At 42.0% G+C, this 144,179-nt stretch overlaps 2 protein-coding genes across 4 annotated transcripts; one reads left to right on the top strand and one right to left on the bottom strand.

The window, feature by feature from the left end:
- Positions 1-37,494: 37,494 nt before the first annotated feature.
- prdx6 (peroxiredoxin 6) lies at positions 37,495-48,312 on the bottom strand. The gene is made up of 5 exons (XM_043699911.2): positions 48,120-48,312; positions 45,025-45,181; positions 39,663-39,809; positions 38,584-38,730; positions 37,495-37,792 (listed from the first exon to the last, which is right to left on the bottom strand). Exons 1-5 carry the CDS (start codon positions 48,206-48,208, stop codon positions 37,664-37,666), a joined length of 669 nt encoding a protein of 222 aa, XP_043555846.1. The 5' UTR covers positions 48,209-48,312; the 3' UTR covers positions 37,495-37,663.
- A 17,696-nt stretch (positions 48,313-66,008) lies between these two features.
- On the top strand, positions 66,009-141,320 carry tada1 (transcriptional adaptor 1). 3 transcript variants are annotated; one of them, XM_043699908.2, is made up of 9 exons: positions 66,053-66,198; positions 70,561-70,675; positions 78,408-78,499; positions 90,440-90,505; positions 95,463-95,560; positions 96,336-96,545; positions 99,121-99,272; positions 102,421-102,583; positions 137,734-141,320. In XM_043699908.2, exons 2-9 carry the CDS (start codon positions 70,659-70,661, stop codon positions 137,881-137,883), a joined length of 948 nt encoding a protein of 315 aa, XP_043555843.1. In that variant the 5' UTR covers positions 66,053-66,198; positions 70,561-70,658; the 3' UTR covers positions 137,884-141,320. The 3 variants fall into 3 exon arrangements, with proteins under 3 accessions (XP_043555844.1, XP_043555842.1, XP_043555843.1); XM_043699907.2 differs by lacking the exon at positions 70,561-70,675 and having other exon boundaries at positions 66,012-66,198; XM_043699909.2 differs by lacking the exons at positions 70,561-70,675; positions 90,440-90,505 and having other exon boundaries at positions 66,009-66,198.
- Positions 141,321-144,179: the final 2,859 nt, after the last annotated feature.

Genomic DNA, 144,179 nt, shown 5'->3' with positions numbered 1-144,179 from the left:
TGCCCTCCTGATTTCCCTCTTAAGTATACTCCTACTTTCTTTATACTCTTCTAAGGATTCACTCGATCTATCCTGCCTATACCTTCCATATGCTTCCTTCTTTTTCTTAACCAAACCCTCAATTTCTTTAGTGATCCAGCATTCCCTATACCTACCAGCCTTCCCTTTCACCCTAACAGGAATATACTTTCTCTGGAATCTCATTATCTCATTTCTGAAGGCTTCCCATTTTCCAGCCGTCCTTTTACCTGCGAACATCTGCCTCCAATCAGCTTTCGAAGGTTCTTGTCTAATACTGTCAAAATTGTCCTTTCTCTAATTTAGAACTTCAACTTTTAGATCTGGTCTATCCTTTTCCATCATTATTTAAAATCTAATAGAATTATGGTCACTGGCCCCAAAGTGCTCCCCCACTGACACCTCAGTCACCTGCCCTGCCTTATTTCCCAGGAGTAGGTCAAGTTTTGCACCTTCTGTAGTAGGTACATCCACATACTGAATCAGAAAATTGTCTTGTACACACTTAAGTGATTCCTCTCCATCTAAACTCTTAACACTATGGCAGTCTCAGTCTATGTTTGGAAAGTTAAAATCCCCTATCATAACCACCCTATTATTCTTACAGATAGCTGAGATCTCCTTACAAGTTTGTTTCTCAATTTCCCTCTGACTATTTGGGGGTCTATAATACAATGCCAATAAGGTGATCATGCCTTTCTTATTTCTCAGTTCCACCCAAATAACTTCCCTGGATGTATTTCCAGGAATAGCTGTAATGCTATCCCTTATCAAAAACGCTACTCCCCCACCCCCCTCTCTTGCCTCCTTTTCTATCCTTCCTGTAGCATCTGTATCCTAGAAAATTAAGCTGCCGGTCCTGTCTATCCCTGAGCCATGTTTCTGTAATTGCTATGATATCCCAGTCCCATGTTCCTAACCATGCCCTGAGTTCATCTGTCTTCCCTGTTAGGCCCTTGCATTGAAATAAATGCAGTTTAATTTATTAGTCCTAGCTTGTCCCTGCTTGCCCTGACTGTTTGACTCGCTTCTGTTCTCTGCTGTACCCATCTCAGATTGATCTCTTTCTTCACTATCACCCAGGGTCCCAACCCCCACCTTACTAGTTTAAATCCTCCCGAGCAGCTCTAGCAAATTTCCCTGCCAGTATATTAGTCCCTTTCCAATTTAGGTGCAATCTGACCTTCTTGTACAAGTCACTTCTGCCCCAAAAGAGATTCCAATGATCCAAAAATGTGAATCCTTCTCCCATACACCAGCTCCTCAGCCATGCATTCATCTGCTCTATCCTCCTATTCCTGCCCTCACCAGCTCATAGCACCGGGAGTAATCCAGAAATTACTACTCTCAAGGACCTCCTTTTTAAATTTCTGCCTAACTCCCTGTAATCTCCCTTCAGAACCTTTTCCCTTCCTATGTCATTGGTTCCGATGTGGACAATGACCTCTTGATGTGCATCCTCTCTGAGACATCTTTGATCCTGGCACCAGGGAAGCAACACACCATTCTGCTTTTTTGCTGCTGGCCACAGAAACGTCTGTCTGTAACTCGGACTAGAGAGTCCCCTAACACAATTGATCTCTTTGAACCCGATGTACCCCTCGTTGCATTAGAGCCAGTCTCAATACCAGAAACTTGGCTGTTTGTGCTACGTTCCCCTGAGAATCCATCACTCCCTACATTTTCCAAAAGAGCATTCCTGTTTGAAAAGAGTATATCCACAAAAGACTCCTGCACTAGGTGCCTACCTCTCTTACCTTTCCTGGAGTTAACCCATCTATGTGACTCTATCTGAGACTTTCCCCCCTTCCTATAACTGCTATCCATCCCATACTGTTGTTGTTGCAAATTCTTCATTTCTTCTAACTGTCTCTCCAACCGATCCATTCAATCTGATAAGATTCGCAGCCAACAGCATTTATGGCAGATATAATCCGCAGTAACCCTTAAACTCTGTTTAAACTCTTACATCTGTCAAGAAGTACATATCACTCTATTAAAGGCCATTTTTGTTCCATCACAATCGACAGACCCAGAAAATAACACCGTCTTATTCCTGTATAAACACTGCCCAGGTTAAATTAATAGTTATGGTTTATATTTTAAGTTTAATCAAGAGACATATCTCAAAAAACATATAATCAAGAAAGAACCCACTCTACTCACTACTGCAGATTCTCTGTAGGCCACACTCAAAACAACAATTAACTTATCTGATTCTGTGTTGTGAACTTCGCCGAACTGTTCATCCAAGATCAGTTGTGAATTTCACTGTTTGTTAATTTTCCCCGATGCACTCTGATGTCCAATGATACATGAATTGAAACAGCAAAGGCAGTAACTGTGCAGGTTCTCTCTCTCTTTCTCCTGCAATGACCTCACCATGTGCTTCCTTTGTCTGCTCTTCTCCCTTTTAAAATTGCTGTTGTTCTGACTTTTTTTTCCCAAAGTTCCAAAGCAATGCAACAGCATATGAAACAGTAATTGCTGCTCCTGGAATTCAAGGAAATCACCTCCAGCACCTAAAATACCTCAATAAACGAGCAGCTGTTACAGCCAGAAATTTTTCCCGTCCTCCATCTTGGATTTCCCAGAATTCTCTGATTTCTCACGATTTTCCCAAAGCCATGTTGACTATCTGTATTCAGTCTGTTCCTTTCCAGTAAATCCTGTCCCTCGGAATCCCCTCCAACAAATTACCCAACAATAAGGTCAGGTTCACTGGTGTATAGTTCACTGGCTTTTCCTTACCATTGTTCTTAAATAGTGGCACCACATTAGCCAATTCCCAGGTCCAAGGGATTTATCCAACCTGATACATTTTAAGATCTCCAACAACTTCTCTGTAATATGAACTATTTTCAAGACATCACTATTTATTTCCCTAAGTTCCCTAGTGTCCATGTCTTTCGCTATGGTGAATACTTATGTGAAATATTTGAATAGTATGTCACTCACCTCCTATGGTTCCACACACAGATAGCCTTGTTGATCTTTAAAGGGTCCTATTGTCTCCCTCATTACTATTTTGCCCTTAAAGTACTTACAGAATCTCTTTGGATTCTCCATAACTATATTTGCTAAAGCTATCTCCTGTGTCCCTTTTGCCCTCCTGATTTCCCCCTTAAGTATACACCCATTGTCCTTATACTCATCCAGGGATTTGTTTGATCCCAGCTATCTAAACCTGATAGCAGTAACAGGATAAGTCAGATTCAGCATGGATTTATGAAGGGGAAATCATGCTTGACTAATCTTCTGGAATTTTTTGAGGATGTAACTCTGAAGATGGACAAGGGAGATCCAGTGGATGTAGTGTACCTGGACTTTCAGCAAGCTTTTGATAAAGTCCCACATAGGAGGTTAGTGAGCAAAATTAGGGTGCATGGTATTGGGGGCAAAGTACTGACTTGGATTGAAAATTGGTTGGCTGACAGGAAACAAAGAGTAGTGATAAACGGCTCCCTTTCGGAATGGCAGGCGGTGACTAGTGGGGTACTGCAGGGAGCTGGGACCGCAGCTTTTTACAAAATATATTAACGTTATAGAAGATGGTATTAATGGTAACATAAGCAAATTTGCTGATGATACAAAGCTGGGTGGCAGGGTGAAATGTGAGGAGGATGTTAGGAGATTACAGGGTGACCTGGACAGGTTAGGTGAGTGGACAGACGCATGGCAGATGCAGTTTAATGTAGATAAATGTATGGTTATCCATTTTGGTGGCAAGAACAGGAAGGTAGATTACTACCTAAATGGAGTCAAGTTAGATAAAGGGGCAGTACAAAGAGATCTGGGTGTTCTTGTACACCAGTCAATGAAGGTAAGCATGCAGGTACAGCAGGTAGTGAAGAAACCTAATAGCATGCTGGCCTTCATAACAAGAGGGATTGAGTATAGAAGCAAAGAGGTTCTTCTGCAGCTGTACAGGGTTCTTATGAGACCACACCTGGAATATTGTGTGCAATTCTAGTCTCCAAATTTGAGGAAGGACATTCTGGCTATTGAGGGAGCGCAGTGTAGGTTCACGAGGTCAATTCCTGGAATGGCGGGACTATCTTATGTTGAAGGATTGGTGCGACTGGGCTTGTATGCCCTTGAGTTTAGAAGACTGAGAGGGGATCTGATTGAGACGTATAAGTTTATTAAAGGATTGGACACTCTGGAGGCAGGAAACATGTTTCTGCTGATGGGTGAGTGCCGAACCAGAGGACACAGCTTAAAAATAAGGGTTAGGCCATTTAGGACAGAAATGAGGAGAAACTTCTTCACCCAGAGAGTGGTGGCTGTGTGGAATGCTCTGCCCCAGAAGGCAGTGGAGGCCCAGTCTCTGGATTCATTTAAGAAAGAGTCAGATAGAGCTCTCAAGGATAGTGGAATCAAGGGTTATGGAGATAAGGCAGGAACAGGATACTGATTGAGGATGACCAGCCATGATCATAATGAATGGTGGTGCAGGCTCGAAGGGCAGAATGGCTTACTCCTGCACCTATTGTCTACTGTCTATTGATATATGTCCTCTTTTTCTTATCCAGAGCCTCAATTTCTCTAGTCATCTAGCGTTCCTAGCACCCATCAGACTTACCCTTTACAGTAACAGGAACATGCTGCCTCAGAACTCAGGAAGGTCACTCGATCTGATTTCTCTTCACAGATGCTGCTAGACCTGCTGAGCTTTTCCAGCAATTTCTGTTCTGGCAACTTCCTGCCTAATCCCATCAAAATTGGCCTTATTCCAATTTAACTTTTTGATCAGTTCTATCCTTTTCCATAATTATTTTAAAACTAATAGAATTAAGATCACTTGCTCAAAGTACTCTCCCAATGACACCTTAGTCATTTCCCCTGCTTTATTCCCAACAGGTCAAGTTTTGCTCCTTCTCTAGTAGGTGCATCAACATACTGAATAAGAAAGTTTTCTTTTACACAATTAACAAATTCCTCCCCAGCCCAGCCCTTAACACTATGCCAGGCCCAGTATGCTTGGAAAGTTAAAATCCCCTACCATTACAACCCTAATGTTCTTACAGATATCTGAGATCTCCTTACATATGCACTTCTCAATTTCTTGTTGACTACTTGGGGGCTAATTCCAACAAGATGGTTATCCCTTTCTTATTTCTCAGTTCTACCCAAATAATTTCTCTTGACAAACTCCCAGGAATATCCTCCCTAAGTATAGCCGGAATGTTAGCCCTAACCAAAAACGTCACCCCTCCCCCTCATTTCTTTCTTCCCTGCTGTATTTCCATGCTGTACGATTCTATGATTATAATAAATACAATGAGTTGAATGCTTATATTACTACTCTTCAGTGTTAGAACTAGCAGACATTCCTGTAATCCTCATGTGGAAATATTAAATGCAAACTTGTTTTTAGTAACATATATTTCCCACTGCATAATATAAATGTTTGCAGAAATCTGAGCTCAAGACATCCTCATCAAACGATTTAACTTGGCTACAGTGGCAAATATATTCTGCAGGGAAATCAGGTCATTGCTTAAGTTGTAAAGATGACCCATGGCAGCTGATTTGGGGGATTTTCTCAATAATTCCAACATGGGTGCATTTGTATAACCTCTGCTGTATCATATGTGGCAGTCATCAGTATAGTTTCAGAACACAAGTGGCAGGCACATGATGGTAAGTTATGGTACTTAGCAAGTCAATTTATCATAATACATTTGCTAATGCTATCCTTTCTGCTGCCCAACTAGTTCTCCTGCTCATTATTGAATTTTCAGTGTGGTTCCCTGTCCATACAAACTTAATATTTTATACAAAGTAGAAATCATTCTTCAAGGTTAGCAGTTGAATTCTTTTTGTTACAACTTCTGCATACTGAGCTTTGTCTCAGGGCATTTGTCAAACATGATTTCTTTTTCTTAAATTTGTTGACTAACCATCATATTATTTTGTTAGTGTTGAGTCATCACATTTTTTGAATAGACTCTGACATGCTCCATATTATTAACATCAAACTAACAGATCTGTAGTTTTCTGTTTTCTCTCTCTACCCCCCCCCTTAAGTATTTACATTTGCTGTTGTTCAGTCTGCAGGAACCTTTTCAGAATCTTTAGAATACCCACCAATGCATCCACCATCTCTATAGTTCCTTCCTCTTTTAACAGTCTTTAATTTAATTCCTTTGATTCAATGGATTTATCAACCTTCAATGCAGTTTATTTTAATATTCCTTTTTTATTAATGCTAATTTCTTTCCGTTCCCCCTTATTTTTGCATGTTCCTTAGTTCCCTAGTCTGTCTGCAAGATTTTCTTCGCTTCTGTGAAAAGCAATGCAATGTAACTTTTCGTTTCTCAGCCATTTCCTCATTATTCACGATATGTACTTAGAACTTCATCTGTGGTAAACCCATGTTTGTTCCCGCCAATCTTCTGCTTTTCACATACTGAAAGGTGCTTTTCCAGTCTGCCGTTAAGGTCTTGTTCACTTGCATATATATTATTTTTTTTCCCAATTGTATTAGTTTCTTGGTCACACTTTGCTGGATTCTAAGTAGCTTCCATACCTAAGCCTTACCATTTTTTCTGGAAATGTGAAAAGCCACTTCCTTTGATTTAACGCATACTTTAAATTCAGCAGTGTTTTGACTAGTCTGCAGTAATCTGCAAATCATGCATCATAAGACCCCAATACCGGACAAAATGAAATTGAAAAGTAAATGCAGTCTCCTTAGGCTTTAGCTCACATTGACATATTTGGAAGTATAATGTATGCCTTGTGCTTATCATATTTGTGGTGAACAATGAAATATTCTCCATTTCAGTAATTGCCATTGTAACTAACAAATGGATCTGGTATGGATTGAATGTGGAGTTTATTCCACAATGTTTTAGTCATGTGACTTAATCCCCAAACTCCAACATTAATTCATGTGACATTGCAACTTTGCACATTAGCCATCCTATGCAGCCCCTAACCAAGAAATTGGCTCCTTATGTTTTGTTCCACAGGGCTATATCAATGGAAGCAAGGTCAGTTTAAGTAGGCGCCTACTGACAAACAGAAGTACCATACACTACCTTTGCATTACAGTCACTCACAGAAATAATGGTGCCTGCTGGTGCATTGAGAGAGAGAGAGAGAAGAACACAGTTACATTATCTGACTCTTCTTCAGATTGGAAATGAAGTGGAAAGGTAATGGGTTCTTGGGCTTTTGGAAAAGCATAAAGTGTCTGCTAGGAAAAGGAAAGAAGGTTTGAGACAGATGAGGGGGTTGTGCAACTTTGGAGCACTCTGCTTCAGAGGGTAGTAGTGGTGGGATCATTAAATACTCTTAAAGCAGACATAGACGGAATCAAAGGTTATTGGTGATAGATGGGAATGTATAATTCAAAACATAAACAAATCAGCCATGACCTTATTGATTGGTGGACAGGCTCAAAGAGCTGTATGGTCTCCTTTGCCTCTTTTCTCATTTGATCACATGTTGTTAGAGGGTGCAAGGGATTAAAGGAAAGAAATGATGTGGAACAAAAGGCAAAGGGACATAACATAAAGAACATAAGAGCTCGGTGCAGGAATAGGCAATTCAGCCCCTTAAGGCTCCTCCACCATTTAATATGATCAAGACTGTTCTCATCTCAACCTCAACTCCACTTTCCTGCCCACTGTCTCTTGCCACCTTATATTTATTTAATGTCCGGCATACACCGTACTGAGTGGTAGTGAATTCTACAGATTGAGACAAATAATTTCTCATCTGCCCACACAGTTCTCTGTGGCAAAGAATTCCAAAGACTCACAGCAATGCTGTCTGGTCCTAGAGTCTCCCATGAGGAGAAACATCCTCAGTATTGACCTTGTCAAGACCCTTATGAATCCTGTTTGTATCAAAGAGATCACCTCTCAATCTTCTAAACTCCAGAGAGTAGAGTCCCAACCTGTTTAGCCTTTGCTCATTAAACAATTTCTCCAAACCAGGGATCATCCCTGTGAACCTTCTTTGAATAATCTCCTATGAAATTATATCTTTCTTTAAATAAGGAGAACAACATTGCTTACATACTCCAGATATGGCCTCACCAGCACCTTGTGCAGTTGCAGTAAGACTTCCCTACTCCAATGCTCCAAACCCCTTGAAATAAGCCCTTTGGGCGGCATGGGTGGTTCAGTGGTTAGCACTGCTGCCTCACAGCGCCAGGGACCTGGGTTCAATTCCAGCCTCAGGCAACTGTCTGTGTGGAGTTTGTACATTCTTCCTGTGTCTGCGTGGGTTTCCTATGGGTGCTCCAGTTTCCTCCCACATCCTAAAGATGTGCAGTTAGGTGGATTGGCTATGCTAAATTGCCCATAGTGTTCAAGAATGTGTAGGTTAGATGCATTAGTCAGGGGTAAATATATGGGAATGGTTCAGGGTGGGTTACTCTTTGGAGAGTTGGTTTGGACTTGTTGGGCTGAAGGGCCTGTTTCCAAGTGGTAGAGATTCTAAGGTTACATGATAAGGGCCGAAATTCCCTTAGCCTTCCTGACTACCTGCTGTACCTATGTGCTAGCTTTCTGTGTTTTGTGCACAAGAACTCCCAAGTCCCTTTGTATTGCAGCTTTCTGCCATTTTTCTCTATTTCAAACATATTTTGTTCTTTTATTCTCCTTTCCAAAATGAACAGCTTTGCATTTTCCTACATTCTACTTCATTTGCCAACTTTATACCCCCTTACCTTACCTATCAATGTCTTTCTGTAAACTGTTTGTATCTCCCTCACAACCTGCCTTTTCACTTAGTTTTGTGTTACCTACATATTTGGCTACAGTACATTTACTTCCTTCCTCCAAGTCATTAACATGCATTATAACAGTTGTGGTCCCAGCACTGATCCCTGTGGAACCCAACTGTCCACAGGTTGTCATGCTGAAAAAGAGCATCTTGTCCCCACTTGCTGTTTGCCTCCCATTAGTTAGTTCTCTAACCACACCAGTAGAGTACCTCCAACAACGTGAGCTCTTAATACTTAACATTTTGTGAGGTATTTTGTTGAACACCTTCTCGACGTCTAAATACAACACATTTACTGCCTCCCCTTTATTCACTCTGGTTGAGGCTTCATTGAAAAGCTCTAATAAATTAGTTAGACACCGTTTCGCTTTCATGAAGCCGTACTGACTCTGGTTGATTTTCAAAATGTTCAGCTATTACTTCCTTAATAATTTATTCCAATACATTTCCAACCATATACATTAGGCCAATCGGCCTAGAGATACAATTTTTTTGCCTCCCTCCTTTTTTGAATAGGAGTGTTATGTTGTCAGTTTTCAAATCATCCAGTACTTCTCCAGAATTGAACACTTTTGGAAAATTACAACCAATGCAACCGCTATCTCTGTAGTTGTCTCTTTTTTACGATCTTTAGATAGAAGTCATAAAGGCCGGGAGACTTAAATGTCTTTAGCCTTGTTAGTTTGTCTAATAATACATCTCCAGTGATGTTCATGGTATTTAATTCCTACCCCAGTCAGATAGCATCCGAAGAGCAAGAGAGCCGACGTTTCAAGCCTAAGTTCTTCATTCCTGAAGAAGCGCTTATGCTCAAAACATCGACTCTCCTGTTCCTTGGATGCTACCTGACCTGATGTGCTTTTCCAGCACCACACGTTTTGACTCTGATCTCCAGCATCTGCACCCCTCACTTTCTCCTCCTTAATTCCTATCCTGTATTCTATAGTATTAATAAGATGTTCAATGTACCTTCCACTGTAAAGACTGATGCAAAATACCGTTTAGCTCCTTGGCCATTTCCTTTTTGCTCATAATCGTTCCCCGGATTCATTTTCTAAGGGGCCTATTTCACTTTGATCCATTTTCCTTTTTACACATTTAACAAAGTTCTTATTGTCAATTCTTAAGTTCCTCGCTAGTTTACCATTGTAGTTCATATTTGATTTTTATTTTCTTGTTAGCTCTCCTTTGCTGGATTCTGAACTTATCGCAGTCTTTGGGTGATCACTAACTTGGGCCATTCTCTTTGCTTTTTCTTTGAACTTAATATTGTCCTTAACTTCCTTGGTTAGCCATGGTTAGTTTATCCCTTTCTGAGAATATTTCCTCTGTACTGGGATGTAATTTTTCTGAGAGTCATGAATTAAATCCTTAAAAGTCTGCCACTGTCTCCTCACAGTCATTCCTGCCTATCCCGTCACCGAGTTCATTTTAGCTGACTCTATCCTCAATTCACTGCAATCCTCTTTACTGAAGTTAAAAAGAGATGTTTCCAACCAAAGATTTTCATTCTTGAACTGAATATGAAATTCTATCATGTTATGATCACTACTCCCTAGGGGATCTTTTACTCAGATGTTATTTATTCAACCTTCCTCATTACTCGTTACCAGATCCAAGATAGCCTGCTCCCTGATTGGCTGGATGATATATTGCTCTTGGAAACTATCGTTATGAATTTGTAGTCATAGCTACTCTTTCTAATTTGATTAACCCAGTCAACATGAAGATTAAAATCAGCCATAATTATTATTTAATTATTTTTGCTTTAAATTTGTACCTTATGGCTTGATGGCTGTTTTTAAAATTTTACTGGGGGGGTTAGCAAATAATAAACATTCATTCTTTCAAGAAAATCTTGTAACTGAGCTATTACTTCAGATGAACTAGTCAACTTTCTTTTAATTGGTCAGATATATAGCTTTATACTAAAACACATAAATCTTTGTTCTGGAGGTTGAAAGAAGGGAGCCAATTCACCACATCTCACCTGGTCTTAACAGTCTTTGGAGCATCCTTTTAAAATAACCCATTAGCTTCCACTTTCTAGGTATGTAAGTTAATACTTAATGTAAGTTAATACTCATATAATTAGTGAACCAGCCAGGTGACTATTCTCTATGTGAAGTATCATCAGGAACGGAGAAAAGTTATGTTCTGAAGGCTCGGGAGACGAATTGACGAACAGAGGAAGACAAAATTATGCTACCAGATGTTGAAATCGCTGTTCTCCTTACTGTCAATGTAGTTGGTAAACAGTTTAGGATCCAAATGTTGGAGAAACTCAGCAGATCTGACAGCATCTGTGGAGAGAGAGAAAAACAGAGTCAACATTTCTAGTCCGGTATGATTCATCTGCAGATTGAATGGGGCTATAAAGCAAAGGGTGTCTTGCCATTGACAGAGGAAGAGAAGGAACAAGTGGAACAGATGGTGAGAGTGCCTGAACCATTAGACAAAGGGAGTGCTAATGGTGGCAAAGGAAAGATGGAGATGTAAACTAGGCTGTATAGTGAAGTTTATGGTTTTCATTTAAAAATGTGCGTTCTTGGGGCTTTATTCTCTTTCTAAATACCTGATGAAGAGCTTTTGCTCGAAACGCCGATTCTCCTGCTCTTCGGATGCTGCCTGACTTGTTGTGCTTTTCCAGCACCACAATCTTCAACTCTGATCTCCAGCATCTGCAGTCGTCACTTTCTCCATGTATCTTACACTTAGTCTACGTTAAAAAAATAAATTGGCCCTAACCAGAATAGAACAAATTGGCAATCTATTCTGGGATCATAAGCTACAGATAGAGAGAAAAAAAATTGCTATTTTTTTACCCTCTACTAGGGCTCAGTTGGATACATGATGAGAGTGTGGTGCTGAGTAACAGCTGACAGTGATGGGTTCAATTCTGAATGGGGTTGAGGTAAACATTGGGACTTGCTTCTTTTTCATCCTGAGAGTGGAAGATAATGGCAAACATTACTCTGGAAGAGGCCTCAACAATGTCCTCTCCAACCTCGAATCCTCTACTCCAAGGTTGGAGCAATGAAGGCAGTGTGCTAAACACCTTCTTAACCATCTGTCTACCTATGACACAAATTTCAGACAATTAAGTACCTGAAGACCAAAGTCTCTCTGTTCTACAACACTACATGGAGCCCTACCATTACTTGTAGAAATCCTGCACTCATATTGCATTTTGGTAAAACAAACCTCCCATTTATCCAAATTAAGCTCCATCAGCAATTCCTCAGCCCATTGAACCAATTAATCAAGATCTCTTTGTAATCTTAGATAACCTTCTTCACTGTCCACTACACTACCAATGTTGGCGTCATCTGCAAACTTACTAACTATTGCCTCCTATGTTATCATCCAAGTCATTTATAGAACTGATAGGCAAAAGGGGTCGGCATGGTGGCTCAGTGGTTAGCACTACTGCCTCACAGTGCCAGGGACCCGGGTTCGATTCTAGCCTCGGGTAACTGTCTGTGTGGAGTTTGCACATTCTCCCCGTGTCTGCGTGGGTTGGGTTTCCTCTGGATGCTCCGGTTTCCTCCCACTGTCCAAAGTATAGGTTAGGTGAGTTGGTTCTGCTAAATTGCCCATTGTTTTCAAGGGTGTGTAGGATAGGTGCATCACTCGGGGGAGCGGGTCTGGGTGGGTTACTGTTCGGAGGGTCGGTGTGGACTTGTTGGGCCGAAGGACCTGTTTCCACACTGTAGGGATTCTAATAAAAAGTGGACCCAGAGCTGATCCCTGTGGAACACTGCTGGTCACAGGCCTCTATTCTGAAAAACAACCCTTCACCACCATTCTGTATCTTCTACCTTCAAGCCAATTTTGTATCCAATTGGCTAGCTCACCCTGAATCCCATGTGATCTAACCTTACTAACCAGTCCACTATGTGGAACCTTGTCAAAAGCTTTATTAAATTTCATGTAAATAACACTCTACCCTCATCAATCTTTTTGGTTACTACCGCAAAAAACTCAAATCAAGTTTGTGAGGCACCATTTCCCGCGCTCAAAACTATGCTGACTATTCTTAATTGTTCCTTCTCCAAGTGCGTGTAAATCCTATATTTCAGAAGCATCTCCAATAATTTACCCACCACTGATGCCAGACTCTCAGGTCTTCAGTTCCCAGGCTTCTCCTTATATCCTTTCTTAAATAAAGGCACATTAACCACTCTCCAGTCCTCTGGCACCTCACCTATACTTATAGATGATACAAATATTTCTGCTAGAGGCCTGCAGTTTCATCCCTAGCTTCCCACAGTGTTCTGGGATACACTTGATCAGGTCCTGAAGATTTATCCAGGTTTATGCTTTCTAAGACTTCCAGCACTTCCTCTTCTGTAATATGAAGTGTTTTCATAACATTAGTATTTACTTCCCTGAGTTCTTTCGCCTCCATTTTTTTTCTCCACAGTAAAAATTGACATGAAGTATTTATTTAGTGAGGTACAACACATAGATGACCTTGTTGATCTTTAATGGTCCCTATTCTCTCTCTCTCTCTCTCTCTCTCACTCTCTCACATTGCTCTTTTGCTTTTACTGTATCTCACTTTTTGGATTGTCCTTAACCTTACCTGTCCAGACTATCTCATATCTCCTCTTTGTCCTCCTGACTTCGGGATATAGGCCAAGTGCAGGCAAATGGGACTAGATTGGGTTAGGATATCCAGTTGACATGAACGGATTGGACCGAAGGGTCTGTTTCTGTGCTGTACATCTCTATGACACTCTTTATACTCTTCAAGAGGTTTATTTGATCCTAATTGTCTATATCTAATACATGATACTTTCTTATTCTTGACTAGAACCTCAATATCTTTGTTCAACCATTGGTCCCTACTCTTACTCTTCAGGAACTAATGCCTCTGAACTCTCAATATCAACCATTTCAAAGCTTCCCAGTTGTCTGCCATTCTTTTGTCTGCAGACTACTCCAATCAACTTTTGAAAGTTCTCACCCATACCATTAAAATTTGCCTTATTCCAGTTAAGAACACTGACTTTTTTGGAAGGCTAACCCTTTTCCATAACTATTTTAAAACTAATAGAATTATGATTGCTAGTCCCAAAGTGTTCCCCTATTAAAACTTAAGTCACTTCCCCTACTTTATTTCCCAAGAAAAAGTGGTATTTTGCTCTGTCACTCATGGGTATATTTACATATAAATAAAGACATTTTCTTGAATGCATTTAACAAATGCCTCACCATCCAAGCCTTTAACACTACAGCAGTCCTAGCCAATATTTGGAAAATTAAAATCACCTATTATGTTGTGAAGTGATAGAACTATCTTAAAGGTTCAGGCCTGTCTAGTCTGTAATTGGTGTCATAACAGAACACCTCCACTCACCCTCTGCTGAGTTTAATAATCCCTCAAAATGTTTGTTCCTATAATGAAAAGCTGTCACTTTAATTCCGCAAGTTTTAGACCACAAAATATTAAAGATTTATGAACAACATTAATTAATGTGATATTTTTGTTCACTTTTGAGATAGCATCCAAGTGGCATGAGGGAAGACACCAAAATACTTTTGGGAATAGAGTGAGACCGGGAGAGACAGTGATGTGGAACTAACCTCAAAATGTCCAACTTTACCAAAGATCTCTTCAGGAGTCAAGGAGAATACACATCTATGATAAGTTAAATGTTGAACATTCCCTTTTTCCTTTCAAGGACTGTTATTTTTTACACTAAAATGTTTAATATTCTCATAATAACAAAAAAATTACTTACCTATTGTTTACAAAATGAAAATTGCTGGAAAAGCTCAGCAGGTCTGACAGCATCTGTGGAGAGAAATCAGTTAAGTCAAACCCCCCAACCCTGGCAACATCTTTGTAAATCTTTTCTGAATCTTTCAAGTTTCACAAAATACTTTCGATAGCAGGGAGGCCAGAAATGGATATAATTTCCTGATGGAAGGCTTTTGCCTGAAAAGTTGATTTTCCTTCTTCTCAGTTGTTGCCTGACCTGCTGTGGTTTTCCGCACCACTCTAATCTCCAGTATCTGCAGTACCCACTTTCGCCGCACAATTTTCTAAAAGTTTAGGGTTGTGTCCTTGCTGGACTTTTGACTCAAATCAAAATGTTAATTCTGATTTCTGTCCACAGCTGCTGCCAGACCTGAGCTGTTCCAACAATTGCTGTTTTTGTTTCTGATTTACACCTTCCACCTTGACCTCAAATTCACCTGGACCATCTCAGACACCTCCTTCCCCTTCCTAGACCTCTCTCCATTTCTATCTCCGATGACCGACTAACCATGGACATCTACTACAAACCCACCAACCCCCACAGCTACCTGGACAACACCTCCTCCCACAGTTAGTATGTCATTATTTATCTGAGCGACATCAAGGTTTGGCATGAAGGTTTAAGTGTCTCAGACTCCATTTTAACTTGGGTCACTTAAAGCATGACATGCTGTACTCATTTTAACTGAATAGCTTAATAACTGTTAGCCCAGATGTTGTTGTGCCTGTGTTTGTATTGTTTGTATATATCAGTGAACTGTAATAAAGGTTTTGTTGGATTTTTCAATACCATGTTACACATGCCTAGTTCTTATGTTCCAAAGGATAAACATAAAAATTGCCCAGATACCATGCTGAAGACAAAACATGCACCGATGTTTATCAGAAAAGGGTTCTTATTATTTAAAGGGAAAATAGGTTGGGGTGTTTTGTTATGGCGTAGTTTCCAGACCAGACAGGCATGTATCCTTTAAGACAGTTACATGACATTATAACATATGACATTCTATTATAAAGGTATCCCCGTCTCCCACTTCCATTAATTTCTCTGTGTGTAATGGAGTCAGTGTAGTGTCATCAGTCAGGTCAGCTATGTGTTTGTAATGTACAGGAAACAAACTATATGTCAATCTAGAGTGTGGTGCTGGAAAAGCACAGCAGGTCAGGCAGCAACCGAGGAGCAGGAAAATTGACGTTTCAGGCAAAAAATGATGAAGGGCTTTTGCCTGAAACGTCAATTTTCCTGCTCCTCGGATGCTGCCTGACCTGCTGTGTTTTTCCAGCACCACACTCTCGACTCTAATCTCCAGCATCTGCAGTCCTCGCTTTCGCCTCTATGTAAATCTATGATATTCTAGTTGTAGAAATAGTTGGTGTTGTCAATAAACTTCAAATATCTCTCTCAACAAGAACCTGATTTGTAGTGCATACATCACGTTGACTGACATCTAGAAAACTTGTTACCTTAATTCCCTGTATCAGAATAAAGGATAATAGCTCGTTTTGTCAAAATTGATGGTGTGGCAATGCATAAATTGCAAGTTGTTATATGAAGACAGGTGAATTAAAATGTACTATGAAATAAATAAAGCCAGGCAATGCTGTGTTGTGCTGAATTAGCTGAGGCAGTCTTACTGATGGTGAAACTAGCCAGTTGAAGCTAGAAAATAAACATGCTACACTTTTAGGTAGCAATTTGTAATACCACAAGTTAGCACCTCCAGCAGTTGAGAGGAAAGTCTGGTGGAACAAAGTGAAAGAAAAAAAATCCCTTTGAGGTTGTGTATCACTAAATTGCCGAATGTAGATATTCAGGTATTACGAGAGCCTGCGTGTGCCATTTAGAGGTTGTTTGTGAATAGGAAGAAATGTGATTTGAGGTCTCGGCAGCTAAATGATTTGTGCTCCAACTGTACAATTGTGCAGAATGTTCTTTCCTGATGTGTGCTCAGATCTGGAGAGTGAGAAGGGGAGAATAAAATAAGTACTTTTCCCTCTCTCTGTGGAGTAGAGCCCTACCAATATTAAATAATGCTCTTTAACTAACTTATTTAGAGCTGAAATGGACAGCATTTCATTATGAAGCGAGATTGGAGTCCGGGACGATAATTAAAGAAGCTAAATTTCTAAGATTGACCAGGAGTCTCTCGGAATAGACAATTTCTGTCTAGTCTGTAAGCCATCCGGGGAGAAAGGTCAGAGGAACATTGAAACAAAGTGTGCATTTGACAATTGGCTTAAACATTTCCATTGGTTAGTTTGCAAAATATTGGTGGTAGAGCAAAATAGGCTGTTTGACTGGGAGAGGGCATCTGGAGGTAAAAAATGTTACCCAGGATTATATCCAGCCAGGATTAGCAACCCTGATATGAAAGTGTATGCAGAATGTATCTGAAGCTTATAGTTCTACATGTATGTTTTCAGATATAGGGAAATTGGTGGCATGATACAGAAGTCAGTCTTTAATGATCAGCCCTTTATACTCCAACCTACCCTGTTGTGCTTTGGAATTGGCAAAAGGCACATTATAGGAAGAGAGTAGTATAAGGAAAATTCTGCAGTCTAACTAGCTGGTCTGCAAACTTCTCAATCATCCATTCTTTCAAATATTCATCCAATTCTTTAAAATTTTCACTTCATTTCCAATTAGCCTAAAAATGTAATCAGATGATTTCACTTCCAAATCCATACATCCACCTACCTTAGACTTTGAAAGGTTAAACTTGTATTCTCCATTCGCCCTCTGTTTGTTTTATTTGCTCAAGCCCATTTATCTTTTTCCTTGAGAATCTTGCACACAGCAATGGGAGATGAGCAGTTTGGCTCTTGAGGCTGTTGTGCCATTCAGTTAATGAACTAGAACTCTCGCCCACTTACCAAGCTTTGATCCAAATCTGCTCAAAAATCAATCAGCCTCAAGTCTTGAAAACCTGTCCCAATCTGTAAACAGAGTGAAATCATGGGTTGAATAACATCTCCCTTGAGATTTGTCTTTCCAGAGTTAACCTTCCAAGGCCTCTCGATCTCTTGTCACAACTCTGCCAACTGAAGCTATCATTGTGATAGTTTCTTCCTGAATTGCTCACAGTGCTTATAGTCATCGCTGCTACAGCTTCCAGACTGGGCACTGGTGTGCTTGTGGTGTGAACAGCTTCAGCAATTCCTTCTGTGATTTGTGGTATGCACTTTGACTATAAATCGAAAGAACAGATTATAATTCCTCACCAATGAGTTTCCCATTAATACCTCCCTCACCAATATATCATACTCTGTAGCCCATGAGCTATGTGACTCTCATCAACTGTGTTAAATCTTCCTTTGTCACGGTAACTTACTTTTGTCAAAACTGACTTTGCTATTCAAATTTTTGCCCGCTCTATTGTATTCAAAAGTTTTTTATATCTTTATGAATGAGGGAAGCATCCCTCCTGGATTTATGATTGGATCTTGCTGACTACATGATCAGGTGTCATTTCTTTAGCACGACCAATCAGATTGCAAACTCTGTGCAATTATTAGAACAACTATCCTCACCATCCATTAAATCAATGGAAGTGACATTTTACAGAGATATTAAACAGGCTGTTATCACCAGTTATATACTATCATACCAAATCACAATTATCCCCAATTCATCCCAGTCAGCAAATGGTTCAATTAAATCACTAGTGTCTGTTAAGCATATTATGAAAGAATACAAAGGAGTACTTTGCAATATTTTAAAGCCTCTATCTAGTATAATATTAACTGACTGCCACAGAAAACTGTAGAGAATCATTATAGCTTTCCAACATACACAGTAACAAAACATTTCCTCCTTCCTTTAGAATTAGCTGCTTGACAGTGAGACTGAACTAGGTTATAGCAAGTTGGGCTCTAATTAATACAACTATGTAGCACACCTTCCTGGATCTCGCCACATTTTGCTAAGAGGAACGGTTTGTGCTCTATGAAGACCAGAATTTCTCTGTGAAACACAAAGTGGATTTGAACAGCCTAACAAAGTCGTGACAACATGAACAAACTCCATTGACATTTAAAACAATGATTAGTTAACATCCAGCCCTCAGAACCCCAAACCAAAGAAACAGTTCGATTTAGGCGTCACTTTCCACATTGTAGCTTACAGCACATTGTAGATCCATGATGCTAATCTCAGTATATCCTCAGGTGGTTACCTTTGGAAATGTCAGGCCACACCTGTACATTATATTATTGATGTGCGAATCACCACGCTGACACTTTACGGGTGAACCCTCTCATTGATATGATTCAGCATTTTAGTTGACATTCTTTCCAAATGTTAGCTCTGTAACTCCCTCTTGTTCTACAGTTCTCTGAGAATGCTGTGTTTCTCCAGTTCTGTCCTGGACATATGACCCCGATTTCATTAGACGCTCTTGGCCTAATCTTGAAAAGGCTCCCAATCCACCTCTTATTCTTTAAAATGCTCTTTAAAGCCAATCTCATCAATTGATTAAGTTTTTGATCACCTGCTCTACTACCTTCTAATTTAGTTTGGGGTCAAATTTTGTTTGATTATGCTCCAGTGAAGCATCTTGGCTCTATAATATTAAGGCTGTGCATTAATGCAAATTGTTTCATGACTTTTCTCACTTACAAATATATGCCTCCTATCAGTTTGCATATGATGAGCAAAAATAAACATTCAGATGTTTGCTACTGGGCCTATAGAAGCCAACAGTATAAATATTATTCCTCTTCAATGTGATACAGAGAAACAACTAAATCCAAGTGACATTCTCTCTACATTCAAGGGCATAGCTTTTTATTGATTTGTCACATGTACCTCGGTACAGTGAGAAGTTTTGTCTGACATGCAGTACAGGCAGATCATACCATACGAAGTGTGTTAGGGTAATAGAACTGAGCGAGGAATACAATATTATGGCTGCAGAGAAGGTGCACAAAGAGTGAGACCAACATTAAATTTAAGATTTGAGGGGTCCATTCAGAAGTCTAATAACAGCAGGGAATACGCTGTTCTTGAATCTGTTGGTATGTGTGTTTAAGTTTTTGTATCTTCTGCCCGATAGAAGAGGTTGGAAGAAATTATAACTGGAGTGGGGGGGGGGGGGGGGAGGGGGAGGTCTTTGATGCTGTTGGCTGTGTGTCTGAGGCCCTGATAAGTATAAATGGGATTAACGGCCAGAAGGATATCTGTGTGATGGACTGGGCTGTGTTCACAACTTTTTGTAGTTTCCTATGGTCCTGAGCAGTTGCCAAACCAAGCCGTGATGCATCCGGATATAATGCTTTCTATGGTGCATCTATAAAAAATTCATAGAAATCTTTATGGACATGCCAAATTTCCTTCATCTCCTGAGGAAGTAGAGGCGTTGTTGTTATGTTATCATTTCAAATCACAATGTAGTACTGTAAACAAAAAGAACTGCGGATGCTGGAAATCTGAACAAAAACTGGAGATTTCTGGAGAAACTGGTCTGGCAACATCTGGACTGAAATGTTAACCCTGCTTTTCTCTCTGCAGTTGCTGCCAGACCTACTGAGTTTCTCCACCATTCTCTGTTTTATTATATGTAATGTTGTGTCCCTTCCACTGAATACTGATGTTGCTCTGTGAGACGCTGCAACAGTAGCACTGCTCTCTTCTACTGCCCACTTGCATTCCATTTGACGTTCTGTGCCTTAAGTTCCAAATTGCACTGATGGCAATCATTAAGGAACAACACTTTAATTAATTTACCTTTCCAGTTGTTAATCTTTTAAAGCAACATGGTCTCAACCTTCTAAGTGTGCTAGACCTCAAGATGCTTCAATAGGATTCATTCTATTATCCATGGTTAAATTTTAATTCCTAAAATGTTACATTTAAATGCTAAAATGCATGAACCATAAGCGAGAAGTTTGTGACACAAATAGTCACCACTTCCAATGCTAATGAGGGCTCTGCTGTATTTTTTAAAGAGAATTGCCCTTTTGTTGTAAAAGGTAACAAGAGGAAAATTCCACTAAGCCCAACATAAAATACAACAACAGTAAAACCACCCACAATTAGATATAGACATTCCTCCCTTCATTAAGATTGGAGTGCCAAAATGAAGCAAAATGAGTCTGACATCCTGAAGTCCGAGTTGCTGTTCACTACATATCAACATCCCTTACAGATAAACAGAACATTAGCAAAGTTACAGGAAAATCGACTGAAGGTAAAGGGTCTGTCAGTGTTGTGGGCTAAGGGTAGCAAACATCCACAAAGCCTTGACACTTAGAGTCATAGAGTCATGGAGATGTACAGCCTGGAAACAGACCCTTTGGTCCAACCCATCCATGCCGACCAGATATCCCAACCAAATCTAGCCCACCTGCCAGCACCCGGCCCATATCCCTCCAAACCCTTCCTATTCATATACCCATCCAAATGCCAAGATTAGTTGTGAATTTCACTGTTTGTTGATTTTAAAGGGACTGCCGCTGAAAAAGCAATTCAATCACATGCAAATGTTGTCAACGCTTCAGAATTCTCCACAGGCAATGAGTTGGCTGCAAGACCTCAGTCGAGTTAGAAGGGGAGTGAGAAAAGGATCATCAGTCATGTGTGGAGAAGGTCTCAATGCAATGACACAGCCACATGAGCATTAAAGATTCGGTCAGTGACATAAGTACCACACATATCAACTCTATGTGACACAAACGTAGAAGAATGAACAAATGGACAGCAGGATGATCTTGATACTTCCAGAGAAAATCCTCAAACCCAGAAACCCAGCCGATGAAGAGAGAGTGCCAACGGCTGACTGAAAAAGCATCCAGGGAGAAGGAAATGTTAAAGTCCAAATTGAATCAAGCCATAATTGAACTCTGCTCTCGGATCGTATCAGCAAGTCATAGAAGTACTCAAGGTTTCTTTTCATGACACACAGCCCAATCTAAAGAGCTCCTAGAACTGAGGGAGATCTTTAAAAAAATTAACACTCTAAGACCATAAAAAGTAACTGCAGAAATAGGCCATTCAGCCCATCAAGTTATTTTTGTTACTTGAGGAGATCATGGCTGATCTGATAATCATCAACTTTCTTTCCTTTTCCCCGTGGTGCTTGATTCCCTTACTGATTAAAAATCTGTCTATCTCAGCCTTGAATATACTTAATGACTCAGCCTCAGCAGCCTTTTGTAGTAAACAATTCCAAAGGACACTGGTCTTGGCACAGTGCAAGTGAGGCCCATCCCAGTGGAACAGCTCCCTTCTATCCCAGTACTGGTGCCAGTGCCCATGCTTTGAAACCCATTCCACCCAAACCAAACTTTGAGGCACGCATTTAACTCCTTGACTTTATTTACCCGATGTCAGTTTGTCTCGTGGCTCAGATGTTCTAGTCCTGAGAATGTCATCAATACCAACATGCACCATGTCATTCCCCTCCTTCTTCAAGTTCTGTTCCAGCCCTGGCATTGGGCAGGCAATGCACTCTTCAGAACTCCTACTCATGGCCACAGTAAGAAGTGAAATGATTAGATTGAATTCCCTGCAGTGTGGAAACAGGCCTTTTGGCCCAACAAGTCCATACCGACCCTCCGAAGAGCAACCCACCCAGACCCATTCCCCTACATTTACCCCTTCACCTAACACCATGGGCAATTTAGCCTGGCCAATTCACCTAACCTACACATCTTTGGACTGTGGGAGGAAACCGGAGCGCCTGGAGGAAACCCACGCAGACGCAGGGAGAATGTGCAAACTCCACACAGACAGTTGCCCGAGGTGGGAATTGAACCCGGGTCTCTGATGCTGTGAGGCAGCAGTGTTAACCACTGTGCCACCATGCCGTCCACAAATCTCAGTTTAAATATGCAGGAGATTATCCTGGAAAAGGAATCCTTCATCAATAAAGATCATTGACAACATAAGAATGAACATAATCTTTTGAAGAAGGAATTTTAAATAAATGTGCAGGAAATTATAGAACCTAAGCCTCCAACACTGAACCAGTCCAAACTCCAGTATAAAATTAAGAATTGCAGGAAAGTGACTGATGTTGAACATTTAGCATTGTCCATCCTTCCATAATGTCTGCAGGTTAGAGGATTGCAATAGAGATTCCTATGGACTGTGCTCCTTTTGAAGGAATCCTGCTAGATCCACATTAATCAGATTCCATTGAAGGACTTAAAGATCCAATGTTTTTTGGATCTTCCACAATCTTCCATTATTTATGATGATGAGACCCTGTGGTGCCCCACGAATCCTGTCCTACATAAAAGAGAAGGGAGGGAGGCAGAAGACAGGAAACTATAGGCTGATTAGCCTGACCTCAGTCATTGGGAAGACTTGTGGTGTTCTTGGAAGCGCATAGTAAAATAGAGCTGAGTCAACACAGTTTTGTCATGGGGAGGTCAAGCCTGGCAAATCTGTCAGCATTCTTTGAGGAGGTAATGAACAAGCCAGACAAAGGAGTGCCAGTGGATGTGATATATTTGGATTTCCAGAAGGTCTTTGCAAGGTGCAGCACAGGAGGCTGCTAAATAAGCTAAGAGCCCATGGTGTTAGGGGCAAGGTACTGGCATGGATAGAGGATTGACTGACTGGCGGATGGCAGAGAGTGGGAATAAATGGGTCTTTTTCAGGATTGCAGCTGGTGACTAGTGGAGTTCTGTGTTGAGAACCATAACTTTTCATGTTATACGTTTCCAATGTGGATGAAGGAACTGAGTTCTAATTGTTGCTAAGTTTGCAGATGACACAAAGACAGGTGGAGGGACAGGTAGTGTTGAGGAAGTGGGGAGGCTGAGGAAGGACTTGGACAGGCTAGGGAGTGGCAGATGGAAGACACTGTGGGAACGTGTGAGATCATGAACTTCGGTAGGAAGAATAGTACTAGTATTTGTTGCCCATCCCTTCATAGGCTAGGGGACAGTTTAAGAGTCAAACACATTGCTATTTTCTAAGTGGGAAAAAACTTTGGAAATCTGACGCACAAAGAGACTTGGGACCCGCAGCTCAGGATTCCCTTAATGTTAACATATATGATCAGTTGGTAGTTAGGGAGGCAAATGCAATGCTAGCATTCATTTCAAGAGGACTAGAATACATGAGCAGAGATGTACTGCTGAGGTGTATGACTCTGGTCACACCTCATTTGGAATACTGTGAGCCATTTTAGACCTCATTTCTGAGGAAGGATGTGCTGGCATTGGAGGTGGTCCAGAGGAGGTTTACATGACGACTGCAAGAGATGAAGTGCATGTCATATGAGGAGCAGTTGAGGACTCTGGGTGTGATACTCGATGGAGTTTAGAAGGATGCGGGGTATCTGATTGAAACTTACAGGATACTGAGGGGTCTCAATACATTGGATATGGAGAAGATGTTCCCATTAGTGGGAGAGAGTAGGATCCGAGGGCATAGCCTCAGAGTGAAGGGAGGACCATTAGTACTGAGATGAGGAGGAATTTCTTTAGCTAGAAGATGGTTAATCTGTTGAACTCATTGCGCAGAGGGCTGTGGATGCCAAGTTGTCTGGGTGTATTTAAGGTAGAGATATATTCTTGATTGGTAAAGTGATCAAGGGAGAAGGCAGGAGAATGTGGTAGAGAAATATGTCAGCCATGATTGAATGATGGAGCAGACTGAATGGGCTGAATGTCCTAATTCTGCTCCTGTGTTTTATTTTCTAAGCCTATGCTTTGCAGTCCCTCTATCTAAGAAATGAACAATTCTTCTCAGGGATCCAGGATGTTGGTCAAGAGTGTGGTGCTGGAAAAGCACAGCATCCAAAGAGCAACAGAATCGACATTTTGGGCATAAGCTCTTCATCAGGAATGTTGTCCATTCCAGACCAAAGCTCATGAGAATGAGGATGTAATCCCACTGTCTTTACGTTTAGATCATTGTCAGAGACTGGAACCCCAAATTACGTAGATTTCTCCCTGCCAAGGACAACCGCCTTGATTACGTCCATGTCAGGAGACCCTGATGGAAGGATAGTGCTGTTGCCTCCAGGATGCCAAAGAAGACCACCCAAACAGATACAGAGATAACAGCCTGAGGTAGCGTAGTGTTCAGGGTTAAAAGGAACACCCAGCAGCCCAAAAGAACATTAAGAACTACCTCTCTCCACAAGTATTTTCAGCTTCTGATTCAGATTTCAAGCATCCACAGTATTATACTTTTAATAATCTTCGGCAATGTGCAAGGGTAAGGACCATCATCGTCTATCTGCCATGTCACATTCACAGGAACCCACCACCACTCCAATTCTACCATTGCACATGCCATTCAGAGAGTGATGAAAATATAAAGCCCATTGGTATATGAGGCAGCTAGATAGAGTAGCATTTAAGGAAAAATTGGATAAGTACATGAGGGAGAGTTTGTGGAAGGAAATGCTGATAGGGTGAGATAAAATACTGGGGTAGGAGGCTCAGATGGAAGCTAAATACTGACATTGACCTGTTTGGTACACTGATCTCTCCTTGAACTGCAAATTCTATGCAGTTGTCATGAGGACTGATCTTTATCTTGAATTACTTATGGAAATGGACGTATTGAACTTTTAATTATTATATGTGTTTTTCAAAAGAACACAGCCCACAATGATAATATGACTGCTATGAAAGATAACTGTGGGTGTAAACTCAGTAGATTCTGGCAAAGACCTGACAAGGCATAGAATGTAACAACTGAAGGTGCCAAAAGAACTTCAGACAGCACCCCTTCAAAGAGGAGACAGCAATTCAAAACAACGTGATCTCCAGTGGATACAAAAGTAAAGAAGGCTGACTATCCCTCTCAGTAGAAAGCCACCTCATGTGGCTTGTGCTCGAGACAGTCAAGTTGCTACCAAAAAGGAGAAAGGACAAAATCTAACTGTACAGCCAAGATTCACATTCACTACCAATGCCAGCTTTACTGCTATCGTTTAAGTTACAACCCACAACATTCCACCACCTTCTCTTCATAAGAGTCAGAGACTGATTTGTATATCAATTTAACTTTTATATTCTTAGTCTGTGGTTGTGTGGCACACTTTAATGTCTTTCTCATGGTTGGTAGCTAATAAACTCACCTTTCCTTTAACTCAAGAAAGCCTGGTTCATTTGGCTCCTTTAAGAGCATATAAACAATGATATGCGGTAAAGGTTTTTTAAAAAATTAACCTCGTTGTGACCAATCAAGGAAGAAGCTTAATCAAGAAGGGGACTAGTTCACCCCTTCTCATCTGGGAATGTTTTGGTGGTAATGGGAAGAGAGGGGCAGATTTCCATTTGGAATTGGAACAAATTTGTGGCCCTTGCCCAGTCACTGATTACAACTTAATACACAGTGGTCCTTTCAATAGAAAAGTTGCCCAAGAACTCTTGTACCTAATGGGATCAACAATCTTTGACAATCTCAGTGCGCTAAAGGGTAGTGCAAAGCAATTCATAGTAACATGCTTTCTCAGTATTGTAATGGGGTGAAAGGTAATTGAATCAGTAGAGAACAGAGGAAAGCATTCATTAGTTTGTCCTTAATTTATTTCATGTTTTAAACTTTTATTCTCATTTCTTTAATGTGAATCTATTTGGTCAATCTGAAGAAATAAGCTAGGATCCAAAGAAACAATACGACAAAATGTAAAGAGCAGAAAGGTGGTCCTGGCTAAAATGAAAAATGACAAATTATTTTGCCGTGAAGTAATTTTAGCGGAATACAGCACAACTTCAGAATTCTGCTGAAGGAGGACAAAGTCTTCACAAAGTTGAAGTTTAAAGGAATCACATCAATCAGTTTGCCACTGAGCAGCCTGAATACCATCCAAATAGTCTGCATATTCTTCAACATGTTTTCAAAATCTCTGAATTAATCACCAGTGATCTAATTACAGAAACTGTGGAGTGAATGTGTGTTTTCCCAGATGTATCCCTCTGACTGTGGCAATATGCCTAACTTATGGGAGTTCGAGTACAGCAAATGCCAATTTTGTTCACAACAGGAAGCTAACACCTACATCTACAGGCCGTCCGAAATAACAGTGCTTGGCAGTGTCATGCCATGCAGTATAATTTCACTCTCTGTTGGGATTACTGGATTTCACCAGTGACATTATTATGTTGTTGCTGGATTTTGAAATGGAAGAAAAGTTTGAGTTTGGAGATTAATTCGCTCAAAGTTATGCAGATTTGATTACAGTTTAAGGAACATTATGTCCAAACAATTTGACAGTCCTACTGAACGTAAGATCAATTGTTTACCATACACTACAATCTTAACTCGATGAGCTATAGTTTTGAAAACAATAGATTTCAATTTGTGTTCAATGAAATTAAAATGAGCTTTTAAATGTTATAGTGGTACAAAATAATTTATGGAAGCATTTTTAAAAATTAAAATGATTATAAATTGGGCAAAGATTAGTTGCGAATGAAAACCTAACTGTCCTAAACAGTGTTTCATGCAACAATGATAAATACTGAAGTCAAGGAACAACAGGGATGCAACGAGAGATGGGGACTCTTCTGTTACTCACTCATATTGTGACAATGCTAGATACTAAATTTTAGAAGAAATAGCTGACATTGTGCCAACCTAATATGCTGGATAACAGGGACATTGTCTGCCAGTGGGCTGGCCCAGAGTTCTGTCAACACTCCCTGACCTGCGGCCTGTACAAGTGCATGTCATAACAATGGAATGAGCATCCGAAAATTACATTACAGACTGATTAATCATTCTGATGTGAAACCGGTCAACAAAATCTCACAACAGTTCTGAATGAGCAAAAAGCACACAAAAAAATCAAGTAGAGGAGGCAAAGTTGATGATATGCTGCATAATTAGCTGGTAGAGGTGAGGACGGAGAGAAGGCTGAAGAGGTTGGTATGACCCACTTGGGAAAATGCACTGACTCTTAACTCCAGTGTGGCTGCAAACCTTAATTATTTAATCAAAGGTGCAAAGTCCCTGAATTATGTCTGTTGAAATCAAGTGAACAGAAAATACTGACCAGGTTTCAAAACGTAGTGTTATGGACTAGGCCAGACCACTCAAAACATTCTTAAGCAGGCAACCCGGAGTAAGTTAGCTAGATTGACTACCATTTTTTAAAAACAGACAAAACTTTATTCACAAAGTTACGCAATGAAACGCAAAGAACACAACAAACAACCCCGATAGAACTCAGTCTATCCAAACTAGACTCAATTCTGGTGTTCCGACTATACACAACAATCCCAATAAGCAAACCTCTTTAAAAACAGTTAAATAAAAGGAACAAATGCTTACAGGTTGAAGTTCGAAGGGCAGAAGGAGAGAGAGAGTCTAGCAGCCTGTTTCCACACAGCTGAACTCCTAATTAGTTCTAGACTGAACAGCTTGGCTAAAGTGCTGACCACTCCCCTTTCATTATACTGGTCACTTCTAAAACATGACCACTTTGGCCTAAAGTCTCATCTGTTTACATATAAACAAAAGGCTTCTCAATACCCTTTAATCTCTGTCTGATTGGAGCCAGGAGAGTTTTATGACTCCTCTGAAAAAAAATCAAGGACACAGTATCCTTGAGAAAAAGAACAACTTTTTGAGAAAAGGGACCAGCTTTGTGACATTAGCAGGAACAACTTTGTTACAAAAACATACATTCTAATCACAACATCAATGAACTATCAACATATGACTCTACCAGTTAAAATTCTGATTCTATATATATATTATATATATATATATATATATATACACACACATAAAGACTGATTAACTATAACATTGGTTTTATGGATGGAGGGGAAGAAAACCTATGAACCACTTCAGTGGCACTGGTCGTCAGGATTTACTGAGTTGATACATATGCTTGCACAGACGTTATGCCCTTCAATTTTCTTTCACCGGCTTCTTTTCACTTCTTGATAGGTGGCCTGGATCAGTTGGGACGCTAAATCCAAAGTCTTTCAGTCACTCGTTAAAGACGACAGCAACTGATGGGACAAAAGAAAGGATTTCTTGAGGCTCTCTGTATTTTGTAATTGCAGAGACAGAGACACAACACCTGTATTTCCAGCAGACTGAAGTCCTTTATGGGTCACACACATAAGCCATTTAACTGAGCAGCAACCAATCAGAACATTGTCACCAGGCAGATGATCTTTAGCATCCATGAGCACTCACAGTTGCACAAACCACCCGTTCTCTGTTGCCGACCAGATCTCACTGTGCACGCACAACCACCATCCCCCACCCCCACCGGTGCCAGTGCTCTCTACACACAGCTTTCCCCACTGCTTCATCAAAGCAGCAAGGTTAACACCACCAACACAGTCAGTTTCATTAACTTGTTTTCAGAAGTACAGCAATACCTTTGGGTTTAAAAGAAGCTTTTTTTCCAATTTTAGTCATAATCAAACCACAAAAAATAAAATGATACAGTCTTTACAAGGTTAATCTGATATTAAAGGGAGGGTGACCCAATACTGGGCCAGAGAGGGTGATCTATCACTGGGTCAGAAAGGGTGATCTGTCACTGGGTCAGAGAGGGTGACCTGATTCAGGGTCAGAGAGTAAGACCCGACACTGATGAGAGAAGGATCTGATAGTGGCAATATCTTTTGATTTTCCATTGTACCCTTGACGAAAGATCCCGAATCTTCACTGTGTAGATCAGCCAGAAGATCAGGATGGAGTTGCCAAAGCATAGGTCTTACAGAGTCATGGAGATGTACAGCACGGAAACAGACCATTTTGTCCAACTCATCCATGCCGACCAGATATCCTAACCTAATCTAGTCCAATTTGCCAGCACTTGGCCCATATTCCTCTAAAGCCTTCCTTTTCATATATGCATCCAGATGCCTTTTAAATGCTGTAATTGTACTAGCCTCCACCACTTCCTCTGGCAGCTCACACACCACTTTCTGCATGAAAATGTTTCCCCTTTGATCCCTTTGAAATTTTCTCTCTCCCATCTTAAACCTGTGCCCTCTAGTTTTGGACCCTTTTAAGTTTCACATCCTTCTGATAGGAGGGAGACTGAAATTGCATGCAATATTCCAAACATGGCCTAACCAATGTCCTGCACAGCGGGAATATGATCTTCCAACTCCTATACTCAATGTTCTGACCAATAAAGGAAAGCATTCCAAACGCCTTCTTCGCTCTATCTACCTACGATTCTACTATCAAGGAGCTATGAACCTGCACTCCAAGGTCTCTTTGTTCAGCAACACTCCCCTAAGTGTATACGTCCTGCGAAGATTTGTTTTTCCAAGATGCCAAGGACTCTCAACATAGAACTCACTGCAAGTACCTGGTGAAGTTAGCTCATCGCTGGATGGGAACATGACCTCCATGTTCATCACCAGATTACAGTATTTCAGAGCAACTAACATTGAAGGCTGCTGTAAGGACACTGTCAGCATGGATGAGTTGGACCGAAGGATCTGTCTTCATGCTGTATGACTGTATGGATGTCCGGTTAGCTCACTCAATGAGTTGGGCCATGGCAAAGTTCTCCAGTGAGTGAGGGAAGAGGAGTTGGGTGAAGGAGGCTGTGCTGGTTGGGAAGGTTGGGGGCATTGTAAACAATGGAGGGGACGTGCTGCTGTGGGAAGGAGACTCACGACCCTGTTTGTGGGAGATTGAGGGCTGTGAGCTGGGAGGAACTGGGGGTGACAATTGCGAAGGGTATTTGCAAGGGAGGAATACATGAAGAATGGGTGGTAACTGGGTAATGAGGGAGGAGGGTTCACCCACACTCAGTAGCATCCTGTCTTCAAAGGGTGAGAGAGTATGACTGCACTTGTCTTGGTCACCTCATGTGCTAGGGGCTGGGAAGATGGGCAGGTACAGGCTAATGTAAACAGGTTGGCTGGGGACCTGGGGAGGTGTAAAAGATGAGGTTCACAGGAAGAGTGACCAGGAATGGACTCTGGATGTTCAGAATTTCACCAACATGTAGAGAAGGAGGCTGGGAGCCACTTAACCCGAAATGCGACCTTCTATCTTTGCTGGAAACTGAAACTGCATACTGGGAAAGAAAATAACTGCTACCCATACACAGAGTGGGTAGGGTAAATGTCTCAACCTGCGAGAGAGGGCCTGGAGTACCTATCGGTGTTTGGTCTTCTAGAGGGTTGCAATCATTACACACAGATGCCTGCACTGCACAGAACATAAGCGCTTTGGAACTGTCCCACCTGCCATCTTGCTTCCCACCGATCTGCTCCACCCTCCTCTCTGACCTATCACTTTCACCCCGTCTTATCTACCTATTGCATTCCCAACTACTTTCCCCCAAGCCCCGCCTTCCTCCTATTTATCTCTCAGCCCCCTTGGACCACCCTCTCATTCCTGATGAAGAGTTTATGCTCGAAAAGTCAACCCTCCTGGTCCTCGGATACTGCCTGACCGGCTGCGCTTTTCCGGCACCACGCTTTTTGACTCTGATCTCCAGTATCTGCAATCCTCACTTTCTCCATAGGACATAGACCCGCAAGCTCCCAAGTCCCTGGCCATGCAAATGCATTGGCTTCTGTGTGCTGCACATCTTCTTGTCCCCACACATTGCTGACCACTCCATCCAGCAGCAAGTGTGCAGGCAGAGGCTATAGAGAAAATAGGGGCTTTTGCCCCATGAACGAGATGGAGCCAGCAGATCCCGTTGCATTCTGTACACCTTGTTTCCTTTTGCTTCCAGATGCTACTATGCCTCTCAACACAGATCCATGCTACATCGTGTGGACATGGAGTTAGGAATCATGCGGACACAATTACAGTCAGGGCTGCACAGAGATTCACACAAACAGTAGTGCAAAACCATTGGCATTGATGCAAAGGTGAGTTATAGAGCCAGAGTCAGAGCTGAAAATGTGTTGCTGGAAAAGCGCAGCAGATCAGGCAGCATCCAAGGAGCAGGAGAATCGATGTTTTGGGCATGACCCCTTCTTCAGGAATGAGGAAAGTGTGTCCAGCAGGCTAAGATAAAAGGTAGGGAGGAGGGACTTGGGGGAGGGGCGTTGGGAATGTGATAGGTGGAAGGAGGTCAAGGTGAGGGTGATAAGTTGAGGGTGATAGGCTGGATTGGGGGTGGGGGCAGAGAGGTTAGGAAGAAGATTGCAGGTTAGGAAGGTGGTGCTGCGTTTGAGGGTTGGGACTGAGACAAGATGGGGGGAGGGGAAATGAGGAAACTGGAGACGTCTGAGTTCATCCCTTGTGGTTGGAGGGTTCCTAGGCGGAAGATGAGGTGCTCTTCCTCCAGCCGTCGTGTTGCTATGGTCTGGCGATGGAGGAGTCCAAGGACCTGCATGTCCTTGGTGGAGTGGGAGGGGGAGTTGAAGTGTTGAGCCATGGGGTGGTTGGGTTGGTTGGTCCGGGTGACCCAGAGGTGTTCTCTGAAACGTTCCGCAAGTAGGCGGCCTGTCTCCCCAATATAGAGGAGGCCACATCGGGTGCAGCGGATGCAGTAAATGATGTGTGTGGAGGTGCAGGTGAATTTGTGGCCGATATGGAAGGATCCCTTGGGGCCTTGGAGGGAAGTAAGGGGGGAGGTGTGGGCGCAAGTTTTGCATTTCTTGCGGTTGCAGGGGAAGGTGACGGGAGTGGAGGTTGTGTTGGTGGGGGGTGTGGACCTGACAAGGGAGTCACGGAGGGAGTGGTCTTTTCGGAATGCTGATAGGGGAGGGGAGGGAAATATATCCCTGATGGTGGGGTCCGTTTGGAGGTGGTGGAAATGACGACGGATGATATGATGTATATGGAGGTTGGTGGGGTGGTAGGTGAGGACCAGTGGGATTCTGTCCTGGTGGTGATTGGAGGGGCGGGGCTCAAGGGTGGAGGAGCGGGAAGTGGAGGAGATGCGGTGGAGAGCATCGTTGATCACGTCTGGGGGGAAATTGCTGTCTTTGAAGAAGGAGGCCATCTGGGTTGTTCGGTATTGGAACTGGTCTTCCTGGCAGCAGATGCGGCGGAGACGAAGGAATTGAGAATATGGGATAGCGTTTTTACAGGGGGCAGGGTGGGAGGAGGTGTAGTCTAGGTAGCTGTGGGAGTCGGTCGGTTTATAGTAAATGTCTGTGTTGATTCGGTCGCCCAAGATAGAAATGGAGAGGTCTAGGAAGGGGTGGGAGGAGTCTGAGATGGTCCAGGTAAATTTGAGGTCGGGGTGGAAGGTGTTGGTAAAGTGGATGAACTGTTCAACCTCTTCGTGGGAGCACGAGGCAGCGCCGATACAGTCATCGATTTAGCGGAGGAAAAGGTGGGGTGTGGTGCCAGTGTAGCTGCGGAAGATGGACAGGACCTGTCCCCCTTACTCCAAGAACTCCCCACCTACGTTTGGGACACCACCCACGCCCTCCACCTCCTCCATGACTTTTGCTTCCCCGGTCCCCAATGCCTTATCTTCACCATGGACGTCCAGTCCCTGTACACCTCCATCCCCCATCATGAAGGACTCAAAACCCTCCACTTCTTACTTTCCTGCCGTACCAACCAGTACCCTTCCACTGATACCCTCCTTCGACTGACTGAACTGGTCCTCACTCTGAACAACTTCTCTTTCCAATCCTCCCACTTCCTCCAAACCAAAGGAGTAGCCATGGGCACCCGCATGGGCCCCAGCTATGCCTGCCTCTTCGTAGGATATGTGGAACAGTCCATCTTCCGCTGGCCTCCTCTATATTGGGGAGACAGGCCGCCTACTTGCGGAACGTTTCAGAGTACACCGCTGGGACACCCAGACCAACCAACCCAACCACCCCATGGCTCAACACTTCAACTCCCCCTCCCACTCCACCAAGGACATGCAGGTCCTTGGACTCCTCCATCATCAGACCATAGCAACACGACGGCTGGAGGAAGAGCACCTCATCTTCCACCTAGGAACCCTCCAACCACAAGGGATGAACTCAGATTTCTCCAGTTTCCTCATTTCCCCTCCCCCCATCTTGTCTCAGTCCCAACCCTCGAACTCAGCACCACCTTCCTAACCTGCAATCTTCTTCCTGACCTCTCCGCCCGCACCCCACTCCGGCCTATCACCCTCACCTTAACCTCCCTCCACCTATCGCATTTTCAACGCCCCTTCCCCAAGTCCCTCCTCCCTACCTTTTATCTTAGCCTGCTTGGCACACTTTCCTCATTCCTGAAGAAGGGGCTCATGCCCGAAACATCGATTCTCCTGCTCCTTGGATGCTGCCTGACCTGCTGCGCTTTTCCAGCAACACATTTTCAGCTCTGATCTCCAGCATCTGCAGTCCTCACTTTTTCATAGAGCCAGAGTCATACAGCATCGAAACAAACCCTTTGGTCCAACTCAGCTGCGCCAACTCAACCAGACATCCCAATCTGACCTAGTCCCATTTGCTAGCACACTAAACCAGGCTAGTGAAGTGTCCACAAAAACTTAACCTGTTTTTTTTTCCCCTCCTGCTATGTTTCAGCATGGTGACAGGTTCCTCAGCTGAGATGGAGCAGGCACCTTTACAATGCCAACACTTGCCCAAGTAGACAGCTGCCTTTTAAAGATGGAACAAACACCAGGGATGTTGGTCTTTCGGCAGACAACGGGTGATTGCCACACTGGTCCGGGAATGGCAATTGGTTAGACTGGGGTATACATCTGACAAGAGGGGCACCATAAGAGTAGGGTAGGCATTTTACTGAGACGTGTCTTGGTAAGATACGATGAGAGATCTCACTAAGCCTGCTCAGAGAAACCCCATCCACCCCATGAAACCAACTAAGCTTAGCCAAAAAAAAATGTAACTTTCAGTCCGTAGAATACAGTCATAGAGTTATTACTGCATGGCCATTCAGCTCTTCATGTCTATGCTGGCTGTCCATGGGAGACACAATCATATTCTGAACACTGAATATCATGCTTTTCTTTAGCTGAGTTTAGTCAGTTTTCCCATGGAGTTGTGAGGTGGGAGTGTGGGGTCACCTCTCTAGTGGTACCCCCTCCACTTACCGTGCAAATATTTCCTCTGTCTGATGATGATTCAAATCTCTTTGAAGGCCACGATTTAATCTGCCTCCACCAGACTCTCAGCGCATGCTCAATCCTGATGACTCGCTGTACAAAGACTTACTGCCTCACGTTGCTGTTTTTTACTTAGCCAACCCTTTAACGGTGTTCTTTGATTCTCACCCCTCATGTCACAATTAGTTTGAGGTTTTTCAATTCATGATCAAATGTTTCTCCTGTTCTTTGTTTGGTTTTGGCGCAAGGTACACTCAGTATTTGTTACTTTTAGAGTCAGGTGTGCTCCTGTGTTAAGAATTTAGTCTTATTTTCTCTTTCATAAGAATGATAGCTGCTTCAATAACCAGACTGTAATACCCAGTCTGCCCCCTTAGTTCATTCTGCCTTGCTGAGCTATATGAGACAAAACAAAACTGCAGATGCTGGAATCCAAAGTAAACAGGCAGGAGGCTGGAAGAACACAGCAAGCCAGGCAGCATCAGGAGGTGTAGCAGTTGAAGGGTTACACCCGAGACATCGATTTCTGCACCTCCTGATGCTGCCTGGCTTGCTACATTCTTCCAGCCTCCTGCCTGTCTACTTGCTAAAGGATGAATGACAATTACTTAGAGATGGTGTTACACTGGTAAACTCAGTCAAAAAAACGTACATCTAGGGCTGCAAGTTCAAACCCTACTCTGGCTAATTTTGCATTTAATAAATTGCAGGCATCCAACCACTGCTGCACTCCTTATTGGTTGAGGAGCTCTCACTGCACAATGTTGGTGTCTCTATCTCTGAGCCAGAAGGCCTCAGTTCACATCTCACCTGCCTCAGATGTGTGTCATGTCTGAACAAATTGATTAAAAATAACTGTACCCATTATTAGTTATTGTTAAAAACCCATCTGGTTCACTAATGCCCTTTAGGGAAGGAAATCTGCCATCGTTATCTGGTCTGTCCTCTATGTGACTCCAGACACTCAGCAATGTGGCTGACTTAACTGCCCTCTGGGTGAATTTGGATATGTAAGAAATGCTAGCCCTGTCAGTGATGCCTCACATCCCATGAAATCAAAAAGAAAACTTTTGAACTTTAATTTCCCAGCTTTCAATGATGTTGCGACATCCTTTGCAGAGCGTTGGGTATCAGAGGTTAAAGACAGACACTTGAAAGTAACTAATGACTTAATATATGAATAATAATAAACAAAACAGCAAAAATGGGATATGACAAAGTCAGCAACTTAAACGCAGGAACATCTTTCTAAGCCCTTGCCCTGAGGAATGCACAATGCCTGGACATAGACAGGATAAAGAGACAAAAAATACAGTTTGGAGATTAGCTTCATTTGTAAGTGAAGCAGATCTGACTAACTATTATTCACGCTGGGTGGGAGAGGACATTATCTGCCTCATTTTGTCACACTGGTTTAATCATCCAAGTGCCAAGGAATCATAGAATCCCTAGTTTCGAAACAAGCCATGCAGCCCAGTGGAGTCCAAACCAACTGTCCAAAGGGCATCCCATCAAGGCCCACACCCTTACCCCATCTCCGTAACCCTGCATTCCCCATGGCTAATCTATCTAGCTTGCACCTAATGGGAAATTCAGCATGGCCAATCCACCTAACCTGCACATCTTTGGGTTGTGGAAAGAAACCAGAGCACCCAGAGGAAACCCATGCAGGCACAGGGAGAACTGCAAATTCCACAGCATAACAGTGGTCCGAAGGTAGGATCGAACGCAGGTCCCTGTCGATGTGAGGTAGCAGCACAAATCATTCAGCCACTGTGCTGCCTGTGCCGATAGTGCTGTCCAGTTGCCTCAAGGATCACTCAGGTTATGATATTCCAGCTGCTTCCCCCTCCCCGATCCAAGCATCCATTCTGGGCTTCTGGTTACCATCCAGAAACCATCTCCCCAACCAGCCTCTCAACTTCAAGTCTGAGGGCCCTGTGGCTGATTCTGGTTCATTGCCCAGCCAAAGGCCACTTGCCCTTGAAAATATTCACAATGTATTATCTCACACAGCCAAATGGCAATCCCTTCCCACCACCAAATCACTCATGGCATTTTTCACCATTGAATCGCTGGCACGAACTAGTGTTTCAAGTGATTAGCCTACATGCAAAGCCCATTAGAAGTAATGCAATGAAACCAAAAGTTGAGGGAAGAGGTAGGAAGATGATTACGTCAAATGTTGTTGAAGAGGGAGATAAAGCACTCCACCCACTGCACTGCTCACCTCTCTCTAAAAGCACTGAAAAGTATCAGTGGATTTTAAGCAATAAACATCCGCAAAAGACGGCCTCTGTTAACCTGTAAGACCCAAGGAGCCTGACGTGATTTGAACATGCAACCTTGTGCTCTGCAGTCCAACATGCTACTATTGTTCCGTGAGCACCGGCTCAAAGTATCAGTGGGTATTGCATCCTCTCTACCCAGTTACACCTGGGCATGAGCATAAAAGAGGGAAGCTTTATTGTTGTCAGGTTCTATCCTAAGCAATTTTCACAACTCCAGAGCTGGATAGGAACAGCACAGCTGGGTGTGGTGTCTCTATTTAACCTTAGGATAGGGAAGACAAAGAAAATTTGAGTAATTACGCTCAATGAGGATTTAGGGCTGCTGAATTAACTCAAAACGGTTTGCCAGCACAAAAACTTCAGCCTCTGCTTCCTTCTCAGCACAACATATATCATAACCTCTGTTCTGAACAAGGGGCACCGCACCTGAAATGTTAACTCTGCTTTCTCTCCACATAGATGCTGCCAGACCTGCTGAGCTTTTCCAGCAATTTGATTAGAAATTCTGAATTGCTGAGGGTTTCCAGTATTTTTGAAACATCTCAAAGTAATCACATTTTGGAATGTGTAGTGACTGCAGCAGGTGAACAGTTGTTCATAAACTGCAATGTTTAGAGCGGTTTTAAGAGTCTAACCAATTTTACTGTGGTCTCCTTCTTGCTGTTTTACAATGCAATCATGTTCACTACAGCTTTTGCTTAACCAGACCAGATATGCAACAGTCTTCACAAATGCCATGTTCCAGAAAACTATTTTTATTATCGAAAGGTTACAGTGAGAAATCCTAACGCAAAGAAAGGCAATCTGACTTCAAACATGATTTCCATTTGTTCACACTTGCAATAAGGACAGGCACAGAACAGAAGTGGAAGTGATTGGTTTCATGGTGAAGTCTCTGCAGAGATGTTTCAGGGTTGAGGTGTGAAGCGCAGATATGCTTTCGTAGACGGGAGATCCATAGTGCGAATTCCCTTTGGGAAGAGCTTGCTTGCCTCATCTTCTGGAATATTGGGAAGCACCATGCACTCCCCACCAGCCTGTGGAGAAATGAAGGGCTCTTTTTTTAAAAAAAGTAAAACTTGCTATCAGTGTAGACATTTTTAAAAAAATTACATGTGCTAAGATTAGACCAAGTCCCACCTGTTTCAATGAATGGTTTGAATAGGTGCCCTAAATTTTATTATTTTCCTGATAATTTTGGGAAGAACGTAACTCCAATTGTAAGGTTTGTCACTGGTCAATAAACAAAGGTGATACAGACCTGGCAGCCAGCTTTGCACCTCTTCCCATTTCCTCTTTAATTTCAATGAAAGTGCAGCAAGGGTATTGATTTACCAATGCTTGTTTTTCTGTCTGGTAACAAAAGATTGAATTCCTCTCCCAACACTTCACAAGTCTCTGGAGCACCTTCTATCTAAATTAATACACAAACTAGTTCTTTCTTAACCAGAAAGACACAAAGTCCCTACAGTGTGGGAGCAGGATGTTCGGCCCATCGAGTCCACATCAGTCCTCTGAAGACCATTCCACCCATTCACACCCTATCCCTGTAATCCTGCATTTCCCATGGCTAACCCTGGACACGATGGGCAATTTAGCATGGCCAATCTACCTAACCTGCACATCTTTGGACTGTGGGAGGAAACCCACGCAAACACAGGGAGAATGCACAAACCCCACATAGACAGACAGTCACCTAAAGGTGGAATCGAACCTGGGTCCCTGGTGCTGTGAGACAGCAGTGCTAACCGCTGAGCTGCCCTATTGGCTAGTCTATTGTTCAGTCACTGAGACTGTGACTACAATAGAGAGTGCGGCAAGCACTCACCTTCCAGTTCACTGGTGTGGCCACCTTCTTGCAAGCTGTTAACTGCAAGGAATCAATAACTCTTAGGATTTCATCGAAGTTCCTCCCCGTGGTGGCTGGGTAAAGGATGGACAGCTTCAGGGTCTTGTCAGGCCCAATAACAAACACCTGAAAATAAGAAGGACAGAAAACATTCAAAAGATGGAGGATGGTGTTGAACAAACTGCTCGGTCACTGCTTTCTTGACAAAGGCGTTTTTAAAATTTTGGTTTAATCTATGATCTCGCCCTAGCAGTTCATATTCTCTGCAAAAGCATTGTGACTAACTATAGTTCACCAAGGACAGATTAAGTATATGCAAGCAGTCATATAAGTGCTCAACACAGTAATTTTTCTCCAAGTAGTAGATAGTGAGGACTGCAGACGCTGGAGAAGTCAGAGTTGATAAAGTATGGTGCTGGAAAAAGCACAAGATGTTAGACAGCATTTAAGGAGCATGCAAGTTGCTGTTTCAGGCATAACCCTGGGGCAGTCCTGATGAAAGGTTATGCCCAAAACATTGACTCTTTTGCTCCTTTGATGCTGACTGACCTGCTTTTTTTTCCAGCGCCACACTTTATCAACTCTAACTTTGACAGGAGAACAGCTCTTGTCTCAAGCTCAATGGTTATCACTGAAACAGGATTAGAGGACAATTCACATGGAAGGCTGGAAGAGCCAACTTCAAGTACCTGAAGAATGACCAACAAGACCAGCCCACACAGCAATATAACAGCATTGTACGCCCACGACCAATGCAGAATAGAGGAGATGAATTCTTGGATCTAATTTTTTCCAAATCTCAAGTTTGGAAGGAGAGACAAACCAGTCATGTTCCTGACACACAGCTCTCAATCACTCGAGTGCGTCTGCTTTAAAAGTGCTCTCCCACTGTCCAACAGAACAGCAAGAATTGCCCCAATTAAATTGCCTAATCAGAAACAAAATGAGCTCACAGCACAACTAACTTGATTAACAGGTAACGCAACTCTGACAGCGGAGTTCCAGCTCAGCAAGTAAGTTGCCTAACATCACGTTAGCCTGTGCAAAGGACAACTTACAGCACGAGCAGTCAGCGGCAGCCCTTGGCTGTTCTTTTCTGCAGGATCCAGCATTCCCAGTTGCACAGCCAGCTCTCTCTTCTCATCAGCGATGATGGGGAACGGTAGATTTTGAACTTGCGGTTCCCCGATGTAGTGATTAATATCCTACAACATGGCAAACAAAGGTCAACATGAACACTAACAAAAATTTCTCTATAATAACTATCATTGCTTGAATTCTGAGGAATTCTGCTGCCAATCTTTACACTGCATTCAATAAAATGACAAAGAGTTGGCTGAGCAATTCATTCGTAGTTTACATCAGAGTCATTGAGATTTAGTGCAAAGAAATAGACCATTCAGTCTAAATTATCCATGCCAGCCAGATATCATTAACAAATCTAGTCTTATTTGCCAGAATTTGGCCCATATCCCTCTAAATCTTTCCAATTCATATACCCATCCAGATGCCTTTTACATGTTGTTGTACCAGCCTCTACCACTTCCCTCAGGCAGGTCATTCCATGTACGCACCACCCACAATTTAAAAACTTTGCCCCTTCGGTCCCTTTTAAATCTCTCCTTTCTCACTGTAAACCTATGCTCTCTAGGTTTGGACTCCTCCACGCCAGTGAAAAGAACTTGTCTATTTACCCTATCCATGCCCCTCATGATTTTATAAGCCTCCGATGCTCCAAGGAGAACAGCCCCAGCCTATTCAGCCTCTGGATGCAAGTTTGCTCGTTGAGCTGGAAGATTCATTTTCAGACATTTCATCACCACACTAGGTAACATCTCACATCAGTGAGCTTCCGGTGAAGTACTGGTAGTATGGCCCGCATTTTATTTGTGTTTAGGTTTCCTTGGGTTGGTGATTTTATTTCCTGTGGTGATGTTATTTCCCATTCTTTTTCTTGGGGGTGGTAAATGGGATCCAAGTCAATGTGTTTGTTGGTAGAGTTCCGGTTGGAGTGCCATGCTTCTAGGAATTCTCTTGCGTGTCTGTTTGGATTGTCCTAGGATGGATGTGTTGTCCCAGTCAAAGTGGTGTCCTTGCTCATCTGTATCTCACTAGTATTTTTACATACCGCTTTGACTGGGACAACACATCCATTCTAGGACAATCCAAACAGAGACACACACGACAATTCCTAGAAGCATGGCATTCCAACCGGAACTCTACCAAACACATTGGCATGGATATGACATCACCACAGGAAATGATGTCACCAACTCAAAGAAACCTAAACACACAAATAAAAAGTGGGCCATACCATCAGTGCTTCACTGGAGGCTCACTGATGATGTTACCTAGTATAGTGACAAAACGTCTGAAAATAAACCTTCTAGTTCAGCATGCAAACCTATATCCAAAACCTCAACCTGAGCTACAAATCTTCTCAAACCTCGCTATTCAGCCTCTCCCAGTAGCTCAGACCCTCCAACCCTGGCTACATCCTTGTAAATCTTTCCTGAACCCTTTCAAGTTTCACAACATCCTTCCTCTAACAGGGAGACCAGAATTGCACACAGTATTCCAATAGTGGCCTAACTCATGTGGTTGTACAGCCATAATAACATGACCTCCCAACTCCTGTACTCAATGCTCTGACCAATAAAGATAAGCTTTGCAAACGCCTTCACTATCCTATCTGCCTGTGACTTCACTTTCAAGGAACCATGAACCTGCACTCCAAGGTCTCTTTGCTTAGCAACACTCCCCAGGACTTTACCATTAAGTGTACAAGTCCTGCTCGGATTTGCCTTTCCAAAATGCATCATCTCACATTTATCTAAATTAAATCCATCTGCCACTCCGCGACCTATTGGATCCCATTGTACTCTGAAGTAACCTTCTTCCCTGTTCACTATGCCTCCGATTTTGGTGTCATCTGCAAACTTTAATGCACCAATTCAGCTCAAGGCTTTGTAACATACGGAAGTTTTATTATCATCCAACAGAGTATTCACTAACAACTTTATTCCATCTATCATTCTCAGAATATTATGAAAAAGGAAGTGTTTGGATTAATTATTTTTAAATATAATAACTCGTATGACCATATGCAGCAGTTATTACAAATATCTATTTAAAAAATATGAGTTTTTAACCTGCATTTTTTTTGGTGAAGGGAGAAATATTGGGAGAAATATGCAGGGCTCCTGATTCTACTTTAGAACCTGTTGTGGGGTCTTTCAGGTGTACAGGCTTCAGCTGTAATAGTCAATCCAAAACATTACACAGTTCTGACTGCGTCCACTTCAACTCTGTCCACAATGCACTGTATCAGGCCAGGATTTGGAGAACCTGAGTACCCAAATGAAAATGTATTTTCCTGCTGTTGTTTTAAAAGCTGTTTTACTCTTGCCTCAAGCACACCCAGCCATTCAATGTGAACTCGAAATTTGAGAATACCTGACCTGGTTATGTCAATTAGATCCTGGTATTCTTGAGTAGCTAAGGAAGTCTTAACGTTCAGCTCATTACCGCCCTGTATTCATTCACATTAGGGACAGAACAGGATTTCCACTCCCAGCCATGACGTATTCATTTAACAAGATATACTTAATTAACATTGCCAGACTTACAACATTAGGAGAGACAGGAAAAATGGAAAGTTCAGCTGACCTAACCAAGGTTGCAAGTGTGGTTGCTAATATAATCCAAAATTATTGATACAAGAGAATTCAGTCAGCCAAATTTAGGCACCATTACCTTTTTGGCGTGAACAAGATGGTGGACCACAGATGCACCCCTGATGAAAATCTAAGGTAAATGGGCATAGGGTTTACATTGGGATCTTGTTAAATTGTGTGAATCTCCCATAGGCCAAAGACGTGCAGGTTAGGTCGACTGACCATGGGGAATGCCTGGGTTAGAGGGATAAGGTAAGAGGGTAGGTCTGCGGGGGCTAAGCTTTGGAGAGTTGGTGTAGACTCCATGGGCCAAATAGCCTGCTTCCACACCGCAGGGATTCAATGATTTATCAGAAATTATACTATAGTTTCTGAAAAGGTTTGTATGACTTCTTCCAAAAACAAAGACAATTGGGGAGACAGAAATGTTGAGTGGGATATTGTATTAAAAGGTCCAACACCACATTCACAAGTGATTCTAATGGAATAGTGGCATATGGATGTGATTTTTTTTTAAAAAAAGGCGTCGTTATAATGACAAAAGAATGCTTTACTGAAAAAAAAACAGGTTCAGGCAGAGAAACCTCAACAACAGTTTTAAGGTGAGGGAAAAGATTTAAAAAAGGGACCTAAGGGGCCACTTTTTCACACAAAGGGTGGTGTGTATATGGAATGAGCTGCTAGAGGAAATGGTGGAGGCTGGTACATTTGCAACATTTAAAAGGCATCTGGATGGGTATATGCATACAAAGGATTTAGAGGGATATGGCCCAAGCTCTGGCAAATGGAAATGGATTAATTTAGGATATCTGGTCAGCAAGGATGAGTTGGACCAAAGGGTCTGCCTCCATGCTGTAAATCTCTATGACTCTATAACAGGTCATTGATAGATATTCTAAAGACAACGGAAGGAATATGAAAGGAATAAATCTTCTGTTTACAACCAGGCACTAATTTTATAGCACTGTTTTACTTCAAGTGTCAATTGTAACACAAATTATTGCTTAAAATATTTATTTAATGCTTCATAATTACTTGAAATAAATACAGGATGATGACACTGAAATGGGTTTGGACAGCAGCATAGGATCAAAAGCCACAACCATTTTTCTGGTTCTATTGCTTTGTGGACAGTTGCAACAAAGAAAGATACTGAGACTTCCATAAAGTTTCAGCCAGACAAGTGTACCTTCTATGTCACAATTAGGCGCGTTTGTCACCTAGTACAACATTTCTGATTTCTGGCCAGTTGATATTGACTGAATGCTAGCATTTTGCAGAGTACAGATATAACAGAGGAACTATTTAATGTGGGAGACTATTTTCCAAATTTAAAAAAAAACTCAACTCCTGCCAGCTCAACGGCACTACAGGTTTTTGACGATTTTATTGATTGCCTTATTCACTCCATGGTACAGTAATGTGGCCAAAAGAGTTTTATTTTCTTAAAGATAGAAAAGCAAACATAAGCACTGACTGTGCTGCCAGCTTTACAGAAAGCCCCATTGTAAAGTGTGTTAGTAATAGGGTATAATGGCTAATTATAATGCCAACAAAGAAATGGTAAGATTTAAATTATTGGGTCAGTGAAAGCACTTTACAATGTTTTTGTTCATTTATTCCTTTAGCAAGTTGTATCCATGCTGGGCACTTCAGATGGAAATAGTAGGGCAGGAATTACCCTGGCAGAACAGGTAGGTGTATGATCTATAATAACTCAGTAGTAATTATATAACTGCCATTGAGTGTGGAAATGTGCTGTTGTTTATGATTAAATATAAATTGCTGCTCATCCCTTGTTGTGAAAACTCCAAGTTTATCTTTCCCCCAAATATCAGTAAGCGGTAAAACAGGACGAAGTTTAATTTAAGATAGTCGTTTCATATCATGAAACATGAGTATTGCTAGAAAACAACGTACTTTCACACATCACTTGCACTCATCAGGGCAATGTGTAACAGACAAGGTGTTAAAAATAATAGGAGACAGTGAGGACTGCACGTGCTGGAGTTCAGAGTCGAGTGTGTACTGCTGGCGAAGCACAGCAGGTCAGGCAGCATCCGAGGAGCAGGAGAATCGATGTTTCGGACGTAAGCACATTAGATTAGATTAGATTCCCTACAGTGTGGAAACAGGCCCTTCGGCCCAATCAGTCCACACCGACTCGCCGAAGAGTAACCCACCCAGACCTGTCTCCCTCTGACTAATGCACCTAACACTAGGGGCAATTTAGCATGGCCAATTCACCTGACCTGCACATCTTTGGACTGTGGGAGGAAACCAGAGCACCCGGAGGAAACCCACACAGACACGGGGAGAATGTGCAAACTCCACACAGACAGTCACCCGAGGCTGGAATCGAACCTGGGACCCTGGTGCTGTGAGGCAGCAGTGCTAACCACTAAGCCACCGGCACTTCATCAGGAACTCCTTGGATGCTGCCTGGCCTGCTGTCTTTTTTCCAAAACCACATTCTTGACTGTCAAAAACAATACCCCAGAATACCCCATAAAAATTGAATAGGCACAACATTACAGCTGTTTCTTTAACTTTGCAAATTATACCTCATAAATGATGTACTTACAAGCCTCTCACTAATTCATGGACAGTGAGCACCTTCTACTACACTGACACCACTCTGCTTTGTTGTTTAAAAGTTGAAAGTACAATTATTCCAATTGCATTATTATTCATTTCAAAGCATCAAGTGCCTAGACGTGATATTCCATACAAAGAACTGTACCTTGCTCCACCCGTGATGGTCCTTAACGCTGTCAACAGAAAGTGCTATCATTTTCACGTTGCGCTTTTCAAATTCTGAAGCCATCTTCGCCATACGGCCCAGCTCTGTGGTGCAAACAGGGGTGTAGTCTGCAGGGTGGGAGCACAGAAGACCCCATCTGTATAACAAACAATAACCATCAGTACACTATTACATTTCTACTAAGTATGAAGCCTTCCATATAAAGTGGAGCATGGGTGTAGAGACAAGCTTCTGTCCAAATATTCCACAAAGAGAAAGACCTGGCTTGGGAGGGGATAGAACAATGGACAGAAAAATCAGTAAAGGAATTTTAACCGCCTTTCAAATTCAAGATTGTGACTCTATCCCCAAATACTTTCTAAACACCGTTTTCCTCCTTTTGCTCTTCTGTATTTGTGCACCTAAACTCCCATCACATAATTAGGTTGAAAACTCTATGGTTCCTGGTATTGTGTAATATGGTGATAATGGAGTTAATGACTAAGCGTTAACTGTCAGTCAGTTGTGCTATAGCAGACCCAGGCCTGAGTTGAGGAAACCTATTCAAGGCAGGAAAAAACCCTTATTAGCCAGAGAACCAAATTCACCTGCACCTCCAATGTCTCCTACATCTACCCAGATATGTCTTGAATTCCTCATACACAACATAACTACTTTTCCCTGAAAGAAACCGACTGAATACATGTTAATGAATAGTAATAACTGCTTCCAATGTATCCTTATGGAGCCTGTTCTGTATACCTACCCGATGAGTGAAATATTATTTCTCCTGATTAGTTTTGAACATTCCCCTTATCCCCCACCAAAACTCAATCCAGGCTGTGACTTCTTGACAAGCTGTTTCATCTTGTCCAGTTGGACACATTTTGCAACCAAGTACTCATAACTGGCACGATGGGAAAAAAAGAGACACTGAAAACTGGGGATACCTGGATGGTTCTCAAGGATTGCAAAATAATGTGCACAAACCAAAATATCACAATTAGAATGACAAAACACTTCCTGATCGTAGTGGAGAGTTGAAGGAACGTCATTTAAGTTATTTAACATGTTTTTATACTCTAATCTTGTTTTAAGTTTGGATTTTTTGAAAGATTCTAAGCCAACTCTCCCCGTTTACACGCTACAGCACAGCTTCCATAAGAAGGTTTTTAGGGGACCTAAACTGTTCCTTGGATAATAAAAGTTAGGGATAATATTTCTCTGGTCAATTGGGATAAGGCCAATATAGAAGATACTGTGACATGTTGTCTCATCAATCTTTAAAACAAATGATTTGTGCTTTCACAAGGTTATGAGGGAAGAGACAACTTGGTTTTCAAAAGGGTCATTGAATTATCTCCAGAAACTATATGAAATTATGAACAGCCGAAACTTTAAAAATAGTCTCTTAAAAAAAGTAAATCAATATGCAGTGGTTCAATGGTTGGTACTGCTGTCTCAGCGCCAGGGGTTTGATTCCAACCTTGGGCAACTATCTGTTTTGAGTTTTCATGTTCTCCCCATGTCTGTGTGGGTTTCCCCGGGATGCTCTGGTTCCCTCCCACAGTCCACAGATGTGCAAGTTAGGTGGATCGGCCACACTAAATCGCCCACAGTGTTCAGGGATGTGTGGGTTAGGTATATTAGCCATGGAACTTACAGGGATGGGGTAGGGGAAATGGGTCTGGGTGGGATGCTCTTCGGAGCATTGGTGTGGACTTGTTAGGCTAAGTGACCTGTTTCCACACAGTTGGGATTCTATGATATGATATAAATTCTCCCTAGGATACAGTCAGTCATTCAGGGACATAAGGACAATTGTCACAAAGCAAAATTCTTCAGACACTAGAAACCTGAAATAAATACAGAAAATGCTAAAATTACTCAGCATACAAAGAGAGAATGTTTCAGGTCGATGGCCTTCCATCCGAGTCAGTCGACAACTCGACCTTTGTTCCCTTAGGGCGCGGAATGAATATACTGAATACTGTCAGACTTTGTACTTGAATTTGTACTTGTAGAATTACATTTTATTTTGCTCAAAAACTGCATGAATCCATGTAAGATTCTGTAAATCTGTTTTTTTTATTAGAATCAGTCCGATTATTGTGGCACAGCCAGGTCTCACACAGGGAAGCTCACACCTTCAATGCGTTATCGGGGCCGACATGACACCAATTGTTAAAGTTCACTTGAGAATATAACTTTTAAAAAAAACTTACACATATGAAAGAACTAAAACCAACATGGTCATTCTAAAAGATGAGAGATTTAACAACAATCCAGTTCTTTTTCAATATATAATTTCAGTTACATCACACTATAAACTTTTGGTATAAGTTCTGTGACCTACGATCTTATACTCCACAAACTACCTGACGAAGGAGCAGCGCTCCGAAAGCTAGTGCTTCCAAATAAACCTGTTGGACTATAACCTGGTGTTGTGTGATTTTTAAACTTTGTCCATCTCAGTCCAACACTGGCATCTCCAAATCATGTCTATCATATTGTGACAGTGTTGAAAGATCTCTGATAATAGATTGCACAACGACTCTCCAGAGCAGGAATCCGCAAGACGCCACTGGGTTCAACCGCATGCATTTGGAAACAGACATTTGAAACCCTGCTTTTTCCTTCTCTAACCCGCATATCTCCAGAACTGCACATTGCCAGGACTCCTGCCAAGGGCAACTCGCCAATTTTCTGACCCGCCACTCTTGCATAGGTACAGCTCAGTACCAGCAACACGACACCACGTTTTTGATCTGACAGTTCAGTCAACACCGTTGCGGGATCAAACTACACAGTCACACAAATCGACATGCATTGGCTTGCACCATCTGGGCAGAGTGTATGCGCTCCCTGATAAGATCTGGCAAGCAAAATGTACACGCTTCCCGAAAGGAGACGGACGCACGAAAAAAAACGTTGGCTTTAAAATGAACAACGGGCTTTATTTTCGTGATTCTGATACTTCGGAATATGCACTTTGCAACAGTGGCAGCTTGTGCGCAGGCGCCGCATGTCGCAACGTTCTACACGCCTGAAACTCACAATTTGCTGCAAGAATTGTGTTTATTTCATTAACTTACGAGTCTCCCAGCCACTCATGGAATCTTATCTTCCCCACTGTTGTGTCAGCTTCGAAATTTGGGAACGTGTCACCGAGATTGATTCCCATTGCTGTTGCTTCAGCTCCCTTCCACAGTACTCCCACTAAACTCTGGACGCTGGAGATTGGGGCGGGGAAACGAGGAAGCGTGTACCAATAGGCTAAGTGAGAACTCGCGAGTTTTACTCAATCGCTGTCTGGCTTTCTTCCCTTCGTTGCAGTTCCTACGTTCCAATGTGCATTCAACCGACCCTCATTCCTTCGTCTTTCCCACGTTAAAAATCACCCTCCCAACTGTGGACTTGTCTTTGACTTTTATTCAGTTTTCTTCCTGAGATATACAACATTTTCTGTTAAAAATTACACCACACCAGGTTATAGTCCAACAGGTTTATTAGCTTTCTGACAGCTGCTCCTTCATCAGGTGACGGGTGGGGCAGGATCATAAGACAGAATTTCTAGCAAACGATCAGTGTCATGCAATTAAAATTGTTCCTTCAATATATATATAGCACTATGAAAGCTAGTACTTCCAAATAGCCCTGTTGGACTTTGGGTAACCTGGTGTTGTGTGATTTTTAACTTGGGGAGACTGGGCGCCTCCTAGCAGAGCGCTTTAGGGAACATCTCCGAGACACCCGCACCAATCAACCAAACCGCCCCGTGGCTCAACATTTCAACTCCCCCTCCCACTCTGCCGAGGATATGGAGGTGCTGGGCCTCCTCTACCGCCGCTCCCTCACCACCAGACGCATGGAAGAAGAACGCCTCATCTTCCGCCTCGGAACACTTCAACCCCAGGGTATCAATGTGGATTTCAACAGCTTCCTCATTTCCCCTTACCCCACCTCATCCTAGTTTCTAAACTCCAGCAACACAATCCCCTTGACTTGTCCGACCTGCCCAGCTCCTTTTCCACCTATCCACTCCACCCTCTCCTCCCTGACCTATCACCTTCATCTCCTCCCCCACTGACCTATTGTACTCTATGCTACTCTATCCCCACCCCCACCCTCCTCTAGCTTATCTCTCCACGCTTCAGGCTCTCTGCCTTTATTCCTGATGAAGGGCTTTTGCCCGAAACGTCGATTTTGCCTGTCCTCGGATGCTGCCTGAATTGCTGTGCTCTTCCAGCACCACTGATCCAGAATCTGGTTTCCAGCATCTGCAGTCATTGTTTTTACCTTTTTAACTTTGTCCACCCCCAGTCCAACACCAGCACCTCTACATCATAATATTTTCTGTGTCATCATACACTATAAAGTGCAAGCTGCAATTTCATTTTTCAATTTCCTTTATGCCACTAGATTCTATTTGGATTCAGATTTGTTGCCTTCTCAGTGACACATTGTATATGACTCTCAGCACTCCAGCAGGTGACAAGTGGTGTTCCGCAAGGCTCAGTGTTGGGACCACAGCTTTCACTTTATACATTAATGACTAGATGAAGGAACTGAGGGTATTCTGCCTAGGTTTGGAGACAACATAAAGATAGGTAGAGGGGCAGATAGAATTGAGGAGGCAGGGAGGCTGCAGAAGGATTTGGACAGGTTAGGAGAGTGGGCAAAGTAGTGGCATATGGAGTATAATATGGAAAAATGTGAGGTCATGCACATTGGTAGAAAGAATAGAGACATGGACTATTTTCTAAATGGGGAGGAAATTCAGAAATCTGAAGTGCAAAGGTTCGTGATGTCTCTGATCGTGTTTTTGGGATACTTAAGGGGGAGGGGGAACAGCCGCAAGTCGTGGTCCACATAGGCACCAAAGACATAGGTAGGAAGAGAGATGGGGATTTAAGGCAGAAATTCAGGGAGCTAGGATGGAAGCTTAGAGCTAGGATGAACAGAGTTGTTGTCTCTGGTTTGTTGCCTGTGCCACGTGCTAGTGAGGCGAGGAATAGGGAGAGAGAGAGAGGAGTTGAACATGTGGCTACAGGGATGGTGCAGGAGGGAGGGTTTTGGATTCTTGGATAATTGGGGCTGTTTCTGGGGTAGGTGGGAACTCTACAAGCAGGATGGTCTTCATCTGAACCAGAGGGGTACTAATATCCTGCGGAGGTGGGGGAGGGGTGGGGGGAATTCGCTAAGGCTACTGGGGTGAGTTCAAACTAATCCAGCAGGGGGATGGGAACCAAAATTGTAGTTTGAGTATAGAAAAGGTTGAGAGTAGGGAGGTCCGAAATCAGGTTTCAGGGATGCAAGATGGCACCAGCAAGAAAGAAGTTGGTTTGAAGTGTGTCTACTTCAATGCCAGGAGCATCCGGAATAAGATGGGTGAACTTGCAGCATGGGTTGGTACCTGGGAGACATGGTTACAGCAGGGTCAGGAATGGTTGTTGCAGGATCCAGGATTTAGATGTTTCAGTAAGAACAGCGAAGATGGTAAAAGAGGGGGAGGTGTGGCATTGTTGGTCAAGGACAGTATTACAGTTACAGAAATGATGTTTGGGTACTCGTCAACTGAGGTAGTATGGGCTGAGGTTAGAAACAGGAAAGGAGAGGTCACCCTGTTGGCAGTTTTCTATAGGCCTCTGAATAGTTCGAGAGATGTAGAGGAAAGGATAGCAAAGATGATTCTCGATAGGAGCGAGAGAGACAGGGTAGTTGTCATGGGGGACTTCAACTTTCCAAATATTGACTGGGAACACTATGAGTGCAATAGATGGGTCAGTTTTTGTCCAGTGTGTACAGGAGGGCTTCCTAACACAGTATGTAGACAGGCCAATAAGGGGTGAAACCACATTAGATTTGGTACTGGGTAATGAGCCCAGCCAGGTGTTAGACTTGGAAGTAGGTGAGCATTTTGGTGATAGTGATCACAATTCTGTTATGTTTACTTTAGTGATAGGAAGGGATAGGTGTATACCACTGGGCAAGAGTTACAGCTGGTGGAAAGGCAATTATGATGCGATTAGGCAAGATTTAGAAAGTATAGGATGGGGAAGGAAACTGCAGGGGGTGGGCACATTGGAAATGTGGAGCTTATTCAAGGAAAAGCTCCTGTGTGTCCTAGATAAGTATGTACCTGTCAGGCAGGGAGGAAGCTGTAGAGCGTGGGAGCCGTGGTTTATGAAGGAAGTGGAATCTCTGGTCAAGAGGAAGAAGAAGGCTTATGTTAGGATGAGATGTGAAGGCTCAGTTAGGGCGCTTGAGGGTTACAAGGTAGCCAGGAAAGACCTGAAGAGAGAGCTCAGAAGAGCCAGGAGGAGACATGAGACGTTGTTGGCGGATAGGATCAGGGTAAACCCTAAGGCTTTCCATAGGTATTTAAGGAATAAAAGAATGACGAGAGTAAGATTAGGGCCAATCAAGGATAGTAGTGGGAAGTTGTGTATGGAGTCAGAGGAGATAGGGAAAGCACTAAATGAATATTTTTCGACAGTATTCACTCTAGAAAATGACAATGGTGTTGAGGAGAATACTGAGACACAGGCTACCAGACTAGGTGGGATTGAGGTTCACAAGGAAGAGGTATTAGAAATCCTGCAGTGTGTGAAAATAGATAAGTCCCCTGGGCCAGATGGGATTTATCCTAGGATCCTCTGAGAAGCTAGGGAGGAGATTGCTGAGCCTTTGGTATTGATCTTTAAATTGTCATTGTCTACAGGAATAGTGCCAGAAGACTGGAGGATAGCAAATGTGGTTCCCTTGTTCAAAAAGGGGAGTAGAGACAACCCTGGTAATTATAGACCAGTGAGCCTTACTTCAGTTGTTGGTAAAGTGTTGGAAAAGGTTATAAGAGATAGGATTTCTTATCATCTAGAAAAGAATAATTTGATTAGGGATAGTCAGCACTGTTTTGTGAAGGGTAGGTCGTGCCTCACAAACCTAATTGAGTTCTTTGAGAAGGTGACCAAACAGGTAGATGAGTGTAAACAGGTTGATGTGGTGTATATAGATTTCAGCAAGGCATTCGATAAGGTTCCCCACAGTAGGCTATCGTACAAAATGCGGAGGAATGGGATAGTGGGAGATATAGCAGTTTGGATCAGTAATTGGCTTGCTGAAAGAAGACAGAGGATGGTGGTTGATGGGAAATGTTCATCCTGGAGTCCAGTTACTAGTGGTGTACCTCAAGGGTCAGTGTTGGGTCCACTGCTGTTTGTCATTTTTATAAATGATCTGGATGAGTGTGTGAGTAAATTTGCAGACGACACTAAGGTCGGTGGAGTTGTGAACAGTGACGAAGGATGTTGTAGGTCACAGAGAGACATAGATAAGCTGCAGAGCTGGGCTGAGAGGTGGCAAATGGAGTTTAATGCGGACAAGTGTGAGGTGATTCACTTCGGTCAGAGTAACCGGAATGCAAAGTACTGGGCTAATGGTAAGATTCTTGATAGTGTAGATGAGCAGAGAGATTAGATTAGATTACTTACAGTGTGGAAACAGGCCCTTCGGCCCAACAAGTCCACACCGACCCGCCAAAGCGTAACCCACCCATACCCCTACATTTACCCCTTCACCTAACACTATTGGCAATTTAGCATGGCCAATTCACCTGACCTGCACATCTTTGGACTGTGGGAGGAAACTGGAGCACCCAGAGGAAACCCACGCAGACACGGGGAGAATGTGCAAGCTCCACACAGTCAGTCGCCTAAGTCGGGAATTGAACCTGGGTCTCTGGTGCTGTGAGGCAGCAGTGCTAACCACTGTGCCACCGTGCCGCCCACTCGGTGTCCAGATACACAGATCCTTGAAAATTGCCAACCAGGTTGACAGGGTTGTTAAGAAGGTATACAGTGTTTTAGCTTTTATTAATAGAGGGATCGAGTTCCGGAACCATGAGGTTATGCTGCAGCTGTACAAAACTCTGGTGCGGCCGCACTTGGAGTATTGTGTACAGTTCTGGTCACCGCATTATAAGAAGGATGTGGAAGCTTTGGAAAGGGTGCAGAGAAGATTTACTAGGATGTTGCCTGGTATGGAGGGAAGGTCTTACGAGGAAAGGCTGAGGGACTTCAGGCTGTTTTCGTTAGAGAGAAGAAGGTTGAGAGGTGACTTAATAGAGACATATAAGATAATTAGAGGGTTAGATAGGGTGGACAGGGAGAGCCTTTTTCCAAGTATGGTGATGGCGAGCACGAGGGGGCATAGCTTTAAATTGGGGGGGGGTGATAGATATAGGACAGATGTCAGAGGTAGTTTCTTTACTCAGAGAGTAGTAAGGGTATGGAATGCTTTGCCTGCAACAGTAGTAGATTCGCTAACTTTAAGTACATTTAAGTCGTCATTGGACAAGCATATAGACGTACATGGAATAGTGTAGGTTAGATGGGCTTCGGATTGGTATGACAGGTCGGCGCAACATCGAGGGCTGGAGGGCCTGTACTGTCCTGTGATGTTCTATGAAATGTTCCATGTTAGCTTGGGAGTTCTAGTCCAGGATTTGCTCAAGGTAAATTTGCAAGTTGAATCAATAGTTGGGAAGGCAAATTCAATGTTAGTATTTATTTTGAGGACTAGAATATAAAAGCAGGGATGAATGTCTGAGGCTCTATAAGGCTCTTGTCAGACTACATTTGGAGTAATGTGTGCAGATTTGGGCCCCATATCTCAGGAAGGATATACTGGCCCTGGAACATGTTCAGAGGAAGTTCACGAGAATGGTCCCATTAATGTGAAGTTTAACATATGTGGAATGTTTGAGGACTGTGGGTCTATACTCGGAGTTTAGAAGGATGAGGGGCAATCCAATTGAAACTTACAGAGTACTGAATGGCCTGGAGAGAGTGAATGTTGGGAAAATGTTTCCATTTGTAGTACAGACAAGGATCTGAGGGCACAGCCTTAGAGTAAAGGGAAGACCTTTTAGAACAAAAATGAGGAGAAACTTCTTCAGCCAGAGAGTGATGAATGTATGGAATTCATTACAACAGAAGGCTGTGGAGGCCATGTCATTGAGTGTATTTAAGATTGAGATCAAGAGGTTCTTGATTGTCAAGGGGATCAAGGGTTATGGGAAGAAAGCAGGAAAAGCAGGTTGAGAAACTTATCAGCTATGATTGAATGACAGAGCAGACTCAATGAGCTCCTATGTCTTATGGTCTTATTATCCCCTTCTCAGAGTCCATTTACTTTTACTTTTCCTTTTACTTATCTGGTCCCTGTTGTTGAAACTCTCAGCCACTTACATAAGACCACACGACTCCAGACTGCACTGTTCTGGTGTTACTCTGGCTAACATCCCAACTTCCACCAACCATAAACTTCAGCTGATGAAGGAGCAGTGCTCTGAAACTTTGTGACTTCAAATAAACCTGCTGGACTTAACCTGGTGTTGTGTGACTTCTGACCATAAACTTGAACTCATCCAAAGATTTTCTCACCAGCACCTTATAGGTCGTTCTGCTATAACACAACAGTTGTGTTCATCTGCAACCTCGCGCGATGGAAAACTGCGAGAGAAAATTGCACAGCGGAAAATCAACAGTAGAAAATCACCATATCTGTTTAGTAGGAAGTTTGCATTACCCAAACAATGTCCACAACTCATCAATCGCTTTATAGTCAATTCGCACGGATGAAACACATGATACAGCAGAACAACCTGTAGCTTAGCAAGCTTTGAGAAGATTTGTAGCTCAGGTTGAGGTTTTGGATGTAGGTTTGCTCGCTGAACTTGAAGGTTCATTTCCAGACGTTTCGTCACCCCACCAGGTAACATCTTCAGTGGGCCTCAGGTGAAGCACTGCTGAAAACTCCTGCTTTCTATGTATATATTTGGGTTTCTTTGGGTTGGTGATGTTATTTCCTGTGGTGATGTTATTTCCTGTGGTGAAGTCACTTCCTGTTCCTTCTCTCAGGGGGTCATAGATGGGGTCTAACTCGATGTGTTTGTCGATAGAGTTCCGGTTGGAATGCCATGCTTCTAGGAATTCTCATGCATGCCTAAGGACACCACTTTGACTGGGACAACACATCCATCCTAGGACAAGCCAAACAAAGACACGTACAAGGATCTGTTTCTAATTTATATTTGGACTCTTCTGTTATTCTGTATTGCCTTACTAATACTTCTCACTTTTTACTAATTAATAAACTTTCTTTTTTTTGTTTTTTCACAAAAGCCTTATTAAATTCTTTCATTTGGATTGTCATAAAGCCCACATTTCAATTTCCCATTCTGCCTTAGAAAACCTACAGTGCGGAAGGAGGCCATTTGGCCCATTGAACCTCCACCGACGCTCCGAAGAGTATCCCATCCAAACCCAGCTCCCTACCCAATCCCCATATTCCTGCATTTCCAAGGTCAATTCACCTAACCTGCATATCTTTGACGGTGGGAGGAAACTGGAGCACCATGGAGACAATGTGTGAACTCCATGCAGTCACCCAATACAGAATCAAACACAGGTCCCTGGGGCTGGAGGGTAGAAGTGCTAACTACTGAGCCATTGTGGTACAATATATTACAGTAACTGAAATCTGTTTATGTTTGGGAGAAAGTTATCCATAACGGAAGGATCACTTTTTAATTTAGCCTTGTTGCAATTAACCGAGGAAGTGCGTGAATAAAAAGAGGGGAGTCAGCACATCCCTTCTCATATAGGAGCTTCAGAGTTTGGGCTATCCAGTCTGAAACTGTAATCAACTGGGCAATGAACTGGGGACGCTTGACCTGATTTGAATCCACAGATGTAACAAAAGAGTTAGAGTGGGGTAAATGATCAGTTTGAAATGAATTTTAAAGAGAAAAAAAAAACTGCAAAAGGCTTCCCTGAGTTTGTATTGCTACAGGATGGAAATGTTTGCATTCAGTCGAGTGTGTTCCAGGCAAAATTAGGAGAAGTTACATTTGAGAATTTAAGAGTTTTGTTCTTCAAATAGTTAATAGATTTTGCAAGGCACTTAGAGTCATGGAGTTATAGAGATGGACAACATGGAAACAGGCCCTTCAGTCCAATTCATCCATGCTGACCAAATATCATAAATAAATCTGGTTCCATCTGCCAGCATTTGGCCCATATCCTTCTAAATCCTTCCTATTCATATACCCATCCAGATCTTTTAAATAGTGTCTGGAAATAAAAGTAAATGATCATCATTCCCCTTTCATTTTACAAGTTTTTTTTAACTTGAAAGCCTCTGCCTGAGGCAATAACTGTTTGCTATAATGAAATTGGCCCTAAAACCCTTCAAACCCCAGATGTTTTGGAGTCTGTGTCATTTACTCTCTGAAAAAAAGGAGCCAAGAACAACATAGCTGAAAATGTGTTGCTGGAAAAGCACAGCAGGTCAGTCAGCATCCAAGAAGCAGTAGAATCGACGTTTCAGGCATGAGCCCTTCTTCAGGAATGAGGAAAGTGTGCCAAGCAGGCTAAGTAACCTTGTTAAAGGAGCAGCTTCGTCACACCTCCCCCCATTAAAAAAATGAACCTTCAACATCCAAAGATGGCTTCATATTAAAACCCCCTAAAAACCATTGTTCGTACTTTAAAACACCATACACATTATATTGTGCAAACATGCACAGCTATATTCCGTTTCAGTCTGTTGTGCTCCGGCCACCTAAAGCTTCCATTTCTCACTCAAGTCTCGACAATGTGTCAACAATCCCATTTTCCCACCCTGCCACATGCGCAATTTTCAAATTGAATGGCTATAACAACAAGCTCCATCTAAACAGTCTGGCATTTTTGTCGTTAAATTTCTGCACAAACTTCAATGGATTACGATCAGTGTGTATGATTGTCTCAAATATGTTACTGGCAACATAAATATTGAAATATTGTGATATTAAAGCTCAAAGTCTACTTCTCAACAGTCAAATATTTCTGCTGCTGAGTGTTCAGCTTCCTGGAGAAATACCCGGTAGGTCTTTCTATCTTCTCGTTGTCTTCTTGCAAGAGCACAGAACTGATACTCAAATCACTTGCATCGATAGCCACCTTGAAAGGCTTGGCGTAATTAGGTTTGGCTAACACTGGGGCAGTGGCTAAAACAGCTTTCAGGCTGTCAAATGCCTTCTGATAGTCCACTGTCCACTGAAACTTCTTGCCTTTCTTTAGCAATTCTGTGAGTGGTGCAGCCACACTGCTAAAATTTGGTACAAATTTTTAATAAAATCCATTCAATCCCAGGAACTATAGTACTGCTCTTTTTGTCGAGGTATGGGAAATTCCCCAATTACCTTTGTTTTTGCATCCCATGGGGCCATTTGTCCATGTCCAATAACATGGTCTAGGAAGATGACATGGGCTTTGGCAAATTCACTTTTTAGCCAGGTTTATCACCAAGCCTGCCTTCCGAAGTCGAACGAACAAATCTGATAAATGTCGTCAATGTTCCTTCCATGTGTGACTAAAAATCACCAGGTATTGAGATATATGACACAGTTGAGGTAGTGTGGCAATGACCTCATTGGTTAGTTTCTGAGGTGTGGCTGACACATTTTTCATACCAAATGGCATGACTCTAAACTGATGCAGTCCATTCGGTGTTACAAAAGCCGAAATTGCCTTCGCTCTTTCTGACAAAGTATCCTCTGAAGAAGTTCAACTTAGAAATATAAGTTGCTTGTCCCACCTTCTCAGTCTTGCAAACACAGGATCGGATATGCATCAGTCTTTGTAACTGCATTGACTTTGCAATAGTCCACACATAACCATTGGGTACCATCTGGTTTTGATACCATGCCTGTGGGTGAGCTCCACTCACTGTAACTCACTTTGATTATGTCTTGGAGCATGTGTTCAATGTCCTTTTGAACCTGTGCCAACTTTAGAGGGTTATGCCTATAAGGATATTGCTTAATTAGAACAGCTTCTCCTATATCTACATTATACATAATTAGGTTAGTACATCCTAGCTTATTTCGACATATCTCTCCATATGAAAGTAATAACTCTTTCAAGCCATTTTGATTTTCCTCTGGAAGGTTACTCAACAATTTATCTCAATTTTTGACAACTTGTGCATTGTCCAATTTAATTTGAGGAACGTCCAACTCAGAATCCTCTGATTTTGGTTCTTCCCTCTGTGTTGTGATCAATAACACATTTTCCTTTTGCTTTCCTTCCCTGTCAAATACTTTTTGAGCATATTCACATGTCACACTCTATGAGACTTATTTTCTGTCTGGAGTCCCTATCAAGTAGTCCACCTCACTCAACTTGATAAGGTCCACTAAACCTTGCTTTTAAAAGTTAATGTATCTCTGGAAGTAACAGTAACACCTCTCTCTAATAGAAAAATTGCAAGTTTTTGATTTCTTGTCTGCTTCCTGTTTCATTGTATGCTGTGATATTTTTGATGCTGTCTAGCCAACTCCCCAGTCCTTTTTAATTGTTCCCTAAATTTGATACACAATCCCAATATGTGGTCTGTGAATTCTGACTTAACAATTTCTCCTGAATCAATTTTAACGGTCCTCTCACTTCGTGCCCCAAAACTAATTCAAATGGACTGAATTTGGTCAATTCATTTGGTCTATGTCTGAATGCAAAAAGTACAAACAGAATTCCCTCATTCCAATCATCTGGATAGTCTTGACTATAAGTCCTCAACATGGTCTTTAATGTCTGATGTCACCTTTATAGCATTCCCCGCAATTCTGGATGGTACGCAGTAGATTTAAATTGTTTGATTCCTAAGCTGTCCATAACTTCCTTGAATAATTTTGATGTGAAGTTTGACCTTTGATCTGATTGTATCTCTGTCGGTAATCCGTATTCAATGAAAAAGTTGAGTAATTCCTCTACAATCCTTTTAGCTGTCATGGAACGGCCTCTGGAAATCTTGTCGACAAATTCATTATTGTGAACAAATACTGATTCCCACTTTTTGTTTGAGGTAGGGGACCTAAGCAATCAATTAAGGCTCTTGTAAAAGGTTCCTCAAATGCAGGAATAGGTATTAAAGGTGCGGGTTTTATTACTGCCTGCGGTTTTCCAATTACCTGATACGTATGATATGTCTGGCAAAATTCAACCGCATCCTTGTGCAGTCCAGGCCAATAAAAATGTATTTGTATTTTAGCTTGTGTTTTCCTCACTCCTAAATGACCAAGTAATAGCTCATGCGTCACTGGCAACACCTCCATTTTCTAACCCACTGACAATATGATTTGATGAACTTTTGCCCATTTCTCATTGGCCTGAATATGTGATGGTCTCTATTTCTTCATTAAGATATACTTTTTAAGATAATAACATTCAGGGATACATTCGGATTTTTTTCTGCGTATGCCTTTTGATACAATTGCTTTAAATTTTCATCTTTCTGCTGTAACTCAGTTAATTTATCTGAGCTAAAGATGTCTGCATTGTCATATATCTGCTCCCAGTTTGTTCCAACCATCTGATCAAACAGGCTTTCTGTTAATTCCACTTCAACTTTCTTATTTGTACTCTTTGATCACTCCTGTTTCAGCTGGTGACTTTGTCACCTCATTACCACACAGTCAGGTAACATCCTGGATGTGTCCTGCAATAGTTCAGTTGCCTGAGTTTCTACTGGCTTTTCAACCACAGTAGGCAACACTCCTACCAGTGAATCAGCTATATTGTTAGCAAGGACAAATTGTGTTCCTGGATCTGAGAGTTTTCCAGCACCCCTACCACGCCTTTTCCACTCTTCACTGGACACTCTAACCTCACTCTCCATAATTGAGCACTTTTTTGTCTCACTGAGAATTCCCTTTACTAGTACCTTTTCTGGCAATAGTCCTTCAGAAGTACATATCTCCTCATCTTTCAGATTCACAGATTAAGAGGATCCTATGTCTCTTAATATTGTAACCTCTTTACCTGCTGCTCCTGGCCTATGCAATAAGTTTTACCTTTGCAGGTATATGGTTAAAACAGATCTGGCACTTCCTCCTTCACCAATCTCCAACCAGGTTGTACATTCTGGTGCAGCTTTCTAGCCTGCACTACGCCACTCCAACTGGCTTATCCTGTTTTTCTACATCTTGCTTCCCAGCGCTTTTCCTAACCCATCAACATTGTGATTTCATGTGGCTTACTTTATTGCAGTGTAAGCTTTTTAACTTCTCTGTCCCCATAAAGGGTTTCTTTTTTACCCTGTGGTAAGTTATCCTTACGATCTTCATTGAGATCAACCCTTCCCTTTCCATGTGAAGATTTCTCTTTTCCCCAATTTCTATCTCTCTCAGGTTGACATTGATTCTGGCAGCCAAACTTTGATTTATAAACCAGCTCATAATCATCAACCATTTCAGCTGCTAACCTTGTTGTTTTAACTCTCTGCTCTTCCACATGAGTTCTCACTACTTCAGAAAGTAAATTTTTGAACTCCTGTCTAAGTGCCAATTTCTAAAGTTCAAATTCTCTCTCTTTCTCCCTTTTTCTCTCTCCTTTTCTCTCTCTTCTTCTCTGCTTTCCATTTCACTCTCTTCTTTTTCTCTCTTTCCTTTTCTCTCTCTTCTGCTTTTAATCGCAATTCCTTGTCTTTTGCCTCTAACTCAAACAGCTTCATTTTCAGTTGAATTTTAGCCATCTCTAAAGATTCTGATGGTGTTTCCAGCAAATTTAAATACTGAGGTATTACTGTAATTATCTCTCCTTTCCTCACTGGAGGAGGCAGCTCCAACTTCAGCTTATCTGCTCATAGCTTGGCCTTAATCACCTTTTGTAAAACCCCCAAGGACACTTCTTCCACCCCCAGAAAACTCTTAGTGAAAGAGCCATTGCTATCCCGAGCACTGTTTAAACCAACCGAATTCAACATCCGGAACAAAAGACACTAACACATACTACTCGCTGCCTTTGAGTCCAACAACTCTAATCCCAGCTTGGAACTACAGAACAAATCCCGGACAAGCCCCCAATCTGTTATGGACCAGGCCAGACCACCTCAAAAAATTTCAGGAATGTAGCCCACACCCTAACTTTGCTAGTTGTTTTAAGCAAGTGTAGAGTGGATATTCCAGAGAGAATCAGCTGGTCAAATAACAAAACAGAATTTACTTACAGGACCACTGAATGCAAGACAAACAACAGAAAACAGAATACCGAATAATCTAACCTCTCTGAAAGCCCAACAGACCATCCCAACTTAATGATGCTGTTCCAAATACTTGCAACAATCCCCATAAACACCCCTTGGCACAAAAGTTAAAATCAAACACAAGTTCTTACAGGATAGAGGCAGAGAGAGTGGGCCAGCCTGGACATGCCTCTGTGTCCAACAGCCTTCCTTTCACACTACTGCTTAAAAAAAAACAAACCAGAGTAAAGCTGAGTAGGAAGAACTGGCCACTACCATTTCCTTGTACAAGTGTTTCTTTTAAAACTTGAAAGCCTCTTCCTGAGGCAGTATCTGTTAGCTATAATCAAATTAGCCCTAAAACCCTTTAACCCCAGACTTTTTGGAGTCTGTGTCATTTACGACCTCTCTGGAAAAAGAAAGACAAGGACTGCAAGACCTTGTTAAAGGAGCGGCTTTGTCACAACAGACTCTTCGGTCCATCTCATCCATGCTGACCAAACATCCCAATCTGACCTCGTCCCACTTGCCAGCACTTGATCCATATCCCTGTAAACTTTTTCGAATTCATATACCGTTCAGATCCTTTATAATTGTTGTAATTGTACCTGCCTCCACCGTTCCTCTGACAGCTCACTCCATGCATGCACCACCCTCCATTTGAAAAAGTTACCTCTCAGGCCCCTTTGTAAAGCCTTCCTCTCTCACCTTACATCTATGATCTCCAGATTTGGACTCCCCAACTCTCAGACAAAGATTTTAAGTTTAGAATTTCCCCTGAAAGCCAGCAAATGCAAAATGTTAAAAGGAGTGGCCAGCGGTTTACAGATAGAAACTGAGGCCAATAGAATGGAAGGACATTGTAAACAGACTATCCTCTGATCAGATTAGCTGAATCTTTTTTGGAAGTCTAGAAGAACCCAAGGAGATAATAAATAGACTTCCATGGTAGCAGCGCAACAAGCTGACCCACTGTTAAAAACATCAGCTCCAACTGCTCACCCTGACAGAAGTGGTCTCTGAATGCTGCTACAAGAAGATGCTGATGCAGAAATGGAGATCCCCTCACTGACCTGGAAGTGAGGAGTGAGCAGTGATTCCCTCAGGTTCACCGTTACTGCTGAGCTATGGTGGGGAAATATTGTGGCCAGCTGAATAGATTCAAAATCCAAGTCTGCATTAGCCAGCATTTGAGAGAACTGACCCAATTCTACAGCCAGTATGTTCTGCCCAGAGATCTAGTCAGGCCAAGGTTCTAAATTCGTGTACAAAATATTCTAGGACGTAATGGATGACCTGGCTGTGACTCTAACTCGCCCACAGACATGTGGCGTGCTGGAATGGCACCACCAGACCCTGACAACAATGATCAGGACATATTGCCATGAATATCCACATGATTGGGATAAAGGACTAGACGGTCTTCTGTTTGCCACATCACACCCAATCAGTGAGTCCACTGGGTTTACGTTTGAATAATTTATGAGCATAAAGCTCTTGAGCATCGAGTTTAAGAGCCCCTGAAACTAATCAAGGAGAGGACTTTGGAATAGAATGAGGGAGCTCTTGTGGTGCAGTGGTAGTGTCCCTACCTCTGGACGAGGTGGCTTAAGTTCAAGTCCCATTCTCTCCAGAGGTGTGACAGATAACTCAGGTTGATTCGAGAATATCCAAAACAGAATGAGCAGGGCTCTTGCAGCATAGAGGTAATGTCCTTATCTCTATGCCAGGAGGCCCGGGTTCAAATCCAGTCTGCTCCAGAGGTGTGCAATGCCGTCTCTGAGTAGGGTTGATTAAAAAAAACCTGGAACAGGAGGAAGTCTCCATGGTGGGCCGCAAAGGAGATTCAGAGACTGACCCCCGCTGGCTTGTGAAGTGGTCGGAAAACATTTGAAAATCTCCCAAACATTCTGAAACAAAAGGATGAAGGGCTCCTGCTACTCGGATGCTGCCTGACCTGCTGTGCTTTTCCTGCACCACATTCTTGATTCTGAAACAAAAGGCAGCCAACATGCCAGGGTGTGAACCTTTCAGCCAAGAGTCTACATGTTCATGCTCTACTAAAGCAAGTGAACCCTTAAAGGCCCAGTTCAGAGGCTGGTACAGAGGAGCCAAAAAACCTGGGGACGTGAATATCTGATTGAGGCATTAGATCAGGGAGAAAAGTTAATGCATAACCAGAGCAGACACATACCTAATAGCCTTGGCTTGCAGACTGCATAGATAGGGTAGATAAAGCAGCCTGTATTACCAAGATACTGTCAGTTCTAATAACGCGATAATTACGTTATAGAAAACTCGCGCTTTAGAAACAGTGCTTGAAGTGTTGGCGCTGTAATCATGTTACAGCCAGCACATGTTTTAAAAGTTTGAGCTGAAGAAACCACGTTCCCAATTTGTCAATCATGTTACAGCAAATTCACGTTTATGAAACCCGTGTTATAACAGAACGACCTGTAGATTTACTCTAGGGGTACTGACAGATTCCATTGTCTCCATTTGCAAAGGAAATCCTCACCTTTGCATCTCTTGATGGTTCATACCAGAGTCAAATCATTCGATTCGGACTCTGAAATACCCCAGGTACCTTTCAAAGGCTGATGAACAAGATAGTGTCAACCTTACCTAACTGTTTGGTGGGCCTGGACAACCTCCTAGTGTACAGCAACACCTGGGAATCAGAATTAAAATCTCTTTTGGAAAATACAGTCAGTTGAGCAAAAGGTCTATCTTCCAAAGACTGAGCCATGAAGGCCAAAGAGGCCTATCCAAGGTGTATAACATATTTAGGACATGCATTGTCTGGGCTGCAAATTCAGGAACAGTAGTACAGTCCCCAAACCTACATCAAAACAGGAAACCACCACGTTCCAGGGAATGTGTGGGTTCTACTGATAGTTCATCTAAAACTTCAGCTGCTGACAGATTTTTCCCTCCTGCTTCCTTTCATCTTTTCCCATCCTCCTCCTCAGCCTGCCACAGTGGAATATTACCAGCCCTTCACTTAACCCTTCTGGCCTGCACTCAAGTGGCATCCAGCCCGCCACCATTCATCCTCAGAAACCAACAGAGCACCCAGCAAACCTGGGAGAAACAGTCCAGCACACACACACCAAACATGGAGCTGAGGTGAATGGTCAGACATTACCTTATTGAATGGCAAATCAGGTTTGAATGAGCCACATGTCTTTCAAAGCAGTGAGTCAACAAAGATCCTATCTGGTCATTCGGATGAACTTTTAAGTGCTGATGCCCTGCCGATATTCAAATAAGGGCAGGACACTCTCCCGAGTGTCCTGGCCAATACTTATCTTACGACTAAAATTAAAAGTCTCGTCATCTAGCTCATTGATGTGCTATGGGATTGACCTGTTCCTCAGCAATGACATGGAGGGATCAAAGCTAATACCTGGAAGGTGGATGGATTCATAAGGCCATAAGACATAGGAAAAATCAGGCCTTTCAGCCCAACCCCATTGTCCTGCTTTCTCCCCATAACCCTAGATCCCCTTGATATATTCTAATTAGGGCAGTAAGTACACTTCAACTAGGACTTTTATGGTTGGGAAGGAGTTCCAAGAGATCTTAATGACAGGGGAGGCATCACATAAATGGACATACTTTCTTTGTAAATGCATACAGATGGCTAGATACTTTCATGTTGGTCAATAATATACTCTAGATCCACTAAGCTGTTGTGGGGTGTACAGAAAGTAAGAAAGGCTTATGCCTGAAACGTCGATTCTCCATTCCTGAAGAAGGGCTTATGCCCGAAACGTCGATTCTCCTGTTCCCTGGATGCTGCCTGACCTGCTGCGCTGTTCCAACAACACGTTTTCAGCTCTGATCTCCAGCATCTGCAGACCTCACTTTCTCCTACAGAAAGTACTACTCCAGTTACTGGTATCCATCCAGTTCCACGAATGTTTGAGGAACGTCTGAGAACTCTGGGACTAGATGGAGTTTAGAAGGATGCACAGGGATCTAATTGAAACTTACAAAATCCTGAATGGCCTGGACAGAGTGACTGTTGGGAAGATGTTCCCACTGGTAGGAGGGACTAGATTAGATTAGATTACATTACAGTGTGGAAACAGGCCCTTCGGCCCAACAAGTCCACACCGACCCGCTGAAGCGCAACCCACCCATACCCCTCACCTAATACTATGGGCAATTTAGCATGGCCAATTCACCTGACCTGCACATCTTTGGACTGTGGGAGGAAACCAGAGCACCCGGAGGAAACCCACACAGACACGGGGAGAACGTGCAAACTCCACACAGTCAGTCGCCTGAGGCGGGAATTGAACCCGGGTGTCCGGCGCTGTGAGGCAACAGTGCTAACCACTGAGCCACCGTGCCGACTAGGAGCTGAGGACACAGCCTGAGAGTAAAGGGAAGACCCTTCAGAATGGAGATAAGGAGAAACTTTTTCAACCCGGAGAGTGGTGAGTCTATGGAATTCATTGCCACTGAAGGATGTGGAGGCCAGGTCACTGTGTATATTTAAGACTGAAATAGGTAGGTTCTTGATTATCAAAGAGATCTAGGGTTACGGGGAGAAAGCAGGACAATGGGGCTGAGCTGAAAGGCTTAATCTTTCCTACGTCTTATGGTCTTATGAATCCTTCCACCTTCCAGGCACCAGGGCTGAGCTAGTCCTCCAGGATGGCAGGGGGCGAGGCTGAGCTGGTCCTCCAGGACGGCAGGGGGCGAGGCTGAGCTGGTCCTCCAGGACGGCAGGGGGCGAGGCTGAGCTGGTCCTCCAGGACGGCAGGGGGCGAGGCTGAGCTGGTCCTCCAGGACGGCAGGGGGCGAGGCTGAGCTGGTCCTCCAGGACGGCAGGGGGCGAGGCTGAGCTGGTCCTCCAGGACGGCGGGGGGGCGAGGCTGAACTGGGTCCTCCAGGCCGGTAGGGGGTGGTGCTGGGACGTCGTCGACGGTGAGGGTCCGCCCGAGCGGAGGGGCCGAGTGATGTTGGGGGTCTGAAGGGGTTGCCGAGGCGGAGGAGCATCCCGGGCCTCTTTGCGGGCATGGCGACTCACGTCAGCGAACTGGAGGCGGCGAAGAAGACGTTGACGGAGGCGTTGGGCGAGAATGTGAAACAGTGAGTGCGGCCTCGGGGGCAGAGTGAGGCGCTTGGGCCTGGGCCTGGGCCTGGGCCTGGGCCTGGGCCATCCGCCCTGCTCCCTGCAGCAGCAGCACAGTGAGGGGCCGGGAGCAGGGGCTGCTTTCCTACATTTACATCCATTCTGTGTACATTAATCTCTTTGGTTGTGAGGGTTGACAGAAGGAGGCGGGGAGTTTTGTTGTAGTCAATACGAATGTGCACAAATAAAGACATTTTCGTCCCTTTTATTGTGGGGGTGGGGATACACTTACCCACGTTACTGGTCGTTTGGCCCTATCCTTAGTTCTGAAATAGTCAAGAGGCGTATTTTATTAACTTCCGTGAATACCGCTTTCAAAAAAGTTTTTATTTTCAATACTCACTAGAGCTCAAGATTTTGTTTCACAGAAAAGTTGCAATCCAGCTCATTGTTTTTTCTGGCATATCTCTCTCTCTCTCACTTAGTCTATTTAAATATAAAGTTGTCAACATTGAGGCTCAAAGCTTTGGTGTGATATCAAAAACATTCGACTTCCATTCTGGGAAAGAGTTGTCACTGCATTTTTTTAAGCCAAATGCCTTGATGTGGGGCTATCTGCAAACAGGATTGTTCTTGCTTCTGATGGCCGAACAGTGTTGAGTTAAAATAGCTGTAGGAACAGTTAAGATTAAATGACTGGAATGTGAGAATGGGCGGCACAGTGGTTAGCACTGCTGCCTCACAGCGCCAGACACCCGGGTTCAATTCCCGCCTCAGTCGACTGTCTGTGTGGAGTTTGCACATTCTCCCCGTGTTTGCGTGTGTCTCCTCCGGGTGCTCCAGTTTCCTCCCACAGTCCAAAAATGTGCAGGTTAGGTGAATTGGCCATGCTAAATTGTCCATAGTTTAGGGTGTAGGTTTGCTCGCTGAGGTTTGATATCCAGACATTTCATTACCTGGCTAGGTAACATAATCAGTGGCGACCTCCAAGTGAAGTGAAGCTGTTGTCTCCTGCTTTCTATTTATATGTTTGTCCTGGATGGGGTTCCTGGGGTTTGTGGTGATGTCATTTCCTGTTCGTTTTCTGAGGGGTTGATAGATGGCGTCTAGATTTGTGTGTTTGTTTATGGCGTTGTGGTTGGAGTGTCATGCCTCTAGGAATTCTCTGGCATGTCTTTGCTTAGCCTGTTCCAGGATAGATATGTTGTCCCAGTCGAAATGGTGGTTTTTTTGCTCCGTGTTTAGGGCTACAAACCAACGGTACACCCATGGGATCTCCGCTATCAGGATTCATAGCAAAAGCGGTAATGCAAAGACTACAACAAACAGCTCTAGCAACCATCAACCCAAAAATATGGGTCCGCTATGTAGATGACACTTTTGTCAGCACAAAACGGAACAAGATAGAAGAGACATTTAACATCATTAACAACACCCTCACAGGCATAAAGTTCACCAAGGAGGAAGAAACCGACAACAAACTCGCATTCCTGGATGTCACAGTCAAAAGAACTACAAACCTGCATATACAGAAAACCAACAAACACTGACCAAATACTTAACTTCACCAGCAACCAACCCAACACACACAAACAAAGCTGCATCAGAACACTAATCCAACGAGCCACCACACACTGCAGCACAGACGAACTTTGGAAAACAGAGGAGAACCACCTATACAACGTATTCAAGAAGAACGGATTCTCAAATAATACAATGCGCAGATTCCTCAAGAACAAACCACGACAAGCAGACCAAACACAGCCAGAAACCCTAACCACCTTACCATACATCAAAGAAGTTTCAGAAATGACAGCCAGACTACTAAGACCCCTCGGAATCCTAGTAGCACACAAACCCACCAACACTCTCAAAACAAAAACTAACAAACTTAAAAGACCCAGTACAACCCATGGACAAAACCAACGTAGTCTACAAAATTCCATGCAAGGACTGCCACAAACACTACGTAGGACAAACAGGAAGAAAGTTAGCCACTAGGATACACGCACACCAGCTAGCCACAAAAAGACATGACCCTCTCTCCCTCGTAGCCCTACATATGGAGGAAAAAAACCACCATTTCAACTGGGACAGCACATCTATCCTGGGACAGGCTAAGCAAAGACATGCCAGAGAATTCCTAGAGGCCTGGCACTCCAACCACAACGCCATAAACAAACACACAGATCTAGATGCCATCTGTCAACTCCTCAGAAAACGAACAGGAAATGACATCACCAGAAACCCCATCCAGGACAAAGATATAAGTAGAAAGCAGGAGACAACAGCTTTGCTTCACTTGGAGGTCGTCACTGATGATGTTACCTAGCCAGGTAATGAAACGTCTGGATATCAAACCTACAGCTCAGCGAGTAAACCTACACCCTAACCTGAGCTACAAACCTTGCAAAAATTGCCCGTAGTGTTAGGTGAAGGGGTAAATATAGGGGAATGGGTCTGGGTGGTTTGCGCTTCGGCAGGACGGTGTGGACGTTTTGGGCCGAAGGGCCTGTTTCCACACTGTAAGTAATCTAATCTAGGAATGGCAGATCTCCTGCAGAATTGAAAGGATAGGAAGTGGGATGGGGGGAAGGGAGACATGAAAACAAGCTGAAAGAAAAGGAAGAAATGTTCACCATTTATAGGTGTTGAACTCTGTATTAAGTCCAGAAGACTGTAAAGTGCCTAGTCTGAAGATGAGATGCTGTTCCTCAAATTTGCAATGTGATTCACTGGGACACTACAGGGTGTTGAGGGCAGACATGTGGCATGCGAGCAGGACACTGTTAAAAGTTGGGGTCCTGCTTACGCACAAACTAGAGGTGTTCTGCAAGGTGGTCATCCAGTCCCCGTTTGGTTTCTCCAATGTAGAATATGCCATATTGGGTGCAACAAATATATTACACAAGATTGAGGGAGGTACAGGTGAAATGTTTCATCTGGAAAGACTGTCTGGGCCCTTGGGTGGTGAGCAGGGAGGAGGTGGTGTGGCAGGTGCTGCACCTTCTGCAGTTACTTGGGAAGGTGCCATGGAGTGGGGGAATGGTGTTGGTGGTTCTGGAATAGACTAGGGTGTCTTGGAATGATCCCAATGAAATGCAGATGGGGGAGTGAGGGGAAGATGTGTTTAGTGGTGGCGTTCTGCTGGAGTTGTCTCAAATGGCAAAGATGATCTTCTGAATACAGAGGCTGTTGGGATGAAAAATGAGGACAAGGGGAGCCTGGTCACGGTGCTGTGAGTGATGGGAAGGGGCAAGGGCAGAAGCATGGCTGACAGGTTGGATGTGGTAGAGGGCCCTGTTTACCACAGCGGGTGTGAAACTGTAGTCGTAGACGAAGCAAGCCATGTCAACAGCACTGTTTTTGAAGGTGGCATCATCTGAACAGATGTGACGTAGGTGAAGGAACTGGGAGAATGGGTTGGAATACTTGCAGGATGTGGGGCGTAATGAGTTGTAGTGAAGGTAGCAATGGGTGTCAGTGGCTTTGTACCGAATGACAGTTTATTTCCAGAAATAGAGACAGAATAATCAAGGAATGGAACAGAAATGTCAGAATTGGATGCTATGGAAGTTATAGAGGAGTGGAAATTGAAGTACAAATGAATGAAGTTTTAAAGGTGGGAGCATGAAGCATCACCGAGCAGTCGTCGATAGACTTGAGAAAAAGAGTTGTAGATGGGGGCCAGAGTAAGACTGGATCAAGGTTTGTTCTACATAGCCCATGTGAGTGCCCATAGTCACTCCTTTGACTTGGCAGAAGTGAGATGAATTTAAGGAGAAATTGTTTAGTAAGAGATCAGGTTCAGCCAGACAGGAGAGTGGTGGGGGATGGGATTGCTCAAGCCTCCGGTTGAGGAAGAAGCCGAGAGCTCCCTCATACCATCCTGGTAGGGAATGGAGGGATAGAGGGATTGGATATCCATCATGACCAGGAAGCAGTTAGTGCTATCCCCTCTACACTTTAATTCTGCTCTGACGAAGAGTCATCTCGAGTTAAAATAGATGTTTTGGTGTAGTTTGCATTACTTATGAATCACCTTCCCCATGTAGATATTTTCTAATCAACCTGTTAAGAGATGTTATTGCATACCCTTGGAGAAGGTGGGATTTAAACTCAGGCTTCCTAGCTCAGAGATAGGGACACTACCAATGCACCACAAGATCTCTCTTGAACTAAAAACAAAAATTGCTAGAGAAACTCGGCAAGTCTGACAGCATCTGTGGAGAGAAAACAGTCAATGTTTCAGTTCCAGGGTCCATTCGTCAACTAACTCTGATAAAGGGTCGTTGAACCTGAAACATTGACTCTGGTTGCTCTCCACAGATGCTGCCAGACTTGCTGAGTTTCTCCAGAAATGTCTGTTTTTGTTTCAGATTTCCAGCATCTGTAGTTCTTGGTTTTATTTTAGAGCTCTCCTGAAGGTCGAACCTGAGCCCAGGCCTCCTAGGTCAGAGGTACGAACATTGCCTCCATGCTGCAAGACCCTCTGTATGTATTGACTGCAGAATTCTCCAGCTAAAGACATGTGAAAGCTTTACCCACCGCTAATCTCTCTCCAACGCCTGTATCTTTGTCAGTGATTTTGTCGCTGGACCTGTTGCAGCCTGAAGAGATGGAAAGCTGAAATTGCAAACAATCTGGGCACAGCTGTTCTTCTGATACCCACTCTGGTGCAACAAACCACCTGTCTGCATCCCTGTCTCAACCCGTCTGCTACTCAGACTTTGAGCTGTGTCTTTGTCTCATCTGTTATTTCACTGGTCCATTGAGTACTCGCCATAAACATCTGCTTATCCAAACTTGGCTGATTAGTTTCTGGCCTTCACACAGTTTCATTCATCTCTACCCCTACCCTTGCACATCTTTATCCCTGCTCTGTCACATTTAAATTCTCATTCCTATGGCCTCACTATCCCTGAACACTGTATTTAACAAAAAATCCCTAGTTCTAGTCAATGTTCTATTTCTTTGGCCACCTTTACACCCTTACTTCCTTTTGTTTCCCAAGATCTTCCTTCGGTTGTTTAAGCTGCTCAGACTTAACTTCTTTTTGCCTTTCTTTGTTCCTGTTCTCATTGAGGATCCTTCTTAGAATCTCTTCTATTAAATATTTAGTCAGCTTTCCTTGTATGATCTTGTTTGATTTGACATTCATTTTCTTTTTGATTGTTTCTGAGAAGCATCTGGTGATATTTCTCTGGAGACCACTCAGGCTTCAAGTCAGTTCCTGGCTCTTGGCAAGGGTAAATGAGCTCATTCCACTCCCTGGTCTTTTCTCTGTAGCCCCCCCCAGGTATTTATTCAATTCCCCTTTGAAAGCCACAATTAAATCCATCTCATTGGTCTTTCAATCACTGGATTTCAGAATGTCACCACCCCTGGGTGATAAATAGTTTTCTACCCTGCTTCTCTCTGTCCTTTGCATTCCACCCTGTCCTGGCGACTTGTATGTTTTGGCCTTTTCTAATATTTCAACTTTGTCAGGTTTTAGCCATCCAGTCTCTTGGCAATAGCCTCTTAGAGTCATAGAGATGTACAGCATGGAAACAGACCCTTCGGTCCAACCCATCCATGCCGACCAGATATCCCAACCCAGTCTAGTTCCACCTGCCAGCACTCGGCCCTTATCCCTCCAAGCCCTTCCTATTCATATATCCATCCAAATGCCTCTTAAATATTGCAATTGTACCATCCTCCACCACATCCTCTGGCAGCTCATTCCATACACGTACCCTCTGCATATAAAGGTTGCCCTGTAGGTCTCTTTTATATCCTTCCCCTCTCACCCTAAACCTTATGCCCTCTAGTTCTGGACTCCCCAACCCCAGGGAAAAGACTTTGCCTTATACATGCCCCTCATAATTTTGTAAATCTCTATAAGGTCACCCCTCAGCCTCCGACACTCCAGGGAAAACAGCCCCAGCCTGTTCAGCCTCTCCCTATAGCTCAAACCCTCCAACCCTTCCAACATCCTTGTAAATCTCTTCTGAACGCTTTCAAGTTTCACAACATCTTTCCGATAGGAAGGAGACCAGAATTGCATGCAATATTCCAACAGTGGCCTAACCAATGTCCTGTACAGCTGCAACATGACCTCCCAACTCCTGTACACAATACTGTGACCAATAAAGGAATGCATACCAAACGCGCCTTTACTATCCTATCTGCCTGTGACTCCGTTTTCAAGGAGCTGTGAACCTGCACTCCAAGGTTTCTTTGTTCAGCAACACTCCCTAGGACCTTACCATTAAGTGGATAAGTCCTGCTAAGATTTGCTTTCCCAAAATGCAGCACCTTGCATTTATCTGAATTAAACTCCATCTGCCACTTCTCAGCCCATTGGCCCATCTGGTCAAAATCCTGTTGTAATCTGAGGTAACCCTCCTTGCTGTCCACCTCCAATTTTGGTGTCATCTGCAAACTTACTAACTGTACCTCTTATGCTCACATCCAAATCATTTATGTAAATGAAAAAAGTAGAGGACCCACCACCGATCCATGTGGCACTCCACTGGTCACAGGCCTCCAGCCTGAAAAACAATCCTCCACCACCACCCTCTGTCTTTTACCTTTGAGCCAGTTCTATACCCAAGTGGCTAGTTCTCCCTGTATTCCGTGAGATCAAACCTTGCTAACCAGTCTCGCATGAGGAACCTTGTTGAACACCTTACTGATGTCCATATAGATCACATCTACCGCTCTGCCTGATCAATCCTCTTTGTTACTTCCTCACAAAACTCAGTCAAGTTTGTGAGACATGATTTCCCACACACGAAGCCATGTTGACTATCCCTAATCAGTCCTTGCCTTTCCAAATACATGTACATCCTGTCCCTCAGGATTCCCTCCAACAACTTGCCCACCACTGACATCAGGCTCACCGGTCTATAGTTAGCCAACCTCCAGTCTTCCGGCACCTCACCTGTGACTATTGATGATACAAATATCTCAGCAAGAGGCCCAGCAATCACTTCTCTCGCTTCACACATAGTTCTAGGATACACCTGATGAGGTCCTGGGGATTTATCCACTTCTATGCGTTTCAAGACATCCAACACTTCCTCCTCTGTAATATGGACATTTTGCAAGATGTCACCATCTATTTCCCTGCAATCTATATCTTCCATATCCTTTTCCATAATAAATACTGATGCAAAATACTCATTTAGTATCTCGCCCATTTTCTGTGGCTCCACACAAAGGCCGCCTTGCTGATCTTTGAGGGGCCCCATTCTCTCCCTAGTTACCCTTTTGTCCTTGATGTATTTGTAAAAACCCTTTGGATTCTCCTTAATTCTATTTGCCAAGGCTATCTCATGTCCCCTTTTTGCCCTCCTGATTTCCCTCTTAAGTATACTCCTACTTCCTTTATACTATTGTCAGGGTTCACTCGATCTATCCTGTCTATACCTTCCATATGCTTCCTTTTTCTTAACCAAACACTCACTTTCTTTAGTCATCCACATTCCCTATACCTACCAGCCTTCCCTTTCACCCTAACAGGAATATACTTTCTCTGGATTCTCGTTATCTCATTTCTGAAGGCTTCCCAATTTCCAGCTGTCCCTTTACCTGCAAACATCTGCCCCCAATTAGCTTTCGAAAGTTCTTGCCTAATACCGTCAAAATTGTCCTTTCTCTAATTTAGAACTTCAACTTTTAGATCTGGTCTACCCTTTTCCATCATTATTTTAAATCTAATAGAATTATGGTCACTGGCCCCAAAGTGCTCCCCCACTGACACCTCAGTCACCTGCCCTGCCTCATTTCCCAAGAGTTAGTCAAAGTTTGCGCCTTCTCTAGTAGGTACATCCACATACTGAATCAGAAAATTGTCTTGTACACACTTAACAAATTCCTCTCCATCTAAACCCTTAACACTATGGCAGTCCCAGTCTATGTTTGGAAAGTTAAAATCCCCTACTATAACCACCCTATTTTTCTTACAGATAGCTGAGACCTCCTTGCAAGTTTGTTTCTCAATTTCCCTCTGACAATTGGGGGGGGTCTATCATACAATGTCAATAAGGTGATCATTCCTTTCTTATTTCTCAGTTCCACCCAAATAACTTCCCTGGATGTATTTCCAGTAATATCCTCCCTCAGCACAGCTGAACTGCTTACCCTTATCAAAAATGCCACTCCCCCTACTCTCTTGCCTCCCTTTCTATCCTTCCTGTAGCATTTGTATCCTGGAACATTAAGCTGCCAGTCCTGCCCATTCCTGAGCCATGTTTCTGTAATTGTTATGATATCCCAGTCCCATGTTCCTAACCATGCTCTGAGTTCATCTGTCTTCCCTGTTAGGCCCCTTGAAATAAATGCAGTTTAATTTATTAGTCCTACCTTGTCCCTGCCTGCCCTGACGTTTGGCTCGCTTCTGTTCTCAACTGTACCAGTCTCAGATTGATCTCTTTCCTCACTATCTCCCTGGGTCCCAACCCCACCCACCCACCCCCCCCTCTCAAATCTCCCTGCCAGTATATTAGTCCCTTTCAAATTTAGGTGCAATCCGTCTTCCTTGTACAGGTCACTTCTACCCCAAAGCGATTCTAATGGTCCAAAAATGTGAATCCTTCCCCCATACACCATCTCCTCATCTGCTCTATCCTCCTATTCCTGCCCTCACTAGCTCGTAGCACTAGGAGTAATCCAGATATTACTACTCACGAGGACCTCATTTTTAAATTCTTGCCTAACTCTCTGTAATCTCCCTTCAGAATCTCAACCTTTTCCCTTCCAATGTTGTTGGTTCCAATGTGGGCAATGACCTCTTGCTGGCCCCTCTCCCCCTTGAGAACATTCTGCACCCTCTCTGAGACATCCTTGATCCTGGCACTAGGGAAGCAGCGCATCATTCTGATTTTTCGCTGCTGGCCACAGAAACGTCTGTACCTCGAACTAGAGAATCCCCTAACACAAGCGATCGCTTGGAACCTGACATACACCTCGTTGCATTAGAGCCACTCTCCACACCGGAAACTTGGTTGTTCGTGCTACGTACCCCTGAGAGTCCATCACTCCCTACATTTTCCAAAACAGCATTCCTGTTTAAAATGGGTATATCCACAAAAGACTCCTGCACTAGCTGCCTACCTCTCTTACCTTTCCAGGAGTTAACAGTCACATAGATTAGTGTCTGAGACTCTCCCCCCCCCCCCCCCCCCCCCCCCCCCCCCCCCATTACTGCCGTCCATCACATAATGTTGCTGTTGCAAATTCCTCATTGCTTCTAATTGTCTCTCCAACCGATCCATTCGATCTGATAAGATTTGCAGCCAGCAGCATTTAGAGCAGATATAATCCACAGTAACCCTTAAACTCTCTTTAAACTCCCACATCTGACAAGAAGTACATATCACTCTATTAAAAGCCATTTTTGCTCCTTCACAATCTACAGACCTAGAAAATAACACTGCCCCAGGTTAAATTAATAGTTATGGCTTCTATTTTAAGTTTAATCTATGCTATGGCTTTGACAGCATTGCCTTCCTTCATACGTACAGATACAAACTACTCGTTTAGTACGTCCGTTATGTCCTCTGTTCTTTAACTACCATTTTACCTCTTATGTGCCTTTAGTAGCCTTTTGGATTCCCCTATATGTGAACTGCCAATCTCTCATTTAAGTCAATCTCCTTTTTATAGGTGGTCTATTGTTCTATTATTGCTTTACTGGCCACCCTTCAATTTTAAGTGACCTAAGACAGTTCCATTCTCAAATCACTGAAGTTGACCTTCTATTCTAGGTTGTTCCTTATTCTTTCCAAAGCCATCCAAAAACTAATGACACAAACACCATTGTTCTTGAAGTGATGCTGTTATGAGCACATTTCAGACACTCCTTATTTGTGCTGTTTATACTGTTGTAAAAAGGGAGAGGGAGCTGTATTAAATTATTATAATTTCTCTACTTTAATGTCCATATGCAGAGATGCTTTTTAATCATGTTTATTTCCCCTTTTGAAATAGGCTGTGGTGTATTAATTTCAAACTCTGTGAAGCCTATTTTTTTCAATGGCCCCAACAAACACTGTTTAGGGTTTAGTTATGCATTCAAACGCAGGAATGATTGTTGTAACACATGCACACAGAAATATACAACAAAGAGTAATTTAAGAAAGGAAAAGGGTAGAAAGGTAGGGATTACAATTAATTAAGAATAATTTAATATGGGCATTAGCGCGTGATTTTTGTATGAGTGCAGAAAGTTAGTGCCCAGTAGAGTTTCTAAATCCGAGGAGTGTGGATGTGAGGAGGGTAGTTGAGTGAAGGCGGGATTTTGTGGCAGAATTTCTTCATTGTAGTTGAAGGTGTGTCCATCTTTTTGATGAACATCCAATTTCTTCCAGAGTTGTGAAGTGGTCCAAGTTTGAGATAGGTTTTGCTCAGCCTGGGTTTGAACTGTAATGTTGGTGGGGCTCAGATTCCCAGCTGACTGATATTAATAACAATATCAACTGCAAGTGCTGGGAAAAATACTCAGCAGATCTGACGGCCTTTGTGGAGAGAGATATCAAATTAACCTTTTGAGTCCAGTTAGTTTTGTTTGAACTCCAAAGACAGCTCCAAAAAAAGAGTCACTGGACTTGAAAGGTTACCTCCGTTTCTGTTGACAGATGCTGCCAGACCTACTGTGTTTTTCCCGCACTTGCTGTTTCTATTTTAGACTTACAAGATCTAAAGCACTACTTTGCTTTCATTTGTATGCTAATAGCAATCTGCCTTTTACAGACTTGGGTGCGGGTAGGGGGGAAAGAGGAGCAGGTTCAGAAAGTGTACAGTTGAACCTCTTTCATGTACTGTGAGGTTTGGTCATGCAGTAGCATTCCTGGATGAATCATTTTTAACTTTACTAAGTAGATTCAATAGCTTTGAGTAGCAGCATTATTCCTTATATGGGATATCTGATCCATTCACACCATTTCAAGGATAAAGAGTTGATAGCTCTCCCTTTATTTTCTCAGCCTTGGAGAAGCATCTCATCTCCTGGTTCTTTAAGTTTGAAGATTGGAAGGTGTGACATTCCTGGGGGGCGCTCGTTTTAGCTTTTGTCCTGTCTAATTGCTGCTGAAAATTTTGTAGTCAACTTAAATATTGTGATTGGCAGTGGCCGTGCTATAGTTCAGCAATGTTCATTTTAAAATTTGAACTAAAAAGTATAGCTTTAGAAACAAATTATCTCTTTCAGGGGTTAGAGAACCTGACAATACTATTACTGCTAGCCCAGTGTATCGTGGAATAATTAAAGTTCCACACTTTCAAGGTGCATAGCAACCTCCCTGCAAATTTGCTCCTCTACATCTTTCCCCTAGTAGATGTCCTATGTCATGCATCCGGCAGTGTAGTTGTATCTCAATTGTTTCTTAGAGATGTACAGCATGGAAACAGACCCTTTGGTGCGACTCGTCCATACTGACCAGATATCCTAAACTATTATTGTCTCATTTGCCAGCACTTGGCCCATATTCCTCTAAACCCTTCCTATTCATATACCCATTCAGATACCTTTTTAAATATTGTAACTGTACCAGTCTCCTCCACTTCCTCTGACAGCTCATTCCATACACACACTACCCTCTGTGTGAAAAAGTTGTCTCTTAGGTCTCGTTTTAAATCATTCCCTTCTCACCATAAATCAATGCCCCTCATTCTGGATTCCCAACCCCATGGAAAAGACCTGTCTATTTATCCTATCCATGCCCCTCATGATTTTATAAACCTCTTGAAGGTTACCCCTCTGCCTCCAGTGCTCCAGGGAAAACAGCCCCAGCCTATTCAGCCTCTCCCTGTAGCCCTATTCCTTCAACCCTGGTAACATCCTTGTAAATCTTTTCTGAACCCTTTCAAGTTTCACAACATCCTCCCATAGGAAGGGGACCGGAATTGCACGCAATATTCCAACAGTGGCCTAACCAACGTCCTGTACAGCCGCAACATGACCTCCCAACTCCTGTACTCAATACTCTGACCAATAAAGAAAAGCATACCAAACGCTGCCTTCACTATTAGAATATTCTCTCTCTTCAGTAATATTCTTCTTAATATTGCTCTCTGAATAATGCTTTGGTTGTATGTTCGCTGTCTCTAATTTATCTTTTCAAATGTTTACACAAAATCTTTTCAAATATCACAATTTAGTCACGCTTTCAAGTGGATTTCAAATACTTATCTCTGGGTGAATAAATAAGTTTCTCTTCTTCGTCTGTTTCTTTCTCAGATATTGGGCAAACCTGAAACTTTGGTTCAAGCAAAAAATTAGCAAAGAGGAATTTGACGTGGAAGCAAGGAGACTCCTTACTCACGACAATGGTAAGATCAATGCCCTTATTTCCCTTGCTGCAACAGATGTACCTGAGGATTTTGAGATTGCTAAGGTATACACAAAGGGGGCTCTGCAGTCAGCATACTCATTTTCACGTTTCCTCTGCCTGAGATGCACTTCAAGGTGCAGTTACATTTGTGGGATTGTCTTAAACTCCCCCACTGCGGAAAATGTGTAGATCGAGTAGGGAGGTGCATTGAACTGATTCAGAACTTGCCTCTACCCAATCCTTTTTCCTTCGTGGTCAGAGCTTGCAAGTTACTAGAAGGGCAATGTTAAGGATCCTCAGTAGCTCAGCATTTACACAATAAATACAAGGAGTGTCTTCAAATCATTCCCATAAAGGAGAATATATGAATTGTCAAGTGCAGACTATGAATTGTCAATTGTTAGTATAAGTTTCATTTCATCAAAGATTTATATATTTAAAAATCAGTTTCTGTGGCCAAGAACTAAATTGTGATCACCTTTATATAAAAAAAAGACTAAAGTGGTTTCTTGATAATTAGGGTTACAAACTTTCTATTCAAAGTTCTAGGCTCAAGAATCATTCAAGTTTGTTATTTGTGTGTTTGAGATATGGCATTAGGCTATATTTTGTCATCATCCAACTTAATTCTTTCAGTTTAAGTTCCATAGTTGTTAGCTGCTGAGAGATCAGTTTGAGGTTATGGCTGTGATCTCCTGAAAGAGCAGAGTTGATTTCATCTGTTCTTGAGAAACAGCAAGAATCTGGCAGCAATCTTTAAGATCTCTGAGTCATTATGGTAATCTGAGTAAACAATTGGCTCTCCAAGTTCTTGACTGAACATTTCCAACAGCTTTATACTTCCTTTTATGACACATTCAACCATACAGTCTTCCTGGTATTCCAGTGTGGTCCCAACAAAATATGTGAAAATGTTTATGTAATCATCCCTTGACAGGGGAGAACATTTCATTTTCCAAACTTCCTACAGACCTGCCTGCATAATATATAGTTGGACAATATGATGTTTGATTGTGATATTATTCCATATCAGACTGAGAACAGTCAGTTGTTAGAGAGAAATATATGTTAAAGAAACTCAAGTTTGTTGGGTTTAAGGCATATTCTGTTCTATGCAGACCGATTGTGATCTTGCTCAAAAACAGCTCATGAAATTCAGCGTTACTTTTATATTTTTCAAGAACAGTCAGTACGGTGATATAGTCAAAGGTTTGAAGCCTGGTTTCAGTCCCTTTGCAGCCAGCATCATTACTCAGGGTCTGGAACACAATGGACCATATCTCGGCTCCCTGGAGGTTTCCAGCGTGCACAAATGTCCACTCCAATACTTTACTGGTAAACTTAACAGTGTTTGCAATTTGAAGTTAGGTCACCTCTCCCAGAAATGAAATGAATTGACTGATATTTGCAGAATTTTGAGGTAGCAATCCAATCATTGTTGTGATCGAAAGCTCTGTAAACTGAAATCTGTAGATGTCATTGAAGAATTAGATCCTCCCCTTTCAGTGTGCTCAAAGAGTGGGGACAGAATCTCAATCAGGCATTGTGAAGTTTACATACCTTTGAAGTTTACAGATTGTTTGTTTGGAATTAAAGCTGTGTTGATTGTCTTTATCATTCATTGAGTCATGCAACATAGAAGCCCAACCAGTCCATGCTGAACATAATCTCAAACTAAACTAGTCCCATCTGCCTACTCCTGACCCATATCCCTCCAAACCTTTCTTATTCATGTATCCATCCAAATGTCTTTTAAATGTAATTGTACCCCCATCCTCCACTTCCTTAGCAAGCCATCCTCTGTGTAAAACATAATTTGCCTCAGTCCACTCCTCGTACAATTGTGACCCTGAGTCTTGAAACTCCCCATCTTAGAGAAAATAGGGCTGTCATCAACTCTACCTGTACCTCTCATTATTTTATAACCATCTGTCACGTCACCCCTCAATCTCCTAAGCTCCTGTGAAAAAAGTCCCAGCCTTCCATACCTTCCATACCTTGCAATGTTTTGGTAAATCCCTTCTGAACCCTCTCCAGCTTGATAATGTCCTTCTTATAATTGGGTGACCAGAATTGGACACAGTATTCCAGAAGGGGCCTCACTAATATCCTGTGCAACTTCAACATAACGTCCCAACTCCTATACTCAAAGGACTGAGCAATGAAGGCAAGCATGTCAAATGTCTTTTTAACCATCCTATCCATATGTGATGCAAACTTCAAAGAATGATGTACCTGCACCCCTAGGTCCCTCTGTTCTACAACACTACCCAAGGCCCTACCATTAATTGTATAAGCCCTACCCGTGTTTGTGTACCAAAATGCAATACCTTGCATTTATCCAGATTGAACTTCATCTGACATTTTTCACCCATTGACCCATTTAATCAAATCCTTTTGTAATTTAAAAAAAACCTTCTTCACTGTCTACTATACCACTAACTTTGGTGTCCTCCACACACTTACTAACCATGCCTTGTATATTCTCATCCAAATCGTTTATATAAATAACAAACAGAAGAGGAGCCAGAACCGATCGATCCCTGTGGAACACCACTGGTCGCAGGCATCCAGTCCGAAAAGCAACCCTCCACCATTACGTTCTATTTCCTGCCATTAAGCCCATTAAGTATCGAATTGGCAACCCTGAATCCTGTGTGATCTAACTTTACTAATTTGTCCACCATGTTAAACCTTGTGTATTTTACTAAAATACAAAGAAACAATGCCTACTGCTGTACCATAATCAACCCTTTTGGTTCATTGTGCTATTATGTCATGGAGTTATACAACACAGAAACAGACCCTTTGGTTCAATTTGTCCATACCAACCAAATTTCCCAAACTAAACTAGTCCCGCTTGCCTGTTTTCGGCCTATATCCCTCTAAACCTTTCCTATTCATGTACTGACTGAACTGTCTTTTAAATGTTGTAACTACCTGCATCTACTACTACCTCTGGCAGTTCATTCCATGTCCGAACCATTGTGTGGAAAAAGTTGCTCCACAGGTCCCTTTTAAATCATTCTTCTGTCACCTTAAAATATATATCCCCTAGTTTTGAACTCCCCTGTACCAGGGAAAAGACCTTTGCTACTCACCTTATCTACGCCACTCATAATTTTATAAACTTCTAAAAGGCCATTCCTTAACCTCCTATGCGCCAGTGAAAAATGTCCCAGCCTGTCCTTATAATTCAAACTCCAGTCCTAGTACATCTTTTCTGAACCATCTCCAATTTATTAATATTCTTCCTATAGCAGGGTGACCAGATGTCCTGTACAACCTCAACATGACGTCCCAATCCCTATAGTCAAAGGTCTGAGCAATGAAGGCAAGCATGCTAAACACCTTCTTAACCACCCTGTCTAACTAACGCAGCTTTCAAAGAACTATGTACCTGAATCCAGAGGTGTCTCTTTTTGACAACATCGCCCAGGGCTGCACCATTAACTTTATACATCATGCTGTCTCCTGAGAAATGAATTATTTAAGGCTGTGATTTATTGCTGCTGTGAATCACACCCAGGGCTGAACCTTTATTCCACTCTTGTTCTGTGATTTGAAGAAGCAGTAATTCAGGACTGAGGCTTGATTCACATGGGAAGTGTTGCCATATAGGAGCAGCATGAAGACCTTTTTTACTGTGATCAGACTGTCAGTCGTGCGTGTTAAGCATTTTGTTTTCGAAGGTTCAGCAAGTTTGTTAAAAAACTGATGAGAAATTAACTGGGCAAACCAGTCTCTCATCAGAACATTTAGAGAGTTTAGATTTTTCTGGCTTGTGAAGTGATTATAGAGTCGATGAAGATAATCAAAGTGGAGTTGGAGAAGTTCCTCACAATTGACAGCATTGCACACAAAAGACTGGGTTTTGCTGAGGAGAGGTATGGGAGTGATTGGGAGACAAATCTCCTGGTAAATGTTGACCCTGTTGTTTGTGGAGATTTTGGAACTCAGGTTGGATGTCCTGATCCCGTGAACTTGCTGGTTTGCACATTCATAACAGTATGAATCATTAATGTGTCATTATTTTATCAGCAAAATATGGTGCATGATTTCAGTTTCTCCTGCATTCTCTTGTAAAAGTAAAATTCTGAACAACTATTGTTTATTTAACTGAAGAATATTTTCCACGTGATAGGGCATGGAATGAGCGATTAAGGCATTTTGAAGCTGAATGTGTCTTGAATCAGTGATCAATTGAGCAAGGACCACATGCCCTTTATTGGAATTTCGGTAGTGCATAATAACCCCACAGGGCAATGCTGTGCCATGGCAGCTTTAGGAATATCTGAAGTTGGAAGATAGTGAGAGGGATGTTTTTTAATTCATTTGTGGGATGTCATAGAGTCGTAGAGATGTACAGCATGGAAGCAGACCCTTCGGTCCAACCCATCCATGCCCACCAGATATCCCAATCCAATCTAGTCCCACCTGCCAGCACCCGGCCCATAGCCCTCCAAACTCTTCCTATTCATATACCCATCCAAATGCCTCTTAAGTGTTGCAATTGTACCAGCCTCCACCACATCCTCTGGCAGCTCATTCCATACACGTACCACTCTCTGCGTGAAAAAGTTGCCCCTTAGGTCTCTTTTATATCTTTCCCCTCTCACCCTAAACCTATGCCCTCTAGTTCTGGACTCCCTGACCCCAGGGAAAAGACTTTGCCTATTTATCCTATCCATGCCCCTCATAATTTTGTAAACCTCTATAAGGTCACCCCTCAACCTCCGACACTCCAGGGAAAACAGGCCCAGCCTGTTCAACCTCTCCCTGTAGCTCAGATCCTCCAATCCTGGCAACATCCTTGTAAATCTTTTCTGAACTCTTTCAAGTTTCACAACATCTTTCCGATAGGAGGAACACCAGAATTGCACGCAATATTCCAACAGTGGTCTAACCAATGTCCTGTACAGCTGCAACATGACCTCCCAACTCCTGTACTCAATACTCTGACCATTAAAGGAAAGCATACCAAACGCCTTCACTATCCTATCTACCTGCGACTCCACTTTCAAGGAGCTATGAACCTGTACTCCAAGGTCTCTTTGTTCAGCAACACTCCCTAGGACCTTACCATTAAGTGTGGGTATCGCTGGCTGACCAGGATTTATTGTCTGTCCATAGTTGCCCCAAGGTTGTGTTGAGCTGCCTTCTTGAACCACTGTAGTCCACCTGCTGTGGGTTCACTTCATACCATTAGGGAGGGCATTTCAGGATATTGACCCCACAACAGTAAAGGAACTGGGATATATATGGAACTCAGGATGGTGAGTGACTTGGAGGGGAACTTAAAGGCGGTGGTGTTAAACCTGCTGCCCTTGTCTCTCCAGATTGAAGTCGTCATGAGAAAAGTGCTGCCTGAGGATCTTTGGCGAATTTCTGCATAACATCATGTAGGTAGTAACAGCAATGTGTACTGAGCATTGTACTGGTGGAGGGATTGGATGCTTGTGAATGTAGTCACAATCAAGTGGGCTGCTTTGTCTTGGATTGTGTCAAGCTTCTTGAGTGCTGTTGGAGCTGCACCTATTATAGGTAAGTGGGGAGTATTCTATCACACTTTTGACTTGCGCCTTGTAGGTGGTGGACAGGCTTTGGGGAGTCAGGAGGTGAGTTTTCACCACAGTATTCCAAGCCTTGAACTGCTTGCTTAGCCACTTTATGTGGCAAGTCCACTTGAATTTCTGGTCAACGATAATCCCAGAATAGTGAGGGATTCAGTGATCGTCATGGTTCGGTGATTAGATTGTCTCTTGTTGGTGATGGTCATAGCCTGGCATTTGTGTGGAACAAATGTTACTTGCCACTTGTCAGCCCAAACCAGATATTGTCCAGATCTTGTTGCATTTGAATATGGACTGCTTCAATATCTGAGAAGTTGCGAGTGGTGCTGAACATTGTGCAATCATTGGCGAACATCCCCACTTCTGACCTAATGATGGAGGGAAGTTCGTTGATGAAGTAGCTGGAGATGTTTGGGCCTCGCCACTACCCTGAGGAACTCCTGCAGACATGTCCTGGAGCTCCGATGACTAGCTTCCAACAATCACAACTGTCTTTCTATGTGTCAGGTATGACTTTAACCACCACAGTGTTTGCTCCCTGATACCCATTGTTTCCAGTTATGCTAGGGAACCTTGATGCCACTTTGGTCGAATGTAGCATTGATGTCAAGAGCTCTCACTCTCACCTCACCTCACCTCTGGAATTCAGCTCTTTTGTCCATGTGTGAACCAAGGCTGAAATGAGATCAGGAGCTAAGTGGCCCTGGCAGAAACCAAACTGGGCATCGCTGAGCAGGTGCTGCTTGATAGCAATGTTGATGATACCTTCCATCACTTAACTGATGATCTAGAGTAGACTCGGGCAGTAATTGGCCAGTTTGGATTTGTCTAGCTTTTTATGTCCAGGATATACCTGGGGCAATTTTCCATATTGTCGGTAGATGCCAGTGTTGAAACAATACTGTGACAGCTTGGCATGGGGAGCAGCAAGTTCTGGAGTACAAGTCTTCAATGCAATTGTCGGAATGTTATCAGGGCCTATAGCCTTTACAGCATCCAGTGTCTCCAGCAGTTTTTTGATACCACGTGGAGTGAATGGAATTGGATGAGGACTGGTATTTGTGATGCTGGGGACCACTGGAGGAGGCTGAGATGGATCGTCCACTCAGCAATTCTGGCTGAAGATTACTGTGATAAACACAACCTTATCTTTTGCACTGATGTTGGTGCATGTGTAATCTGAAGACATGAGGCTTCATGGGGTCCAGAGTTAATGCTGAGGACTCCCAGAGCGACTCCCTCCTTACTGGACTTCTACCTCTTCTGGTCTGTCCTGGTGAGACAGGCCAAATCCAGGGATGGTGATGGTGGCGTGTTTTAAAAAATTCTCAAGGTCAGGTTCGTAGGAGAGTAGTCTGACACAGAACAAACGACCAAGAGGCGAGTCTGCTAGAATATGAGCATTTTATTCCCCGCAGCATCGCCACAACCAGGTCTCATACTTACAACGGGTCTGGCTTATATTCACTCTACATGTTACCGGAACTGGGAGCCGTCAGTTCTCGTAGAGCGGTTGCCAACAACCCACGCTCGGCGGTTAAACGTAACCCCGGAGCAGACTCCCGGGTCTGGCTTATACTCACTCTACATGTTACCGGAACTGGGAGCCGTCAGTTCTCGTAGAGCGGTTGCCAACAACCCACGCTCGGCGGTTAAACGTAACCCCGGAGCAGACTCACCGAACTGGAGACTTTTCCAGCTGATATACTCTTTTCCAGATGTAAACATTCATGTGAACAGCAGAGCAAGGCTGAAAAACACATTCCATTCTGGTTACATACAGATAAGAAGATTCACACGGGGAGGTGTGTAATAAGATTCACACGGGACTAAGCAACACCTCCATTCCGGTTAGATTCACACATGTATTGGGACATAATTTTTAACCGTTTCACCACATTCCACTGCTTGGAATTTTACACCACATTCCACTGCTTGGCCCAATACATGTGTTACATTATGCTTAATTCAGTTCAATTCGTTTCAGTTAATTTCAGTTCAGTCAATTCAGTGTAGTTCAATTCAGCTCAGTTCAGGTCTGTTCAGTTCAATTCAATTGTGTTCAATTCAGTTCCGTCCATTTCAATTCAATTTAGCTCAGTTCCATTTTGTTCCGTTCAATTTGATTCACTTCAGTTCCACTCAGTTCAGTTCAGTTCAATCCCATTCAATTCTGTTAACTCCGCTTCAGCTTTTTGGACATGCCCACATCCTCCGCTGTACCCCAGGCAAGGGGTTCTTCGGCAGGACTGGGATCCTCTCAAGGGTGGACAGCAGCGACCCTGGGGTTCCTCCGGTCGCCCCCCACCATTTCTCAAACAAACTGCCACGTACATGCCCACATCCATGCCATCCCGGGACGGTCGGGACCTCCACAGTTTGTTCTTCTGGTTTCTTAGTCTTTTTCCAAAACATTGTTCTGTATCAAAATCTCTCCTCAATTGCGATTGACCCTGCTCGCAGCGCCAAATGTTTTAAAAAATTCTCAAGGTCAGGTTCGTAGGAGAGTAGTCTGACACAGAACAAACGACCAAGAGGCGAGTCTGCTAGAATATGAGCATTTTATTCCCCGCAGCATCGCCACAACCAGGTCTCATACTTACAACGGGTCTGGCTTATACTCACTCTACATGTTACCGGAACTGGGAGCCGTCAGTTCTCGTAGAGCGGTTGCCAACAACCCACGCTCGGCGGTTAAACGTAACCCCGGAGCAGACTCACCGAACTGGAGACTTTTCCAGCTGATATACTCTTTTCCAGATGTAAACATTCATGTGAACAGCAGAGCAAGGCTAAAAAACACATTCCATTCTGGTTACATACAGATAAGAAGATTCACACGGGGAGGTGTGTAATAAGATTCACACGGGACTAAGCAACACCTCCATTCCGGTTAGATTCACACATGTATTGGGACATAATTTTTAACCGTTTCACCACATTCCACTGCTTGGAATTTTACACCACATGGCGTCAGGAATGTTGTCTGTAAGGTTGATTTGTGAGTGTGACTATGTTCGGCTGTTTATTGACTATTCTGTGAGACAGCTCTTCCAATTTTGGCACTAGCCCCCAGATATTAGTAAGGAGGACTTTGCAGTGTCAACAGAGCTATTTCTGCTATTGTCCTTTCCATCCAGTTTCATTTCTTTGAGACTTTGTAGCAACTGGTATGACTGAATGCTTGCTAGGTCATTTGAGGGCAATTAAGAGTCAGTATTTCTGTAGGCAACATCAGGTTTCTTCCTTCATTGAGGGTGGAGATATTTATGGAGTCTTCTCCTCCAATGAATTGTTTAATTGTCCATCATCATTCACGACTGGATGTGGCTGGACTGCAGAGCTTAGATCTGATCTGTTGGTTGTGGGATCGCTTAGCTCTGTTTATCACTTGCATGCCAAACAGCATAAGTAGTGAATAGTCCTGTTCAGTAGCTTCAGCAGGTTGACTCCTCATTTTCAGGTATGCCTGGTGCATCAGCTGCACTCCCGTCGAGCCAATCGATTCCCTAGCTTGATGGTGATGGTTGAGTGGGGGTATGCTGGGTCATGAGCTTGCAGATTGAGCTGGAGTACAATTCTGCTGCTGTTGGTGGCCAGCAGTGCCTCATGGGTGCTCAGTCTTGAGTTGCTAGATCTGTTTGAAGTCTGTCCTATTGAACACAGTGCCACAAAAAATGTGGGAGGCTACTTTCTGTGAAGGTGGGGCTTTGTATCCATAAGGACTGTGTGGTGGTCGCTCTTACTGATACTGTCATGGGTAGATGCAACTGCAGCTGGCAGATTGGTAAGGATGAGGTTAAATATGATTTTCCCTCTTGGTTCCCTCACCATCTGCTGCAGACCCAGTCTAACAGCCTCATCCTTTAGGACCTGACCAGCTTAATTTGCTGTGAACCAATCTTGGTGGTGGACATTGAAATCCCCCATCCAGAGTATATTTTGTGCCCTTGCCACCCTCAGTACTTCCTCTAAGTGTTGTTCAACATAGAAGAGTAATGATTCATCAGCGGAGGGAGGACGTTATGTGGCAATCAGCAGGAAGTTTCCTTGCCCATGTGTAATCTGAAGACATGAGGCTTCATGGGGTCCAGAGTTAATGCTGAGGACTCCCAGAGCGACTCCCTCCTTACTGGACTTCTACCTCTTCTGGTCTGTCCTGGTGAGACAGGCCAAATCCAGGGATGGTGATGGTGGCGTCAGGAATGTTGTCTGTAAGGTTGATTTGTGAGTGTGACTATGTTAGGCTGTTTATTGACTATTCTGTGAGACAGCTCTTCCAATTTTGGCACTAGTCCCCAGATATTAGTAAGGAGGACTTTGCAGTGTCAGCAGAGCTATTTCTGCTATTGTCCTTTCCATCCAGTTTCATTTCTTTGAGACTTTGTAGCAACTGGTATGACTGAATGCTTGCTAGGTCATTTGAGGGCAATTAAGAGTCAGTATTTCTGTAGGCAACATCAGGTAAGGATGACTGACTTCCTTCTCTGAAGGACATGAGTTTTTCCTTAAAAAAAACACAATTTCTGACAATGGTTTCCATCATCTCCCATGGTGGGACCAAACCTGGTCCCCAGAACATGAGCTGAGTTTGTCGATTAATAGTCAAGTGAAAGTACCACTTGGGCATCGCCTCCCCATAGATTGATCCCAATAATTGAAATATCTAAAAGGCAAAGGAGAATTCTAGGGAGAAGCTAGGTTAAACAAGTAAAATTTGGGAGAGGTACATCAAAAATAAATATTATAATAACTGGGGTTTTGAGTGTGAAAGACAGGAGGTAGGTAAAGAAGAAGCAAAACTGTTGGATCTGGGATGTGCATGAGTGCTACTTCAAGGCAGTCACATGATACAATGCTTCTGTAAATTGGTTGCATATTTGATGGATGAACTGCTATTACTTTTAAGAAATCGTCAAACCACAATAGTAGTCAAAAGTTACTTTCAAGCTCTTTGACTACACCAGCTTGACATACAATTTAGGTTACAATGGATCTTCAGTAGCCACTTGATATTTTAGAACAAGTCAGCATAGATTTAGTAAGGGGAGGTCATGCCTGACAAACCTGTTAGAATTCTTTGAAGAGGTAACAAGTAGGTTAGGCCAGGGAAACCCAGTGGATTTATCTACCAAGATTTCCAAAAGGCCTTTGATAAGGAGGCTGCTGAGTAAGGTGAGGGCCCATGGTGTTTGAGGTGAGCTACTGGTGTAGATTGAGGATTGGCTCTCTGACGAAGGCAGAGAGTTGGGAGTTTTTCAGAATGGCAGCTAGTGATAAGTGATATCCTGCAGGGTTCAATGTTGGGGCCGCACCTTTTCGCTTTATATATAAATGATCTGGATGAAGAGACTGGGGGCATTCTGGTGAAGTTCATCGAGGATACAAGGTTAGACGGACAGGCAGGTAGTACTGAGGAGGTGAGGAGGCTGTAGAAAGATTTAGACGGCTTAGGAGAGCGGTCCAAGAAACGACTGATGAAATTCAATGTGAGCAAATGTGAGGTCTTGCACTTTGGAAGAGAGAATACAGGTATGGACTATTTTCTAAATGGTGAGAAAATTCATGAAGCCAAAGTACAAAGTGATCTGGGAGTGCTAGTCTAGGATCCTCTAAAGGTTAACTTGCAGGTTGAGTCCATTATTAAGAAAGTAAATATAATGTTGTCATCTATCTCAAGGGTTGGAATGTAAAAGCAACGATGTGCTACTGGACTTTATAAAGCTCTAGTTAGGCCCCATTTAAAATACTGTGTCCAATTCTGGGCCCCACACCTGAGGAAGGATATATTGGCACTGGAGCATGTCCAACGGAGATTTACATGGATGACCCCTGGAACGGTAGGCCTAACATACAATGATCGGCTGAGGATCCAGGGATTGTATTCATTAGAGTTTAGAAAGTTGAGGGGAGATCTAATAGAAACTTACAAGATAATGCACGGCTTAGAAAGGGTGGATGCTGGGAATTTGTTTCTGTTCGGTGGGGCTGCTGGGACCCATGGGCACAGCCTTAGAATTAAAGGGGATCAATTTAGAACTGAAATGAGACATTTCTTCAGCCAAAGAGTGTGGGCCTGTGGAATTCATTGCCATGGAGCACAGTGGAGGCCAGGAAGTTCAATGTTTTTAAGGCAGAGATTGATAAATTCTTGATCTCGCAAGAAATTAAGGGCTATGGGGAGAGTGCGGGTAAGTGGCATTGAAATGCCCATCAGCCATGATTGAATGATGGAGTGGACTCAGTGGGCCGAATGACCTTACTTCCACTCCTAGGTCTTATGGTCTATTTACATTGACATTCATGTTTATCCTTGATAGTTTTATTAAGGTCATGCTAAAATAAGCAATCGCTTTCCTTTCCAGTGCATTCGCATAATGACTTCTTGCTTGCCATCCTCACTAGATGTCAGATCATGGTTTCTGCTCCAGGTACGTGGTAAGATTTGACCTGGTTGAGAATTTTAGACACTTACTGTGGTTTGTTTTATTTGTATATTGTTAGCGTTGGAACTTTCTACTCATTCATCCACAGCCAAATCAAGTTTCTTCCAGTGTGTTTAATGTGTTGCTGAATTCAGTTTTTCCACTTCATGTTATAATTCAATGCATGCCCTTGCCAAGTGAAAATTTTCTGGACTTTATAGCTTCAAAGTTAAACACTGAGCAAATAAATCGATTCATAGAAAATAAAGCGAAATACCCTAAATTCAGTACTGATAATAGGTCATCAACTGGAAATATGAGCACTTTCTCCCTTTCTGTCTCCTCACATACAATTTTAATTGCTGAGTATTTCCAGAACACACTGAGCCAAGAATTGCTTTGCTTAAAATCATTTGGTCATGGAGAAGACGGAGAACAAAGGGACTTTCTGTGGCAAGTAATGGATACTTCTAGGTATTCTTAGAAACTTTACAGTCAGATTTATAAATTACGTTTTGACTTTTTAAATTCATTTGTGGGATGTGGGTGTTACTGGCTGGCCAGCATTGATTGTCCATCCCTCGTCGCCGTAAAGAAGGTGGTGGTGAGCTGCCTTCTTGAACCACTCCTGTAGGTTAACCCACAATGCCTTTAGGGAGGTAATTCCAGGATTTTAATTCAGCCACCATCAAATAATTGTGTTTATTTCTAAAATTTCATGAATTCAATTCTAATAATTGCCAGAGTTTTGAACCTGGATAGAATTTCAACTTGGCCTTTGAGCAGACAAGCTAAACTACTTTGCGAAGAATGTGAAGTGTAGAAAGAGGCCATATGGTTCATAGCATGTGTGTGTCTGTCTGGCTGGCTGTAGGAAGGGGCAGTTCACTTTGTGCCAATCGCCTACCTTCGCCCCATACCCTGCTCCTCTTTTTTTAGATGATCCAATTTCTTCATGACCCCTGGACTGAAGCTACCTCCGTGATACACGTGGACTATGCATTTCACATTATCCTAACTGCTTTTGCGTGAAACACTTTTTCCTCATATTGGCATTGATTTTCTTGCCTCTTGTCTTAGTTTGTGCCCTCTGGTTTTCAATTCATCCACCAACTGAACCAATTTTTCCTTGCATACCCTAATCACTTTGAATGCTTCTATCAAATACTCCCTCCACTATCTCTTTTCCAATGAAAGCAGTCCCAACTTTCCAAATCTTTCGACGTAATGATTTATATGTACCTTCTTTATATTCTGTTCGTTCTAGTATTTGTGTAAATCCTAAAGTGTAAGTAATGAAGAATTAAGATTGGACTAAACCATTTTTTACCTTGAACTTGCTCTGCCACATGAGCAGATCATGGCCAGTTTGATTATGGCCTCGTCCCAATATCCTGGCTATTCAATATCCTTTGATTTCTGCCTTGAAGATATTCTATGATGTCTCCACTGTTGTCTGGGGAAGAGAATTTCACAAACACCCAACCGTCTGACAAATATGTATTTTCCTAATTTCTGTTTTAAATATGGCACTCCTTATTTTTCAACTATATCCCTAGTTATAGTTTCTCCTACAAGGAGAAATTTCCTTTCAGCATCCATTGCATCAAGATTTATCAGGATTTTATACATTCCAAAAGATCAATCTGATTCTTCTAAACTTCATTAAATACAGGCCTGTGTGATCTTTTCTTATAGGATAACCCCTCCACTCCAGGAATCAGTCAAATGAACATTATTTGAACTGCTTTTAATATCTGTCCTTGAACAAGGAATCAAAACCCCAGGTAATGCACTCTAGATGTGGTCTCACCAGTGCCCAAGACAACTGTAGCAAAACAATGGTAGATTGGAGTCATAGAGTTTTACAGCACAGAAACAGCCCCTTCGGCCTAACTCATCCATTCCAACCAGATATCCTAAACTGATCTAGTCCCATTTGCCAGCATTTGGCTCATATCCCTCTAAACCCTTCCTATTCAAGTTAGTGAGACACTATTTTCATTAGTCCTTACCTTTTCAAATGCAAGTAAATCCTGTCCATCAGAATCCTCTCCAACAACTTACCCACCACTCGTGTCAGGTCCTGGCTTTTCATTACTACCTTTCTTAAATAATGGCACCATGTTAGCCAACCTCCAACCTTTTGGCACCTCACCCATGGCTATCAATGACACAAATATCTCAGCAAGCACCCCAGCAATCTCTCCCTAGCTTACCACAAAATTCTGGGATACACCTGATCAGGTGTGGATTTAAAACCTCCTGCACCTCCTCTTCTGTAACATGGACACTTTTACATCCTCGGTTCTCTAGCTTCCATATCTTTCTCCACAGTAAATACTAATTTGAAATACTCGTTTAGTATCTCACCCATCTTCTGTGGTTCCACATAGATGGCCTTATTGATCTTTAAGGGGCCCTATTCTCTTCCAAGTTATTCTTTTGCCGTTAATGTATTTATTGAATCTCTTTCAATTCTCCTTAACCCTATTTGCCAAAACTATCTCATGTCCCCTTTATGCCTTCCTGATTTTCCTCGTAAGTGTACTCCTACTGGCTTTATACTGTTCTAGGGATTCATCTGATCCCAACTGTCTATACCTGACATATGCGTCCTTTTTCTTGACCAGAGCCTCAATTTCTCTAGTCATTTCGCACCTACCAGCATTGCCCTTCGTACTAATGCTGTCTCTGACCTCTCATTATCTCATTTTTGAAAGTCTCCCACTTTGCAACTGTCCCTTTATCTGTGAATAGCCTCTCCCAATCAACTTTTGAAAGTTCCTGCCAAATACCATCAAAATGAGCCCTACTCCAATTTAGAACTGTAATTTTAGATCAGGTCTATCCTTTTTTTGAAACTATTTTAAAACCAATAGAATTATGATCACTGGCCTCAAAATGCTTCCCACTGACACTCCTGTCACTTGTCCTGCCTTATTTCCCAAGAGAACATCAAGTTTTGCTCTTTCTCTAGCATATGCATCCACATATTGAATAAGAAAAGTTTCTTGTACACACATAACAGATTCATCTCCATCCAAGCCCTTAACACTGTGGCAGTCCCACCTTCTATTTGGAATGTTAAAATCCCCTACCATTACAACCCTGTTGTTCTTACAAATATCTGAGATCTCCTTGCATTTCAAATTTGCTTTTCAATTTCTCGCTGTCTATTGGGAAGCCTTTAGTACAATCCAAATCATCCCTTTCTTCTTTCTCAGTTCCACACATATAACTCCACTGGACATTCTCCCAGGAATATCCTTTTTAAGTATAACTGTAATGTTATCCTTGACCAAAAATGCCACTCCCCTCCTCTCTTGCCTCCCTTTTCTATCCTTCCTATAACATCTGTACCCTGGAACATGTAAGCTGTCAGTCCTGCCCTTCCCTGAGTTTCTGTAAAACCTGCAATATTCCCCCCTTCAAATACCACCACCACCATGGGTTTAAAGCCTCCTGAGTAGCAGTAGCAAATCTCTGGTGCAATCCATCCTTATACAGATCACTTCTTCCCCAGAAGAAAGAATAAATCTCAATGAATCTAAAATGTGAATCCCTGCCGCTGCACTATGCATTCATTTTCCCTATTCTCCTATTCCCACTCTTACTAGCACATGGCACCGGGACTAATCCAGACATTACTTTTAACCTTCTGCCTAATTTTCTATATTCTCTCTGCAGAACCTCATCTCTTTCTACATCGTTGGTGCCAACATAGACAATGACCTTCTGCTTGTCACTCTCATCTCTGTATATTGTAAATATCTTAATTATCCTTGGGGACCTTTTTGTTTTCCAGTGAAACTGAGCATTTAATTTACCAATTAAAAATTTCTCCAGTAGTCAACAGCAGTTTTAATTCCAGTTTGCTCATCCCGAATGGGGGTCTTTGTATCATTGTATACTCTCCATGTTTAGGAGGAAAGGAATTGAGCATGCAACAGTAAAGTTAGAAATGAATATGGTAACCAAAGCTATTTTAATAAAATCTTATGGAAGATAATTTTGTTTAAGGTCAGTCTCTGCTTGTGTACCCATTCCCTTTCATAGAATGATAGAATCCCTACAGTGTGGAAACAGGCCATTTTGCCCAACAAGTCCACACCGACCTTCCGAAGAGTACCCCACCCAGACCCATTCCCCTACCCTATTATTCTACATTTCCCCTACCCTATTACTCTACATTTCCCCTACACATCTCTGAACACTATGGGCAATTTAGCATTGCCAATTCACCTAATCTGCACATCTTTGAACTGTGGGAGGAAACCGGAGCTCCCGGAGGAAACCCACGCAGGTGCTGGGAGAATGTGCAAACTCCACACAGTCGCCAGAGGCTGGAATCGAACCCGGATCCCTGGTGCTGTAATGCAGCAGTGCTCACCACAGAGCCACTGTGCTGCACTGAATACAATTTCTAAATACAAATACAGGTTGTCTAGTGTGATAAATGTCTATTGTGCTTGAAAATAACTTGAAACATTACAACCATTGAAATGGAGAAGTGCATGACTTTGCAAGGAAATCCCAAATTCCTAGAGATTTTTCTCCTTCAGGGTCTTTTATCACAGAGATAAACAATTGAAACTGAATTTATTCCTAGTCATTTGTCTCATGACTCATTCCGAGTCCTTGTCCTCATGGAATGACATGCTGGGAGGAACCATGCTCAGCAATGCAACAGGTTCCAAGCCTGGAACAGTTTTATCTCCCTTCCCCAAGATGTTTTTGCAAAGAAAGTGTGATAGAGGTTTTCTGCCAATTGATTAAATCATGTGGTGAAAGTGCATGTTTTAAACATTCTTCCTGTTTTGGATTGTTTTGATTGGATCGATAGTAGCTTATAAAGTTTTCTTTGTGACATTCAAGACAAGTTGAGTCATTGCATGCAACATTGTCATCGATCTTCCTTGAAAAGTACATTTATGTTTATTTTGTATTTTTCCTGTTCCAGAAAGTGGCACTTCTCTTCTGTGGACCAGTCCATCTGCAGCCAAATCAAGTAAACCTAAAAACAAGAAAAAGTTTCCATCTCTCCGTGCAAAATTCGAAGTGAGTTATTTCCAACCTCAGTAGCTTTTTCTCTCTCACTTTGATCACTTATTTTGTATAGTTTTTTTTTTTGGCCCTTTTTTCATCTTTTGGAAGAAGGCAATTTAGTTGCTTAATCGGGGCAGCAAAATATGTCAGTTAGTCCTAACAAGAAACAGTAATAAGCACAGGGTTTATCTGTTGAGTATTGAGATGAACTGTTGGCTGTAATGTTTTGTTGTGCCATTTTTATGCCTGTCAGTCATAATTTATCATATGCACAGGCAGTTTCGCCATTTTTGGAAAATCTTTTCAATGTGACATTTTCCAAAATTTTTGTTAGTTTTAAAATATGACCTAATTGCTACTACCATAAACTTCCAATGCATATTTTACGTTGAATTACATTTGCTCTTCTCCAGTTGAGGTAACATTATAATGTAGTTTTCAAATTCAGACACGTAACCGATTCACTTCCTTAGTTATATATTGAAGTTGACCATGTACTATTTGAAGAGAGATTCCTTTAATACCCTCCATTATTAATGTAATGGTAGATGGTCCAGGCTCCATTTCTTGTTATTGTATCCATCTGAGTATTAAAAACGTATTAAAGTTTCTTAAAAGTGAAGCCAATGATAAAATGATCTCTGCTACTGCTGTGCTCCAAAGAATCAATCTTCCAACTTTTTTATGTGTAAAAATTCTTTTTGATTGAGATTTTTGTATGCTTTATAAATGCTTTTAAGTGGCATTTTGCAATTTAACGTAGTGCATGGTGTGGATTTTCCTCCAGCATCGTTTTCAAGCACAAAATCCTTTATCAGGAGCACAGCACTTTGTGGCAAAGGACCCTCAAGAAGATGATGATGTAAAGTTTTGCACTCATACAATGGTGCTTCCCACAAGAGGCCAGCTAGAAGGTCGAATGATAGTAACAGCTTATGAATGTGGACTGGATAATGTATCTGAAGATGCAGTGACAGCAGTGGTGCATGCCGTGGAGGTGCTGTAATGAAATTGGCTTGTGTTTTGTTTTCTTTTTCTGCTCTAATAATTCTGTGATGTGTATCTTCTTGTACCCCTATCATCTCTCGTCAAGAGTAGACATTTAATTTCAAGACACATTTTTTAATCACATCTGTGCAATCACTAAAATTGCCTACATTGCCTTCCATAATGATGCCAGTTGTTCCCGTTTCAGCTCATCTGCTGCTGAAATCCTCATTCAAGTTGCCTTCAGATTTGGCTGTTCAAACATATCCCTGGCCTTCCTTTTTTCTTGACTATGTTTGTTTTCTCATACAATGTTTTTTGAGCAATAATCAACAACCAGTTTGTTGACCATCCTGTTCTTCACTGAAATCGTAGGTTGGGATAATTTGCAACTATTTGAGTGGGTGGATGGGCTCTCAATTTAATGTCTCAGCCAAACCGTTATGCCTCTGACAGTGCAGATGTTTCTCAGTACTGCACTGATGTGCTCGTCTAAATTTTCAACTTCAACTCTGGGGTTTGAACCCATGATCTTGTGACTCAGCCAAGTACATTAACCATTGATTCACATGCACTGCACTTTTATTAGACACTAGCTTAGGGTTCAATAGAATGCACTGCACTTAATTATAGAATTAATATTATGATTACAGAAGGAGGCCATTTAGACCATCATGCCTGCTTTGGCTGTATTACCTCGTGCCAATCTCCTGTCTTTTCCCAATATCCCTGCCCATCACTATTGTCCAAAAAAATCCAAGACAAAACTTGAATGCCTCAGTTGAACCCACCTCCACCACATTTCTGTGCAGTGCATTCCATACCCTAACAACTCACTGGGTGAAAAGGTTTTGTTCTCGCATCACCCTTGCTTCATTTGTACATCATTTTAATATGTGCCATTGAATTCTTGTTTTCTTTTCAAATGGAAACAACTTCACCCTTCTACTCTGATCACTGTGTTTATGATTTTGGAAAAACTCAATCAGATCTCCTCTCAGCCATCTTCTGTCCAGGGGGAACAATCCCAATTTCTTCAGTATATCCACATAGCTGAAGTTTCTCATACCTGGAACCATTCTAGTAAATTGCTTCTGCCATCTCTAAAATGCATTTGCATCTCTCTTATAATGCAGAGCCCACACTTTACACAATACTCCAGCTGATGTCCAACACGTATCTTACACAAATTCTGCATCGTCTCCTTGCTTTTATACTCTATGCCCCTAGTAATAAAGCCAAGAAAACTATCTATATTTACTGCTGTCTCTACCTGACCTGCCACCTTCAGTGATCTGCACATATGCAGTCAGGTCCCCTTGTTCCTACCCCTCTTTTGAATTGTGTTTTCTATATTTTATGATCTTTTAGTGTTCTTTCAATCGAAGTGTATCACCTCATACTTGTCTGCATTGCACCTTATCTGCAACCTATCTGCTCACTTCTCCAGCTTGTCAATGTGTTTTGGGAGTTCCACATTGTCCTCATCCCAGTTTACAATTCTTCCGCCTTTAGTGTTATTTGCAAACTTGAAAATTGCCCCCCTGTATATCAGGAAAAGCAAGGGTCCCAATTTCAACCCCTCTGGGAATTCTACTGGAAACCTACCTTCAGTCTGAAAAATATCCATTGACCATTACTGTTTTCTATTAATCATCTAATTGTGTATTCACATCGCCACTGTTCTTTTTATACCATAACCTTTAATTTTCCTCACCAGCCTGTTGTGAGGCACTTTATCAAATGCCTGTAATCCCATGCATGCCACATCAAAAGCAATACCGCTTTTCATTACCTCTTCAGAAAGCTTGAGCAAGGTTGGCTAAACACAATTTTTTCTTTAGAAATGTAAATGTTCACAAGCAACTGATGCTGCATTATTGATGCACTCCTCACCGAGTCAAAAGAACTTTGGATTTGGGCCATACTCAAATAATCCAACTTTATTTTGGAAAAAGTTTTTGACAGATTTTGCTTTGTTTCTTACCTTCTTATAACAGGGTAAGATGTGCCCAGCAATTGGAGTGATGATTAAGCACAAATGTGTTGTATGATTTGTTCAAATATATATTTAGTTGGCAATTGCTTCGAAGTACAACAATTATTTCAATTCACTGTTTTATAGATGCTTTTATTACTGTGATTCTCGCAGGTAAATAATTCTGTGGAACTGTTGAAGGGTTAGGCTGGAAAGCCTCCATGTGCTTCAAAGGGAACAATATTAAAGTTAGCTACTGTAAAAATTTGTCATTTATTTTCAAAAAAATTATTCTGCGTATTACATTTCTTGAGCAGTTTAAATATAATCCAGAATCTTTATAAACACAAGAATCATCCAGACTAAAATCCATAGTTTATTCTCTAAATGATTCTCTTATCTAAATGTATAAATATTTTTTGTACGTAATTCAGAAACACTCTGTGACTCAATGGATTTCCCATGGGAGTCAGATAAAAGCAATGATAATTTTAAAGAAGAAATTAAAAACCAAAAATACATTTTGTTCATGAAGGCAGTGGATAAGTTAAATATATCTCTATCTTGAAGCAATACATCCACCATGACTTTGTGCTTCTTCCAATAGAATCACCTGAAGGATATTCTGACGGCTGTGATATCCAGGAGGAGGTCATATCGTTTACGTGACGGCCATTTTAAGTATGCTTTTGGAAGTAGTGTTAATCCTCAGCCATATTTAAAGAACAGCATCATTGCCTACAACAACATTATTGATTGGTAAGTGCAATGTCTGACATTTTCAATCTTCACAGAAACTTTAAGGAGTAGGACTGAGAAGCGGGATTTGAACTTTTAAGTTTAAAACCGAGAACCTGGAAGTAACTTTCATTGTAACAACAGGAAGATTTTATGAACGTTAATCTCTGAAATTGCTTTTATCTTTTCATGTCATTAGTGAAAATATACACTTTTTTCATTCCACATCTTAGCAAAATAAGAGTTGAAATAATCAACTGATGTTCCAGAACCAAGCTTCCATTATTGTGGATTATGCAAGAAGACTTCCTTTCTATAGCTTCTTTCATAACTTTTGGATGCTCCAAAGAGCTTTACAGCCAGTTCACCAAAGATCCTTAGATAAACATCTTTCAAACACATGACTACTTCCATCTAGAAGGACAAGGGTAGCAGACACATATGAACAACACCACCTGCAAGTTCCCCTCCCAGCTAATGACCATTCTGACTTAAAATCTTTTGTCATTTCTTTGCTGTGCCTGGGTCAAAATCTGGAATTTTCACCCATAGGGCATTGTATTTCACTGCACAGCATATGGACTGCCGTTCAAGAAGGCAGTTATCCACCACTTTCTCAAGGGCAACTAGGAACCAGCAATAAATGCGGGCCAGCCTGCACTGTCCACAAGTGAATTAAAAAAAAAAGGTTGTTTGAAATGTACGCATTGTTATGGGGAAGGCAATGGCCTAGATGGAATTTGCGCTGAATGGTTAATCCAGAGACCCAGGTAATGTCCTGGGGAGCTGAGTTTGAATCCCACCATGGCAGATGGTGGAATTTGAATTCAGTAAAAATCTGGAATTAAGAATCTACTGAGGGCAATGAATCCATTGCTGATTGTTGGAAAAACCCATCTGGTTCTCTACTGTCCTTTGGGGGACGAAACTGTCATCCTTACCTGCTGTGGCCTACATGTGACTCCAGATCCATAGCAATGTGGTTGATTCTTAACAATTAGGGATGAACCATAAATGCTGGCCTAGCTGGTGATCCCCTCATTCAGTGAATGAATTAAAAAAAAGTAATGAAGGAAATTCCACAGCTAAGTTATGTACAGCAAACTTCCACAAGTGAAATTGAGATAAATGGCTAAATTATCTGCTTAATGACATTACGGGATGATTGTTGGCTCAAATAGTGGGACATTTACTCTATTTTCCTTTGAAACTTGTCATTGGATCTTTTACACCGAGGCCTTGTTTACCTTCTCATTCGAAAGGAAATAAAATTATTAGAATAGGCTGAATTATGTATTTTAGTTTAAAGTTAAAAAGAGAGAAAGGTTTGCTCGAAACAAGTAGTAAAACTTGGGCAGAAAACAGAAAGTCTCCGTTTTAAGTTGCTGCTTCTGGTATCATTACATTTACTGGTGTGGATACAGGGAGAACTTTGTGTTTGGACTTCTGCTTTATCATTGTTTTAGACTGTGTTACATGACCTGATTGGTTCCATTTTGTAGTGATTGCAAAGAACTTAGTGATTTATTTTTCTCTCTGTGAAGCATGTCTGTCTTTCCCAGTGGTACCTAGTACGCAACCCTTACTTTACCTTCACTGTGGTCAGCTTGTCCCAAATCTCCCTTCCCTCCGACTGACCTATTCCTTTCCAACTCTGGCTTGCAACCCTGTCATTTGAAGGGGCAGTGGTGCACACTTAGGTTCTGAATAACGATGTATTCCACTGTATTTGACACACTTTAGTTGCAAAGGCAGTCTGGCCTTAGAGCCAAAGTAGGTCAGTAATGGGAAGTGGGCTAGGTCAGGTCTTGCAAAAGAGCTTGGGCTTGGTAGTTTTCTGCAAAGCTACCCACAGACACTTTCCCACTTTGAAAGCTGGATTTACCCCTTGTTTGTTGACTCATTTAGCTGCCTGACGGTTGGAGCGGAGCAATAATAATTGTTGCGTTCTCATTTTGCAGTTCATTTAATTGTTTAGCAATTTAGATTTGACCGACTGGCTTACTTTACTGCTCTCCTGGTGAGACAACTCAGTTAATCCATTTTCCATACAAATCAGCTCATCCTAACCCCCACTATTTCCATCTTGCCTCTCATTAAATTCTGCTCATCCATTAAGTTGTTAAGCTGAATTGGTGCCCAGTCTTCCAATATTCCGATTCCTCCATGATTTATCAAATGTCACACAGCACTACAATACCCAGTTGTTCTTTGAGCCATCAAGAAACGGAGCTGTAGAATCCTGACAGTGTGGAAGCAGGCTTTTTGGCCCACTGAGTTCTGCACCAACCCTCTGAAGAGCTTCCTACCCAGACCCACCCCAGTCCTATAATCCAACATTTCCTGTGGCTCAACCACCTAGACTGCACATCCCTGAACACTATGAGCGGTTTAGTATGGCCAATCCACCTCAGCTGTACATCTTTGGACTGTGGGAGGAAACTGGAGCGTTTGGAGAAAACCATGCAGCTATGAGATGAATGTGCCAACTCCACAAAGATAGTTGTCTGGGATTGGAGTCTGGGTCCCTCGTAATATGAGGCAGCAGTGCCGCCCTGTCTATTCAACTTTCAGGAATTCATTGCTCCCCCACTTATCTATGCTGATTGAATTTTCAGTTTTCTAAGCTCATTGCTTCCACATTGTTTTGTTTGACCCTGCTTTAAATCCATCTCTTTCACCAGGTTGCTGGTTATTTTTGCTTGGAGTGGTGCCATTATTTTCTTAACACCTTAAAGTACTTTGAAATATGTTTCTACATACAAACAGGATATGCACTTTTTGGGTATGGTTGCTGGATGCCACAACTGACCAGGAGTATTACTGAACTTGACCATGCGAAGGCGCTAACATGTCATCCCATATTGCTTTGATTTGAATATTTCTGTGTTTTGTCCCTGCATTTTATCAAGAGTGTTAGTGTGAGAGATATTGGCCAGCCTCCATGCTTTAACCTTCGACAATGTCAACAGATTTGGATGATTCTTTCTTGAAATATTTACTTGGATTTTCTGCTTAAAAAAATTGTTTTCACATACCAAGTCAAGTAACATCATTTTATTTCTTAATCTCATATTTTTTTCAATCTAAACTTGTATCTTGTGTATTAATGGAAATATTTTTAAGCCAATAAATATGGTGTTAATTTTTATATATTCCTCTAACATAGTCCTCCTACTGGAATGACCACAATGGCTGGAACAAATTCAGGATCCCACATATCATCAGATGATGTAGAGCAACAGGCAGCCCTTCTCCTCGCCTGTTCTGGTGAAGATATGCTAGCTTCCTTACCACCTGTCAACATGTATGATCTTTTTGGAGCCCTCCAGGTAAATTAAACCTAATAAATCTCTAGTCTTATGTGCGGTCCATATATTGATAAATAGCCAGTCATCCTCTGTCTCATGTAGCCTTGTATTTTTGACATTTGTCTGTAAACTGAATTCTTAAACTTCTACAGTTGAACCTGAGCTCATTCAGCCTCCAGCACTCTAGATATTCAGTCACAGTTAAAAGATATTGCAATTTCTGGAAGGTTTTGCCCATAACCTGTGTCCTAGGTTTCCACAACATATTTGTTCCATGAACCAGTTGAAGTTTTGTCACTGCGTGTCGCATCTACCTAATATTGCTGGCACATACCCTTTTGATTATTTGTAAAAATACCATAAACGATTGGAGCATAGTCCGTGTTAGTATTTAAGTGTATGGAAATGTTCTGTGCAAAGAAAGAATCACCTTTCCAGTCTAGAGTCAAACGGACAATCTGGTAGCTGACTACCCATCTCCCTGTTCTGAAGAAATCATACTTGATTCAAAATGTAACTCTTTTACTCTCACCATAAATGCTGCTAGATTATTTCAAACACTATTTTTCATTTCAGATTTCCAGTGTGAGTATTTTGCTTATGTCGGTGTGTAACTGAAAGTTGAGAGCTAGAACATTTGAAACAGAGACTTATAATCTTTATTTCAGTTTAAAATCTCTTTTTAGTCTTGTAATGGGTTAACTAAATACAAAACAGTCAGGTGGGAACTACGGTGGGGCAGCATGGTGGCTCAGTGGTTAGCGCTGCTCCCTCACAGCGCTAGGGACCTGGGTTCGATTCAGCCTCGGGCGACTGTCTGTGTGGAGTTTCCACATTCTCATCGTGTCTGCCTGGGTTTCCTCCGGGTGCTCCAGTTCCTCCCACTGTCCAAAAGATGTACAGGTTAGATGAATTGTCTGTGCTAAATTGCTCATAGTGTTCAGGGATGTGTCGGGTAGGTGTATTAGTCAGGTGTAAAGTAGGGTAGAGTAATAGGGTAGGGCTTGCTCTTTGGAGGGTCAGTGTTGACTTGTTGGGCCGAAGGGTCTGTTTCCACACTGTGGGGATTCCATTCAATTCATCGAGTACATTTTAAGCTTCATGGTGAACCTGCCCTTTTGAGCAAATCCATTGCACTGTCTTTCATACAGTTTATGTGTGTAGGTGGTTCTGTGATAGAGGTTTTCTGTGTCTGGACATACCATCGTCACTTTGGCATCCCAAAAAGCATGAATGATATGGACAGAGAATCTCACAAGTATCACTTCTTGCTATGCAATGTTAAATAGAATCGAAATAATGGCATTTAATTTTGCACATATAAGCATAAACCACAAGAATATTCTCCCATCTGTAAATCTATGGTCTTCAGTTTTTAGTGATTGAATTGCCATTTGGCTGTATTGCAGTCTGGAGTCTCAGCCCATTTCCTCCATGTACTATTACAGCTGTTTGTGTCTGCTTTGGATAGCTATTTGTTTCATTTGTCTCCCAGCTCATTAGCCAAATATCAGACACATCTCACTGTGAATGTCTGTTTTGTGGTTTTGTTGTGGTGAGGCTACCAATGAAATCTGTCTGCTCGTTTTCCCGCAACTAGTAATTACGTGAAGTCAGATCAGCAATGCTACCGCTAATCATTTGGTGTGTAAACCCGTTCTTGTTGATTTGTCTTTTGAATTCCCACAAGGAATATCCTGATTGTGAGTCTGCACTGAACGGTATTGTTACAATGGAGAAAAATAGCAGAACCAAATCAGCCTTTTTACCTCTGTATTCACAAAACAGTAAAACGAAGCTGTCAAGGACCCCTAAATAGTCACTAAAATGGTTCGTAACCAGATATTTGAATAACTGATCCCAGACTTTGCAAATAATTAATTTCCAGAAACTACTTTTATACTTTAAACAAAGGACTTAACTATTTATAAGATGCAGGATAACTTTAGCAGAGAGAAATATAACTAACACAATAAGCTGATTAATGCCTGTACTTTAAACCGCAAACAGTTTTTCTCAGCTCCCATTCACACAAAAGACAGACAAATACAGTTAAGAGATAAATAAATAGAACAGAATAGAAATTTATTGTCACGTGTACTTGAACATAAAAAATACACTGAAAAGTTTTATAAGTCACTTCACTGCAGCGCCTCCATCAATGACAGAAGTCATACATAATTTTTAAAGAAGTTAAACTAAGACAAAGTTCATCACAGTTCAGTCAACGGCTCCTGGGCTTGGGAAAAGCTGATTAATGAGCAATGATATATCATGAAGGTGCACCTGGGACAAGACTGTCATTCTGGGACCAGACCACCACGCCAGGCAGTTGGGTACTAGGCTGGAAGCCTCTGCCGAAACAGCCTACCACATTGGGCTGAGACTGCCATTCCTGGATGAGACCTACTGCTAGACCGGTGGAACACCTGGATGTCAAAGACAAAAAAGACTTCCACATGGGGAAGAGACCTCCACCATACCAAATCAAGACCTCCATGCTGGGACACTGCCATCCTTCAGCTGCCCAGGCCTAAACTTGGACTGGATCCTTGGTCTAGCCTGAGAGTCTGGGCTGGGGGTGAGGGCTGCGGGGGAGAGGGGAGGGAGGGGGTGGGGGTGGTCGGTCAGCCTGGGACCTGTTGCTTGCTCACCGGGAGACCCCATGCTGGAGTGGAGCAGAGTCCATCCTGCTGCTGCCCTCACCGACCACTCTCCAGACCCAAAAAAAAGATAAAAGAGGAAGAGCCGATAAGAAAAAGGCCAGAGAAAAAAGGCCGATGGGAGCAACTGACCGATCTACCGGGCTCAGCCTACCTACTCAGCCAACAAAACTGGCCAGATTATTTATATGGCTTTCACAGACATAACTCTGGACTCCTTGGATGCTTTTCTGAAATTTTGATCAGTTTCACCTTTTCAGTTCAGCCAGGCAAAGGCAGCAAGACATCTCACTGAACTTTCCAATCTTTGGGCTTCTGAAAGCTAGTAACGCAGATTAGGCGGGGAAACTTCCAAATCTTCACGCTGTCTGAGCAATAACCAAGAATTATCTCTCATTAACCATAGTTCAAATAAAAAACGTTAATTCCGGTTTCACCCGAGTGGACTGATAGACTCTTCCCAAGGCCTCAGTTACCATTCTCCCATTTGCATGAACAAAGTGTCTCTTCCAAAATTGCCAGAAACAATTCCCAGGTGCTGACCTTGTTAATAGACAGCTTTTGCTATCTGTTTAAATCCAAAGTTTTTCCCGGGGTCACTGTGTCTGTTGGAACCCTTTTAGTCAGGAATCAGTGTACAATTAACCTCTAGGCCTGACCTCTCAAGCAAGCAAAAAGCTTATTTTGACATTTCTTTTCCTTTTACCACAAGCTATCCAAAGTCCACAAGTCATTTCCACCTAATGATTCAAAATTTATTTTAAAAAAATGAAAAATCAACCAAGGGTCTAACACTAACACATTCCCATTGCGCGTGCTAATCCCGATGTGGATCAGAAAAGTGCCTTAATCAGACTCTCTCTCAAAATTACAGAAGGTATACTGTTCTGGATGTAGTCATGCACTGCTTTCTGCCATGCAGTGTTAACAATCAGTTCAGTAGTGCAGTCCAAATTCATTCCTTCCCTTCCCCTGGCTATGGATGTCTAGTGGCAATGTACTACTTCTCTCTCTTTCCCACCATCCAATCAGACAATGAGTGTAAACCTGTTTCTTATTCGACTCAAGCGTCTGGAGAAGCACTTGGTAGTTTCCCTGCACAGTACAAATTATCCCTTTCAGAAAGTTGTCTAGACTGCTTATCTGGGATGATTTTTCTCTTGAATTCTGCCTCCCGCTTCCACTCATACTCTTTGTCCTGTTGTTTTTGACCACTTCCTGTGTCCCATTCCCACTTAAGCTTTTGGAGAGTGCGACATTGTATAGGAAGAACAAACAGATTTAATTATTGTCATTACACTATTTGCTGCATTCATTTTCCACAACATCTTTGGGTTTTGAGTTAAGTGCACAATTTGGTGTTAAATTAATTCATGCAATTGCAGAAGGTGTAAAGTTTAATCCCTTACCTGTGTGTGTTAACGTCCCTCAGCTGGGTTGTGTGTTGAGATATTGCCATTAATGCAGGTGCCCCTGAGCTTGACATTTTACTGCTTCCGATCAGAATTACTTGCATTTGAGAGTGAAACACAAATTTGAAACTGGACAGCGCAGGTTTGTAGATTAGGGTTAGCTAAGATGTCCTTTATCAAGGTAGCTAGTTGACACTAACTTGTTAGGTTTATAGATGGAGAATTACTCTTCAAAAGCAGCAGATATTTGAGGATATACCTTGATGTGAGTGGAAAAGTTTAGAGTACTGTATTTGAGAAGAAAAGTTTGATATAAAAACTAAAAAGAATGCAGGCAGAAGTAAAGTTATGCAGGGTGATATCTATAGAACAGATGAGAGAGGTTTTCAGGAGAGAAAGACAACATTAAAAAAAAATTTGGAGACTTAATATATAATATTATTGTGTTCTACTAAGAAGTGCAAAGCAGGTACCTTTGCAAATATTGAAGTTACGATGTAGATTTGTATTGGGGCACTATAATATTGTAAAGCACAAGTGAAAAGAATGCACGTGGTTGTAAAGAAAAAAAGACATGACTTGTTGCCTTGGATTTTACAATGCAGAAGCAGCTTGGGTCCAACAGGACGGTTTTGGTGCTTATTCTCCACATAAACTTCCTCCAGTGCCCCTACTTCATCTCGTTCTATCAATGTTAGTGGATAACCATGCCAAACACAGAGATATTGTAATCAAAAGACTACTAATAGATTAAATGAATGAAGGATGGAGAAATGGAGTTAGAAGTATAGTTGGAAACTTCTTGGTTTGACACTGGGCAATGTAAACAGTGTGCCTTCACAGAGCAATTAAAACCTTTTTTTAAAAACACTCTTATTAAAGGCATGGAAGAAATTTAGAATAAAGAAATGATAATGTTATATACTGAATATACTGAATGAATTATCATTAGCAAAACAGGTGGATGTAAATGATAATTCATGTTGACATTTGACTAGATTAAGGTTCAGACATTGAACACAACAAATCCTTACCCTCCTTTCCTAGTATTCCCAACCTATTCAGGATGTCCCATATGCTGAATTTGTTTGGTTAACATTTGTTACATTTCAAAATATTAACAAATACAGCTTTCCTTTGATTTCCAGTAGTTAACTATTTTATAATTACAGCTGTACATTTTGGGCTGATGTTAAACACATACGCAGAGAAATTCAGAAATTGAAATCCACAATGAGCCACATTATGTGCTTGACTGAATACCTTAAGTTAGGAGTTTGTGTCAAATTTTGTTTTGCGTGATTGAATGAGCTCTATTAGTGATCTCAATGTAAAACTGCCTTTGAGAGTGAAACACAAGTCTGAAACTAGAATACTGAAATTAACTAAAGGTAGTTAGGATGAATTGGATGAGGTAGGTTGGTAAGTTTGATTGAAAGGTATAATGGTTGGCACTTATTTTTAATTCTCAATATACCTACACTGCTTTGAAAACAAAAGCAGCACATGAAAAGGAAATCATAATGTGGCTAACTAAAGAGTTTAAAGATAATATTAGATTAAAAGAAGAGCCTTATTACCAAAACATTAGTATTAAAAGAAATTTAGATATTACCAAAAGATGACCAAAACATTGACAGTTATAAAATAGATAAGTGTAGACTAGCCATACTGTACAAATATATTGTGAAATAAATATTTTGTACCCAGTAAATGTCATTTTGTGTTCAGTAAGTGTTTTGTGCTGGCAGGTGGGAGTGGATTAGGTTGGGATATCTGGTCAGCATGGACAACTTGGACCGAAGGGTCTGTTTTCATGCTGTACATCTCTGTGTCGTGTAAAAAGGAAGCTTGACAAAAGTGAACATTAGTTCCTTGGGCAGGAAACTGACAAAAGTATATTGGCAATAAGGAAACTGCAGAGACGCGGCTGTCATCGTAATAGAAACTACAAAACACATACCAGAAATAGTGGGAAATCGGTAAATTAATTTCAGCCAGGAACTTAAAGCTATGTTAGTCTTTTTTAAAAATTGTATTGAGAAAGGACTGAAAGCTGAAAAGATCTACTCAACCTGAGAGCTACAAGTTATGGTTCTAGAAGAGGTCAGTGGAGTGGTTGATCTCCGAAATTGCATAGATTTCATGTTCTTATTGAAATGAGAAAGAGAGAGAACGAGTTAATGAAGGGAAGTACATACCATTAGTCTGACATTGATGACCAAGAAAATGCTGGAATTGATTGTTAAACAAATAATAACAGTGCACTTAAATCCTAATATTAGGCAGAATGGACAGTGTGTTGTCCTCTGAGAAGAGAGCTTGAGAGAAACCAAGATTTTAAGGGGAAGGGCTTACCATATGTTGCAAATGAAGGAAGTTAACGATAATATTAAAGTTAAAAAAAAAAAGATTTGTTAAAGATGACTGTTGCGTTAGAAGATTGGAAGAATATAAAGAAAACCAAAGAATGACTAAAAGGTTAGAGTGTACCAAAGAAAGCTAGGTGGAAATAGAAGTAAGAGGTTCTGCAGTTATTTGATAAAGAAAGCAGTCGTTAAAAGTGAGAGTTGGTGCTCTAGCAATAGTGTCTGGAGAATACTGGACATGAAGGAAATGCCAATGAATTAGAGATTTTGCAGCAATCTTCACTAATACAACCAAACAGTAGTTATGAATTGGACTGAAAAGAAGGGAGGAACTTAAAATGGTTATTTTCTAGGGAAAGGGCATGAAGAAAACTATTAGAACCAGAAGACTTTACACCAGGGACTTAAAAAAGATTGGCTGCTGAGATAGTAAATGCATTGGCTGAACTTTCCAAAATTTGCTAGATTCTGGAAAGATCCCATCAGATTGAAAATAGCAAATATGGCTATTCAAAAAATAGGTAAACAGGAAGATGCCAACTGTGGGCTGGTTACCATTAATTAACTGTAATACCAAACTCTGCGTTTTGTTGTATTACCCTGCTGTACTTATGTAAGGTATGATTTGCCCGGATAACACACAAAATAATACTTTTTTGCTGCATTTTGGTGCATGTGACATCTGCCAAAGGAAAATGCTGAAATTGGTTGTTAAGGAATTTATAGCAGTGCATTTAGATCTCAGTGTACTCAAACAGCGTCAGGGAAAAGGGAAAACGTATTTGACTAACTTATTGGGGTTCTTTGAAGAAAACTGCAAGCAATGTAACAAACAAATAAAAAAGCAATATTAGACAAATAAATGAGGCTGAAGGCTTGCATCCTAAAATCCGAAAAGAGGTTGCTACAGAGGTAGTGGATGTTTTGGTTGTAATTTTCTAAAAAAAATGGATTCTGGAGAAGTACCTGAGGTTTGGAAAATTGCTAAAATGACACCCTTATTCAGAAAGGGAGGGAGACAAAAAGCTGGGAGCTACTGGCTGAATAGTGATTGGAAAGGTATTGGAATCAATTATTAAGGAAGTAAAAGCAAAACATTTGGAAAATCATAAACTAATCAAACAGAGGCAGCATGGCTTCATGAAAGGAATGTCATGCATGACTAATTTGTTAGAGTTTTTTGAGGAAGTCTCAACCAGAGTGGATAGAGGGGAACCAGTAGATGTGTTGTATTTGGACTTTTAGAAGGCATTTCATAAGGTACTTCATAAAGGTACTGTATTGGCATGGATAGATAATTGTGTTGCAGGAAGCTTGTGAGTCGGGAAAAAGATTTTGTTTTCAAGTTGGCAATCCATATGCAGTAAGGTTCCACAGGTTTAGTGCTAGGACCAGAACTGTTACATTACGTGTTAATGACTTGGAGGAAGGAAGTCAATGTACTGTAGCCAAATTTGCAGATAACACAAAAATCAGTGAAAAAGTAGGTTGCAAGAGGGATACAGACAGTTTACAGAGAGACGTTGATAGGTTAAGGAGGTGGGCAAATGGTTGGTAAATGAAGTATAACATGGTAAAATGTGTATTTGTTTATTTTAGAAGGGAGAACAAAAGAACAGAATATTATTGATATAGAAAACTGCAAGACAAAGGGACCTCGGGCACACAGCTAGCACACAGGTGCAACAGATAACCTGGAAGCCTAAGAGAATATTGACTCTTAGTTGGAGTTTACAAACAGGGGAGTTTTACTGCAACTGTACAAGGTGCTGTTGAGATCACATCTGGAGCACAGTGAGCAGTTTTGGTCCCATTATTTAAGGAAATATATTATTTCATTGGAGGCAGTTTGGAGAAGGAAGATTTATTAGGATGATACTTGGTCTGGAGGGATTGTCCAATGAGCAAAGATTAAGCAGGTTGGGATTCTACTTGGAACTTAGAAGAATGAGAGCATCCCATTGAAACACATGGAATTCTTAAGGGGCTTGACAGCGTAAATGCTGAGAGGATGGTTCCCCTCATGGGAGAATCTAGGACCAGAGAGAATCGCCTCAGAATAAAGGGGTGCCAATTTAAGAATGATATGAGAAATTTCTGCTCTCAGAGGATTGAGAGTCTTTCGGACTTCTTGCCACAGAGGGCTTGGGGACGGAGTCCTTGTGTATGTTTAAGGCTAAGAGAAATTCTCGATCAGTAGGGGAATCAAGTGAAAATGTAGGAAAGTGGATGCGCGGAATGGTGGATTAGCAATGATTCTGATGAATGACGGAGCAGGTTCGAGGGGCCGATTAGCCACCTCATGTTCGTTCTTCTTGAGGTTTTATGGTGATAATGGGGAACGGATGAATGTACTGTATTTGGGTTTCCAGGTGACATTTGACAAGACGCACATCAACAAATATTGGGCAATATAACAGCTCATGTTGTACGGGTAGTATTATACCATGAATAGAGAACTGGTTAGGTGACAGGAAGCAGAGTAGGAATTAAAATTGGTTAGATGGGGATGAGTGAAAGAATCCATGGAATCAGTGCTCGGGCCTCAACTATTTACAATTTACTTCTATACTTGGATGAAGCGATCAAATGTATGGTGGCTAAATTTGCTGATAAGACAAAGATAGACAGGAAGGCAAGTTATGAAGAGAACGAGCAAGTCTACAAAGAGATATATAGTGAAAAGAAAGTTTTCAGATGGAGTGTAATGTGGAATAGTGTGAACATTACAATTTTGACAGAACAGAAAAGCAGAATATTATTTAAGTGGAGAGTGATTGCAGAACAGTGGTATAGAGGGATCTAGGTATCCTGCTACATGAACAATAAAACTTAGCATGCAGATACAGCAAGTCTTAAGAAGGAAGAATAGCTTTTTAAAATTGCCATATGAAATATAAAACGGGAATATTTTGTTCTAGTTGGGCAGGGCATTGGTGAAACCACATCTTCTGGAATGAGATAAATGCTTTAAAATCAGTTCAGAGAAGATTCACTGCACTGATATCTAGAATGGAGGGTAATCTTATAAGGCGAGGTTGAACAGGATGGGCCTGTACCCATAAGAATTTAGAAGAATAAGAAGTAAAACTGTTATGACCCTGATGGGAAAAAGGCACTGGAAGACAAGCCCCACTGTTCCACACACTGTCACAAATGTATAAATGACCAGTTTAATCACAAAGATGGTTAATTTGCCTGGCTTTGAATTCTATCTAATACAAAAGAAACACTCACTAGGATTCATCAATAAACAAAAAAGCAAAACTTATTCATTATAAACAGACTTACCCTTTACAAAGTGGCAAAAAGAATTATTAATTACCAATCTGCAAACATAAACTATACCCCCTTTAAATCCCAGCAAACACATGCATTTATTTAAAGGACAGATAAGGCAGACAGTCCTCAGTCATAGAGACTTTGAAATCTATAGCGTGAAAGAAGACGACCCTTTGGTCAATTGAATCTAAGTCAGTCAAAAAAAACAACCACCTAACTTTCTAACATCATTTCCATGACCTTGCTCATGTCCTTGTATGTCTTGGCATTTCAAGTGTACATCTAAATACTACTTCAATGTTATGAGGCAGTAAGTTCCAAATTCCCACCACTCTATGGGCAAAAAAGGTTTTCCTTGCATCCCCGCATAACCTTCTGTCCCTTAAATCTATGTCCAGGTCATCGATCACTCCATCAAGGAGAAAAGTTCCTTCTTATCTTACCCTGTCATAATTTTATATATCTCAATCATGTCTCCCTCAGTCTCCTCTGCTCCAAAGAACCTAACCCCAATCTATGAGGGTGGTGCGGTTCCCTACTGATGGGGATATACCAGATTCTACCCTGTCAGACATTCTGGGAAGGATGATGACCAAATGCACTAAACTACCTTATGCATGCCCATTACAGCACAAGATTGACCATAGTACTGCATCTGCCAGAGACCACTGAGCCTGCAGCCTGTAATTGGGATAGGGAGAACAAGGAGAAAGAGTCATCGAACACCCACATTGACCTACATTATTGGGATAGAGGGAGTGTTTAGAAATATTGTGGATGGAAAACAGATAAAAAGGAACAAATTCTTTGGATCAAAGGATAGGCAGTGGTGCCTTATCATAGTTTTGCGTTCTGGCAATGGTATCATGTTGATCAAAGCACTCCTCAATTCTGTAGCTGGTCAGTTGGATCAAGGTTTGATTTTGAGTAAGAGATTCTACTTTTCACATCCTTAGGTGTTGTTTCTTTTCCACGTTGAGAAAGAAGGAAATTTGTCTAGATTTTCAGATTTTTGGAGTTTTGAGTACAACTGCTCCATCTTTTAGAATAAAACTACAGAAATGCAAATTGCTGGAAATCTGAAGCAAAAACAAAAAGTGCTGGGGCTCTCAGTATTTCTGGGAGCACCTGTAGATAGAAAAACAAACTGAATGACCCTTTGTCAGAACTGAAAATAGCTGGGAAAGGCTGGCATTGATGGGTTTCGGGGAGGATTGAATAGAGTTCATGGAGATAGTGCCCAGAAGCAGAGAGAGAGGAAAAAGGGGTAGGCAAACAAAAGAGATTTGTGATAAACCAAGAGCGAGCTAAATGCTAGATAGGGTTCTAATGAGAAGTGTAAATGGATTGGCTGTGCTGGAAGCAACACATACAAAAAAGGACAATTGCTTCATCTGGAGGGTGTGTCTGGGACTCTGGACAGTAAGGAGGGAAGAGGTAAACAAGAAAGTGTTGCACACTCTGCAATTGCATGGGAAGGTACCTTGGGAGCGATGAGGAGTTGAGAGTGGAGGAGTGGACTGTGGTGTTCCAGAGGGAATGGTCACTGTGGAATGCTGACAGAGAAGTGGGATGGAGTGGAATATATGTCTGGTAGTGATGTCCTGCTGGACGTAGCAGAAATGGTGGCTTCTGATCCTTTGCATATGGAGAGGGTTTGAGAAACAGGGGTGTGAGAGAGAGAAGGGGTGTGAGAGAGAAAGGGTGGGAGACAGAGGGGGTGGGAGAGAGAGAGAGAGACGTGGGCTAAGAGAGAGAGTGGGGGGAGAGAGTGAACGTGGGGTGAGAGAGTGAGATGTGAGTGAGAGAGAGAGATGTGGGCTGAGAGAGTGAGAATGGGGTGACAGAGTGAGATGGGAGTGAGAGAGTGGGGGGCAAGAGAGGGGGGAGAGAGAGGGGGTGAGAAAGAGAGAGAGTGAGTGAAAAAGAGAGGACCAGGGGATGCTCTTATTGTGAGAGGGGAGGAAAGTGGTGAGGGTTCAAGTGCAGGAAATAGGTCAGACATGACTCCGGGCCCTGTCAGTCATGGTGGTGAGGGATCCTTGGTTGAAGATAAAGATGGAAGTTTCTGAAATAATTCTGTGGAAAGTGGCATTATCAGTTGATGAGATGGAGAAACTGAGAGCATGGAATGGAATCTTTATAAGAAGCAAGGTGTGACAATACATAGTAAAGCTAACTGTAGGAGTGGGTCGATTTGTAATTGATATTGGCAGCTATCTTATCCCCAGAAATGAAAATTGATGTCAACAAAGGGAAGGGAGGATGCAGAGATGGACAAGATTTAGGATGCATAGGATGGGAATGGAAACTGCAGGGGATGGGCACAATTGAGATGTGGAGCTTATTCAAGAAACAGCTACTGTGTGTCCTTGATATGTATGTACCTGTCAGGCAGAGAGGAAATGGTTGAGCAAGGGAGCCATGGTTTACTTAAGTTGAATCTCTTGTCAAGAGGAAGAAGAAGGCTAATGTTAGGATGAGGTGTGAAGGCTCGTTAGGGCACTTGAGAGTTACAAGTTTGCCAGGAAAGACCTAAAGAGAGAGCTAAGAAGAGCCAGGAGGGGACACTAGAAGTCTTTGGTAGGTAGGAGCAAGGAAGACCCTAAAGCTTTCTATATGTATATCAGGAATAAAAGAATGACTAGAGTAAGATTAGGGCCAATCAAGGATAGTAGTGGGAAGTTGTTCATGGAGTCCGAGGAGATAGGGGAAGCCCTAAATGAATATTTTTCGACAGTATTTCCTCTGTAAAAAGACAGTGTTGTCGAGGAGATACTGAGATACAGGCTACTAGACTAGATGAGATTGATGTTTGCAAGGAGTAGGTGTTAACAAATCTGGAAATTATGAAAATAGATGTCTCCTAGGCCAGATGGGATCTATTCTAGGATTCTCTGGGAAGCCAGGGAGGAGATTGCAGTGCCTTTGGATTTGATCTTTATACCATTATTGTCCATAGGAATAGTGCCAGAGACTGGAGGACTGCAAATGATGCCCCTTTGTTCAAGAAGGGGAGTAGATACCACCCTGGTAATTGCAGACCAGTGAGCCTTGCTTCGGTTGTGGGTAAAGTGTTGAAAAAGACTATAAGCGATGATTTATAATCATCCAGAGAGGAATAAGTTGCAAAATCTCCATATTACAGAGGAGGAAGTGCTGGATGTCTTGAAACGCATAAAGGTGGATAAATCCCCAGGACCTGATCAGGTGTACCCTAGAACGCTGTGGGAAGCTAGAGAAGTGATTACTGGGCCTCTTGCTGAGATATTTGTGTCATTGATAGTCACAGATGAGGTGCCAGAAGACCTGGAGGTTGGCTCACGTGGTGCCACTGTTTAAGAAGGATGGTAAGGACAAGCCAGGGAACTATAAACCAGTGAGCCTGACATCAGTGATAGGCAAGTTGTTGGAGGGAATCCTGAGGGACAGGATGTACATGTATTTGGAAAGGCAAGGACTGATTAGGGATAGTCAACATGACTTTGTGCATGGGAAATCATGTCTCACAAATTCGATTGAGGTTTTTGAAGAAGTAACAAAGAGGATTGATGAGGGTAGAGTGCAGGTTCATACCTCCTTGAAAGTGGAGTCGCAGGTCGATAAGATAGTGAAGAAGGTGTTTGGTATGATTTATTGGTAAGAGTATTGAGTACAGGAGTTGGGAGGTCATGTTGCGGCTGTACAGGACATTGGTTCGACCACTATTGGAATATTGCGTGCAATTCTGGTCTCCTTCCTATCGGAAAGATGTTGTGAAACTTGAAAGGGTTCAGAAAAAATTTACAAGCATGTTGCCAGGGTTGGAGGGAGAGGCTCAACAGTCTGGGGCTGTTTTCCCTGGAATGTCGGAGGCTGAGGAGTGACCTTCTACAGGTTTATAAAATCATGAGAGGCAGGATATGATAAATAGACAAAGGTTTTTCCCTGGGGTGGGGGAGTCCAGAACTAGAGGGCATAGGCCTAGGGTGAGGGGGAATGATATAAAAGAGACCTAAGGGGCAACGTTTTCACACAGAGGGTGGTATGTGTATGGAATGAGCTGCAAGTGAAAGTGGTGGAGACTGGTACAATTGCAACATTTAAAAGGCATTTGGATGTGTATATGAATAGGAAGGGTTTGGAGGGATATGGGCTGGGTGTTGGCAGGTGGGACTAGATTGGGTTGGGATATCTGGTCGGCATGGACGGGTTGGACCGAAAGGTCTGTTTCCATGCTGTATATCTCTATGACTCTAAATTGATTAGGGATAGTCAGTATTGTTTTGTGAAGGTTAGGTCGTGCCTCAGAAACCTTATTGAGTTATTTGAGATGGTGACCAAACAGGTGGATGAGGCTAAAGTGGTTGTATGCTATTACACAAAATACAGATGCATGGGAATTGAGGGTGATTTAGCAGTTTGGATTAGAGGTTGGATCGCTATAAGAAGTCACAGGGTGGTGGTTGATAAGAAATGTTCATCCTGGAGTTCAGTTACAAGTGGTGTACCGCAAGGGTCTGTTTTGGGGCAACTGATGTTTGTCATTTTTATAAATGACCTGGATGAGGGCGTAGAAGAATGGGTTAGTAAATTTGCAGATGGCAATAAGGTCGGTAGAGTTGTGGATAGTGCTGAAGGATGTTGCAGGTTGCAGAGAGACATAGATAAGCTGCAGAGCTGGACTGAAAGGTGACAAATGAAGTTTCATGCGGAAAAGTGAGAGGTGATTCACTTTGGAAAGAGTAACAGGAATAAAGAGTACTAGGCTAATGGTAAGATTCTTGGTTGCGTAAATGAGCAGAAAGATCTCAGTGTCCATGTACATAGATCCCTGAAAGTTGCCACCCAGGTTGATAGGTTGTTAAGAAGGCGTACGGTGTGTTAGCTTTTATTGGTAGAGGGATTGAATTTCGGAGCCACGAGGTCATGCTATAGCTGTTGAAATGTCTAATGTGTCCTCACTTGGAGTATTGCATACACTTCTGGTCATCGTATTATAGGGAAGGATGTGGAAGCTTTGCAAAGGGTTCAGAGGAGATTTACTAGGATGTTGCTGGTATGGAGGGAAGGTCTTATGAGGGAAGGCTGAGGGACTTGAGGCTGTTTTCATTAGTGAGAAGAAGTTTGCGAGGTGACTTAATTGAGACATATAAGATAATCAGAGGGTTTGATAGGATGGACAGTGAGCACCTTTTTCCTCTGATGGTGATGGCTATCACAAAGGACATAGCTTTAAGTTGAGGGGTGATAGATATAGGACAGATGTTAGAGGTAGTTTCTTTACTCAGAGTTGCCTGCAACGGTAGTAGTCTTGCCAACTTTAAGGACATTTAAATGGTTATTAGATAAACATATGGATGAAAATAGAATAGTGTAGGATAGATGGGCTTCAGATTGGTTCCACAGGTCGGAGCAACATTGAATGTTGAAGTGCCTGTGTGGCGCTGTAATGATCTATGTTCTAGGTGGTGGTGAGAGCAGGGGGAAAATTAGAGCCAGAATCTCTTCTCCTGAATTGGAAAAGTTGATCAATTTTGCTTCCAATTTCCACTTTGCTCTCAACTTCACCTGTTTGAATTCTAAACAAGTTAAGGGGTTCAGAAATGAACAAGGAAAGCAGAGGGATTATTTAGGATTAGTTATATTCTCATTAACTGATAACTTTGAGTCAAATAAGTTTAGTGGTCTACTCCTATTTGTTCTTAGTAAAAAAAAAATTGAGGCCATATGTGAACTGTCATCATTTGAAGTGCTGCATGCCATAGTTAACAAAATAGTTTCTGAACAATCAGACATATTGGCAAAATAATGTAGTTGACTGAGGTCAATTTAAGTTGAATTTTTTCAGTCAGTGGGAAAAGCTGATGAAATGTCTGACTTCCTTCTGATTATCTAATGTTTGGATTATTTGAGGATGTTTTTGGTGACCACCACCCAGCCACTCTTTATTTTTCACTTCCTGTGTTCATAACCAGAGGGAATTACCTGACAGAGTTACTTCCATATACTCACTATGAGATTTTCTAAGCCAATGGAAATGCTTTCTGCGAGCCTGAGTTTTTCAGGTAAAATCTCTGTTCAACATCTCAACAGATAATGCAGAACTTGTGATAGTATTGCTCCAATACAGAAAATTGCACAGTTATCTCTTGTCCACACAAACCAAGACCAATCCGACTTGTCACATTCTCAATCTTCGGTGTGAAATAAGGTATCATTGACAGTGCTATTAAGTAGCAATAACCTGCTCACTATTGCTCAGTTTGATTTCTGCCAAGGTCATTTTGCCCCTATCCTTGTTGCAGTCTTGGTCCAACATGGATTGGAGAGGGGAGGTGTTAGGGCAGTATTTGACCTAGTATAGCATCAAGGATCCTTAACAAAGCTGATGTCAGCGGTAATCGGGCAAACATCACAAATAGCAGCAATACCCCCACAGCCATCTGGATTAGAGACGAGGGAAAAAGTCTGTATTGCTTGGAATTAAACCTAACACAAAGGAGTTTCTCAGATGTTTAATTAGAAACCTTTCCTTATATCATATGATGAGGATAGATTTCTTGACCCAAAGAGTGGTGAGCCTGTAAAATTCATGACCACAAAGTAATTGAGGCCCAAACATAGTTTTTTTAAGAAGAAGGTGGATGTCGCTCTTTTGCCTAAAGAGGTCAAGGGATATAGAGGAGTGCAGGGTTTGGGTATTGAGACTGATGATCAGCCATGGTTGTATTGAAAGTTGGAGCAGGTTTGGGGAATCAAATGGTTTCAATATTACTTGAAATAGGCAAAGTAAAAAAAACAGTGAGCCAGTATTATAGTGGTCAAGAATATTGAACTTGAACAATAACTTACAATATTCAAATTGAACTCTTTGTAATCACATCATTTAACAGTCTGATGTACTTTGCAATTCACTAGTTTTCTACAATGTAGGTTTGAGGTCATAATAGTTGGTCTCAGTAAAACTAAGGATGTATGTTTGCATTTGTTTCAGACATTCATTTAAGCTTTAAAGGCTCCTAACTTTGATACCAGCTCTTTTTTGATATAAATAAGGCCAAAAAGGAGGATGGCCATATCTTAAGAAAGGAGGATACATTACTGTGCCAGCACAAAGACTGTCAAGTCAGTGTTGTAGACAAAACACGGCCATGGGTGGACTGAACTTATATTCATTTCTTAGCTCGCCATTGGTTCAAGCCCCCCCTGCAGGTACACAGCTGAATAACAGCTTCTCTTCAGTCATCTGCCACACAACAAGGCTGCTGGCAATAATCAAGGGAAAACTCTGACAACTTATGTAGCCAACATCTTTTACATCAAGTTTAAGACAGCAGCCGTGCTGTTGGAGACAGAAGACAGGCCAAGTGTGGAGTTTGCACATTCTCCCTGTGTCTGCGTTGGTTTCCTCTGGGTACTCCGGTTTCCTCCCACAGTCCAAAGATGTGCAGTTCAGGTGAATTGGCCATGCTAAATTGCCCATAGTGTTAGGTCAATTAGTCAGAGGGAAATGGGTCTGGGGGGTTACTCTTTGGAGGGTTTGTGTGGACTGGTTGGGCCTTAGGGCCTGTTTCCACACTGTAGGGAATCTAATTTAATCAAATGTAATCAAGTACCTTTAATGTTTGGAAGAGACATGAGCTAATCTGCACTCCTCAGATATACAGGGCTGGCATAGTATTGACCTTCCTTGGTTGTAAAGTACTTTAGGGTATAGTAATGTTCAGGCAAATGCACATAACCCCTAAAAAGCCCATGCTGAGGCTCTCGTGGTAGTATCCCTAACCTAGGACCAGGAGGCCTGGGCTCAAATCCCACCTGCTCCAGAAGTGTGTTATAACATTTTGAACAGGTAGGTTAGAAAACGTATTTTAAAAAAGCAGACTGAGGGATGAGTCTGCAGATCTGACTGTCCCAGGCAAGAAAACCATAGAACTGGCCCTTTCCCGTGAAAACATAGAAAAAATGGCTCAGGAGCTTTAGGGTTGTGTATGCAGTATCATTCTCAGCCTTGTGTGACATCCGTACCACAAAGCCAAGTTCCCAGTGGCTCCATTCATTGCCAAGGACGGATGACTGGAGTCAGAGACCGTGAAGTTCCAGATCTGGACAGTAAGTTTCTCCACAATGCAGCGTGGAGAACGTAGTCATAGAGTTCGCCCCAGAAAAGGCAACCAAAATAGGCAAAACATATACTACCCAGGCCAAAGGCCAAAGTCACAACATGACAGGGGTTTGCAAATAAATCAACTCAAGGATGAGGCATTGATACAGCTAAATTACACCACTGCTCCTGATAATTAACAAAACACCAGGTAAATGGTCACCCGTTAATCATGGAGGTTGACATATTTATATTGTTATATATTGTTGAGGAGCAAACCTTTAATAAACTCTGGTGAATTATCTTGCTTTAAGTCTGTGAAACACCAACCCTAGATTGGCAACACGCGCTGGGGAACCCTTACATATTACTTATGGAACCGTTGTAACCTCAGTTATGAATGGGCAACAAGCAGTCCGATTCCCCTTACTGGTGATACAAAGGCGAGGTCCCAAACGTTTGGGACTGGCTACAGAACATCTGCTTGGATTGGCAACATATCTTTAAAATGGATACTGGTGATCTATATGAAGCCATTGGGAAGTATGCTAAAGTGTTCCAAGATGGCCTTGGGAAGATGAAAGGCACCAGAGTCAAGCTCTATGTACCTGTAGACCAGAAACTTGCCACAAATATTTCAAGGCATGGCCAGATCCAGTGTGCCCTAGGCGCCAAAGTAGAGACTGAAGTGGAACATCTTGAGGAACTTGGTATCATATGCCCAGTGCAACTTGTTGAATGGACCAAGCGAGTAGTCCCAGTTGTAAAATCTGACAAATCGCACTGTCACAGTTGGGATTATAAGTTAATGGTGTGCAGAGCTTCCTCCTCAGACAGATACCTAATGCCATGCATAGAAGACTTGTATGCAAAGCTTAGAATTTTCCACACCTAACTCCAACTGGAGCTTGAGATAGTATCCAGGAAATACATCATGAGAAATAATCTCAAAATATTTGTCTGAGTACGTTTGTTTGCCTTTTGGTGTCCTTGGCTCGTGCCATCTTTCAAAAAGTAATGGGGAACACCCTCCAAGGAGTGCCTAGAATGGCAGCCTATCTCGGTGTATTAATGTCGAATATTACTGCAAAGGAACATGTGGAGAGTTTGGTGGAGGGCTCAGCGTGACTTTGAGGCTGGATCTGGCTAAGAAGGGAAAAGTGTGTGTTCCAGGTAAAGTAAAAAAAACATCACAACACCAGGCTATAGTCCAGTAGGCTTATTTGGAAACATTAGCTCTGAAAGCTAGTGCTTCCGAATAAATGTGTTGGATTATAACCTGGTGTTGTGATTTTTTTTTTACTTTGTCCACTCCAATCCAGCATCAGCACCTCCACATTATATTCCAGGTAAATGAGGTAATGTACCTTGGGTACAGGTTGGCAAGGATGGATTTCACCCTGTCGAACAGAATGTGAAGTACGTAAAAAGAACTCTGACTCTATGCTTTGCAATAGAGTTGAAGTTTTTTCCAGATCTTATAAATTACTGTGGGACATCCATACACAACATGACTACTCTGCAGGCATGCCTCCGTGTCCTGCTTAAAAAAAAGTAAGAAATTGTTTTGACAAATGCCACAAGAGAGAGCATTTGCAAATGTCAAATAACACCAATGACAATAACAAATATATTAACCCATTATGACCCCCAACACACTTCATTGTACCTGCATTATCTCCCACTATGCAACAGGGGTGGTATTATTGTACTGTTGGGACAATGCTACAGACTATCCAGTTGTGTACACATCATGAACCCTGGCAAAGGCAGAAAGGAACTATACCTAGATTGATCAAGGTACTTTGGCCACAGTATTCACAGTGAAAACGTTCCATCAGTGTGTGTATATCAGCATTTCACCAGAGTTACAGATCACTAACCTTTGCTGGGTCTCCAAAGAAAGACGAGGCAATTCCTCGCATTGCATCAGCCTGGTACAAGGCTGGGCACAGCAGTTCAATGCTTATAAATGTACCTTAGAACAACATCCAGAACAACATAAAGCCAATGCGGATGCCTTGAGCTGCTTGCCATTACCCACCAGCCAACTAGTATGTCCAAAGACGAATTTAGCATGGACTCTTTACCAATACCTGACAAGCAAATCCAGGCTTGTACTCAAAAGGACCCTCCTTGCTGAAGCTATGTCATATCATCCTACACAACAATGTCCTGCGGTTAAGTTGAAACTCTATCTCAAAAGTTGAGCATAGAAAATGGCATTATCTTGTGGGGAGTCCAGATAGCTGTCCTGTATCCAGTGACCAATACTTTAATAATTACGCAACAGCCATCCAGAAATATCCAAACTGAAATGCCTTTGAGCAATTATGTTTGGTGGCTTGGCATAGACACCGATATCAAAATCCTGATCAAGCAGTGCAGTAAAACCTGAAGGCCCCATCAGCAGCCTCATTGCACCCTTCAGAATGGCCACGGGGACCCTGGGAGTGAATACATGCAGATTTCCCAGGGCCGTTCATGGGCTCTGCATTTTTGATCATTATTCGTGTCCATTCAATCTAGACTGATGTGCAGCAAATGGCCTTTACTGTCACTTATAACTCTACAGAGGAACTCCATCAATCTTTTAGTACGTGCGATAAACCCACCGCCCCTGCCCCCCCCCCCCCAAAAAAAACTAGGCCTAGGAATGGGGCCAAGTGCAGAGCAATGCAAGAGGCATTGTCGTCAAGGGGAACCCTTGAATTTAGAAGGGGAAGGATGTGTAAATCCTACAAGGCCCATGGGGAATCAGTAATTAATCCCCTGGTGGTGCCAATTGAGTATGAGTTCCCTCGCTAACTGGCAGTGACCTGCCTAGTTTGAATTCATCACCTGAGCCTTTTATAAAGCAGACCCAAAGGACCCTTGTGGCACAATGGTAGTGCCCTACCTCTGAGGTGGAAAACCCAAGTTCATGTACCACCCACTTCAAGTATGGCTAGCATCCCCACGTAGGTCAATTTAAGAAAAAAAACTATAAAACCAGATCCGGGATGGATCTGCAAACTGTCCGTCCTAGGCTGCGACTGGCCTGTGTATGCCATGAGTCGAGGCTCTATTTTGGTGTTCACCAATAAACAGTGTTCCTTTCTAGTCAGGCTTTCTGAGTTATTACACTAGACTGCTGTATTCGCTGCTTATAGTATGGTCTCCTTTACTTTGGCAAGACAAAAAAATACTGGGTGACCGCTAGATACTGTGGAATACTTCAACTCAGTCCATAGAAGTGACCCTGACCTCCCAGTTGCTTGCCATTTCAATAAACCACCTTGGTCTCATGCTAACGTTTCTGTCATGGCACTTTTGCAATGTTGCAACAAAGCAAGTGTCAAGCTTGCACACCTCATTTTGCACTTGGGTACTTTACAGCCTTGAGATCTCAATATTGAATTTAGTAACTTCAGAAACCGATTCCTTATGTTTGTTTTCCGTTTTTCTACATTCTGTACATTCCCACAGCCTCGTCTTGTTTATGTACTTGGTCCAATAGAGAGGACCTATTTCCTTCCTTTCACACCTTAATTTACATCAATACTACATCACTTTTTCTCCACATTAACCATCAATGTACCTTTTGAACTAAGCCTCTGTCAAAAGTATAATGAAGCCCACAGTTTAACACCATTCAGTTCTGAAGAGACATTACTTCAGTCTTGAAATGTAACTCTGTCTCTGCACAGATCCTACCAGACCTTGTTAATATGTTGTTGAGTCTGAACATAAAAGTTCAGACAGTCTTTGACTGTAATTTATTAACATTTCCCAACAGTAGATGCTTCTGGGTGAGAGTGTCTTGGCATTAGTGATCGACTGTTTGGAACAATCAAGTCATTTTTGGCTGACAGATTTCCTGTATGAAAAAATCCAGGATCCAAAGCATTCGCTTAACAGACAAGACATCAAAAACAAATGAAATTTTTTCATGCGCACATTCTTCCACAAATGAGGTTTTACATTGCCAATGCTTTACATTGTGTCTTTGCAAGATCTCATGAAAATAATAGGTAATATTTTTATAAATTGGTGCTGGAACAGCACTGGTCTAGATTGTCTGACAAAAGTCTACCTCTTTGCCATAGCTATCACAATAACTTTAGTTCTTAAGATTCAGTTTTTCTTACAGGATATCGAATAAGAATGCAGTTTTGTACGTTGGAGAGCGACTGGAGCTTTTAAGCTGTGCATGCATGAGGCTAACACGACGTGGTATCAGAATTTTAACAACTTGCATTTATGGCACAGTCTTAATGCAAATAATCAACTCAAAGTGCAATCAAATGTGCACCGAAATGAATGAGAATCACCGGCCAGTGACTAAAAGACTTAAGAAACAAGTGAGATCAAAGGAAAGACTCGGAAGAGGGGTGTGTGGAGAGGTTTCTAATGAATTTCCAAAACTTGGGGACTAAAGAGGAGTCTGGCTTCAAATGGTCACCTGAATAGAAATCAGAAGAACCCAGAATTGTCTAGTTGATGTATGTTTGGATTAACAAAACCATAAAGTGAATTTAGATTTACAAAAAATGTTTAGTCTGCAGTATTACCTGAATAGGAACTGAGGTTGATTAATGATTGGGACCATGATCCACCAGACAGGATTGGCTGCAGGCACAGATGTACATGAGCTGAAGTTTATGGGGAATTGTAGGCTAATCAGGAGAGTGTTTGAAAAGCTGAACCTCGGCAAGAAAAGACATGTGGAAAGCTTTGAGCAAATGAATGGAGGTGGATGCAATGTTGGAGTAGACATAAATGGCACATTGAGAAACAGTCTATTTGGCTGATTGCATCCACAGCACACTTGATGCCGACCTTTTTTTACCCTGTACCCCTGCATATATTGTTCCATTTCAAATAATCACTGAATGCCTTTTTGAATGTCTTAAGTTGAACTTACTTTGATCACTTCCATACTGTACATCTCTGTGACTAGGATTCTATGACTTATCCAGGCAATGCACTCGTAGGGTAAAATGGCTTCTCTCTGTTTACTCTATTTCAAGTGCTCATGATTTTGAAATCTTCAGTTATCTATCATCATTTCCAGTTTGGAAAGGAGAAGGTCAATAGTCCAAACTACTCCAATTTGTTTTCATGATGAAGTTTCTCATCCCTAGAAGCATTCTTCTAAACTTGGTCTGTACTGTCCAATGTATTCACATCTATCCTGAAGTGTGGTGTTTAGAACTGTGCACAATATTGCAGCTGGGTTCTAACCAGTCACTTATGCAACTTCAGTATAATCACCTTGTTTTTGAACAAAGGAACAGGAGAAGACTTTCACCATTTGGTGAGACCATGGCTGATCTGAGGCCTTACTCTTTATAACTGCCTTTGCTTAACAGAAATTTATCTATCTCACGTTTAAAATTAGCAACTAATCCAGCATTCACTGTCATTTGTGGAAGAGTGTTTCAAATATCTACCATCCTTTGTATAGAGAAGTATTTCCCCTCATATCTCCTGAAGGGTCTGGCCCTATTTCTCAAACTCTGCACCTTAGTTCTAGAATTTTCTACCACTGGAAATTGTTTATTAATCCTACTTTTTCCTGTTGATATAGAGTCATACCGCACAGAAACAGATCCTTCGGTCTAATCGGTCCATGCCAACAATTACCCTAAACTAAGCTAGTCCTATCTATCTGCGCGTGGCACATATCCTTCCAAAGATTTCTTATTCATGTACTTATCTAAATGTCTTTTAAACATTGTAACTGTACCCGCATCTACCACTTCTTCTGGAAGTTCATTGTACATGCAAGTCACTCTCTGTGTAAAAAAAAAAATTGCCTCTCATGTCTTTTCAAAATCGTTTTCCTCTCTCCTTATAAATATGCCCCGACTTGAAGTCCCCCCGTGGAGAAACACACTTGCCATTCACCTAATCTATACCCCTCATGGTTTTATAAGGTCACCCCTCAATCTGCTCTGCTCCAGTGGAAAACGTCCCAGCCAATCCCTCCCCTCTTTATAATTCAAATCCTCCATTCCTGGTAACCTGCTGGTAAATCTCTTCTGAACCTTCCCTGGCTTAATGATATCCTTCCTATAACCAGAACTCGATACACTATCCTTGAAGAGGCCTCTTGAATACTTTATCAGATTACCCCTTAACCATCTAGATTCCAGAGAAGAAAAGTCTAATTTGTGTAATCTCTCCTCATAATCTACCCCTTGAAGTCCAAGTATCATTCTTGTGAACTTACATTGTACTCCCTCCAAAACCAATATATCCTTCCTAAAATGTGCCCAGATCTGCTCTCAGAACTCCAACTGGTGTCTAACCAGGGCTTTGTATAACTGCAGCATAACTTCTGTATCCTTGTACTCCACTCCTCTAGATATGAAGGCCAGCATCCAGTTAGCTTTCTTGATTATTTTCTGCACCTGTTTGTGACATTTTAAAGATCTATGCACCTGGACTCCCCAAATCTTTTTGGACGTCCACCATACTTACTTTCCTTCCTTCTAGAAAGTACCCTTTTCAGGTCCAAAATGGATAACTTAGCACTTGTTTTCATTGAACTCCAACTTCCACAATTTTGCCATTTACTTAGTCTATCAATATCCCCTTGTAATGTTATGCTATAATCTACCATGCCTACAAAGCTGTCTAATATTGTGCCATCTGAAAATTCGGATAAATTATTTTCTGTGCCATTATCCAATAGTTGAATAGTTGAGGCCCTAACACAGATACTGTGGGACATGACTGGTCACAGCCTGTCATTTTGAGTACCGACCCATTATCCTTAGTCTCTGTTGCCTGCCACTTAACTAATTTCACAGTCATGTCAGTAATTTTCCCCCCATTCTTTGGGCTTCTACCTCAGTTAACAGTTTCTTATGTGGGGTTTTATAAAATGCCTTCTGGAAGTTCATTTAAACAACACCTTTGGACATTCCCCTATACCTCTACCTCTTAAAACAAAATTCAATGTTTTTTTTAGGCATTATCTAACTGTCATGCATCCATGCTGGCTCTCCCTGTTTAACTGAAAATTTTCAAGGTGATCAGTTACCCCAGCTTGATTATAAATTCCACAATTTCCCTCCACAGATATTAGGCTAACTGAGCCGTGATTCCTTGTCTGTCTTCTTTTTCTTCATTAAAAAGTGGAGCGATTGTAAAATTTTTCAATCCGGAGGGACAACTGTGTCTTGGAAATTCTGAAAGATTATAGTTAGGGTGTCGACAATGTGCACCCTTACTTCCTTTCACACACTCTGATGGTACCCATCAGTTCCCAGGCATTTTGTCACATTTTAATTACATTAATTTACTCATTTACTTCTGTTAAATTTATTCAGTCCCTGTTATTGATTTACTGTGAATTTCCTTGGGTCATCGGGCAAGGTATTCTCCTTTTCTGTGGTAAATACTGAGACAAAGTAATTATTCAACATGTCTGCCATTTCCCCATAGTCATTGATAATAACATCACTTTAAGTCTTTACTGGGCCAACATGGCTCCTGACCACCCACTTTCCTTTTATGTAGTCATTCTTTTTTCATTTTGAATTTGATGTCCCTGGCAAGTTTTTTTTTTTCATAATCTTTTATTGGCCTTTGTATCTTTTCCATACAGCAGGATCTGTGCTGTTTTTTGCTGTTTTGTAAGTCCTTCCTTTTAATTTTATGCTGTCCCTGATCTATTTAGTAGTTCATGGCTTCTTTTTGACTGAGAAGTGGAACCTTTCTGTCTCAGCAGAATAAACCATTTTGGACCGTGTTAACTACAATACATCACCTGATCCTGCATCTCTAAGTTGTTTAATTAGTTTTTAATTTGTATTTTTCAATTTCCACGGGTCTTTAGTTTTTAATCTGTAAAATATTTCTCCAGTTTACCTTAATCTGAGAGCAGTTTGGAATAGGTATTCAAATTAACAACTACTTAGCAATCAACGAACTTGTAGCTTTTCCTGTTTTTCTTTCTCTGTTTCTGATCCCAGAATCTCCTGTCCTGCTGGCTTATGTTTCCCCTTATCCCCCAAATTTCCTAAGACCTTACTTTGATATTAAAGAGCAGGTGTACTCACCAATGAAAGAAAATGTGGGACTGATCAGCTCCTCCTTCTTTCATCTAACTTCCTGTTTCACTAAGCCCCAGTTGCACACTAATGCAACACAATAAGCACTGCAGTACAGACAAGGTACTCTATACCCTTTTTAATAATAGGATACGCATATTTTTTTCTCCTGTCATCTTTAACGACTTATGAACATTTGCATCCAGCTCGCTTTCCTCCTGCACTTTAGAATGCATCTCTTGGTCGGAGGGTGTGGTCTTTGAATGCATCTCTTGTCTGTTCATGTTCTTCTCCCCAAAATGAATCTCTTTGCACTTCTATCTTATGGTGGAGTGGATGATTGTTCAGAAGCTCCACTCTAGGTTGAATAAGATAGTGAAGTTTTGAATGAAGCAGAAAGACTTAGTGCCAAAAGAATGGGGTTGTTGAAAAGGACCAAAGGAAAGTTTGCTCTTCCTAGTGTTTCAGTGGAGGTGATCATGTCTCGTCTTAAACTCAGTTTAGATTTTCAGATTAATGGTACAGAGGAGATGTCGAAATGGTTATTGTGTTCAAGTTCAGTACAACAGTGACTGTTTCAGCAACACCTGTGAAGTGCTTTGGAACAACAGCTGATGAGATTGTAGGTTCAAACATAAATCGCAAGGACAAGAAGATGACATCTCAGGGCTATGGCACATAAAAACGTAGAACTATGGAACATTCTAGATAAACCCAAATAGAGTTTTCAAATCAAAGGCTATATCACTGATTATATTAGAGTGCAATTAGTCCAGAGGCCTAGATTAATGATCTTTCCTAAATTCAGGGGAAGGCTAGAAGTTTAAATGTTGTTTTGTATTCGATTGATTTAATTAACTAGTATGGTGACTATGAAGCTACCAGATTGTTTAAAAATTTCCATCAGGTTCACTGATGTCTTTTTTGGAAACACTTCTGCTGTCCTAGCCATTATGTGATTCCAGATCCATTGCAAGCTGCTTAATATATAGTGGGCGGCACGGTGGCACAGTGGTTAGCACTGCTGCCTCACAGCGCCAGAGACCCGGGTTCTTTTCCCGCCTCAGGCAACTGACTGTGGAGTTTGCACGTTCTCCCTGTGTCTGCGTGGGTTTCCTCCGGGTGCTCCGGTTTCCTCCCGCAGTCCAAAGATGTGCAGGTCAGGTGAATTGGCCATGCTAAATTGCCCGTAGAGTTAGGTAAGGGGTAAATGTGGGGGTATGGGTGGGTTGTGCTTCGGCGGGGCGGTGTGGACTTGTTGGGCCGAAGGGCCTGTTTCCACACTGTAATGCAATCTAATCTAATCTAAAGTAATCTAATCTAATCTAATATATCTGCCATGTGACATAGCCTAGTAAGATGCACTGTGGAATCAACCTGCTCTGAAACTGAATGGATAAGAGTAAGATCATAAGGTAGGCTGGCATTGATCTAGATGCTGGTTATGGCAAATAAATGTAGCCTGGTCCCTCTTGCTAATGTCTAGGACCTGTGAGAGACATGTGACACAGACAACTCAAATGCAATCTGATATAATCATGCTGTTAGAGTGTACATTTTTAACCTTCATTTCAGACATCTGAGACATTTGAGAGATTGAACAGTTTAGACTGATAATCTCTGAAATGTAGAAGAATGAGGGGAGATCAAATTGAGGTGTTCAAAATGATAAAATAGATGTGGAGCAACTGCTTCTTGTGGGCATTCTAGGACCAGAGGTTATAGTCTTAGGATAAGGGGTAGCAAAGTTAAAACAGAGTTGAGGAGAAACTAATTTTCCCAGAGGGTTGTGAATCTGTGGAATTCACTACCCCCAAAACCCGGCAAATGCTGGAACAGTGAGTAAATTTAAAGAGGAATTAGACAGATTTTTAATTGGTAATGGGTTAAAAGGATTTGGAGAGAAGACAGGAAAATGGGGGTGAGGAGCATATAAGCCATGATTGAATGGCAGAGCAGGCCCCATAGGCCGAATGGCCTAATTGTGCCCCTATATCTTATGAACATCTCCAACCTTGACTGTGTTCTGGTATGGCCACTCTAGCTGGTCAGAGGGTGTGGTCTTTGAAGCATTCAGCATTGACTACGTGGACCCCATGAAGTTTCATGAGATCAAGCTATATGTGGGTAACAAAACCTTTTGCCAATTAGTACCACAGTCTCACTGAGTTGATGGATACATAATCATTGATGTCAAACACCATTTGAAAGAACCACTAAATGACTAACATTAACATGAATTCAGCATGTATTCTAGTGGGTGACTTATTACTAAGCAAAGCTCAGTATCACTACTATTAACTCCCAAAGCACAATGCTGACAGAGTTGCCTTGTAGCAGGTGGTAAGACAACCCGTCCTTTCCAGTCTTATCTGTCACAGGTCTGTCAATCTATTATAGTTCTTCACACTAACTATACCTCATGCTGTGTTGTGTTCCACTACTACCTAATTTCTTATGGCCTTTTCCTTATCTCCGAGGGACAATTCATGAGTGGGTTGGAGCAGTCACCTCTTGGCTGTGAGCAACTTGACATCATCCAGAATAAAGAAACCAACATAATTGGCATATCTTTCATCATTGGGTGCACTGTGGCAGTAATGTGTGTCATTTTCAAGAAACTGTGTAAACTCTCCAAGCCTCCTTCAGCAGCACCTTCCAATCTTGTGAACTATTACTTTGAAGAACACCATCTCCAAGTTAGCATCCTAGCTTGGAACCCTAATGATGTTGCTTCATTATTGGGTCAGAATCCTGGAGCTTCCTATTTAACTCCATCATGGGTGTAGTTACATCACATATTGTAGTGGTTTATCACCATCTTTCCAAGGGTAGATGCGGCAATGGAAGCACTGTTGCCCAGCCCTAATAATTAATTAATCAAAACCAAAAGAAGATATAATTATTAGCATGACTCTGAGAGTGATGTGCATTGTTTGATATTGTGTTGTGCAAAATGCCTCCTCTAGTGTAAGTTGCTGTATGCCCTGAGATACTGCGAACTCGCATGAGGGATATGGAAATATTAGGTCAATTAAAGATGTTTTGTGCTTCGAAGGGAACTGAAATAATCAAAGACTCACTAATCTACGTCTATGTACTTATAAGCACATGATAATTTGATGGGTAATATGTTAGAGTTGAACTACGGTGCTCGGAGCTGTTTTCTACAGCTGGAAACGGGAAGAAAAAAACCTCGCTTTGGGTGGTCGAATTTCAAACAATTTATCATTTACAAGAATAATCGGGATGGAAATCAGATTTTGTTTATGCCAAAAAAGTGGTTCCACAAGAGTATGTATCATCAGTAACCATAGTATTACTCCTGCCACCTACTAACACTTTCTGTAAGAGTTAAAAATCACACAACACCAGGTTATAGTCCAACAGGTTTAATTGGAAGCACACTAGCTTTCGGAGCGACGCTTCTTCATAGGTGATAGTGGAGGGCTCGATCGTAACACAGAATTTATAGCAAACATTTAGTGTGATGTAACTGAAATTATACATTGAAAAGTTGATTGTCTGTTAAGCCTTTCATCTGTTAGAATACAGTGATAGTTTCACTTCTTTCATGTGTAAATCACAAAAACCTTTTTTTAAAAAGTTGCATTCTCGGGTTAGCTGTTAACAATGGTGATAGCTAGACAATATGTTGAAGGTGTTAGCCCCCTGTGTTCTCTGTCTATGCCATGATGTTTAGATTGATTCTAATCTAAATAGTGAGATAACGGAGTTTTACATAAATTCATGCAGTTTTTGAGCTCAGAGTTCTTTCTGTAAGAGCTTTACCTCTTTGAGGGAAGCTGGTCTGTTGACCATTTTGTTGATGTGTCTCAACTAAATAAGCTGTATTGGATCCAAATTCATTATTATCCCATAAGAGTTACCAATGTTCCAGAATGCCTAGTAGTTTTGCTGGAGGCGCCTTGTATAAAGTAATATGAATTCAAAAATCTGACATTATCGGTTTTATTTTCAAAGTAAATTGGCATCATTTCAGAGAATTTCAGCTGTCTCATCAGTGATGATGATTTGTCAAGTCTGTTCAGTTTAAATACAAAAAATGAGTAATTTGATTTATAAAAAACCATACAATAGGACCAGGCCCTTCGGCCCACCAAGTCTGTGCTGATTCCTAGTCCTTGTTTAGACATGCTACTTATTGCCCATATCCAGTTTCTATCCCTCTGTTCACTTCCCCTTCATGTGTCTGTTGAGATACACCTTAAATGTTGCTAACATGTCTGCTTCCACCACCCCCACTAGCAGAGTGCTCCAGGCAACATATCACCCTCTATGTGAAAAATGTTGCCTGCACTTCTGTCTGAAATTTTCCTCCTCTCACCTTGAATCTATGTTTTCTTAGAGTTGACCTTTCCACCCTGGGGGGAAAAAAAACCCTGACCAGCAGCCCTATCTATGCTTGTCATAATTCTGTAGACCTCTGTTGGCTCACCCCTCAGCCTTTGTCTTTCCAGTGAAAACAATTAAGTTTATGCAACCTCTCCTCATAACTAAAACCCTCCAGACCAGGCAACATTCTGGTAAACCTTCTCTGCACACTGACCAAAATATCTATGTCCTTCTGGTAATGTGTCGACCAGAACTGCGTGCAATATTCCAAATGTGGCCTAACTAAAGTTTTATACAGCTGTTACATAACTTGCCAACATTTTTATTCAATGCCCTGGCTGATGGAGGCAAGTGCGCTGTATACCTTCTTGATTACCTTATCCATCTGTCTTGCCACTTCCAGGAATCTGTGGACCTGTGCGCTGAGATCCCTCAGTATGTCAGTGCAGTTGTGTAGTGTCTCGGAAACATTGGAATACCATATTTGTGGTTGAGAACTGCACCTGGCAGAATGACATATTGGTTTTGAAAAAAAGTGCAGCAAATATTTACCAAAATGTTTCTTGAATTTAGAGAATTCAGTTTGAAAGAGATGCTGTGTAAGCCTAGCTTGAGTTCTATTGAGTATAAAAATGTTTAGGGGAGATCTGATCAAAGTCATTAAGATGTTAAAGCATTCGATGATGTCAATATGGAGAAACTGCGGGTAAACAGCTGTGAACTGTTGCATATAACTCAACTAGTTAAAACTCTAGGAGAGAGTGAGAACTGCAGATGCTGAAAAGTCAGGGTTGAAAAGGGTGGTGCTGGAAATGTACAGCAGGTCAGGCAGCATCGGAGGAGCAGGAGAGTTGACATTTCGGGCATAACCCCATCATCAGGAATGTTGGGGGTGGGGAAGGGAGCTGAGAGATAAAGAGGAGGGTGGGGTAGGATTTGGAGGAAGGTAGCTGGAAAGGTGTTAGGTAGATGAGAGATGGGATAGAAGGTTGGGGGAGTGGCTGATGGTGATAGGTTGGAGTGGAGCGTGGAGCAGATAGGTGGGTAGAAAGATGGACAGGTAGGACAGTTCAAGAAGGCAATGCTGAGTTGGAGTGTTGGATCTTGGGCTAAGGTGGGGGAAAGGGTGATGAGGAAACTGGTGAAATTGACATTGATGCCGTGTGGGTCGAGGGTCCCAAAGGCAGAGGGTGAGGTGTTCTTCCTACAAGCATCCGGTGGCTAGGATTTGGCAGTGGAGGAGGCCCAGGACTTGCATGTTTTTGGTGGAGTGAGAGGGGGAGTTGAAGTGGTCGGCCACAGGATGGTGTGTGAGACCTGGAGATGTTCCCTGTAACACTCTGCGAGTTGGTGTCCTGTCTTCCCTGTGTGGAGGAGACCACATCGAGAGCAATGGACATTGTAGATGAAGTGGGTGGAAGTGCAGGAAAATGTCTGCCGGATGTGAAAAGATCCTTTAGGGCCTTTGATGGAGGTGAGATGGGAGGCATGGGTGCAGGATGTACACCTCTTGCAGCAGCAAGGGACGGTGCCGGGTGTGGAGGGTAGGTTGGTGGGGGGGCATGAACCTAATGTGAAAGTCATGGAGGGAATGGTCTCTGCGGAACATAGATGGTGGTGGGGAGAGTAGGAAAGGATGTGAAGCGCTTCTGTGTTTTTTCCTCCTGCATTTATAGTGGTTTGTCTCTGCCGCTTCCGGTTGTCAGTTTCAGCTGTCCGCTGCAGTGGCCAGTATATTGGGTCCAGGTCGATGTGTTTGTTCATAGAATCTGTGGATGAGTGCCATGCTTCTAGGAATTCCCTGGCTGTTCTCTGTTTGGCTTGTCCAATAATAGTAGTGTTGTCCCAGTTGAATTCATGTTGCCTGTCATCTGCGTTTGTGGCTACTAAGGATAGCTGGTCGTGTCATTTCGTGGCTAGTTGGTGTTCATGGATACGGATCGTTAGCTGTCTTCCTGTTTGTCCTATGTAGTGTTATGTTCAGTCCTTGCATGGGATTTTGTACACTACGTTGGTGACAAGCCAAACAGAGAACAGCAAGAGAATTCCTAGAGGCATGGCACTCATCCACAGATTCTATCAACAAACACATCGACCTGAACCCAATATACCGGCCACTGCAGCAGACAGCTGGAACTGACAACCGGAAGCAGTAGAGACAAACCACTATAAATGCCAGAGGAAACAGCACAGAAGCGCTTCACAGGAGGCTCCCAAGCACTGAGGATGTCACCTAGACAGGGGCCAAAAAGTCTGCAACATCAATTCCCAGCGGTGAACAGAACCCCAACAGCAAATATGACGGTGGATTTGAGAGTAAGGAATTGTGTTTTTACAGAAGAGTGGGTGGGAGGAGGTGTAGTCCAGCTAGCTGTGCAAGCCGGTGGGTTGAAATAGATGTCCGTTTTGAGTCAGGAGACTGAGGGGTCCAGGAACAGGAGAGAGGTGTCTGAGATGGTCCAGATGAATGTAACGTCGGGGTGGAAGGTGTTAGTGAAGTTGATGAACTGTTCACCCTCCTCGTGGGAGCAGGAGGTGGCACCAATACAGTCATCAATGTTGCTGAGGAAAAGGTGATGGATAGTGCTGGAGTAGCTGTGGAAGATGGTCTGTTCGACATATCGTGCAAAGAGTCAGGTATTGCTGGGGCCCATACGGGTGTCCATAGTTACCCCTTTGGTCCAAAGGAAGTGAGAGGATTTGAAGGAGAACTTGCTGAGGGTGAGAGTCAGTTCTGGCAATTGAATGAGTGTGTTGGTGAAGGAGTATTGGTTGTGCCGCCAGGGAAACTAAGGTCATGAAGAAGGTGGAGGGAGTGGACTGTGTCCCAAATGTACATGAGATTCCCTGGACTGGGATTGGGGCAGGATAGTGTTGAGATAAGTTTGGTGCGATGGGAGCAGGCAGAGACAATAGGTCAACTGGGGCAGTCAGGTTTGTGGATTTTAGGTAAGAGGTAGAACTGGGCGGTGTGTGTTGTGGAACTGAGAGGTTTGAGGCTGTGGATGGGAGATCCCCTTCCAAACCCCCCACCCTCAGCTGAAACAGACAGATCAAATAACCATCGATATTATGAGTGGAAACTTGAAAAAAACTGAGGAAATAGAACCAGTCCTCCGAATTTGATGGAGAGATTTTTTTTAATTTCTCAAGTTTTTTTTAATGCTCTGAGCTTTTCCTTCAAGGTGTTTCATTTGTTCACAGGAGGCAGAGTGTGTCTAGTCTACAAATTATAAAGTCTCTGTCATATTGGTTAAAAACAACGTACAGCAACTTGTAGATGGAAACAACTTGCTTTGGTTTTAGATATTCTGCTGGAGAGAGAGGCACACAACCTCCCATTCCAGAGGCCAAGGGCTTATCACTATTGCTCATACCCACACGTTGTTTAGCTAGCCAATCGGAGAGTTACATAACTAGGAGCAGAGTAGGCAGTTCAGCTGTTGGAGTATGCTCCATCAGTCAGTACAGTCGTAAATGATTTCATCTCGTTCCCAACACCACATTCTGCCCGGTCTCCATAATCATTCAATCCATTACTAATTAAAAATATGTTTATTGCCTCATATTTAGATTAGATTAGATTTCCTACAGTGTGGAAACAGGCCCTTCGGCCTAACAAGTCCACACCGACCCTCTGAAGAGAAACCCACCCCCTCTGACTAATGCACCTAACACTACGGGCAATTTAACATGGTCAGTTCACCTGACCTGCACATCTTTGGACTGTGGGAGGAAACTGGAGCACCTGGAGGAAACCCACGCACACACTGGGAGAATCTGCAAACTCCACACAGACAGCCACCCGAGGCTGGAATTGAATCTGGGACCTTGGTGCTGTGAGGCAGCAGTGCTAACTACTGAGCAACCGTGCCACCCCACTTTATCCCAGTATCCATTGCATTCTGGGGTAGTAAATTCCACCAAATCATGACCCTTTGAGTGAAGTAATTTCTCTTCATCTATGATTTGAATCTGCTGCCCTGTCATCAAGTTAATAACCTTTGGCATTCACAAGTTATCACAATTCTACAAACCCACCAGCAACCTGATGCCAGTCGAATCTCACTTTGCACACTCCCCCCTGTCTCCTCTTGTACCTTCCCCCACTGCTTGCAAAAGCACAGCATAATCATGACCCAAAATGAGTTTGTCACTTGCTTTCTAAAAGCATAACAATTCCTTCCTCAGCCCTTTGTTGTAAAATAAATCTTTTCTCAATTCGTAATCAAAAATATAATAAAGTGAAAAGATATTAAGGTAATTCAAGACTGAGACTTGATATGTTTTTGTTGGGTGTGGGCATTGTGGAATCTGGACCAAAGACAATTTATTGAAGTTGAGGTGCAGCAGATTAGCCATGGTCAGATGATGAAGCAGATCCAAAGACTGAATGGCCTAATCCTGTTTCTATCTTCCTATCATTCTTTTCCTACTTTTGTTATCATAAACACTGAATATGATGATCTTGTCGCACAGTGGACTGTCCCAGTCTCTGTATCAGGAAGTCTAGTTTCAAGTTCCTGTCCTGCATGTGTGTCATCACATGTCCAAACAGATTGATTTTAAAAAGATTTAATAGCTTAATATAATAGTCATAAGCATATAGCTATATTTACCTGATGGAAATGGGTATTATTAGGTCAATGGTGGGGAACTAACTGGGTGGATGGGTATTACTGTCCTTGACTCTTAAGAGACAGACATAGATAAAAGTTTAATTAATCTGCAGATAATATTAAGAGGAGGCCCAGATAATTACTGCTGGTTCTGTAAGAATCATGTTTTGCATCTTGGTTGTTCACCTTTTTAAAGTTTTTGAAGCTAGTTCTTAGACACAGCATGGAAATATGTAGAGTTATTACATATAATGTTACAAACTCTGTTCAAAATTTGAAATATTCTAATGTATCTGTCACTTATTTCCTTTTGTGTTTATTGTATGTTTTTCTTTGCAGGTGCACAGAGAAGTGATTCCTGCCCACACAGTCTATGCCTTGAATATTGAAAGGATACTAGCAAGACTTTGGCATCCTAGTCATGAGGAGTTGGAGCAAGATAAGATTCACCGTCAGAGGCTAGCTATCAAAGAGGGACTTGTTTATTGACTGATTTGGGCCAAATGCTAGCGGTCAGAGCATATTTTGTCTCCACTGCGAATGAATGCAATAATCATTGCATTAAGCCTGATTTCTCCTCAACCTTCATTCTATTATCTGTCAATGCTGAGCAGAGTCTGGAATATTGAGAAGTCTGAAACAAACACACATCTGGCAGCATCTGAGAGATAGAAACAGAGTTAATGTATTGCGTCCAGTCTGACTCTTTCCTGCTGAGTTTCTCCAACATTTTCTGTTTGCTTCCGGTTTCCAGCATACACAGTATTTTGCTTTTGTTATGGTGAGGAGTCGCATTGGCAATATGTCATGAACTGCGCAAATTGAAACAATTTTGTTAAAAATCTTCATACTTCTCATAGAAATTGGTTTGTGTCTCATCAATTAAGGTATGCACATTGCAAACATCAAAAGCCAGTTTAAATATCTTCCAGTTTCAAAATGTACTGCCTTGAAGTTAGTGAGTGTGATATTCATGTACAGATATCCTGAAATATTTGCTATTACATCAGAAGTTATAATGCATCTAAAATAAACTGGCTTATGTTATTCCTCTGGTAAAGTACAGGATGGAATTACAAACAGAATCGTTTGAGACAGGGTTTGTACTGAATATTCCTCATCATTGTTTGAAGGCTTGCATGGTTTGTCCATTTTGTCTAGTACCTGTCTACAGATGAAACCTTGGTAGTAAGTTTCAGATTCTTCTTTGTCTTTGGTAGTTTTTCATAAACACAACTGAATTTTAGATATCTCATTCAATAGGTAGAATGGTTTGAGATTTAAGATTGCCAACACAGTATAATGACACTGAGAATTTTATTTTTGTACAATAAATTGACAGCAGTTGATCAGTATTCAGGCTATTGCCTTTTCTTGTATACACTAGTGTGTTTTTTTAACTTTTGTAGTCTGTGCAAAATCGCAACTATTCATTCATTAAAATGTAAACGTATCAAAACAAGACATCCTTAAGTGATGTTGTAAAACTTTCAAACTTTCTTCTTTGAATTTGAAGTGCATCACCATAAGAAGTAACTTATGTGAAAATGATTTAGTCTACAAAGCTTATCCAAGATACATGCAGTTTAGATCCAAGACACACACAGTTTAGATCCTTCAAATCTTTTTTGCTTTGAGTGCACTTTCTGATGATTTGATGTAATAGTGAAGCATAAAGAGTCAATTACTAAATTAATTTGTGGTTTGAAATTGCTTCCAGACATTTTCTAAAATATAGCTGCTTCCATCCTGTTTATTCACTTCCTGGTGTAATAGCTTCAATTTTTCAAGTTGCTTTGAGTTATGGGTAATGAATTCTGCTCCCTTAGTCAAATGTATATTGCTCTTTCTTAAACGTCCTCTTATATACTATACATTTTATTGCTTCACAAATGTTGGAATGGTTGTCTATTATTTAGCAAATGCTTTAATATTTGGTATTAACCTTTGGACTGACAGTTATTAGTTATTCTAATACAACTTGTCAGGTTATGGCACTGAGAAGAACATTTTGATTTTTGCCAAGTTCATTGAGACCATTCTTTTCTTTTCTTTTGATTATGCCATTCTTGGATCTTCAATCTTGACAAACTTATTGGACTCTTTTCCCCTTCTGTTGGGTACTTGGCCACTCCTGATCTCAAACCTAATGTGAGAGTACGCTTCAGCTTTCCTAGTCTCATGAATTATTCTTACCTTAAATCCTCCCTAGGTGAGTCCATAGTTACCACGTTTGTCTTCTCCAAAGGGCCCATCAAGGCACCAGTCTCTCCGTATCTCCTCCTGGAAAGCTTTTCAGCCACAAGCAAGGCATTTGCTATCCATGTCCCCACTTTGGATGCTTGCATTTTACATCCCGACTTTGACTTCATGTTCTCTACTATTTTCCAACCCCGCTTGCTTCTTTGTTAATTCTGAAAAATGTGGAGCATCAAGTGACCATGAAAAGGTGCTTCCTTAACAAGATGGTAAAATTGGGCATCTGCTGCATTTGGCAATTTGGTGCAGAGAAGGGCATTTTTAAAAAAAAATACTTCCATAGGGTTTGGGCATTTGTTGCCCATCTCTCATTTCCTTCAACTATTAGGCAATTTTAGTGACAACCACATTGCTGAGTGTCTGGTTTCACGTATAGGCCAGACCATCTAGGGACAGTAGTGAGCATTATGAGTTTTTAAGGCAATTGATGACAATTGTCACAGTCATCATTAGTGCAACTAGTTTTATATTCAAGATTTATTAATTAATTAAGTTTTATCAACTGCCAGGATAAGCATTAATTTGAGCCTCTGAACGTTATTCCAATGACATTACTGTACATCATCATTTAATCCATAGGTGCTGCTTTTAATAGCTTATTTTACCTCATGAGTATTCTCATTTGTCTTTAAGCTGGGAGTGTCTCTAAACAAGGAGACAGGCTATTTGGTATTGTGTGATAATTCAAAGGGCTATGAATCTGGAATTCTCCATCTGAGAAAGCTTTGAATCCTTAGTTGGTGAGTATCTTCAAATTAGAGGTTGTTAGATTTTTAGGAATGAGAATATTGAGGGAGACAGGCATATGCAGAAAGGTGGAGTTGAGGTAGAAAATGAGAAATGAATGTGTTGCTGTGAAGCAGTCTCAAAAGGCCAAATGGTCTACTCCAGCTCCTATTTCTTATGAGAAAAATTCTTTCCACCAATTACCTGCAGTTGCATTTTCTAAATTATGTTAGACGGATATTTTATGACCAACCCATCCTCCAAACTATATAAAAAATTGAGAATGTCAAATAACTTTTCTGAACTTGGAATGATGATTCACAGTTTGTGCACAAAATGTTTGTTGCGTCCCTTTCAGTAAACTTCTACGTCCTTTGAATTCATGCCACGTATAACAAAATGCCTCGTGAGAGGTCAACTCAGATGCAACTTTCCTCCATGTGGAAGAAATTCGTGAGAAGATGATTCTTGCATTCTACATCTCTCAGCAGTACCGTCTGAAGAGGCAGTGGCAGTAAATTCACAAATAACTTTCAAAAGGAAGATGATCTCCTACTCAATTGAAAAGTTTACAGTGCTTTGGCCCAGGAGTGGGGAGTAGCTTTCTCGCAGCCTTCTTTTGTGCTCAGTGATTACCTGTTACATTTTCTGTCATTTTCCTTTGACACTGCATGTTGTTCTCGCTATCTCTAGTACTGCACTCTTGAGAGTGTATTGCACCCTGTAACCAAGCATAACTAATTTGACCACAACTTCTGGATGAGATTAGTAACAGATTAATCTTTTTGGAATTGCGTATTATTCTTTTGGATATTATACAACTTGAGAAAATCTTTTTGCCATAGAGTCTAAATTATCAAATAAAACAATGTCAGAATCATCGAATGAAAATAAGGTTGTTAGAGCAAAGGATTCTCTAAATGTTATAAATGTTCAAATTGCATTGAGTATCTTCTTTAGATTGAGAGGTTTGTTATTTGATTGAAATGAAAGGCATCTGAACTGCAACTTGCTTAAGGCTGAATGGTGAAAGAGTTCAGAGTTACTACATAGCTGGAATTAATTTCTCTTTAACTTGCCTCAGCTGTTTGGATCACATCACAGGTGTGTGTGTAATCTGTTTTCAGGGTTAAAAGTTAGACTCACAGCGGTGATGTAACCACTGTTGGGTTGTCACTAAAATAAAATCTGCTTTGTTAATGCCCTTTGAGAGAAATTTGCCATCCGTACCTGGACTGGCCTGCGTGTGTCTCAGAAACCCTTCAGAAATGAGTTTGACTATTGGCTGTTGTCTGGGCAATTCGAGATTGGACTAGCCAGCAAAACTCTCATTCCATGAGCAAATTAAAAGGAAAATCGTCTGTATGGCGAGAGGGAGAGCTGTGTTTTGCATGGGGTGGGCCCTTAAAAGGGAAATGTGTGGACCATTCAGCCTTTCAAACCTGTTCCACCATTCATTATGATCATCACTAATCATCCAACTCAATAACCTGCTTCTGTTTTATGCCCCATATCCTTTGCTTCCTTTAGGTCCAGGTGCTATATTAAACTTGAAACCGTGCAATGTTTTGGCATTGACTGCTTTCTGTGGTCGTGAATTCCACAGGCTCACCACTGTGAATGTAGAAATTCCTGCTCATCTCAGTCTTAATTGTCCGTAGACTGTGATCCCAGGTTCTGGACTTGCCTGCCATTGCTTATAATCCTATATCTGCCCTGTCCAGTGCTGCTATAAATTTATAGGTTTCCATGAGATTTCCCCTCATTCTTCTGCACTCCAGTGAATATAACCCAAACCAATTCAACCTCTCAAACATCAGTACTCATCATTCCCAGGAGGGCAAGGCAAGGAAGGCGAACCTGTTTGGAGATTATCAAGCACGAGGAACGAAATTAAGAAATAAGTCCTCAAGGGGCATGATCTCCTGCCCGAGCCACTTGCAAATCGGCTTAGGGATAAGAAAATTAGGGAAGTAAACATGTGACTAAGGGTGTGGTGTGGGAAAGAGGACTTCCATTTCATGGGGCGTTGGCATCAGTTTTGGAACCGGAGCGATCTGTATCAATGGGACAGTATCCACCTGAACCGATCTGGAACCAGTGTTCTAACGATAAGGATAAATTGGGTGGCCACTAGGACTTTAAACAAATGAGTTGGGAGGGAAGGGAAAGGGAAAATGACAAAGTATGATGGTAAATTGTGGGCGGCACAGTGGTTAGCACTGCTGCCTCACAGCGCCAGAGACCCGGGTTCAATTCCTGCCTCAGAAGACTGACTGTGTGGAGTTTGTACGTTCTCCCCATGTCTGCGTGGGTTTCCTCTGGGTGCTCCGGTTTCCTCCCATAGTCCAAAGATGTGCAGGTTAGGTGAATTGGCCATGCTAAATTACTCGTAGTGTTAGGTAAGGGGTAAATGTAGGGGTATGGGTGGGTTGCGCTTCGGCGGGTCGATGTGGACTTGTTGGGCCAAAGGGCCTGTTTCCACACTGTAATGTAATCTAATCTAAATAAAAATGTAAGCAGCAGGTTAGCATGTGTGCAGGAGGGTTTAAGTTTAAGGCAGACTATGAAAGAAGTGAAAAAGAAAGATAACTCAGGAGATATTATGAGAGATGTTGGAAATTGAGTGTTTGAAAATGAGCAGAAGGGCACTTTACCTGAATGCTCATGGCATTCGTAACAAGGTCAATGAATTCAAAGTTTGGGAGAAGATATCTAGCTTAGGTGCTCGTTGTTGTAGTTCTGTTCGCCAAGCTGGGAATTTGTGTTGCAGACGTTTCGTCCCCTGTTTAGGTGACATCCTCAGTGCTTGGGAGCCTCCTATGAAGCGCTTCTGTGATCTTTCCTCCGGCATTTATAGTGATATGTACCTGCCGCTTCCGGTTGTCAGTTCCAGCTGTCCGCTGCAGTGGCTGGTAGATTGGGTCCAGGTCGATGTGCTTGTTGATTAAATCTGTGGATGAGTGCCATGCCTCTAGGAATTCCCTGGCTGTTCTTTGTTTGACTTGTCCTATAATAGTAGTGTTGTCCCAGTCGAACTCATGTTGCTTGTCATCTGAGTGTGTGGCTACTAAGGTCATGTCGTTTCGTGGCTAGTTGGTGTTCATGGATGCGGATCGTTAGCTGTCTTCCTATTTGTCCTTTGTAGTGTTTTGTGCAAATTTCCTTGCATGGAATTTTGTCCTCTACATTGGTTTTGCTCATGCTGGGTATCGGGTCCTTCGTCCTGGTGAGTTGTTGTCTTAGGGTGGCTGTTGGTTTGTGTGCTGTTCTGAGTCCTAGTGGTCGCAGTAGTCTGGCTGTCAGTTCAGAAATGTTTTTGATGTATGGTAGTGTGGCTAGACCTTTGGGTTGTGGCATGTCCTCATTCCGTTGTCTTTCTCTTAGGCATCTGTTGATGAAATTGCGGGGGTATCCGTTTTTGGTGAATACATTGTATAGGTGTTCTTCTTCCTCTTTTTGCAGTTCTGGTGTACTGCAGTGTGTTGTGGCCCTTTTGAACAGTGTCTTGATGCAACTTCTTTTTTTATCAAGGACAAGCCAAACAGAGAACAGCTGGAACTGACAACCGGAAGCGGCAAGTACAAATCACTATAAATGCCGGAGGAAACGTCACAGAAGCGCTTCACAGGAGGCTCCCAAGCACTGAGGATGTCACCTAGACAGGGGACGAAAAGTCTGCAACACAAATTCCCAGCTCGGCGAACAGAACCACAATAAGGTCAATGAATTAATGGCCTAAATCATCATGAATGAATATGACTTAATAGACATTACAGGATGGTCGTGACTGGGAGTTA

Source organism: Chiloscyllium plagiosum, unplaced genomic scaffold (assembly GCF_037043375.1).
Source record: "Chiloscyllium plagiosum isolate Xiang-an unplaced genomic scaffold, Cpla_swu_hap1 HiC_scaffold_9, whole genome shotgun sequence".
In the NCBI taxonomy this organism is placed as follows: Eukaryota; Metazoa; Chordata; class Chondrichthyes; order Orectolobiformes; family Hemiscylliidae; genus Chiloscyllium; species Chiloscyllium plagiosum.
The sequence above is the reverse complement of the archived record's forward strand: the minus strand, read 5'-3'. Positions and strand labels throughout refer to the sequence as shown.

What these genes read in the sequence shown, in the direction of transcription:
- prdx6 (XM_043699911.2), bottom strand. Translation starts at nt 48,208, where the DNA reads ATGGGAATCAATCTCGGTGACACGTTCCCAAATTTCGAAGCTGACACA. An exon ending in TGCCGCTGACTGCTCGTGCT is followed by an intron (nt 38,731 to 39,662) that starts GTAAGTTGTCCT and finishes TCTTATTTTCAG; the next exon opens with GTGTTTGTTATTGGGCCTGA. An exon ending in CCACACCAGTGAACTGGAAG is followed by an intron (nt 37,793 to 38,583) that starts GTGAGTGCTTGC and finishes ATTTCTCCACAG; the next exon opens with GCTGGTGGGGAGTGCATGGT.
- tada1 (XM_043699907.2), top strand. Translation starts at nt 66,125, where the DNA reads ATGGCGACTCACGTCAGCGAACTGGAGGCGGCGAAGAAGACGTTGACG. An exon ending in ACTCCTTACTCACGACAATG is followed by an intron (nt 78,500 to 90,439) that starts GTAAGATCAATG and finishes TTTCCTTTCCAG; the next exon opens with TGCATTCGCATAATGACTTC. An exon ending in GATCATGGTTTCTGCTCCAG is followed by an intron (nt 90,506 to 95,462) that starts GTACGTGGTAAG and finishes TTCCTGTTCCAG; the next exon opens with AAAGTGGCACTTCTCTTCTG.